At 37.7% G+C, this 110,292-nt stretch overlaps 1 protein-coding gene across 3 annotated transcripts; it reads right to left on the bottom strand.

Moving 5' to 3' along the window:
• Positions 1-8,056: 8,056 nt before the first annotated feature.
• On the bottom strand, positions 8,057-110,056 carry HERC2 (HECT and RLD domain containing E3 ubiquitin protein ligase 2). 3 transcript variants are annotated; one of them, XM_038151738.1, is made up of 93 exons: positions 109,902-110,056; positions 109,059-109,178; positions 98,599-98,713; positions 90,929-91,066; positions 82,811-83,030; positions 81,013-81,113; positions 80,108-80,264; positions 79,175-79,285; positions 78,697-78,868; positions 77,951-78,124; positions 77,128-77,316; positions 76,357-76,508; positions 75,389-75,546; positions 74,813-74,926; positions 73,332-73,583; positions 72,269-72,462; positions 71,528-71,728; positions 70,683-70,911; positions 70,484-70,608; positions 69,910-70,088; positions 68,791-68,975; positions 68,266-68,421; positions 67,820-68,005; positions 66,823-66,993; positions 66,613-66,716; positions 66,352-66,502; positions 65,532-65,746; positions 64,759-64,891; positions 64,535-64,662; positions 64,217-64,412; positions 63,481-63,617; positions 62,796-62,969; positions 62,570-62,706; positions 62,337-62,488; positions 61,723-61,914; positions 60,695-60,882; positions 59,211-59,403; positions 58,427-58,609; positions 57,663-57,847; positions 55,878-56,025; positions 55,589-55,785; positions 55,126-55,356; positions 54,317-54,452; positions 53,631-53,774; positions 52,112-52,254; positions 51,639-51,906; positions 51,337-51,479; positions 49,864-49,962; positions 49,600-49,768; positions 49,361-49,486; positions 48,671-48,779; positions 48,367-48,506; positions 46,754-46,944; positions 45,669-45,774; positions 45,417-45,508; positions 44,690-44,865; positions 44,134-44,245; positions 43,230-43,311; positions 42,995-43,138; positions 42,328-42,418; positions 40,734-40,911; positions 40,222-40,303; positions 39,968-40,139; positions 37,876-38,020; positions 36,986-37,211; positions 36,074-36,245; positions 35,354-35,540; positions 34,448-34,588; positions 34,094-34,285; positions 32,821-32,974; positions 32,023-32,130; positions 30,775-30,906; positions 30,114-30,272; positions 29,904-30,022; positions 29,397-29,522; positions 28,324-28,479; positions 28,043-28,158; positions 27,727-27,925; positions 26,379-26,593; positions 25,962-26,139; positions 24,973-25,134; positions 23,800-23,891; positions 22,789-22,928; positions 21,580-21,767; positions 20,726-20,923; positions 18,952-19,035; positions 14,618-14,759; positions 13,640-13,834; positions 13,430-13,542; positions 12,290-12,480; positions 10,444-10,549; positions 9,691-9,903; positions 8,057-9,062 (listed from the first exon to the last, which is right to left on the bottom strand). In XM_038151738.1, exons 2-93 carry the CDS (start codon positions 109,128-109,130, stop codon positions 8,790-8,792), a joined length of 14,520 nt encoding a protein of 4,839 aa, XP_038007666.1. In that variant the 5' UTR covers positions 109,131-109,178; positions 109,902-110,056; the 3' UTR covers positions 8,057-8,789. The 3 variants fall into 3 exon arrangements, with proteins under 3 accessions (XP_038007666.1, XP_038007824.1, XP_038007744.1); XM_038151896.1 differs by having other exon boundaries at positions 80,123-80,264; XM_038151816.1 differs by having other exon boundaries at positions 109,059-109,175; positions 109,902-109,981.
• Positions 110,057-110,292: the final 236 nt, after the last annotated feature.

Here is a 110,292-nt window from a genome sequence, read left to right as displayed (position 1 = left end):
AGAATAAACACTGAGTTCATAGATGGTGACCCTCAGCTTAAATACCTGGCTTATTCCCCTGTGGGTTGTGATGGTGGGAGTGTTGCCGCTTTGGACTGTACCACCCAAGTCCTGCCACCTTAAACCTGCTTCACCAAGCTGCCCAGCCTGCTGCCAGGGATTCCTTTGCCTTTTCTAAACAGGTGGATACCACCACTCCTAACGGGCTATAGTATTTCTGAGTAGACAGTTGTTGTTCTTGAAAAAAAAAATGTTTCAAGTGGTCAAAAAACGGGATTTGCTCTTAATGGGCTTTTAGGTGCACATTCCTAGTCTGAGAAGGAAAAGGAATCAACCTTCCGAAACTAAATTTAAAGGCTGCTAAACAACCTTTGAATAAAGACTGATGGTCATTGATTCCCATCAGTGAGTTTAGGGGATGTGACCCATTTATAATCATGGTATATGTTCCTTAACATGTTAGTGAAAGAAGTCTTCAGGCCAGTATATACTTGCCTCCCCTGCAAGCATCTTAATCAGCATCTGTGGAAAAGTAAATCGCACAGTACTCTTCTAGAAAAAAGCAGAAGCAGTGGATTCCAAAGATCTCATTGATAAAACATTTTCCCTTTTTTAAATCAATGAAAATGTATAGATGTAGAGTTTCTTGCAGATGTTGCCTTTCAAGGCTTATTTCCAAGCAAACTTTTTAATTAAAAATCGTGGTGTTAACTAAAGCATGCCAACACAGTTCTTTTACTCAACTGGAGTTGAAAGGTGTGGAATTGGTGGAAAAAAATATTCTGTCATGGTGTCTTGTCCTTGTCTTAAGTGAAAACTGCAGCAAAGCAACACAGCTGTGAATGTGACACAGAAACTATTTGTGAATTGATGCTCCTGATACTTGGAAAAGATTCTGCTGATTTGAGTATCCATCTCAAATGTGAATACTAATGGTATATCTGCAAGGCACCATTCTTCTTTGCATTTAGTCATCTGATGGTCAGCAACTACAACTGTGCAAAGATTTCTCAAAAAGACAGAGTAGAATTGTCTCTGTTGTTTCCTGACTGTGCTCATCTTTGATCAGCTGTCTCCATTGAGTTCACATGTGGTGCACTAGCATTGTACATGAAAAAGTTTTCTGCAGAAGCATTTTGAGAAATTTGTTTGGAGAACATGGATATAATGTAAAATACTCTAGGACTCTCTTCTGTAAATGGTCAGTGTTAAGTGAAAAGAAACTTAAGTTTTAATGGGCACTTGCATGTACTTATTATTGCCAATAAGCCATAATGAGGATGTGGTACACCACTTCTAGAAAATAAAGTATAAGCTAGGAATATAAACCTTCTTGTTTCCCTGTGAAAACTTCATCAGCGTGTGGGGACAAGAAGTGCCAATGTTGTTTGGTGGTCAGCTGAGCTTGTTATGCTGTTTGGCAGCAACACATAGGAGAAAAAAAAGCAAGAAAGTGTAATATCAAAATTTTACAGGTAAAGCTACAGGCAAAATGTGAAGGCTTCTCCTAAACTGGAAAGACTTTCTGAGCAAGACCCCTGCATCTGTCCTCCCTGGTTCTGCTGCTTCTCATGTTTTTCATCAGTTTCATCACATGGACCTAGCAACATCCTGGAGAACAGGGTTGATGTCCAAAATTCAGTTGATAGGAGAAGGGCTGACCAGAGCAATGCAGTAGTCAGTGGGTTTTGGAGTGCTGTGCATAGCAGGAGGAAGAAATGAAATGCATTAAATACCTGTGTGGGTATATGTAGTGAGATTAGGGCTGCCTTGGGTGAGTTGCTCTTCCTCCATGGTCTTGCAGAGGACAGGGGGGCCTGGGCAAAAACTGGCTGGACAGAACCAGGAAAGGAATGAACTTTGGAGTTCAAATCACACACCTTCTTTCCTGTGATCCTGGGACTGCTGCCTCCTGGCAGAGACATCGCCCAGGGTTCAGTCTGGTACTTATGACCAGAGTTACCCTTGTAGGGCGCTGCCTTCGGAATTTTTCTGTTTGGAACAAAGGAGTTAAAGACCCTCAACTGTTCCAGCAGCTGATGCCAAGGCTCCACTTGTGCCAGCAGCTAGCACCACCTTTCCCACACAGGTCTCACTGGTGGCTGACATTCAGTCCTTGTGACTGAATGTACACATGGGATAGAGAGTGCAGTCATGGCAGAGGGAGAGTTACTAAAAGATTGAATAAGAAGATGTAAGAAGACAGGACAAACTGCAGTGAAATTACTTTTGGCTTCAGTCCTGGTTTTGCCTCAGTCGGGATTCCACAAAAAAATACTGCCTTGCATGCTGCAGGATGTCAGTACTGGGTTGGTAGCTGTTTCCAAGATGGTCTTGCTTGGTCTCAGGCAGTTTGCACTGTGGATAAAATACCCGTGTATAGGGGAGGACAAGCCTGTGGGAGATTTTCAAGCTTCCTGTGTGGTTAAGGCACAGGACCAGGAGTCAGGAGATCAAAAGTTCCTGTCTTGTATACAGAAAAGCTGTTTCATCACATAGGCTGTGTTGATGAAAATTATCTCTACATACAATTCTTTGACTCAGCCAAGGCTTCATTCTTGCCAGGCAGTATCACCTTCTCATCCCTTATAGAGTGGTAACAGTTGCTGCTAAGGCCTCACAGATGGTAAAACAACTGTTCTGTGGCACTTCTGGGAGATTCAGTTATTTTATGGTCTCAAAACAACTCTGAGACAGTAGCACTGGCAGAATAGTTAGTGCCCTCTCTACCCATCAGAGCCTGGATTCACTTCTGCTGCTTTTGGGAAAGAGGTGAATTGAAACTACTGAGCACTCATTTACTGACATGGCTGGTCTTGTGGTCATTTCAAGAGTTTTCAGTAACTTGTCTGTTGCCAGATGAAGACAGCAGTTCCTAATAACATCACAACCATGGCACTGCTGGGTTGGGAGGGGTTGCAAAGTATCTGCTCTGGGTTATCCACTAGCCTGAAAAGCCAACTCAGGAATGACAGTCTGCTCTGAGAAAGGGCTGTACTGTGTAGGGGTGCAAGATTGGCATGACAGAGGTCTTTCATCTGGTGAGCTATCCATGTCATGAAGTGACATGATGCTTCCCTGCCTCTGAGATGGACTTTGCATTGCCAGCGTTGAGCAGTCCTTAGCACCCTGTGTGATGAGGTCCACCCTTCAGAGATAAACATGTGTGTGCAGCTCAGAAGCACAAAGTTGGCCAAAGTCCCTGGAGGTCAATCCCTGTGATGTTGCAGAGCTGTTTCCCTTTCAGTATGGCTTTTTGGTTTGATGGAGTTACATCAGTGGAAAGTGAAGGTCAGAAACAAAAAACTGTCAAGTTTTTTTGAAAGTGAAAGTGAGTGTCTTGTGAAATATACCTCCTCTGTCCAAGTCCAACATGGAGACAAGGATTTTTGAGGAGGTGTTCTTACCAGTGGGAATCACCTTACCTTATGTTCTTACCTTATGGGAATCACCTCTTCTTTAAAGAATCTGGAAAAAAAATTATTCTCACCAGTTTGGCAAATGCTGAGGTAGAGATGTTTCTGCTCAACAAAACTGACACAATGGATTTTATAAAACAGACTGGGACATATTAAGTAATATTTAAAAATGTTATGACTTTTGTAGCAGGATCATATCTAAAGTAGGTGTGAATAATTAATTATAATAATGCTTCACTATTAATTATACACATATTTTGAAAAAATGGTAGAGGAATGTGTAACTTTGAACGGAGGGAAAAGTCTTTTAAACCTTACTGGAAAATCTTGGCAGTCAAGTAACTCCTTTAATGCAAAATTCAGAAAACTTCCCAGTTTAAGCAAATTAGTTTCATCTCTGCTAGAAATATTATTCTCTGCTCTGCCTCACACACAGAAATAATGGCTCCATAACCCCATTCAAGACTAAGATTTGTCTCTGCATGGACACCAGTGTAACAGTCCTGGAGTAATTATTTATCTTGCCCTATTCCAGGCCAGTGCAGAGTGGGAAAGTGGAGAGGGGGTGTATATGGTTACTCTGGAATAGATGTGGAGACCAGCATAGATGCAGTGAGATGCAGAATTTGAAGCCATTCAGGATTTGTTTCTCTGTGTAAATAAGAGATCCACACAAATAAAGGTTTATCTTTGTAATTGCCTCAGCTGATTTATGATTAATCCTTAGGACAAGGGATGACTTCTGGACATGAAGCTCCCCTTGTGAAATAAGTACTGTCTCATGCTTCTTTTGACGTATGTGCTCATGCACAAAAGAGCATTTGCTCTTGTATCTTCTTATACACAGAGTAATGTAGTGGTCCTTCCGCTACATTACTACAGGGAGGTAGACCTTCTTATATCACCTGGGCACTGCTGTCCTGCCCTTGTGCCCCTGAAGCAAGGTATAAATGTCCAGCAGCTCCCTGGCCGGTGAAGATGGGCAGCATTTGGCTTGTGCAGCAGCTGCATAGCCAGGGGCTACGGCCAGGAGCAGGAGGAGTGTCAGGCAGACACTGAATGCCACCTTTCAGAGCTGAAAGGGTACTGTTGTTATCTGCATTCCTTCCTGACCACATCCCATGACCTGTTGCGTGGAGGGAGCCTTTCAGAGTACATCCAGGCACAGTCAACAGGACTGGGATGTGCATCTGTGTCCTTGCCAGCGGCACACTGTGAGCAAAGATCAAAAGTTCGTGGATGCTTTGCTTTCCCTGTGGCCATCCCACAGGGCTGGCAAGGCACACTTGGTGCTGGCCTGGGCAGCACAATTTCAATCTTAGAATGATATGAAACACTCAGAGACCTCCAATAGCAGCAGAGTGCAGGATAGGTTTGTTTAATATCACTATGGACAGAATGAACCACTAGCTCGGTCTTAGCCTTACCCTGAAAACAAAAAAAAAAGCCCTGAAAAGTTATGGGGTTGGCTGATTGGGAGTTTTCTTCTCCTTTTCCTTGCTACACCCCTGCCTGGAGGGGTTGCTTTTTCCCATGTTCTCTGGAAAGGTGAATCTTTCATTGAAGTTTGCTGGCTCATAGAATGGTTTGGGTTGGAAGGGATGTTAAAGATCATCTAGCTGCAGACTTGAGCAGACACAAATGTTCCTCAGGTCTAACCACCTCAAGTATTTGTATATCAGTGCACACAGCCTGGGGAACAAAGGCAAGGAATTGGGGCTCTGCACCCACTCAGAAATTTATGGTGTCACAGGAATAACAGAAACATGGTACGACAACTCACATGGCTGTAGGATCACGCTGGATGGGTATAGGCTACAGGAAAAGGGGATGAATACCCAATGAGAACTACAAGGGCATTGCCAGGGTTTGCAGAGATGCAGTTAGAAAAACAAAAGCTCAGCTTGAATTGAAATTGGCCAGAGATGCAAAAAAAAAAAAAAAAAAAGAAAAACACAAAAAAGGTTTCTTCAGGTATGTAAACAACCAGTAAAAACAGAAGGAAAACATGGACTTGCTGTACAACGGGAAAGGTGAATTAGTCACCAGCAATGCTTAAAAGGCAGAAGTTCTCAACACTTTCTTCACCTTGGTCTTTTCCAGCACTGTTGGGCCTCTGGCCTTTGGAACAAAAATTCAGGTTGATGCAAACACAGGCTCACCATCAGTGAAGAAGGAGTTGGTGTGTGAACTATTGCAGGAGCTCAACCCCTACAAATTGATGAGCCCTGACATTAACCACCTGAGAGTGTTTAAGAGAGCTGGCTGACATAATTTTGGATGCACTTTCCGCAACCTTGGAGAACTGTGGAGATAAGAGGATATCCCAGAAGGCGGCAAGAAGGCTAATGTGACCCCCATCTAAAAGGTGGTCTTAAAAGTATGATCCAGGAAGATACAGCCTCATCAGTCTTGCTTAAATCCTGGGGAAAATTATGGAACAAATCCTCCTGGGGGGGCTATCACAAGTCAGATGAAGCCCATGACTGGGAAAAGTGAGGAGGGATTCATGAAGGACAAATCATGCCTGACAAACCTGCTCACCTTTTACAGCACGTTCACTGGCCTGGTTGATGCACTGTCAAGCGGTGGACATTGCCTACTCAATACGAATGAACAGTGTGCTGCTGCAGCCAAGAAACCCAGTGAGATACTGGGTTACATCAAGATGGAATCACCAGCACTGATAAAAGTAGTTTATATCCCACTTGGCACTTGTGAGGTCACACCTGGAATACTGTGCTGTTTTGGTTCCTACTGCGCAAAAAGACGTGGACAAGCTGCAGAGAATCCAGAGAAGGACCACCAAGAGGACCCAAGGATTGGAAGGCCTGGCATGTGAGGAAAGGCTGTAAGAAGTGGGTTTGTTCAGCCTTGAGACCTTATCAACATGTTTCAGTATGTAAAGGGTGCTTACAAAGATAAAGACTCCTTTTTCACAAGGAGTGAAATGGGGTTATGGAACAATTTATTCTTGAGATTATTATTAGACAGAAGAGAAAAAAATTTTCACAGAATAATCTCACCAGGGAGGTGGCAGATTTCCCCAACGTGGACACTTTTAAGATTCAGCTGGACAGAATGCTGAACTGTCTTGTCTAAATTGTGCTTTTGCCAAGAAAGGTTGGAAGAGATAACCCTTGAGGCCCCTTCCAACCTGATGATCTATGAAATGCTGTAAGTCAGGCCACAGGTCACAAGCATCACACTGGAAAAGGTGCCTGCCACTCTTCTGTTTGGATGGGAAAGCAAAGGAGGCCTAAGAAACTTCTTTTACAGTTCAATGCAACTGTATGCAACAATGCATACAGATTCCTTAAGCATACTTCCTTTTTGCTTTCTTGGATAGAAAACCCTGACATTGCTTTTCTTTCCTATAAGCAAGTTAAAAACTCCATGTTACAGTAGTCCATACGCTTCTGAAATGGGGCTTGAACTTCAAGAATGGCAATTGAACTTGGTCAAAGACCTTGCACTGAGATTTGGGCATGACTCGTTCATCCCCTCTCCTGAAAAGCTGACTACAGAATCGCTTTGATTGGGTTGGATGCCTACAGGGCTCCGGTGTTGGCATGACGAGGGGCAGCAGACAACCACATGAGCACTTCCGTACTACTTCTTCACTCCTTACCCTCAGGAGAAATTAAATTCAGCAGCAAAGATAAAAGAGATTTCTTTAAGATTTGAGTTTTGCGTCTTAAAGGCTCAAAAAGACAGAGCATTTTTCACCAGCAGAGAAAATTTGGAGGACCAAGCACAGGCCTGACTTCTGGAACCTCTGATGAGACAGAAGATCAGGAAAGGGGCATTTATTCCAAGAGATCTTTAGAAATAAACAGAGGACTCTAAAGGTAACGTATTTCAAACCACTGACATCTGACTACCCGTAGTTTCACCACTATACTGAAATACCAAGTCTGTCTCATGAAAACTTAGCTCATGATCACAGTTAATATTTAATCTGATTGCAACAGAAGTCAAATGCACACACTAAAAAATAATGAATCCACTCATAATTGTAAAATGTTAAATTGTAAAATGTTGAATACTAACATGTAACTATCCTAATAATTACAGAAGCAATGGTATGACATCACCTTCTAATAGATTTTAAAGTAAAATATTAGTGCTTTGGCACAATTAATCTTATTCTCCTATTTTGAAAAACTAGTGCATAAAGTGTGTGGTCAGGAATGGGTCATGATCCATGTGTCCTGTGCCAATGTCTCATGACCAGGCCTTGTGACTAAATTTTCTCAGTGATATGATGTTACACAAGTTATCATCAGATTCTTGTCCTGGTGTTCAGGTACTTCATGACAGCTTTCCCATACACTTCCTCAATTTTTTTCCCCAAGTGTCCAGGAATAAATTCACCATTAGTGACAACAGTGGCCTTGGGAACAACAAGCATAAACAAGCTGTACCTAATCACTCAATTATCATGTTATCTGGACTTGCTCAAGTTTACTGTAGCTCACAAAATCTCTGTACATGTACCTACAAAATAGTAAGTACATGGCAATGTACCTACTATTGGTGGAACAGTTTGGTCAAAAGCTGTACATTGCAGAAACATTTCTTAGCAGAGCTGTTTCAATGTTCATCCCATGTCTGAGCCACGAAAACACACATACTGGTTCTTAACGTGGCAGAACTTTTATTTAGAGGGAAATTATAACTTTTGCATTTACATGGCACCAATTATATACAGTACACTTTCCATTATAAGAATTATGATGCTGTTCACAGAAAGGTATCAAATTTGAGATAAATAATGCGTAAGCTCAAATATACAAACCAGGGGTGGAGGTGAAACTATTGGCCATTTTTAATTATCTATAGAAGAATTTCAAGGAATAATGTTTATTCAATGTTCAAAAACTTTTAACAAACTTCTAGTAAAGTTAATTGAAATATTTATAATACTATTCCGTTGTTGCACAGTATTTCCAATATACAATCAAGAAGATGCACAGAACACAACACTTAATATGAAAAAACCTATTGCACCCACAATTTAAAGGTTTCACTGCCTCTTGGATGCTGCACTACCATATTTATATAAACATTTACAACACTTCAGTAAACACAAAGGTTCTAAATGTAGTGCAGCATTATGGGGGACCATTTTCAGCTCTTAAAATAAATGTTAAATGCCCATATACTGTGCCATTTATTTTAAGCTGATGGATTAAGCTGTAATCCTTAAGTCCTACTGTGAGTAGCAAACACACTTTCCCCATGTTCAGAAGATTACCACCCCTCAGACTATATAGTCTCTATTCTGAAACCTAAACTGTCCTTGGCTTCATTGTCATTTTGGCATTTTGCCTCAGTGCTTTTAACAACTATTCCTTATTTTACTTTTCAATGGCCTGTTAAGTAGTCCTGTGTAGAATCTGAAGCAAAAGAATCTGCATCTTCATTATCAGAGTCGTCACTGCTGTCATCAGCCGCCGGCTCTCCCGTCAGCGCTATGCGGGCATAGTCATCCGTGTCTATGGATTTGCAGAAGTGAATGGCATACTTCAGCTTTTCCTCTAGGACCTGCTTACAGGAATACCTGGGCAGCTTCAGGAGAAAGAAGCACGTGTATGATTCAGGAAGGAAGTGGTCTGGAGGATTGTATTTATCCAGTACCTGTTATCAGAAAAAAGAAAAAAAGCACTGTCTTTTTGATTTTTGTTCACTGTCCAAAACACAAATAAGTATCGAAATAATAACTGTGATTTTTTTTTTCTAGCACCTTGTATTTTTGACTCTGATGCTGAAGTTTCTTAAAAGAACAATGAAAAGGCCAAATCCATTTTCCTTCCACTAAATCAATAAATAAAACCATTTATGAGCTGCTTTGATTATGAATATGTGGTTGGGACCAGCCTAAAAAAGACGCTATTACTTCAGACTATCATAAAATGATTAGAAGATTGTGTGGTTATAATTTAGCTGAAATTATTAACTGAACTGAATGAAATGCTAAATAAATGCCAGCAAAAATAGCTGCCTGACAGTGGAAAACTATCAAAATTCACAGAAACAAATGGCTGGGAAATTAAAGGAATATCCACTTGTCCAAGTCAAGAGAGAAGAATAGTTTTATACATTATATAACTGTCACAGACATTATTCAGCTGTTGCCCTGTTGAATCTACAACGTAAAGCTGCAGAACAGTTTAATGAAATCAGGCCTTTGTTATGTCACGCTGCTACTTCTCCACTAGCAGCTTTTTAACCTCCCCATCCCACACAACAACAATACCTGAATTACCTGAATAACAAAGTCCCTCCCCCTGAAGTCTGCAATAGTCCGGGGCAGCCTTGTTCTGCCCCACACAAAACGGAGGAAGAGAGATCGCTCTGTGTTGGAGAAGGACTCCATCACTTCCCAGAACCACTGTATCAAGGAAGCAGTTGGTTCAATGCCCTTGTAAGTTGCTACAGATTTCAGGAGATGAAGTGGGATATCTGGGCTTCCACATACCTGAAAAATGAAATACAGTGATAGGCTACACAAGTCCGATCAAATCAATTACAGGTGATTTGTTCCCTCCCTTCCTTTAAAATATTTAATCAGCTTTTACACAGACAAACTGAGCATTCAGATGTTTGAGATGCCATGCATAGTCTCCTAGTACAAAAATACTAAATACACATCTTCCCATCAGGCGACAGTAATGAACTTTTTTCATACTCCTGAATTTAGGACAAGTATCTCCAATTTACTTTCTAGATCACTGGAATGAGATCACTGGCATGTGGGTTTTTTTTGGTTTTCCTTGTTTGTTTCTTCCTGAAATAATTATAATGAATTATTATATTACTGCCCAGCTATGTCAAAATAATTTTACTAGCACCAAGAGGGCAATTAAACATTTTCTGGTCTTCCCTTGAACTGATGTTTTCAACCACACAGCAATCATTGAAAACAGCATTTAATGTGGGTTTTCTATTAGTAAAGCAAATGAATGAATAATCTCACTCCAAGTTAATCTGACAGAAGTAACAAAGCAGAAATTGATACCATAGTTTCCAGTTCATATCCTGTAAAGAGGGAAAGTAGAGGAACTGGAACAACACGGGCCATCCCCTCACGAACTGCTGCAACTTGCTCATCAAATTCATGAAGCCTGTAAAGAAACATTTTCAGAGTTTCTCTGAATATAATTTCTAGCAATTATTTATAGCAAGCAATTAGTTATCAAAGCAACTTAAACCATTCTCCTCAAATGTCCAGCTATGTACCAAGGAACATTAACAAACATTTTTTACAAGACATTTGATTTACTACACCAATTCCTATTGCACAGCAAGCTCAATATGGAGGAGGTATCTCTCTATGTTTTAGATATTTTATTTCCAGTATTATTCATGTGCTATGCTTGGCAAAAATAAAACAATATCCCATTTGGAACAAACAATATGCTCTTGGAAAGAGTGGCTTTATCTTGAAATTCTAACTTCAAACATTCTCAGCACTAGACAGACATTATGGTATTAAAAAAAAAAGGGGTCTGAACTAAAATAGGATGTCTGAGGGGACAGTAGGTTTTTTTATTTCAAGACAGGCACAGATAAGTAACATTTTGCTACTTCTGATGCCACACATGATTTGTGTTTGGCTTATTTTCCCTGTCAAATAATTTTTGAGAAGTTTTACAGAGCGCTTCAGAGCAGAGACATCTCTTACAAGTGCTGTCCTCAGGCAAGTCATCATCAAAATAAACAAAGATGTCGGGACAAGTTTGGTCTTTTGCATCCACTTTTCAACACGGATTCTATTCAGGTGCTAGTTTTCCCTCTCAAGGGCTTCATATAGTTAAAAAACTTGATATTTAACCTTTAAATGTTTCTCCACAGGGCCTTTTAACTGTAAAATGCTTTAGAAATGCTCGGGTCCTCTGAGGACAGCCAGAACTGGCAAGAGAGCAAAGACATTTCTTCAAAGGAATATCAGCTCCAAATGAAACCTCTCTCTTTTCTGTCAGAAACGGGTCTAAGTATTGGTTCATAACCACTTACAGTGGGGGAAAAAAGAAAAACTAATGCTGTAATTCATAATTGCTGGCAGACATTGTAACTATGAATTAATAAGCAAGTATCTAAGACTGTGATGATACAGTCTTGCACTCTCTAAAGAAGAGGAATATGGTGGATTGAAAAAAACAAGCCTGAACCAATTTTTTATCCAAATTACCTAAATTTACATATTTCAGTAGGCATTAGGCCCACTGCTTCAGAGACAAGATGCTTATGATTGTTTCTGAGATGCACTTGTCTAGATTAGCTACCTGGCCACATAGGCAACCAAAGGCCAGTCTTCTCAAACACCAAGCAGTTATTTCCCACTGATCTCTGTGGGGTGCTCAGCTTGTGGCACCCAGGAGTGTGCATCCATGTCCTACCCAAGGAATGAACATTTTGGTTTGTACATTTCAGCTTGGAGTAAGAATTCAGCTGATACTGCTGAATACCCTTGACTGCAGTTGGTGATGTGCAAAGGTATGAATGCAGCAGTACTAGATCTAAGCTCTCTTCACAAAGAGCTTACTGATCAAGCGTATTACTTCAGCCCACAGGAAGAATTAGATGCCTGGGACATGACTCCATCATTAAAACTGGCTGCCAAAACTGCTTAGTCAGGACAAATCTAGAGGCACACCTGCTAATTTATTTTGCTGACAAAAAATTAAGATTTTTCTCCTTGGATACACTAAGTGAAATCAGAAAATCAACACTGTAATCACATTAAAATATGAATATACTTCTATATAACAGGCTAAAGTAGCATTTCGTTTAAAAGCTGATGTATGTTTTTTAAAATAAAATGCATATTCCTATCAGTAATTTTAATGATTTATTCAACAAACCTGTAGTTTATTGCCAGCCTCACATATTCCGCTCTGTTATCCAGTGTAATATGGGTGTACTTGGAACTCAACTGAATATCTTGACCACTTGCATTAGGCACAGTGAATGGGAGGCTCATAGCTTCAAATTCTTCTGAAGTAGCTTCATTGTCTCGAATGTACATAAGCCCAGGAATAAAATCTTTATCAACCTTTGAAAGTAAGAAACGCAAGTTAAAGCCAGTTTACTAGCACTACATAACAGCATCTCTTGCATTCCAAAAGCAGTGCATCAAAATTCACAGAAACAAATGGCCGGGAAATTAAAGGAATATCCACTTCACCACTTTGATAGGTGTCACCTACCAAAAGCTTTGACCAATGTCTGACCACAATTCATCTAACTTGAATTCAAAGCCATAAAATGGCCTAGTACTTTACATAAAGCTTCATTATGTTGGATGTGGGAGAGTGCACATATTCTAGATGTCAATCTTTTTGGAGGGCATTTGCCAAGAAACTGTATCATATAAGAAAATGGATTTAAAGCTTAAAAGCATAATCATCCCTACCAGCACTGGATTTGGTACAAAAGGAATCCCCTCAATAACAAATAAATGACTCAATGCTTTTATAGGAAGTACAATTCTCCATGACAGTATTTGAGAATGAACTTTTCTTCATAATGAAAACCTAAGTCTTATTCCACATTTACTGAGCTCAGTAAACAGAAACTGAAAGCTTGTGAAATTCAGTATGTGAGCACAAACTAGTAAAAGATTGAACTTACTTTCTTTTACTTCAAAACAGCGCAGGCATGTGCCCTTAAATCAGTTATCACATCTGGGTACAACAGACAGTAACAGCTACAGAAAGGTCCACTGGGAAGTAGGAATTGAACCACAAAGATTGTCTAGTCAAACCCATGGGAAGATTTGAGAATGCACTAGAATTCAAATAGATTATTTAACTCCTCTTGAACAACTTAAATTTACAGTTTTAGTAGTCAGTACAAATCATCCCTGTATAGCGGCTCAAAATATAAAAGGCCAGTCAAAATACAAGGACATAAAAAGCAGGGAAACCAATCACTTGAGAGATTCATGCCAGAGTCTGCTTGTCTTCTCAAAGTTATATCCTACCCAGGAACTTCCTTCTCACCTCACTGAGATCAGCAATTGTTAGGTTCATTCCTGCAAGCTGTTTCCACACTGGCTCAGCCAGGTTGAGGCTCAGAGGGCTGCCAGTCCGGATAGCAATGCCCAAAAGTACACCTGTGAATTTAAACATAGTCCATTGCTTTTGTTAGATTCCCAATATTCTGACTACACATAAAGCACACAGAATGCCACAAAGTTGCTAAGAAATTACCAAGAAAGCGAAACATGTTCATGTGCAGGAGTGACTTGGCAGCAGGATTTAATAGGAAACAATCTCTGTTTGCTCCAGATTCATCTCTTCCATTTGGCGTCACAATTAACAGAGGGGTCAGCCCATTCTGAAGTTCTTCACACATTTCTGCTATTGATTCACTATAGCCTCCACCACAATCATCCACAGATTCACCTTGGAGAAGAAAAAAGACTCAAAATTAAATATTCTTTCAAAAATAACTTAAGTATTGAAATAAACTGCATTTCCTCTCTGGGTATAATTGAGTGAACAAAGGTTTACTAAAAGCTACACTGTTTTATCCTTTCATATGAAAACCCAGAAGTCTGGCTCTGTATCTGGATGTTTCCAGCTCACTGCCAAACATATCATTTAGATTATATGACAAATCACAATGTCAAAAATACTGTTTTAACAGAGTGTAAAAACTATTTTGTACTGTATGCTAATCACAGTAAAATGCAACAGAAATAGAAAAAGAATAGTGTTGATTTTTCATGAGTGGCATTTTAAAGTAGGTATGTTTTATTTTGCCCTTACACAACAGATAGAATGGCTCTGGAATCTAAAATATTTTTATTAAAAAGCTCGGAGTGATAGGTGAATTATAAAAACTACCCTACCAGTAAAACTAGCTAGCCAGGATTATTTGGCAATTCAGACAGCTGAAAAATTAGGTTTATGTTTTGCAGAACATTTGTTGTAAGCAGAAGAGCTGCCCAAGAATCTGAAGAGAATTAGAGACACGCTTCCACTAATATTGAGGGGTTTTATAAAATCATTTTGAAAGGTTTTTTACTTCCCAGCATTTTCAACACCTTCCTCCGCCCACACACATACACTGTTTTTCTGGATCTCTTTCTTCCTTCCATCAGGTTCTCCAAAAGAGTAAATCCCAAGAAAACTGTAAAGTTAAGTGCAAAGTACAAAGGAGTGGATTGTTAAGAATTTTCTTACCAACAAACTTGACTTTCCAAACACGATGAGGAAGCAGAAGGCTATCAGGGCTAAAGGAGCTCATTTTAGCACACATCTGTCCAAACACTGACTTTGTACCATCAGGTCCAGCCAGTCCTCCTTTACTCCTGGAACGTTTTACCTATTGAGTAAGCACATTATAAAAGTCACTGTAAGACATATTTCAACTGGCATCACTGTGCAGATAAATAAGGAATTTTCTGTTTCCCCAGCCATCAACACCTTATCTTTAATTTCCAAGCGTTCTTTGTTCATCATTAATCAGCACTATATCTGTTCCGCTTAAAGGAAAATGGAAAGACAGAGGGATAGCAGAGATGAAGTCTGATAATAAAGACATCTCTTGTTTCTAAAGAAACAGCTCATGACTTGGCTAATTAAGTTTTCCTGATTTCAGTCCATTTAGTTAATTCATCCTATCTCTACTCATAGATTCAACTGACAAATGTGGGTAAGTTTTTCACACATGAGACAGATCAGAGGCTGCGCTGTTGGCCAGAAAACTGAATGTGTTATTCTTATATTCATTAATAGTAACAACTAAATATGCATCTATGATACTTACTAGGAGCCTCTAAAACAGAGTAAATACTACCAAAATACATCTGTATATAGATACACAAATAATGTTTTCTTAGGCACCTACAGAAAAAGTGTATTTTAATATTTGATGGAGATCCCTAAGATTGGCATGAAAGTAAATTCCCATGGATTTTGCTGCAAGAGATGAACACAAAGAGGGTAAAAATACAAAAAGTATTTTACCAATATAGAGAGAAAAGAAATGGAAAGTGAACATTGGTGTTCTGCAATTTATCTCCTCAATCTGTCCTGACTGCAAATGGACTCCTACATGCACACAGAGTATCAGTATCTGTGAGACCATTAATTTAGAAATAGCTGAAACTTATCCCACTATATTTACTCACACTACAAGCAACAGTGCCTCTCAAAATCCAATTGTTTTCATGCTGTGTATTTCTGATGGCTCTGGATGAAACAACCACCAAATTTCTTTCAGGTTTTAGTGAAAGGCTGATACACCCAGATCCTGCTCATGTGTAAGATGCTCTCTAACAACACAAGCTGGTTTTAATTCAATAGATTCTGTGAAATCTGTATGCACAAGAAGATTTAAATTGAGAAACTTTTTATTAATCTTAAGCAGCTTGAAAAATACTAGCCACCCTCTCTTCAACCCAGAAAAACTCTCTCCCAGAAGCTGGGAGAAATCTAGTACACAAAGCCATGCACCCAGACACTAACAAAAAAGGTTTACAAAAAGATGACAGCTTCTGAGTTGGAATCAGCTAAGAAAGAGGAATATATGTTAAGACAGATCTATGAAGGAAGCACAATTCAAAGATGTCACAAAATCACCAGAAGAGGTAGAGAAGTATCACTGTAATAATTCTAAAAGCACATAGTTCTGACTTGTACCCTGAGTTTCAGTTTTCTATGCTCAAACTTAAATGCTACAGAATAAATAAGAGTATAAAAACATGACATTTTTTATTCTACACAAGCAGACAAAAAAACCTTAGTCTGATCAGTGTAGGAAAATGAAGGCTGTCATGAAATGAATGTTCTTTAAAAGTACATTTGATAAGGGAGGACACAATAACCAGGAAGGAGGGATGTTATTTAATTTGAAATGACACTCAAAAAGAATAAATCATTAATTCATTCAGATGCTGTGCCTATTTAAGATCAGACCAGTTTTTGTTATGATGTTGGTGAGATTCCTATAACCCACACTGCATAAGGAGTCCTTGTAAGGAGGAAGAAACTAGTCTTAAAGTGGTACTTCATACATCCATACATACCACATTCCTCTCTTCAGAGTAAAGAACATTAAACCAGGAGATTCTTTGCTATATTACATTCATGAAAGTAGACATTCTCCTTAATAACTGAAATCTGCATCCTTTTGAGAAGGAATAAATTCCTTTCAACTGCTGTGCAAAGATGTGTTTTAACACAGCATTATGAAAGTATCTGCTTAGAGGTCAAAACACAGTGTCCATTTGATACTGCATGAACTACACCACAACTCAAACACTACGAAAATCTGATCTGAGGTAAGAGGGTCAGTAAGTAAACCTGAGCACTGGAGCCCTGTCTAGTCATTTAACTGTTAGCTCACTCCTGGCTTAGTTTTTGGCCATTTATATTACATCTTTCCAGAACAGGGCCCAGGTGCTGTTTTGAAACATTTTACTTAATGACTATTCCCAAAATGTAGTATGGATAAACCTGCATGAAATTTGGTTTCTTCTGCCCTATGCAGTCCTCCAACAGCATCCCATACTGCTTCTGTGCATCCAAGCTTGCCTTCATGCTACAGCTCAAAGCATAAAATAACTACACTCCATTTTATGCTATAGAAACACCAGGGTAACATATAGTTGAGTTACAGTAAAGTCATCACATTGTTTCTCACATACCCTGAGCAGAAAAAGTACAGAATATCACCATGTACCACCATTACGAGGCTCCCAACAGAAAAGACCCAGGGTCAAGAAGCATGTAAGGTGAATGTGATCTACCCTAAAGGAACCTGGTCCCTGTAACACTGGACCCCAGGATAAAGGGAGGGTTAAAGGGAGTGTTGCTTTGCTTGGGTTTGCACTGCTGTTATGTTCAGTTCTGGTACTTCCAAAGAAGCCACTAAATAGCAATGGACTCTGGGGAACTATTTTAAAAGACAAGTCAATACCTAGAAAACAAGTTTAAATTAAAAACTCAGCTGGTTTTTTTTTACACCAAGGAAGATGAAGTGAACTGACTGCACCGCATAATCGATAAACCGCAAGAAGAGTCTTCTGAAAGGCAACGGGTCTTAAAGCCCAGCTGCACTTTAACTTACAACTGCAAGTAAGATTTAACACTGACATTTAGCTTTTTTGAGACTACATAAAGCAGCCTTGAACCTTCAATTAAAGGATCAAACAGTTTCAGAATCCACATTTTCATTCTGAGCAGAAGCTAACTCAAGAAATGGTAAGCCATAATTGGTACTGTGTAATCAGGGCACATTATGAACATGACCTTTTTTAGTCTTCACTTGGCTAAACTGACAGAGTTAGTTGCAGCAATATTTTATTTCCCCAGAAACTATGAAGGAGGCCAATGCTTTTCTAGGGTTCAAGACAGATTTAAATAATAAACTGAAATACAAGGGAAAGCCTATCTCAATTAATGAAGGAGGACACTAGGAAACTATACCAAAACCTACTCATCACTAGTTTCCTGCTTAAAATACCATCAATACTTATTGGACTTTCTGAATTCGTACACTCATAAAGTAATTAAAAAATCTCTGGTACTCTCTTCAGCTTCCCAAATAATACAGTTGGACTCAATAAGTAAAAACCTAGCGATCCTACAATTTTAATAAACTAGAACAACACAGTCACAGGACATTAGCACAAGAAACTTAACACGTCCATAGAAAATTGTAAAGAAGTAGAAACAGGGTCCAGCCAAAACAGGATGTATTTCTGTTCACTAACAGAAAATAACAAGTTTAAATTTTCACATTTTCTCCACTCTAAACTCACAGATGGTAATGGTTTTGCATGTTAAGGAGGAAAAAAAAGGAAAAAAAGAGCCCACCACAAGAGGAAAGAAATGCATGCAGACTCTAAGATCAGGCTGCAGTCCATTTAAATGAAAACAGTGTTTTACTATTCTGTGTTACAGAAGTATCTATGGAAAAAAGGCATATCTGGCCTAAGGCACAACATTACATTTTCTAACATCAATGATAAAGAAAAAAGCCTTTTTGTATCAAAGACTTATGCAATCAATATGACTACATGTGATGACCACCAAAGGACAAGAGTTTATCATCCTGAATTTTAATTATATTCAAGAGCTTTCTTTCCTTGCCTTTTTTTTCCCTTACCCTTCATTTTTCTTTTTTTTTAGCCTTCATTCAGATGAGCATTTGGAAAGGTAAGAAGAGTATAAGAATCGCTACTCTTTAAAACTACGTAATGTAGTGAGCTCTGAAAAGGCAGTCCTTTATCAAGCAGGACATACTTTGCTCCTTAAGAGTCTAAATCATTCACTTAACATTTCAACAAGTGTCACCCTCTCCCCAAACAACTGTAGTGTGGATAAAAATACTGAAAAGAGTATAAGCAGCCCTAAAACTGCAGTCACTTCTTTATTGCTTGATTCTCTGATAAAAATTCAACTCTTTAGCATTCAGATACCAAACAGCTGAAACAAAGAAAGGGCTTTGATCAACAAAGCACTGTGGGCTAAACATACAGAGAGTGAATCAGAACTTCAGCTGAAGATACCTGTATCCTGTTGAGCTCCACGACTGGCCCATGCTGACGGTCTCTTACCATAGTAGCTTGCACAACTTTTCTGAAAGCTGCCTCCTAAAAAAAAACCCAAACAGAAAATGGCAAAACTGAAATCAAGTAAGAACCCTGCACATATTTTGCAGAATAACACATAGTTCAACCCAGGAAATACAAAAGCACCAGAATATGAAGGTGCAAGATGAAAGTCAATGATCTTGTTATTTGTGCTAATCTGTTCCATGTCTAAAACAGTAGAGATACTAAAAAAGTAAAGAAATCCCATCTGTATCACTTAAAACCATGGCTTGAAAGGTTGCACTGCACCCAGCTACCATTATTAAGCAACCAATGTATTGCTGAGTAGAAGAATAAATTATTTTATACTAGAAAAATATAAGTATATAGAGGATAATTAACAGAGAGAATGACAATCAAAAAAGCAAAAGATGAGATCATCTTGCTATGGAAAGCAATAAATAAACAATAAATATTTTTAAAAAGCAAATTCAAGTATTTGAGGTTCCCACACTAAATATTTGGATATAATTTTGCAGTCAATTTCAAGCAAGATCAAGAAGATCTTGAAGTCTTTAGAATCTCTGAAGGTAAGCTTGATTTAAATGCCTATATATGAATATTGCATCACAACCTCTGATACCTCGTGAATGCTTCTGATGTATTTATGCCTGATATCCCATTTTACCTTATGTCTGAAACCTTTCTGTAACTATTCTGCAGATTCAAGGAAATCAGACTGAATGTGCCTCCTGCACACACATTCTTCTATATAACATTATGTATGTAAGGACACAGAATTAAAAGCATTAACAAATAAAAGTGTCATGAATGGAACAGCAAGGATTTCCTTTCTAGTTTAGGTTTTGATGACTTTCCTTGGTCTGTGAAGTATGTACACAGCTTGGTTGTTCTACTACACAATTTTACTGGAGTCTAGAGAAAGACCCTGAGACAACAGATACTAAGTCATCTAGTTACAGGACATGTGTCTTATTTAAGGACACAGAACAGCACTGCAGGGGGAAACTTAATCAATTCTCTTTTCAAAGATACCTCCCAGCAGATTTTGTCTGTTTGTATAATGTTTTCTTTTTCAGTTAGTACTGTGACAGTGAGAAAATTCAGACCCAAACCTGATGATTATACTGAAGACAAACCATGTTTTTATGGCTTATCATATCTGAAGTTTTGAATAAGTGTTGCAGCTTTGAAGCATTACAATTATATTCATTTTCTCATGACTGACTTAACTACTAAAACCCCCTTTCACTACCACTTGAGACTGAACTCCTAGGTATTCTATTTTCCCTTTTAGCTCAGTCTAAAACAAGTTTGTATCTGCACAGACTTTTGGATTAACTAGTATATCACCTGAACTTGATAAATGAAATAGAAACATGTATGAATTGATCATTGTCTACTATCTTACATTTTTTCCAGGATATCACCCACTTAATACTCTGGAAGAATTCAGCTATACTACAAACTAAAGATTTACAGCATAAAGTTATTTTCAAGATCAACGCACAAAAGCACTATGATGAAGAACTGAGAAAAACACTGTAGAAAGAACACAAAGAGAGAAGTTTGCATCACCAGATTGCAAATATCTGATACACAGTTTACAGAACAAACTGAGATACACAGCTCTTTTTTCTTTAGAAACAGCTTAAACATCACTTCTCTGTTATGTTATGTTATGTTACTTCTTACAAATCTCTCCATTAGAAAGAGTTTGATGCAATACCTTTCCCTGTGATATCAGTATTCCCCGTAATGTGTCAAACCCAACTGAGGGTCCCTGACCAGTTTCATCAAGTCGTCCTTCAAGATCAAACATTGGAATGCAAGGACAGAAGAGCTCTGAAATGTGATGCAGGAGCAGAAGCCTGTTTCTTAATGAAATGATGGGAATTTCCTGCAGATGATTGTACTCCATAGGAACCTATGATAAGGCAATGATATCCAAAAGTAAATTATAATTATTATACACTTCATTGTATAAAACAGAACAACAATCTTTAGATTTGTAGGTAAACTTGTATTAGAAATTCAGATATTTGCTTATTCACACTGTCAAAACTTCACACATGGAGTTCAGTTGTTTATAAAAGATACTAATAGTATCCATCTAAACTGAACCAAGTATTATATGATGGTGAGAACACAAGTGCTGTTCCATATCTTACAATTTATTCATAAACAAATACATTTCACATCCTGTCATCAGTACTTCCAGGCATGGAATACAGAATATTCAAAGAACAAGTCTCCTCAATATAAAGCAAGCAACGAAAAACTCCCTTGGAAGGCATAACATTTTCATAGCTGCAAGGCAGAACTAAATTCCTGCCAATTTTCAAATTGAGTTACTGTTCCACATTTGGATTAAAAACTGAATGAAGAGGCTTTTTCAGCTCAGAAAAATTGAATCCTTTGGAAATACAGAAGTAAAACAAAGTAACTGGCTCAAATGTGAAGTCAAACCAAAGCCCACTGAGCTTATGCAGGGATTTGGAAAAGAAACACATCTACTGAAAGGTCAGCAATAAGCACACTAAGTATGTTTAAAATCTGAATTCAATAAGCCAAAAACATTACCTGTGTAGGCAGCTTGCCAGCATTAGCAGGTTTACTGGTTGACCAAGCCAAAGTATGTGCTGAGCCACAGGCTACTCTGTTGATCTTTTTACCCTGAAGTGCTGCAACCAGGCGTGGTCTTTGGATGGCATTAGTTGTTCCATCTCCAAGCTGCCCTTCATCATTATCTCCCCATGTATAAACTTCCCCTAAACCAATAAAAATAATTTATTATCCCGAGGCTAATATACCACCTTTTATCAATTATTTAACCAGATAAGGCCTTGGGCTGTAAAGAAGATTTCTGTGACTGATGGCCATCCTGAAATCCACTATCTAGTGCAGATAAATCTTGATTGACATGGTCAGGTCCAGAGTCTCTACAGAGCAGCTGCACAAGATGCATTTCTTTCCTCATAGTTTGTATAACTGAAAGGTTCTGCTCCAGAATAGGAGATGGTAGAGCACCATACTCTGGAACAGAACATTAGGAACAGCCTATATTTAACTGTTTCATAGGAAAAGCAAAGCCAATATTAAAAAAAAATTATAAGGCTTAATATTTTGTGTAAGACAAAAATTCTTTAATAAGCTCTATTACTAGACAAGATACTAAAATAGGTGCTTGCTGTTGTGAGATAATTGGGAAACACTTTTAAAAGTAACAACCTCATTCCTGAGCATTTATTTTCTGCAGCTATATTCATTACTCACATTCATTTTCAGCTTGTATATTTCACTAGCACCTATAAAACACTCAGTTATTGTGCAGACTTGTTAATTGTGGGAGTGAATCTCCTACAAAGAACATTCACTATCTCAAGCTGCAATATTGCAAGAAGCAATATTGTTTGTGCAGTGCTTCATTTGGTAAGTTAAACACTTCAACAAACTCACAAGACCCTGAAAAAAAAAGAAATAAAAGGCCAAGTCCATTCAGTGCTACTGCTTGATCATTCTGTAATCACCTTCAGAGCTCTATATTTTTCTTTGACCAGTGCTTATGCAACTTGAATTCTTTAATTTTCATGAATTTAGTTTTATGTGATCACTTTAATGTCATGCTTGCTGCTCAAGAAATACACAACATCTGCAAATACAAAATATGTCCATGCACACAGAGAACCAGCATTTTTAGCAAGGACAACCTACCAACAGTTGACTGAAAGATAAAGTCTCAATTTTTTCAAATTCAGTGCTAAGAACTACGTAAATTATTTGATTTTATACCATCTTCAGTGCAGCAAACACAGTGCAAAGATCCAGTGGCAATTGCAATGACTTTCTTTCCTTGCAGTCCCTGCACTTGTCGTGGTCTTCTAACATGGTCATCAGATCCATGGCCTAAGCGATGATAATCTCCCTTGCCCCTGCACAGAGAAGTAAACATTTAAAAACTGAGTTTTAGCTGTGGAAAAAAAGTCAGACAGGCTATGTCTGACATTTGACCTGTAGATGTACTTATTAAGTCCAATACCAAAATATTCTCCAAACATTCAACATGAATCATCGCTACTTTGTATGGATGTGATTCTGCTGACTCAGTACAGATTCTTACAGCTCCAATACAATGTTCCTACTTAATCTGGGTAGTTCCTTTTTCCAGAGGGTGGTCTTTATTTTTAACTCTTAAATGAGTCAAGTATTAGAAGCATTTATCTACAAAAACAGTATTTACTGTATTTACTGATCTCAGAGACTGGAACTTCATACAGTTTAAGGATACCTAAATGTCATACAAACAAGGTAGCTGAGGGAAGTTGGGAAGGTGTTTTACTAAGTCTTTTTAAACATTTCAGTCTAGCAGTTAAAACTACAAAATTTAGAATAGTGTAAGGAAGATTAAAACAATGATTTCTAAAATCAAATTCCCAGACTACAGCCACAAGCTAGACATAGATTTGCTAATACATGAGAATGTTATTTATGCTATCACTTTCTATCCTGCATGACACTTCATGCTTGTCCTGCTGACCTCCTTGGAAATTCTGCATCTTGCAGTGGTCAGTACTGGAATGACAACCCTGTGCTTAGGTTTCCAAGAAAAAAACACCTGGATTTTTCATTCATGGCACTAGAAAATGTTCCCCAGGGTGGGAGATTTTATTACTAATCAAGACTCAGGAACTCAAAAAATTTTTGAAAGAGAAGATCAAAACAGTGAAGGAAGTGTAACACTGATATCTATTACAGACAAGGTGACATGTAACACTGCTGAAATAACAAATACAGAACACTCACCAGGTATACACAGCTCCAGATTTGGTAAGGGCCACAGAAAATTGTGATCCACATTCTACTTTAACCACTCCAAGACCTGTAAGGGAGTCAATCTAGAAAAATAATATCAAATGAAAATTAAATGAGTTAATTGACTGTAGACTCAACTGTCTTAAGTAAAATATAACAAGCTACTGTATGTCTATATGTACGTTTACAAATTAAAATATTTATGTAGATGATTTAGAAGAATTCCACTCCTGGAATCATTTACTGCCTAAGTACTAAAAAGGAGATCAAATTTCACAAACTATTGAAGATCACCTCTAGAATGTTTTGCCCACAGTTACTCTGCAATTGCCCACAGTAGGAACAATAAGGCTTTGTCTACTAACACTCAATCATCCTTAGTTTGTAAGACATGGATGTGATTCTGCTGACATAATAAAAATACTTCTATCTCCAGCAGACCCTTCCTATTTATTCTGTGTAGGACCTTATGCTGCTTTACCATCGGTCCTATGGGACTGACTGATGAAACATAGCCAAGCTATTTGTACTTTATGTTACACCACGCTGGAAACATTTGGAAACAGAATGGGGATCCCTGTATCCAAGTAATTAAGTATGATTCTGGATTTAGGATCTAAAATCCACTGTGCATACATATACACAGTGACAGACTCATTTCTCAAACACAAGCAACATTCACCTTCATAACAAATGCTGGAACTCAAATGTAATGGCTACGTGGATTTCATCCATAACACGTGAAGAAATTCCAAATCAACCATGCATTCACAGAAAGGGTTTAATATAAAGTAAGATTACTTCCAAATGAATTGATATCCCTTTCTGGACTGACCTTATGACTATTGCAAATTTATTAACAGAAGGAAACATGAAGATTTCTTGGCAAAAACTATTGTTTTGACTGGAACAAAAATTAAAATTAGCAGTATTATTTACACCAGCAGTGTTTTCCAAAGAAACACCTTCAAGTGCAACTTTAACAGTCACCACAAAGTTTTAAAGTCCTGTAACTATAGCCTACGAAGTTCACTCTCAACAACCACCAGAAGAATCCTGATGGTCCAGGATGGATGAAAGTTTGCACATATCAACAAATCTGTCTTCAGCGTTCTCCACCAACATCATAGTTTCTAAAGCAATGAAAAAATTACACAGAAATACCTTCATTGGTACTTTACAGCCATCACTGCCTCCTCTCCCAAGTTTTCCATAATCTCCATCACCCCAGGACCAGACTGTATCATCATCAGTGAGGCACAGTGTCTGTGCATCTCCACTGCCACAGGCTATATCAATCACACGGTAACCCTGGAGAGCTTCCACCTGGAATGAAATCACCCATTTTTGTTTACCTTAAAATACTCAGTTATTTAGTTTCACAAAAGATTACAAACTCAGCAAAGAGAGGTGATGACGAACTACAAGTCTGAAACAGCACAGGAACAAGGAAATAAAGGCAACTGTAAGAGCTTTGCTCTTTTCAAACAGCAAAATAAAAACTAACTATGTATTTTAAATACAGGATTTATTGTCTTTTAATTGGTGAAGTAGCTGGATTTTTTTACCTCCATGTCAGGGAGAACAATACAAAACACTTAAGGTTATCAAAGACTATATTCTGTTGAAATAATTTCAGGCACTCTGGGCATGTACTGAACACAGTACGGGAAAAAAATTCTTATTTTCAAGCAGTTTTGCTAGTTTACAATTTTTGAGCACTTGTACTATAATCTGAATTTAGTCAACATCTTTCGAAATGATGCCACCTAGTGATGAAGTATGGGATCATCTGGAATCACAAAGTTGGTGACCCACATACATCACTCCTACCATACATCCTTCCTATCCTTGCCACTACTTGAAATAGATTCCAGATGGCACAATCCATCGTTCAAAGCAGCATGAAACTTCTCATATTTCTTTAAATTTTCTTTAAATCTCTAAAATAAATTCCTTGTAAGCCGTTTGGTGACCACCAGCAAAGTTTTGCAGCTCCTCTTTCGTTTTAACCTTTCAATCACAGCAGCTTGTTCATTTCTTACAAATACGTGCCACTGTTCTGCCCTTTCATTCTTTGTACGCAGAAATGCAAAAGGTTATAAATCAGATTAACTGGACTAAGTCTGCTGAGTGCTCCAAAGGTTTCTTACCAGTTTAGGTTTTAGCTGGTCCTCGCTATCTCCATGGCCAAGGCGTCCATATCGTCCCTTTCCCCATGTGAAAAGGTCTCCTGCAGCTGTGATACAAGCACTGTGTGCTCCCCCAGCAGCAATGTCAACCACTTCTATGCCTCTCAAAGACTCAATCACACGAGGGCGATCACAAGGGCTGAAAAAAAAAACATCTGTCTGGACAAAACTTCTGGGACAGACCACTCACATTCACCAGTGCACGGAGAGTCCTCTCTCAAAATGAGAATGAGGACACCTAAAATCACTGAGTATTTGCTTTGCTCCAGTTTAATATCCTAAGGATTTATTTTTGAGTAGAAAAATTCACTATTATACAGCAACTATGATAAGTATCCATTAATCATTTTTTAAAGTAAATTTTCAAGTGTTACTTGCCTCCGGTTTCCATGACCAAGTTTGCCATCTTCTGCTTCACCCCAAGAATAAACTTCTCCTTCAAAAGACAATGCCAAACAGTGCTTTCCTCCTGAGTTCACTGCAACTTTCTTTATGAACACGTGTTGAATGGATTCCAGTAAAGTTGGAGTAGAAACTGATTCTGTTCCTCCAATTCCAAGCCTACCACCGGCTCCATATCCAGTGGCATACAGCTTTAAAGTAAAGAACAAAATTTAGTTTTGTTTGCCTCATGCAGAACATTCCCTAGGAATGAATTCTAGAGAAGAATTCTTAATGTATATGTGTCAGAACCCAGTTCACGGAAAGTTTTTAAAAAAACAGTTACTTACAGGCTTCTTATTTTCTCTCTTGTGGAAAATAAGGAAACATTTTTAAATATTTCAGAAAAACCTTTGGGAAAACGTGGCTACATGTGGATTTAGTGTGAAATATTAAAGCTTATTTTGTAAAACTATCAAGAGACCATAGCTTTGCTTGATAGCATTGATAGCTTGATTAGCATCTCCTTCCACGCAGCACTAGTCCAGTTTTATTTCTTCTGGAGAATATACACACCTAAACACAGCTGCTTCTTTCCCTTCCATCCCATAAAAGCAGTTTTAATCACTGTTTTTCACTCTTTTTGTCTCTCTGAAAATAACTTCTTTCAACAGAATGATGTCAAGAAATGCCACTAATCTGCTCTTTCCCCTTCTGTGAATTATTAACAAGGATGATACTCTCACCAAGGAATCATTACAGTACCTCACTACATGAATGTAACTGTTACATAAAGCTATGGCTAAAATTCTCTAACACGCCCTTAAAAGCTGCCATCTGTATAAAAATAAAAACTTTTCAAATTCATTAACTGATTTTTTTCTCCCACATCTTACACTAAACCTCTGCACTGAGATTCCTTTTCACCCAGGATTTCAGCATCAGGAAATTAGATCCTGCAATATCTAACTTACATTTAGCCAGCTGTGAACAATCTCACATTACACCTCTCCCGTTAGAGAGAAATAATCACCCCTGTTTTAGGGAACTCCGACAGCATACTGCTTGTACCCAACTTTGTTTCACAAAATCTGATCACATTTTTGAATTGAGAACTCAAATACGTTTGTTGTTTCAACCATTTAATGCAATAGTAACTGCAGTCCTAGAAAATACTGGTGGAGTTGGTACAGTTCAGTTTCTTTAAAAAAAAACAAACAAAGTTACTACTATCAATAAAAATTAACCCTTTACTATGCACACTTTTTTTCATTTAGCCAAACCCATTCTGAGGGTAAAATATTTCAAGAGAGCATTGATAAGCAATCATTTGTTGTATCCTTACTTTGCCATCAGCAGTCACTGCAAACAGAGTCTGTTCACCACCAATTAATTGCACTGGTCTAAGGGTGGCAAGAGCTTCACATGGAGTTGGGACTTTGACCTTTGCTCCTTCAATTCCACCAAGCTGTCCTCTGTGATTATGACCCCAACCATAAATGGTTCCACTGCCACCAGCTGAAAGTGTCCAATCATCAGGTCGTCTGCAGAAAATGCAAAACAAAATCTTAAACCAGCTTTTTAAAAGTCACAAAAACGGCAGTGTATCATTGTACAACAAAGTATCACAATACCAAACCAGTAATGTTGAAAGAAATTACCTATTCATCCACTGGACAAGCTGCTCATCCTGCTCTCTCTTGAAGACATCATGGCACTCATGAAGAACATCCATATTTTCATTATCTGCCATTAATTCTCGGATTTTCTTTGCCACCTGTGAAATATTTTGCATTAAACAATATTATGCATGTTATCAATTACTCCTATCACATAGGAGTAAAATGGCATAAATGGCATAAAATAACTCAAACCCATTGCATCTTTTTACATAAGACACTTTCACATGTTCCATTAACCATTTGAAGCATTCCTGCAGTACCTCATCAAGAAAAAGGCGAGGTAAGGGTGTCCTTTTATCAAGGGCCACAGCAACCCTGGATGCCATGCAGTATCTCCTGAACCAGGCCCATTTGTGTGTCTCTGCACAGCAAGGGAGTGTGTCCAACTCCAGATCACAAGCAAGAGCCACAAGCACCTTCAGATAATAAAAAAAAAACATTTTAGAGAGGTATCAAAAATATGCAATAAAAATCAGTAAGCGTTGGATATAGATGAACAGCTCATAGTAGGGCCTGAACAGTCTCAAAGACTTTAATAGTCTTAAAGTCATGAAGAGCCATCTTCATTACCCTCATGGATGGGGTAACATCAAGTGTAGCCCCACTATCTCACATGGTTAGGTATCTAATCTCCTCTTCCAATCCAAAAATTTTCATAACCTCCCTGTGAAAAACATTCCCAGATTAATCACCTTTTCCACATCAAATCCTATGTGCTTGACATTTTACCTTCCATTTCTAAACTAAGTCTCCTTTCTACAATTCAATGAATTTTCAATTGATTTTCAGTTTTACTCAATTTAAAATCAAAGTTTCAGATTAATATTGTGAGCAACATATTACTTCTTCCTCAACTTTTAAGATTTTCTTTCTGTTAAGATAGGTACACCCTCTCAGTTCCATTTTTATACTACAAAGAAGGCTTTTTCACCTTTTATTCTTCTGGCTCTTTTCTAGAATTCCTCAACTTGTTAATTTTTAAGACGTTTTCATTTTTTTCCAACTGGATGTAAAAAAAACCTTCAGAGTACTAAACTAAATAGGAATATACAACACTCTTATGAGGAAAACTCAAAAATCACTTAACAAAAGTGTGCTTACACAATGTTTTCCTGAGTTTCTCTGCCTAGCTAAGTAGTCTTTATTTTTCATTTGCATATTTGATTCTCCTTTTAGAACCAGGATTATGTTTTTGTGTATTTGATTCTCCTTTTAGAGCAGGATTCTGATTTTGTCAGTAAACCTTACTGATATAGGACTAAGTGAGCTCAGCATATCTCAAAAAAATCCCACAACTATTTTAATGTGTTCTTTACTGATTGTCCTCCATTACCTTAAAGAAAGGGCTGTGGAGCAATTGTTTGCCACCTCTCACAATGGGGTCTTCATAGTCAAACTGTCGCTGCAAAGCTTCTGGGAGACCTTTAACCAAAGCTGCTAAAGCACTCCCTGTGAAACTCTAGAGACACCACACAGCTAGAAAGTTAGTCATAGTGCATGCATTACAGGAAGTACATTATTTAGATGACTGTGACAAAACAGAAATAACTTCCCAACCTACAACTACCTGTGTGAAATACCATTTCCATCCACTTGTTCAAAAAAAATTATTTCTACCCCTTTCTGGCAGTTCAGAAAGTGCACCTGTTAAGTCTTGGAATTAGCCATTTTTTCTTTTCTAAACTGGAATACTTTGTACAGACTTGCTGACTTGTGCAAGAAGACTATTAATTTGCCCGTTTCCTATTTTGCCATGAACACAAAAAATGTTGTACATCAGGGCTAGCACTTTAATCTTAAAGTGAAAAATGTGAAGAGCAGAGCACCACTGCCTTCTTACCAAAGCTCTTGTTTCTCCCTCATTGTCCCCTAGGATCCGGTTGATGTTAATGGACTGGCCGAACTCCGTGGTGAGCAGCTTCCGCAGTCTCTGCAAGGCCCACATCCTGTGGCCAGCAGCTAAGAAGAAATAAGCACACAAAGAACATAATTACTTAAAACAATCACCATAACTTCAAAAAAACAGACCTCATTTTAAGACTATACTCACCTAAGGCACTCAGCTGAGCACAAGCTGCAAGAGAGGCTGCCAAGCGAGGAACTATGCTCCTGTTGGAAGCAAAATTTAGGCGGAAATCCAACAAACACGTAACCAAATCCATTGAGGGACATGAAAGAATGCAACGATCTGAGAGAAGGTCTTTAGGGCCTGCAAGAAACAAAAAGGAACAACAGGAAAAAAAAGCTGGGGAAGGTTTGTCCTCGGACTGAAATAAGAACAGAACATAGGCAGGACGTATTTGACCAAAACCAGCACTCTTGAGGGCTTGTCTGCATGAGTTATCTATTCTACTTCCCTTTGAAGAGACAGGAAGAAAGATACACTTTCATGACCTAATTTACATAATTCTAAAACAGATGGATTTTCAAAAATTTCAGATGACTTGTGTCCCAGAAGTATCCCCTCTTCACTGATGAAGAGGCAAACGAGAGTGACTATGAAATATTATTCTTTTTTCTCTATGTACAAGTGCCCCTCTCAGGACTCAGTTGAAAATGCTTCTTAAGTATGAATGAAAATGTTTTGTAAGTATAAATGTAAATGAACTATTGAACTTTGGCATGCAAATGCCATGCAGTAAATGCAGTGTAAAAAGCAAACTATAACATCTACTCTTAGCCTCCTGTAAATGCTGTATGTGATACCTTACCTGCAGCTGGCATGATAGGATAAACTGTGAATCGCCATCCCCATCCATTCACAGACCCATCACTGATGAACTTCCACTTCAACTCATCCCCTGGAATTCGCAGTTCACTAGACCAATCTGACCACTCACGACCTGTTAGAGCAGGCCAGACAAACATGCTCAGCTACACTGCCTGAGCCAATACAGAGCCACTCATCAACAGCAGCTGGTTAAAAAGTACAAACATCACACAAAGGCATTCAAGGAAAAAAGCTACATAAAGTACACGAACATAAATGTAAAGATGATACATTAAGTCTTAAAAAGTTCAAAACCAAGTCTTAAAAAGTTCAGTTAGCACTGCTAGCAGATAGCCTAGTACCACAAGCAGGAGGCAACTGTAAGAGCTTACTAAAATCCCTTGCCCTATTCTCAAATTATCTTTCATATTACAAAAACATATAATAACCTGTACATTAAATAAAGCTTTACAGCTTCCAACCAGGAAGCAACCAGAAATATCTCAGTAATGAAACACCTTTGAGAAAAAATGGGTCAACATGAAAAGCCTACATTATGACTGCACAGGCAGTAGCTACTGAGACCCTTGCACATATTCTAGTGTATGGGCAGGTTCAACACAAAATTTGATGAGATTAAAAATATTCCTCCAAAACCTACTAGAAATTAATAGTGACTAAAAATTAAATCAGAAATATCAAGATTAAAGATGTGAAGAATTCATGTAGTGTCACACACAAAGGCCAGAGCAGGAAACAGAAAGGAAGAGCACCAAGCTATTATTTTGGACATTTGACAGCAGAAGAGTATTTGTCTTGACTGTATGAATCCAATGACTGTATGAATCTAATGACTGTATGACTCTAATACTACCTGAAAAAGGAAAAAGCTAGCAAAATAAGCATCCTCTTCCAATTTGTTAAAATACACTTTGATTATATAGAAATTCACACACATTGGCAGTGGTGCTAAACACTGAATTCTGTACTCCACCCGCTCTTTGGAAGAACTGGACTACCTAACACATACTTCCCAGAGATTCTCCATATGCAAAGACACAAGATCAGTCTTTGTATCAACATCCTGCAGAACTTTTTCATTTAAACGACAGTTATCAATTACACAGGTTTTCCTCTCTTTGACTGGCCTATCCCTAACAAGAAGTCAGTCAGAAGCAGGGGCACATTTCATTCAGCATTTAGGAGTGAATCCCACAGGACACTCTTGGAAAGCCCTCTCTCCCCGCACCTGATCGGACGGACACAATCCTGTTGACGCCGTCCATTATGGTGAGTGGATCGTGACGCCGCTCAGTGGAACACTGCCGGTCAAACTCCACCCTCAGCCCCTCAGCACCTGAACAGCAACAAAGAGTTCACACATTTCAACACAGCAATCAGTATCACAGACAAATGCAGCATTTCAGAAACGCACGTGAAATCAAACAGCTGTTTGGAAGCCATAGTGCCCATTAATAAGAAAACTTGTTTTGATTTAATGACATTATTTGCTTGTAATTTCTCTGTATTGCAAGGCTTAAATCATGTGCAAATGGGGCTAGCACACAAAGGGCCATACCAGAACATTCAAAACTAAAGTTGCAAAAGACAAAAAAGGCCTATTTACTAGTTAAGGCAGATAGCTCTCTGTTGTCTGTAACTTTTGGTAAGTAATAGGTACCTTACTGATGGTAGCGCTAAATGAAAAGACATCATTAAAACAAAGAAGTACTTCCCTTGCTCAAGACTAGGAGATGAGTTTTCAATTACTGAACCTGAAAAAGACTCAGTCCTCCTCAGCTTCATAACTGAATGAAGAACAGCAATGATATGCAACTGGAATCACACCCAGTGAACTCGGAAATGTACATTGTATATAGAACCAAGATTTTCATCAGCATGTAAGAAATCAGTTTCAAGAGATAATTTTTTATAGCAACATGGCTTTAAAAGTTCAATCCATATTTTTGTAAGCTAAGGAAGAACTTAATGCAGGCAGGCTTAAAAATAATTGAATCTTAGCAACATAACTCTAAGAATTCTGTACCTGGAATTTTAACTGTGCCACTAGAAGATGTATCATCAGTATATGGATGGCTGCTCTCTACCACAACTGGTTGTGAAGAGAGGCGACCACTTTGTGAATCAGTTGCTACATCTTCTAGTTCTGTGACACAAAGCTCCAACAACATATCAGCAACCTAAGAAAAGAAAAATACACATTTTACGAACTGTATGTTTGATTAACCCAAGAAATCTAAGCAAATTACCATTATTCCCAAATTTAAAATAAATAACTTGGTTTTGGAAATCTGATTCAAAACCATCATATTAACTCAAAAATACTCTTTTTGGTACTGTTAGAGCTAGAGAAACTCCTAAACTAATGGCCAAAAAACTTCAGTTTTCAGTAAGTAAATGACAACACAAATAACTGTTTTCCCTTACAGAAAAAGCAAACTATTATATCTAAGCTATAGAGCATACACCAGCATGGAAAGGTATAAATATTTAACTAGTATGAAATATTGTAAAACCCTGTTTAGGGAGCAAATGCCAAAGGTACTAATCTTAAGAGTTTCTAATAAAAATTCTAGCTCCAAAACACAAAAACCCCACACAAATCCAAAGCTCTTCAGTTACTCACTATTAATGATAAAGAAAGCCAGAATTAATGTATAAGTGCACATACAGTGTGTACATAATTTGACTGGGAAAACTCAAATCCAACATAAATATACATAGCTAATCATCTCAAATTGGGCAGGGGGAGTAACAGTTTTAGAAATCTTAAAAAAATGTATTGTTACTCATTAGGAAAATTATGAGTTAAAAGGTTACATCTTAACAGTTCAGAAGATTTATTGTATTGTTAATAATACAATATTGTAAAAGCATTTTTTGCTAGTAATAATGACTGCATCAATTTGAAAAATAAACTCAGATGCAAAAAAAAAAAACATCATGGAAGTTTTTACACTAATATTCTACAAATGGAGTAAACAGAGCTTGGTTAATTCAGCTTCATTCCGATACCCACTGACACTTGGTCAATACACAAATACATTTTATCTTAATGTCTAATTGCAGCATGAAAAATGGAGAAATTAGTCTGTTACTGACATCTGCAGCGCATGCACATATTCACATAATATTTCCATTAAAACAGTTAACTCTCACATGCATTTAAGCATGTGTAACAAGTTTCATGTGTAATAAGTTTCTCAGGATGTCAATCTGCACTTCCATGTCATAAAACTATTTCAGCAACCCAGTAATAAAAAAGGCACGGTTAACATGCAACAGAAACACGAGCTGACCTGTGGGTAAGCTGTGCCCATGCCAGACAGCACAGCTGAGAGAACATCTCTTCCCTTTTCGCCCGCTCGGTTGGACACCGCAAGCTTCAGCAGGTCAACCATGACTCGCGTGTCGTCTGGTACCAGGAGACTCGTAAACTCATCCAAGTACTGCGGCTCCGGGCCAGACACCTTACTCTGGCTTTCCACATCCTACAAAACAAACAGCCAACATCCCTCTGCCTTTGCACAGACTTTTAAAAATGCAGTCATTTACAGAGTTACTTTTAAAGTGCAAAAACCAGAAAAAACTAAGAACTTAAGAAAAGCACGGTAAGGACTTAAGTTTTGAGAAGAGTAGAATGACAACATTACTTCTTTGGTTTTTGTCATGGTTTCTGCAATAATACTGGCAGCTCCAGGATCATCTGTGACTGGAATGAAAGGACGGGAAGAGGCAGCAGCAGCCGAGGGAGTTACAGCAGATGGTGTCACAGCATCTTCTGAAGGAACAACCTAGCCAGAACAAATAACTCATGAAATCTTCAACAAGACACTGTAAAACCTTTAAGAATAACTACTTACTGGAAGGGCTAGTGCTCAAAGACAGCAGCAATTTAATAACAGCCATAAGTTCAAAACCAACAGATTCACTGCCTGTATTTTTAGCTTCTATTTTTTTTCCTAGTGTGCATAAAACAGCAAACACTCCCCTCAATGCCAGCTGCTACAAAAACATACAAAAAAAACATCAGTGCCTGCAGAAAAGTCTACAAAGCAGAAGGCAAGTCCTGTAAATACATATCAAGTTCAAGTACATATCAAGTACATATCAAGTTCATAAATGCAAAAGACCTCTTCAGTAGCAAGCCTTTTCTTTTTTCTGCTTCTGTTAGCAGTTAGAAATCAACATAGTAGAATTTCATTGAGGCCTTCATGTTTACATCAGTTATTTAAGTTTACAACTAAATTTCATTAAATAATGGTCAAATATTCTGCTATTCTTGACTTTTTTTTTTACTCCTGTAAAATGAACTCAATATCTCTAAAATATTGCTAGAAATCATCACGATAACATTTAAATGACACAATGCTTTCTGAAAGTTCAAAACTGATCTTACATTAAAATTTTAGTATTTTTGAAGTCTGACATGTGCAGAGAACCTAGTCCTGAAATTAGAGCATGAAGGAATATTTTAATCTCTGCTACAATCGGACTAATTGAGATATTTGTCAGCTTTACAGTTAAAAACTAATGAAAAAAATAATGTGACACTTTACCTCCCCTCTCCTGTCCTGCCACGGGTTTGGGCTCAGCCTCTCCTCGATATCTCCCACAAGAACACACTCATCCCCATTTGCAGGGCTTCCTGCAGAAGTGGCATCTGATGGGGGGGCTGGTGATGAAGAGGGACATTCTACGGGTGCAATCATACTCGCAGGCATCAATGCTCCAACAACTGCATCCCTGAAATCATTTAGGATGGATTAACATAAACCTGTTTGCTGAAAAATTTTATTAGCTTGTTTTAACAAAATAAGGTAAGTTTTCCAAGCTGTAGAATCTAGAGGGTAGTTTATTGTTATTCTCCCTTGGGCCTGATTCTTTGACGTTTAACATGAGTTTCTCTTTATAAATTTTAGCACAAATACTCTGTTCTCTACTAACAATGATAGCACTGCAAATTTTTATTATTGCTATTTCCACTCTGCCCTCTACTGCTTCCTCCATATCATCCATCATGATTTTCTTACACGACTTCTACATTATTTACTTGAGCATTTCTGAATGAATGATTTTTTTCCCAAACAAGAGAAACTTTTTTAAACATAACAACATAAAGCTAACATCAGCATCAAAAGAAAATTTAGATGAAGCTTAGGCCCATCCTGAGGAATTCACACTTGTCAGAAGAATTTATACCTGACTCAAGAGTCCCTAATAGATGGTAAGCTATGTCATCTTTTGCTCTGCAACAGAAAGAATGTTTCCATGCCTACCTGGCATACATGATCTGTAATGCTATCAGTATGTGAGACAATGCCTGCTGTTTGGCAACATTCCCATCAAGCGACAGCAGAATCTTAGCAAGGGAAGGGCGATTAGGCTTGGAACTGTTCGCCCCACTGATTTTGTTACTGGCAGCAGAAGAATCTGCATCTGAAGGAACACCTAAAAAGAGGCAGGGGGAAAGAGAAGGTAAGCAGTTTTTAATGGTATAACACATAAAAGGACATGGTTTATCTAATTTCTTGTTAAATCAGAAGATATGACTGAAACTAAGTCTACAGGAGAATCTTAAACTGCAGTGCCTTCAGTTACAACATTGAAGCTAATACTGTGGCTTTCCAACAAGGGCTTTCATAAAATACTATTTAATCTTGTTTCTCACTTTTGAGAATTAAGGCAATAACAGACAGAAATATTTTAGTGATCAACACCTAAAACAAGTTTTACTTACACAAACATTCTAAAATAACAAGAATATTTATTAGGTACAAATTGCTTTGGTCATGAAAAAGCCTAATTTGCAAGATGTTTGATGCTTTCATATGCAACACAAAACACTGCTGTTTTGATTCCCTAATTCTTAATTCACTTACCTTAGAAACAAGAGGTAATGTGTAAGATTAATACTAGTGTAGCATTCATCTATTATTACCTCCAGAAAGAGAAACTCCTTAGGGTGTTTGAGGAAGCATGTTGCATTTCAATTTAAAAGTTCCACTTTAATGAAGAGTTTTGGTTGGGCTTTTATTTTTTATTTTTTTACCAGAAGTGCATTTTGTTGTTCTGTGATTTTTTTCTAAACCATTTTTATTTTCTACTCTTCTATCACCTACTAAACCACACACAAAACAAACACACCAATGGCAGTAAAAGAAAAACAATGTAAGGCAACAAATACCAACCAAGATAAGAAGCACCTAAAGGGTCCCTCGCTGTCTGGAAAAGGACAGGTTCATGAACAGATGGTGTAGCTACATCCACAGTTGTCCATGCTACACTGTGGGAAGACCCACAGGCAACCCGAGTGATTTTCTGGCCTTCCAAGCCCTGGACAAGAGTGGGTTTTCTATTGACTGTGGTAGTTCCATTGCCTTGCTGCCCATGGTCATTGTCACCCCAAGCATAAACCTGCCAGGAAAAAATTCCACATATTACTTGGCTTCACTGCTTATCTCAACTAAGTGCTTTCTTAAAAATCCCAAGAAAGAATGTTTGTGACTTGTGCTAGTAATCTAGGACACTTTGGACAATCTATTTTGGTGACATTTCCCCCCTCCATTAAATAATGCAGGCATTATCATACATTAAAAGGAAAAAAAAAAACAATCAAAGCAGCCCTTTATCAGATAATTTATAAATTATTGCCAAATTATAATTGATCAGTTGATTCATAAATGACTCAATGTTCACAGAAAGTTAGAAGAATTAACTGCCTAGTAATTACATTGGAGATCTGAAACAGTATTATGATAAAGCTGAAAAATCTGTCCAGAATACTGACTGCTGCTGCTGCATGTCCAGAGTAAGAGGCAGAAAACTGATCATGAGATAATTCAAGGAAAACACTACAAAAGCTACTATGACAAAAATACTTCAACTCCAATGCTAATATTTTAAATACCAATACTTTGTAAATGACAATTGTGCTTATACTTATGCCAGACTTTTAAAAGCAAAGAAATAAAATTAGTAATTTTTATTTCATTTAATCAGCACCAATACTGCTTTACCTCCCTTCCTAAGCAGTTTACTCCTTTCTGCATGGGGGAAAGGAGGGTGACACACAACATACCTGTCCAGTGTCAGTCACTGCCAGACAGTGGAGTGCTCCCACAGCCACGTGGACAATCTTTTTACCCCTCAGTCCTTCCACAACCTGTGGCTTTCGCACGTGCACGTCTGTGCCATGGCCCAGCCTGAAGTAGTCACCCTTACCCCTGCAACAGACAGTAAAGGCAGCACTCAGAACAACTGGACTGTTTACACACTCTAATGCAAGTTCCCAACTGAATACACTTCATATATCACTGCCTGAAACACACACATACACACACCAGCTAGCAAATGCTTCAAAACTGAGTCCCAAAGGCGTAAGAATGAGGATAACTGCAGTTCTATTACACTGTAGTTTCTCACCTCAATACAGAAGAGCATTATTATGACTATTTTTTGTATGCAAAGCAACTGGTATTACATTTAATTTCCTCTGCTTCAGAAACACTGCAATAATAAAACACTTTCAAAATTCATGTGGTTTGATAAGACTTGGGAATATTTAACAACTGAGGATAAACCTTACAACAACAAAACATTTAACCTAAGTCTGCTCCGACAGAAAAATTACACAGGGAACTAAAATGTTTTCAGAATTGAGGAGGTTTTTTTCCAATTGTTGGAAACCTCAATATAGATTCTGAGGTCTCCATAATTTAAATTCATCCGAAATTGTTATACACAAATGGCATACACACTAAAAAAAAAAATAGCATACACAAAATTAAACACCTTAAAATGCTTCCACCAAGAATGTCAGTAAAGAAGAAAAAAACCTTGATACCCTGATTTTCTTCCACTATGTTTTTAGTAACCACTGACTCTGGTTCTTTTGCTCACCACCAATTTTTCTGAAGAAAGGTTATATAAGGCTGGAGAGAAACATGATAGAGGGTACTGTTATCTACCTAAAATTATAACCCAGAAGTCATGATTTTTTTCCTCAAATCATTAAAAAATTCAAGAAGAATAGAAGTTTAAAAGCAATTCAGCCATCCCCAGCTGAAACAGCCCCAAAAATCTCCTTGTAGAGAGAAAATCTCCTTGTAATGTCATGAAATAGCTGAAGATTTTTGACTAGACGTAGCAGCGTTGAGAAAAACTAGGACAAGGAAGGAACAAACAAGAATTTTGGCATGAGTTCTTTAAAAAAACACTGTCAAATTACCTTTACTCTTGCTCCTTTTGTCACTACAAAAAAAATGGACGGAGAGAAAAGAAAAAAGTTGTCTCCAATGGCCACTCTGAAAACAACATCTCTGTTAAAAACTTCTCTTCCCTTTAACAACAGTAGTAACTTAAAAAAATGAAAGTTTTGAGGATTTCTCTTTGTGTTATTTAGCAACTGCTGACAACACAACAGAAATGATTTGTTTAAGTCTACTTATTTTTGATATACATCAAATAGGTCACAGTCTTATTACACAAGGATGGGGTAAGACCTTGATCTGATTAGTGCTCTGAAGTTGACCTGCCATGCAGTAAGCTCTCAGATTTTACAAAAAGGTTTATAAATTCAAAAAGGCAGATCTGTGTTCAAAACAAAGCAGAAGCAAGCAGGCAAACAGGAGAAAAAAAAAACATATCTGAGAAGCTCTCAGTGATCATCTCATACCAATTCTGGCTCCAAGGCATCGTTACTGACAACTCAGTGGCCTTCTGAGCAGCCACAAGCTGTTGTTGTGCTCCTGTGTTCCCAAGGAAGTTCTTCCCATCTGCTCTGAATTTCAGCTTACTTCCTTACTCTCCTGCATCCTTACTCTCTCAAGTCTCTGCTTTAGCTGTAGGCTTCATAGTCCAAGCTATGGCTCTCATGTTTTCTTTTTTTCCTCTCCACTCTTAACATTCCTTTACATGTCTCACAGTGGCCAAGAGAAGAAATTATCTTCCCTTTCTGCCTCTAATTCAATAGGAGCCAGGCATTCCAACAGAGTACAGCAAACAGGAAAGCATGCTACAGTGTTAGAGTGATTGAATGGATGCAGCTCGCCTGGAAGTGCTGCCAGTTTAAAAGAAAAAGCACACAGGTAAGGCACAAATGGAGTCAAAAAAGCATTAAATACAGCACAGAGCAACTGCTTGGTAAATACTCCCTGCCAAATGTAACATACCATGTCCATACCACTCCTGACTTGGTCAGTGCCAATGAGAACTGTGCACCACACTCAATCTGACAAACGCCTTGGCCGTTCAGTCTCTCGATGTTCTGAGGAATGTTGCATCCTTCACTTCCTCCTCGGCCCAGTTTTCCAAAATCACCATCACCCCAAGAAAACACCAAACCTAACAAACATCAAATTGCAGGTCAAACAATGATCACAGTATTCCCACATGCTAGAAAGCTTCTGGAACAAGATACTCCTACCTTCATCTGTCAAAGCAAGAGTCTGAGCATCTCTGCTTCCACATGCAACCTGAATGACTCGGTGGCCAAGGAGCACTTTAACCTACAAAACAGAAGGAGTAAGAAAGAATTTTTCAAAGAAATTGTGCTTTAAAACCTTACAAGTATGTCCAAGGTCTTATGACTCATCTCAGTCATTGTGTCCAGCCTGAGCAAAGAACTACCCAGCCGTGCTCAGAATCCAGTATTGCTACATGGCAGCTTCCAGCTACGTATCAAAGCAGATGCAGGACATGAATGCTGAAACCAGCACTTGTCACCTTACATCACTTCCTAAGAAAGAGACTGGATCTTTTTGGCTTTTCTGAAATAGCTTTACTTTCACTAAATGTATGGGTACCAAAACCTAATTTAGATCACTCCAAAAAAATGTCTTCATACAGCCTTCATGTTTTCTGCTACTTCAGCTTCATGCTGCTATCATTTGTTAAACACATTTGCATTTCATTAGAAACAAGAAACATTGATTTTACCATCTTAGGCTTCAGCTGTGTGGTATTATCCCCATGTCCTAATCTTCCATACTCTCCAAGACCCCAGGTATACAGCTCCCCACTGGAGGTAATAGCAGCACTGTGGGAACTGCCACAGGCAATATCACGGATGCGTTTGGTTTTCAACGCTTCGATCAGCCTGGGTTTATCACAGTTCCTGGAGAAAATGAACAACAAACCCATTGTGTTAATCAAAAAATAGCCACACTATATACTTCAACTGTTGCAATACACATTGTGTAACTAATCACTAACAGTAATCTCAAGATAAAGCAGTATGCAACACGCTGATTTCAAGACATATTTTTTAGCAGGAGGATAAATCTAAAGTTTACACTATTTTAAGGTACTTCAAATTTTATTTAAAGAATATTTTATGTATGCTGCCAAACTTAGGTGAGAAATTCAAAATGTCAACACCATCAATCAATTAAACAGCACATAACAGAAGGTGAAAACCAATTTCCTGTCACTGCCCAAAGCTAAATGAGTTATTAGCAGAGGACACACAGTAAGATTTGGAGATGACATTCCCATCCCAACTTTGCTCCTCACAGCAGAGAAATCAGAACTAGAATTTACTGTTAAGACTTCTATGTGAGTACTGCTAACATTTATCCTTCATGTGGTTGCAGTGTTCTCTTAATTCAAAAAAAAAAAAATTCAACTCAAGATTTCCTAATATTGGTGTACCAGAACCACTAATAAGATACTATAAAATTATGCATGGCATCTGGAAGTACTGCTACTATGAAATACCCAAGAGTTCCAAATCTCACTTTCAGTAAAATTACATAAAACATGAGTCAGCTGAGCAAGAAACAGTAATACTGCTCTCATCTGGACTTCCCTTCTCGTTAGTCTGACCCAGCCTTATAAAAAATTATTTCCTGTAACATATTAACCATCTGATTTAATTTTGTATGTTGTATGGGCAGGTCCTCAAAATATATCAGAATGATAAAAGTATTTACCAATGGGCTTTGTTTATCAGGTTTTCTTTTTCTTTCAAAATACTGTTCTGTGGGTACATATAAAGTAAACTCTTAAAAAATTCAATTTTTTTAAAGCTGTCCTGTGGAAGATTAAACAACTATTACTAAAAAGTGGAAGAAGTTTATTTCTGGCTAACAAGTCTGTGAACTGAAGCCTAAAGAAAAGGCTATAAAATGACAGCTTAAGTTATGAACTGTTACAGCTCAGAAATACAAAATTGCCAAGGTTTCACTTCTCAAGGCACTTCTGAAAACCATACCTTATAAAAGCAAACAAATACTGCATGTCCAAAAGTATGGAATTTCATCAGTGAAATTTGAAAATACTAGTCAAGACTGTATCCCTCTTTCTAATTATTATATTAATTGAATGCCTCCTTTCTAAATGGCTGAAGCCTTCTACAAATGCTGCACCATAAATTGCAATATACTGTGGAAAAAAAAAAGTCCTTGTATAAAACAATTTTCTATTCCTACTGTATCAAAAATACTGTCGTTGTCAATAGTGATGGTCAGCTGTGCTGTAACATTTAACACAAATCTTCTACTGAAATACAGAAAAAATTTGGTATCCTTACATTCGACTGAAGTGACCAAGTTTTCCATCATCTCCTTCACCCCACGAAAACACCTTTCCATCAACAGTCAATGCCATAGCATGCCGGCCACCTGAAATTGTAAACATAAATTTACATTTCTGAGCTTTCAAGCAGGCAGCAGGTCTTAGCAACAATTTAACATTGCTGTTCTACAATGAAACTGTATGAGCCTTTCAGCTCTATAGATATTACTTATTTTCTTTGGAGTTTTTATGTGATTTAATTTAAAATAAACTTCTGTGACAGTATATCTCCTGGCACATTAAAAAAAAAAAAAAAAACAAAAACACCAATAATCACTCAATTTACTATTTTCAGAGGTGCAAGAAAAAATAATGAGAAAAACAAACCCACAATCTGGAAGTATTACAAATGAAAACACCCTCTTTTAGACCAAATGGAAACACCAAAGTGACCTTCCAGCAAATAAGAAAACTTCTATGGTCTAAATTCACAGATTTTAATAATAAAACCATTAGATTTAATCTGACATTGTATACAACAACCGGATTCAATAACATGTATTTATACGGAAAAAAAAAATCTGATATGCTAGGGCATCACAGCACCCAAGAAAACTGCAAAGGAACTATTTTCAGGCTCAATATGTTAGGTTTATGTATTTAAGGACAGCAACAGTCAGTACCTGAGTGAACAGCCACCTTCTTTACCACATAGTTGCTGAGAGCTGTAATCTGGCGGGGAATAGGCACAGTTCCACTAGATATTCCTAAACCCAGCCTTCCATTTGTGGCTTCTCCACAGGCATACACTTTACCCTCTACAGTCACTAAAATGAAGAAAACAGTTTGAAACACCATTAGTGTTTCGCAATTCCGAATCTGTTTCTAATAATTACATTTATTTTAAACTTATGTTACCTGCAAAAAGGCTTTTGGATCCTCCAGCTACTTGCACAACATTCAAGGCAGACAGGGTTTCAGAAAAGGAAGGGACTTTGATCTGGAGCAGGCAGGAAATAGAAACCATTACAATTCACTTCAATGTTTTACACTCTAAAAAGAAGAGCTCTTAAGTGATAAACCAGTTAATCTAACAGGTACTTTCAGATGCTTCACCCATGCCAATTAATATCACACCAGGCAAAGGACAAAAACCAATTAAGAAAATTTAATATTGAAACTATGATAAATATAAAACCTGAGAAAAATGAAAGGCCATATAAATTACTTTCTTTTATTGACATTTTCTTGATAAAACTGAAGAATACAGGAAAGGTTAACTTCCTGTTTCTTCAAGGTACTCTATGGATACAATACTGTACACCTTCACAACATCAACTGAAGAAATGCTTTCAACATAATTATCAGATGAATGAATGACATTTTAAATTGATAAGCATTTGGGATCTATCTCACCTTGTATTATATTAAAATTACATGTAAATGGCTGCACACTGGGCTGAAATTCCTACTGTACAATTGCCAAGTAATTGTACAAATAATACATAAAGTTCACCAAAAGTTTTATTTTAGGCATGCAAACTCAACAGGAACAGAATATGTTGAGTGTTACACATTTTTTAAACAATTACTTCATTATCATCTAAAACAAATGACTGAGTGGCTGCTAAAAATCAAGCCAGAGTTCAGAGTACCAACCAAAATGCAAATTTTCTCCAATTTTCCACCCAGCAGACATCTACATGTCTTAACACTAAAAAGCCACCAAAACCTAATCTTTGTAGCTAATTTTCAGTTGTGTAACTCGTACATTTTATTTTTCACTTTTTCTCTCTTGTACTTTAATGTGAAGACAACCTACCTTGGAACCTTTTAGCCCTCCCAATTGGTCTTTGTCATTCAGTCCCCAAACAAAAACTTTGGTTCTTATGGTAGCTGCTGATTCAAGCCCAGCTGCCTTCTTTCTAACAAGACTAAACATACAGAGAAAAGAAAAACAGTCAGTTTAGCAAACAGCATGCTGCAGCATAGGCACCTTTTTACTGTATTTACTGATTTTTACAGTTGGGAACAGTTTCAGGACTCAAACTGCACTATTACAGTTGGAGAAAAAAAATAGCAAGTATCAAATATAAGCACATGAAGTTTTTAGCTCAGTTTCCAACCCCAAGTATACAGCAAAAGGGAATGAGTCATACAAATTGTTACACCTCACCAGTGTGATCATCTCAGAGAACGTACTTATTGAGAAAGTTTATTGGAGTTGTATAGTTGTATGTAGATCCTAAGATTTGATTCTCTTTACTACCATTCAACCTAATTAATGTGTTCTTCCTCCAATCATCTCCAGACTTATAGGAATATATAGACACTAAGGTTGTTTACCACCCCCTGCCTTCACCACTGCAGTTACCTACCTCCCAGTGTTAGCTTTATCATCATCCTCTTCCTCATTATCAGAAGCCAGGAAAGGGACTGCAGCCAAATCTTCATCTTCAGCACGTATGCGTCCCAGTATGCTGAGGCCATGTATTTTGCAATCAATGCCAGAGCTTCTGCACTGCTTGATTGCAATCTCAATATATCTGTGGTACTAAGAATAAAAATACTCTGTTGACATCTTTTGGGTTCTATGTAACTTCATAAAACATAGGAAAGAATTAGAACTTTTGCTTGACTTTGTCACTTTAGGAAAATGAATCTGTCACTTTAAATGCTTGTCATTTCAGCTCTAAATAATTCATGCTTTATCATTAGCATATGGCCTCAATCATATAAGAAATTTCACTCCCAATCTCATAGAATTCATTATGCGTTTCTCCTTGTTGTTGCTAGAAAAGATCAGAACTGCTATCTAAAATTATCCCCAAAATTTAAGTTCATTGGAATGTCTTACTGGTTCACAGGTATATTGATTTACATAAAACCCCTTAAAATATCTAAGTCTATTATAGCATTACTTTGTGATTATGGTAAAACTTTTTAGAATAATCAACTTGACTAACTTGCCAGAAATACTGCTAAGTTAAGAAGAAAAATAAAATACCAGGCTTTAATGATCACAACAATACTTTTCATCTATCTCTTGCAGCACAATATTTTTCTGTTGCACACAAGAGTAATTCTCACACGAACTTCACTTACTTCAGTACAATCACTGAGTAGAGGCACTGTGGTGTCTGTAGGATTTATATTGATTGTCTTTAGCTCTATAAGGTTATTTAAGGAATTACCCCCTAGAAAACAAAACACAGAATGAAAAACATTTTAGGATATGGTGTTTGGTGTCACAAATAGGCTGTGCTAAACAGATGACTATGTTAACAAAAAACATATAAACACCTGCTGTTGGGTGCAAAAAAAATATTTCTGATTTCTCAGAGAACATACACATACCTGAAACTACAACTAAGGAGGGCATGTAGCTGCTGTCTGCAGGGTCCACTATCATCTTTAGTCTATGAACAAGAACATCTGGAAAAATCTCCAAGCGAATCCAGTGCTAGTGGAAACACAGAATTTCATTTTTAGATAGTAATGTTATGACCACCATATGATTAACAAGAATATATATATGAAGTTTTTGAAGAAAAAATGGAAAACATCTCTAAATGGTACACAACATCTGCAATAAATGGCAACTGGCCAAAGGGAACCTTGTGAACTTCTTACTTGTCCTATGTCCAATTATAAGAGAAACAGTTGTAGCAAACTATTTATTTCAGCCAAGACCAACACCCCTGAGAACACAGAAAGCACAGTACCTCTGGAGGCTAAGTAATGGGACATACAAATGGTCACAAAGCACTGCTGCAGGCCAGTAAAACTGATTAACCATAAACTAAGGAACACCACATTTTATAAATTATCTGGCTGCAGGAGTCAAATTTACAGTAAGTAACTTTGCCAACAACACTAAACCAGGAGATGCTCTTGGCTCCCTCCAAGGCAGAGAGGCCTTGATAGGCCAGAGGGCTGAGTAATCATCAATTGTATGAAATTTATGAAAGTGTGGCATTCTCCATCTGGGATGGGGTAATCCTGCTTATACTAACACTTTGGGGGATGAGACTGGAGAGTGGCCCCACTGAAAGACAGCCAAGGGTTCTAGTGGATGAACAGCTGCACACAGGTCACCAGTGTGCACTCACACAAAGCCAACTGAATCCTGGGCTGCATCCAAAGAGCAGCAACCAGCAGGTCAAGGGAGGAGATTCTCCCTCTCTGCCCTGCTCCTGTGAGACCCCACCTGGAGTGCTGCAACCAGCTCTGGGGTTTTCAGCACAAAAAACCCTCATGGACCTGACAGAGTGGATCAGAAGATGGTCACAAAAGCAATCACCGAGATGGACCACCTCCCCTCCCATCTCACCTCCAGGCTGAGAGAGTTGGGGTTGCACAACCTGGAGAAGGGAAGGCTCTGGGGAGATCCTTCTAAGCATGAAGTATACCAGAATAAAGCATTTAGGGCTTAAAGTTACCTTTCCTTGTGAACCAGAAGACTGCCAGCACTGCTCACTACCATCAATAAGACGGGACGCCTGATTCACAGAGGATGAGACATTCAAATTCTTGACTATCCTTGACCAATCATCCAGTAACATTCCTCGCTGGCTACTGTGCCGTCTCTTCAGCTGCTTTCCAGAACGCCCACTGAACACAGGAGACTGACCTGCAGGGTTAAGTGACACATTCAGCATGCACCTCTCAAAGAAAATTGCTCCTTTGAAACCCATAAGCAGGGTGAAAGACAATGTAACAAATCCAACATTTTGGGCATGTAGGCCACATTTAGGACACGGGCATGTCACAGCGGCATGGTGACTCTATGTACACAACACTCATACTTAAAGGGCATAGCTCCTTTTTTTAAAGGACTTTTAACTTTCCAAGTTCTTGACTAGACAGCTACTTGAAATGGTCCTTCCCTTTAAAATACAGATCCAAATTTACGATGATATGTAATTCAAAATACAAGTCCACAGCATACCAATTTTTTATACCACTACAGCATATGAAAAACAGACAACTAAACCTAAACAAAATTCCCCGACCAAAGAACAGAAATAGGAAAACTGGAATACTGCAAAACTCAAAGTTCCAGAAGAAGGTGGTTTAGTGAAAAGTAGATTTCCTCCCTGCAAAAACCTTACTTCCACTACCCTTCACTGATTTTGCAGCATCTGGAAATCTTGATGAAAAGAGTATTGTAACTCCTCTGCCCTACAACACAGGGCAAGGGGAAGGATTACAGATTCACACCATTCTAGTTGCACAGCTGTATCAACTGACTTATTAAATGAATGTCTTTCTTGTCCACACAACCCATGTTCACAATCTCTAGGGAGGAATCAGCTTTGTTCATTTTCCAAAACAATTACACTGGTAATGTGTAAATACAAAGAAATTCAGTCCACAAGTCAGCATCATCCTGCAAATACCAGGGATAAGATTAATTGTTAGACAAGTGGATGGAAAAGAAGTAAAATGAAACATTAGGTAAGTTTTGCATAACAATGCACAACCCAAAAATTTTGGAGCTAAAATGGCTGTACCTGTTCTTGCCCTAGGGAAAAAAAAGTCTGATAATGACTTTTTTAAAAGGCTTCCCTTTCCCACTACACTCCTCTGGAGCCTCCACATCACAGAGGAAATGAGAAACAGCCATCACACACCGACAAGCAAAACAGCTGAAGAGCAACTGAGGCATAAGAAGGCATCTTAGGTATTTCCAGCTGCCCCTGGCACCATGAGGATTCCATTCATCTACATCTAGGCTGATAGCAAAAGGCAGGGGGATTAGAAAATTACACATTTTATTCTTGGTGTAAGTAAAAATGCCATTCTGACATGTAGAGGTACTGTCACATAGACCTTTTTTAAACTTTTTAACACCACAGGAAAGTTTTAGGGGTTAATGTTTTGTTGTAGTCCATCACTTGCAATTGTAGCAGTGCTATAAATGTTTTATTGTCCAGAGGGTCAATCTGAACACTAAGTTCATCATATTAAGGAGCTGAAATGTAAAACTGTTTTTTCCAAAACAGCTTAAGCGCATTTTAAATTAATCTAAGTGACACACTGCAAAACTTACCTGGTTCATTTATTCTGCCAAAAGTATGTCGGGTGTTATGCTTCCTGGTTTTAAAACACGTTTCACAAAAGTCAAAATCATCACAGTTTCTGCATTTGAATCTAGGCCCATTGATAGGAAACATCTGACAGCCATCACACCTGATTTAATAAGAGAAGAACAAGTCTATATAGATATATGGTACAAGTTACTTGTTAACGAAAATAACAGGTATCTGTTACTCAGATGTCTGAGATAACAGAATCAAGACAATAAGATACAGGATAAGCCCTATACACTAAGATAAAAGTAAATCATCACTTACGTGACTCCAGGATGAATGCTGGGGACCAATTCCATTTCTGACAACAAGCCCGTCCAGTGCGACTGTTGAGGAAAGTCTACAATAACATCTTTTCCATTGGCACTAAATGCTGTGACAAAAACGTGGAGAAAACACAAGGTGTTGAAATGAAGCCAAAAGTCCTTAGAGTAGTATTCCATTTCAATTCTTCTACTCTCATTTTTTCTTTATTTTTTTAGAAGCAGTTCCCAAGCAAGCAGGTACTTCTAAGCACACAGTATGACCAAAATCTGTACCTCTACAAAGAACCTGTGTTCCACAGATTACTTCAGTTACATCCCTTACAGCCTGACACCAGTGCATCCCACTTTCTCCTCACTTCCTTATGAAGCCTCCAAGTTACAATTACTTCTTAAAGGAAAACCATTTGTGGTTCATCCAAAGTGTAAAAGAGAACTACAACAGGAAGCTGCACAGATGCTTAAAGACTTTTACTGTGCGCAAATGAAGTGGCTCAAAAGCAGATGGACAGGCTAACAAAATGGGCTGCCACAGAGCACATGTCTATGAATTCACCACAGACTTCAAATACATTTTATATTCTCTAACATCATACAATACTCCACAAAACAGTGTGATTTTTAAGTGTGTCTAGAAGAAGCTCCACATGGTTCTTGAGCTTCTTACCTCCCCATGCTGAATACACATTACCTTTGACGATGCCCACACTTCGGTGAGTGACTGATCCCCATTTGTATTTGGGTGTGGTGACAGAGCTTTTCACACGCACTTTGTCACCTATCTTGATATGGGAGGCAGAACTCTGTGGCGGGAATCCTAGCAGATGCAAGAATAAATGGATAGTGAGTGGGGTTTCCCCCTCCAAAACTACATCTCCCTTAGTGTACCATTCACTTTTTCAGTTAAAAAGCAGTCAGAAGTGAACTCACCTAAAAGCTCAACATGGATATATCTGACCCAGTAAGTACCACCCTTTTGTTGCCAATCACACTGCACGTTCAGGTCGTGCAATCCATCTCGATCCAATTTAATAACTTTGCCTACATCTCCTTCACAAACTTCCTCATAGGTTCTGCAGCACCTAACCATCATCCCCACCTAGGGAAAAAGGACAATAGAATGCAATAGATCTGTAAAGGCTTTAGTACCAAGAAAAAAGCAGTTTCTCTGCTGCTTTTGATCATTATACTTACCTGAATATTCTCCCTTACATAGACAGCATAGTCATCATTGCTTAAGAAATCAGCTCGTTTCTTATAGGTCTGGCTCTCTGTTACAACAGCACCACTTGACTGGAAAAAAGTCCAAAATAAATATGAAACAATTGTAAAATTTGTTTTCAATTCAGATAAATAAAATTGTTGGCAAAGATTGAAGATAACCCAATAAAAATAAGCCCATAAAATATCCCAGCTGCATGACAAAATGGGAAAAAACTTCAACAGTTCAACTCACTATAAGGATAACATTAATGATCTACTTGACTTTAAATTAAAATTTACTTTCCAAATTTACGTATCAAGGAACATGGATGCAAATTTTCCATATGTTTGAAGCAAGCTGCAAGTTGCTTTTATGAAACCTGACTGCCAAGGAAAATCAGAACAGAGAGGATTTGTCACTACTCTAATCAGCCTTGAAGATAAACGTTCACATTCCACTTCCTAGGACATTTGCTGAGTGAGGGAAAAAAGAAAAGTGGTAAATGGTAATCTCTAACCTAAAGTTTACTGACTTTTCTTTAGATAGTACAATGAGATTTAAAGTATTCCTTTAGAAAAACAAGCTAAAAAAAATTAAATTTTATTTATTAAAAAACATTACTTTCCAAATTTGATTAGCTTAATTTTTTTTTAAGAGAACTACTGCATTGCACCTGTAAGGACAATTTTCAGAAAACTTTTTTCTGTTCTGAGTATTAAATGTTTTTTTCTTCATTAAAGACAGTATATAGCAGTTTTTCACTGATAAAGATACCAAAAGCTGTCAATTTCCTTCAAAATACAATGCATTAATTTCAATAACAAAACCCCACATGTGCAAGAAAACTCACCCTAAGTCCTTCAAGGATAAACAGAAATATGAAACCCATTTAATTTTATTGACAAGTTCTTCTTTGAAATAGTAGAAAGTCAACAGAAGACCAATATAAATTCACATTAAAGCTATTACACTCAATAGGTACTGTAACAGTAATTTTATCCTCAGTAAGTGGAAAAAGTTTTTATGAGGAAAAGGCTAAGTTATTTAATAGACTTTTTTGCCATTTATTCATTAGTTCTGAAGTCTTTCCTTGCAGGTAACATATGTTTGTTTTTCAGACCAAGGGAAATGAGAAGGGAGAACTCCTTTACCAATATTACACTATAACATCAACTATTTTTGTAGAAACTAAGAGGATCTATCAGGGATTCTTGGAACTACCACCAGTGAAACATCTACCTGCATTCTGCTCTGCCCTGCTCTAACTCACAAAGCATTTATGGATTATTCTCAGTTGTTTTCTGTCATGTCTTAGAAACACAGGGCAAACATGATCCTTGTTACTGTTTTGAAAGCTTGGGACAGCAGGTTGTCCTTGTACTCTCACCATTTTCCCAAAAAGGGAAGAATTACAAAATTTCTAGCTAGCTAGCCTAACTTAGGTTTACTAAGTTAATACTCACAACAGGACAAGCAGCTTCAGCTTCTTCCACTTCTTCTGCTATTTCCTCATCTGAATATTCATCGGAGATAGTATCGGCATCAGAAAGATCCGTGATTTGAACATCAGGGTGATCCAACAACCAGCCAACTAAGGCCTCCACTCCTAACACAGAAAACAAACTCAGCTTGTCTCCACGGGGTTCTCTGACATTGTTAAGATTGTATCCAAAAAGAGGGTAACAACTTCTCCCTCATAAGTACTGTTTTAATCAGCTTAATCCTCTTCTTCTTCTAATATTATTAATTTAACTAAACAAAATACCTGGCAATCCAGAAGCACTTCCAGAGGTTCCCGACAGAGATTTTAGTGCAAATTCTATGTTTTTCCTAGGAAATCCCATTTCCATAAGTTGAACTACAATGGGGAGGGGTGGAATTGGAGACTGCTTGCGTTTCTTCACTTTCGTGGGTCGGATATGTTGCACTGTGATGGGTGTTGTAGCTTCACTAGAGCTGCAGTCTTCAAAGAGCGGAGTTGAAGGATGTGTAGACTCTACAGCCAGATACTGGCACACTGCCAAAGCAGCAGCCTGGAGGAGAACAAATCAATCAGTCCAAGCAAAACAAGAATATTTAGAAAGTTTATGTGCGTGAACATGCATGCCTTAAACGTTATTGGCCCGAAAGGGTTCAGTGTCACTTGTTTTTTAAACATATAGTTTAATAAGCTTCAATTGGAATACAGATTACACAGAGTTATTTCTCAGGTTACTTAGCAGAAAACATACACTTTACCTCAAGCTCCTGTTTGTCAAATATGGCTTTCACAGGTGATGGCTGTGTAGCAGCTGACAAAAGCTGCTGCAAAAGGATCATGGGAGGCTGAGGTCCTTCAGGAGACATATCTCCTATGTCAGGAGAGGCAGCTGCTCCATCCTCTTAAAGAAAAACAGGATTTTAACCAAAACCATGTAATATGATCAATCAGAAGACTTATTCTAGGGCTTTTTGTTATTTCTTACATATTTTTTCTCCAAAGATACAATGCATTTAAGATTAAGCCATAGTAGCACAATCTCTGTACAAAAACAGCAAGTACAAAATGTACAGATAAACAATATATTTATTAAAACACACCTAAGACATGTCTAACAAACTACTCAGTGGACAGTGAATTTGGACCTTGTGTCTTTTCAGTCCCTTTTTGCAATAAGGCTATTAGCAGGAAGCACTGCCAGGATAAATCACTTGATACAGAAAACCAAGAACTTTAGTGATCCCAAAACCATGCTTTCTGGATTTCCTTCAAAATATAATGCATTAATCATAGGAGTTATTTTCCCTATAATGTATCTCTTGGGAAGAAATCCCTTTAGGTGTTTATTGTCCCTTCAAAGCAGGATACTTTTACTGAACCAACTTGCCCACAATTCTGCACCTTTGATATTTAATTTTGTATTCCTGTTGCCATAAACATTCATGTTTCCTAAATCTTTACTGTGACTACCACATGAAAATCTTCTCTCTTCATTAAGCAATAATAAAACAATTAATAGTCCTCAATATGTGTTCTTCTGGTTAAAAACAAGTGTTACTTTTTTTTCCCCTTTAAAAATGATAGTAAGAGTGAAACCCTGTTCCATTCCTAAAAAAAAAACCCCTGTAGATTCATCTACCCTTGTGGATGACAAGAAAATCCCACAAAAATATCCATATAAGACAAATATATTATTATATTTAAAGATATTGCATGCTTCACAAATACCCAAGTAATTAATACATACTCCAAAGGCATTGATAGCTATCCCAAAAGCTGAGACAGTTATTGTACTTATTTTTATATGTAGAATGCAGGCAGAAGAAATAATTCAAATTATTAGAACTACAACTCCTTCAACTCCTTTAACATTATGATTAAGAAATTATATTTTTATACTTGTTTCACTGGAAGCTGCAAGACATTTGAAGTAAAATCAATAGCCAATTTTAACTTTTGAAGCAGAAAAATAAAACCACTGCAAAAAGTATTAAGTACTTTAAAATTACTTAAAAAGCTTACTAACTACAGAAGACCTAGAAATTTAGCCAACTCCAGTATTTAGAGCTTCAAACACTTGATGTTCTTACTTTTCAAAACTGGAGTTAAAAAGTCAGAATCTTTTTAACATAGAAGCTTAAAACATGCAAGAATTTTTAATCTTTACAGAGCAAACTGAATTTCTACCGTCCAACTGCCACTAGCAAGGGTTATGGTCACATCCTCTATCTACCATCTAATCAAAGACCAGCACAGTCAGGTAGCACTCCAGAATACCTGCAGGATTTGATGCACACTCCTGAACAGCTGGCTGAGATAAGATCTGCCTGAGTGTATCCTGGTGAGAAAGCAGAGCTCGTCCAGCTTTTAGTATGTACAGCTTTAACTGCTGGCACCGCAGCAGATCCAGATCAACTTGACCTATCAGAAATATTAACCAGCCATTAGTGCTAGAAATCTCTTGTACTAGGGAAGAAAGATTACCATTCATACAACCTCAGCCCAAACATCAGTTTACATCTTAACTCACTGTGTACTGCTCACATGAGTCAGTTTAAACAGCACGTGGATCAAAAGTCTGCACACATTGTATGACTCCTGGTACTCAAAATACTGCCTTCCTACTTTTCACAACCTGGACAATCCTACAGCTGATTTGTAACACAGTAAGTGCAGCTAGAGATGTTACTTGGATCCAGTATTTTAAACAACTCAGTAGAGTAAGATCAGGCCCAAACCTTATTCACATTTTTCCATCAAAGATATTTCACTTACAGTGCAGAACAATTCACTGTCTAGCTAAATTTGTCTCTTAAGTACCTATTATCCAGTGCTGAATAAGAAAACAGGTCAGGTTCCAGAACACCCTTTTCCTTATCTATGTTTGCTGATACTAGTATTTTTCTCAGAGCATGTTCATCTACTTCCAAAGAAAACCAGCAGCAAAAAGCCCCCAACTGTACCTGAAAGACCTTGATTGGGAGACTTCATTCTTTGTTTTTCTATTTTACTTCCAGCCAAATTTACTAGCTGAGCCCAAATAGATAGCATAGGTTCAGTGAAAGGCAAGTTGTTCACATTAAAAGCCACAACTGGAAGCTAGACAGTGGGAGAAGAATCAGACAAAAAAATAAGAAAAAAAATAGGTAAGCATTTTCCTAAAATCTCACAGAGTCACTAAACAGTTTCAATGGTTCTCAACTGCGGAAGAGGAAAAGTAGCATTTGTCTTACTACTCTTGACCAGGAACAACTAGAGGGGATTTCTGTTCCCTGCACAGCTCCTAAGCCTGTATTTGTACCACACAATTGCAGTTCTTCTTGGTGAGAAAGCAGAACTGAGTCAGAACAAGAAAGAACTCCAGACTCTGAAGCAGACCAACCACTTGGCCTGTGCTTTCACTGGAGTCGTATCAACCAAATTAAGATTCAATTGCAAATACCCAAGACTTTTTAAGATTAATTAGCAAATCAAGTTAAATAGAAAGCTCCTCTCATCTAAGAGCTATAAAACACAGTACAGTAACTTGGGACTTTACCTCAAATCAAACAACTCCAGCTTAAACCCCTCTTCCTTTCACCTCCCCAGCATGTGAGGATGGGATTTAAAGGTCCTACAGAGGTTTGCATGAGGACCATCTTGGACGTGCATTCAGAGCATTGTTATGTGTTGAATGTCAGCATATTTAGCCAATGAAGAACTAATATTTTCTTTGGTCCATATCAGAGTTTTACACCTTCCCAGAGCTAAAGCCTTAATAAAACAAACGTACTGGTTTCAGTTGATTCAGAGGGCACACTCGGCACGTTCGCATGTCGTAGAACTGCACAGTGATCTTCCCTTTCGGGGTGATGCGTGTCACCGTGCCTTCTCCAAATTCATCATGAACTACTTGTCCACCCAGTCTCAAGCGACTGTCTATGCCACCAATCACAGCCAAGACTGCCATCAGAGCTCCCACCTCTGGATTCTCAGTGTCAGGGAAGTAGTCATCCAACACAGCCTAACAAAGAACAATAAAATTTCACTGTAGGGAGAAAACACACCCTTCTATCTGCTTTAAAATACAAAGTTAATCACACATATTTCAACTTAAAAATTACAACACAAATATATATAAAAGTAGAAAAATGGTTTCAATATTAAGCTTAATATTATTTACAAAGATTTAGTACTTATAATTTCAAAATAAATATTTCTATAAAAATGAGCTTATTTTAAAACGTGGAAACTACCCCTTCTGACTGTTTTCCTGCAAAGATGTGGGTGATGGAGGTTAGCTGAGAGTTGATGTACTTGTTTATGAGTCCATTCCACTGGCTGAGCGAATGCAGCGTCCTCAGCAGTGCCACTATCTCTTCTGCTAAAGTACTACTATGAGTGGCAGTTAAAGATGCTTGGGGCCTGGCCTTTCTCCTCCTCAGAGTAGATTCTGGAAAGATAAAGCAGCAGCAGAACAGTTATGAGTTTAATGCACATATTTCCCATACAGAAAAACAAGCCACTGAGGGAAAATTCCTCTACCTCTGAGTAGTGGGATATCTGAAGAACAAGTACTAAGCAGGCTCCCTAAAAATCCAAACAGTTTTTCCACGAGAAATTTCATGTCTCTTGACCTTTCATTTTTATCCCAGGATGGAAGTACTGCTTTCAATAAATGTACAGCAAGGATCTAAAAAGAGAACAAAATGAGCGTTATTCTAGTCTACGTCACCAAATACTAAAGAAACTCTCAAACGTATTAAGTACAGAAGAATTATATTTTTAAAGTTTGCTTTCCTTTGTAGTTGTTTTTACAATGCTGATTTCTTTTGTGTTGTGGAAATTACGGAGCTACTGATATTGAGTTTGCTAAGGGATATTTTAAAATAAGTGGATACAGTTCAGAGCCAGTAACAATTTTACTGGCACATTATATTAGTGAACCAATCTCTTAGGACATGAGACACATACACTGAAAGACAAAAACAAATAGGAAAAATAGGAATACAGAATGGGAAAGTTTGTTCAGACTGCAGACTCAGAAATTAGTACTAACATGTATTTCAGAATGAAAGTTTGCAAGTGTTCTGCAAAGAAGCTGTAATAGTTAAAATTCACGAGATATAAAGCTGAAAGGTGGAAGGCTGGCAACAGCAGCCACAGTGACACTCAGAAGTAGCCACTGTGAAACCAGGGTCTTGAGCATAGTACAGAAGGAAGAGGCTGGCATCTCTGAACCCAGACACTCAGTGCAGGATTGACAAGGAACAGGGGAAGGTGCAGCACTGCAGTATCAAAAAGCAGAGGGGGTTGCGTATTTTGAGTAGGATCACTTCAGGTTTTAAGCTTCCTCATCTTCTACCCAGAAGACCAACACAAGTGACTAAAAGCAAAGATAACTCTCCTCTTGCAAACTTATGTCAATAACATTTCTTTATAGAACTTCAAGGTCTCATCTTTTCATCGTTCTTCAGTTGGTACATGAAGTACATGAGGAATGGTCATTTCTCTTGAGTATTCCCTGAACAGCACAGATGACTCTACTGCACTAAGTCCTGATGATAACAGAAGCCTCACCATACTAAAAATACTGGCAAGAATTTGCTGGAAGATCACACAAAAATGAACAGGCCTTTATGATACAAGGTTTTAGTTAAAAAAAGCTGATGGCTTATCAAGGAAAAGAATAAGATGATCTTTTGATCCCCAAGCCTTAAGATTTGGCAGAGTTATTCCATAATAAATTTCTTTCCAGTCTCATGTAGAAGGCACTAACAAAATGCTAAGGAACAGCAAAAGAGGAAAAAAAAGAGAAAAAAATAAAAGAAAATAAGAAATGAGAAAAGGGGAAAGATGACAAGGGAAATACAATACCAAAATAACATGCAAAGATGTAGCTTCTGAAGAGAGACTGTATTTAAATAATATTAGCAGTTTCTGATGGAAATAGGGACAGAAGAAAATACATAATTTGGTAACTTTAAATGAAATGTAGCTTTTTCCTAACCATGTACTTGTTATTCTTTCATTTATTCAACTTGTAGGAAATATTATATGGAAGTTTCTGAAGCACAATTCTGGAACACTATTTTGACCTTTTTTCAATAGAACAAGGAGTCCATAGTATCCTGAAGGTGCAAAATTCAAGAGATGTAAATTTAAAACAGTAATTCCTAAAGATGATGAAAATGTTATCTTTTTCCCAACTAATTAAAATCTGATTTATGGACCTCTCCCAGCTGTTTTGTAAAATATACCTTTCTTTTTAGGACAACTAAAGTCTACTAATTTTATTGCCCATTGAAGTAATTTGGAAAAACACATTACCTGTCTCTGTAGTGAAGCAGCAGTGAAAGATTCATGCCCCTCAACAATTTTCATTAGCAAAGTTATCCACTGAGAGGTACTAAGAGTGCTGCACATCTGAGGCATGAGTGCTATGCTTCGAATGAATCCCAGCGTGCACCAACTCCTATGCTGTTCTTTATAAACTAATTTATTTGGCAAGGAAGCTAAAAACAAAAAGATATATACATGTAACAGTGGACTTTTTCACCAGCTATGTAGTTGTCTATATGCTACATGGGGCTTTCTTGGACCAATCAGAACACCAAGCCGTTTCACTGTCTTTATACAAACTATTAATTTCAATTCTAGAGCCTGTAATTCATTTCATAAAATATACCTTTAAACCAATTCTCATCATTATACTGTTTCCTTATTTCAAAGTAGTTAATAGCATTACTTCTGAAATTACAAGAAAGCTACAAAAAGGAGTACGACACACCCAGTCATACACACAACTTTTCTGTGTTGTTGTCAAACACAAAAAGATTGCTAATAAATTAATTGTCTAAGTCAACAATTCATATCTCATGCATTTCTTCTGCTTTTACCGATTATATTCTAAGAATACAAAGGATCACTTACATTACCTTTAAAAGTTAAGATTTTAAAAGCTCTGAAAATGCATTTTCCAGCCTCTGGCCTTAAAAGGATTAAAAACTAGTAAGAAAAGATTTACAAACTTACAAGACAACAAAGCAGAAAACAAGCACACAGCTCAGTCAAAGTGCTGCTATGTAACATACCTGATTTATCTATTGTTCCACTCTCCACAAGCATACGGAGTAGCCCACACAAAGTCCGAGTAGCATCACTTTGCATGACTTCAGCATGGACACCAGCAGAGAGACACAGTGTCTGCAACAGGTTCACAGTACTTGTCAGCATCATGGAAGTAGGGTGGAGATTCCTCTCAACTTGTTCTGCTTCTGAAGGGGGACACAAAAGGCAAAGGAATACATTAATACTGAGTTACTTTATTTCACAAGGGTACTCAAACATCTTGTGAATGATTTGTCATAAACAGTTTCTCTGAGATGATCTGACATGAAGAAGATTCCTTATTGTCAACTCCTAAGTAGTGCAAAATATAAACCAGATATTTTGCACATATATTTTCAAGTTTTTTCCTAGCAGTACCCAGCTGAAAGGAATTCCAAAGTATTGCCAAGAATAGGGAAGCACTCTGACTAAATATATAATTAGACCATATATAAAACCCACTTCAGAATGTTATTAACATATGTCAAAATGTATACTCCAGGTATCTGTAACTGAAACTATTTCAATTGAATAATATTATTTTCTCTGACCCACAAATATGCAACAATTGGACACCATCTTGTGTATCTTCCTTTCTCACAGTAAAGTTACATTAAGAAGATTCTGGTCAGAACTGTACACCTATTAAACAAATCTTCTTTGATTAAGCACTTGCTCCTGTGAAAAAACTATTTTATATTACAAGATACCAGTTTTAAAATTCAACTAAAACTGTGCCTCTGCTCTTATAATTTTATTTTTTTTTACCAGAATCATCCTCAGTGTCTGAATCCTCTGTTGTGGGCTGTGTTGCAGGTGGTGGCTCAGCTAGTTTGAGATCATATTTTCCCTCCTTTCCCATTCTGTAAGAATTTGTACTTCCAGTATCCCACTGCACTCTAATCCAGCCATCTTCTCCCAATTCTCCAATCACACGACCCAAACCTGGTGTGGGTCCATCCTGACAGAAGAGAGAGGTTCAAGTTACTCAATCAACAACGCTAATTCATATCAAAAGCTCATAAAATAATAATGCAATTGCTCCTTTTTGCTGCTAACCGAATGATTAGGCAGTACACATTCAATAGGGTTTCAAAAATCAAGCATGAAGTTAGAAAGCATTTCACAATTTTCAAAAGAATCACCACAGTAAGCTGCATATTTGGACACCCATGATTAGATCTCTTTTACTATGTCTTATATAAGTAGAACTTATGTCCTACATATTTGGAAATGGATACTATTATAGCATAGTTTTAAATCCAGTTCCTTCAGGAGATAAGGATGCACACAGACCCCCTGATGAAGGTCAGAGAGCCCTTACTGCTGCCTCAGTACATGGAGGAGGACCAAAGTGTTTGTTCTATCTCTTTTGGCAGCTATAAATTCTGACAGAAGCTAACCGAGACCCTCGTTGAGACCTATTATTAACTTAGGCACCCTGCAGGATGCAGATGAAGGGAAACATGGGATGTGGAATAATGCACATACGGCCCAAGTCACCAAACCCCTTCTATAACATGATATGATTGTTCCATCCCATTGGGACAAGCCAAAATTTACAGTATAAAAAAAGAGTGGCTTCAGGGGCAAGAAAGGGCTGGAGGGGGAAAACTCGGTCTGCTCAAGATCTGTTACAGACTATGTCTCTTTTCTTTCCCCAAAGAGAAGCCTTTATGTGAGCTTTGCATCTCCAACAGCACTGGAGCACACCTTGGAATATTAATTTACATACTCACAGATATATATATGTGTATATGTATGTGTGTGTGTGTGTAGTGCTATTAGATCTCTTACTATACTTTGTGTCACAACACATACTAACACTCTGTAGTTAATGCATTTATCACTAGCAATCCTGAGCCTGTTTTCCTGGTGCTTCAATAATTAACCATACTACTTGTGAGTTGGGATCATGCAAGTCCTTACTGAAGCCATCAGACCTACAGAACTGCACTGGTCAACTGCACTATTTGTGCCTCTGTGCTCATGCAAGTTCTCCTCCAAACTCAGACTTACAATGCTAAACTGGGCTACAATCAGAATTCAAGCCCAGCGGCAACCAGCCCCTCTGATCTCTGAGGACCAGCTGGAATGCAAGGTTTATTTTCTGTTAAATTCCCATATCCTTCATTCAACATTTTTGGAATGTAAAATGCCCTTAAGTTTGATGGACCTGAAACTTCAGACAATCCACTGAACAGAGACGTTAGATAATAACACACTGAAAACCTGTATGAAAGAAGTTGTACCTGATCACCCCACTTCCAGTCTACCCCTCTGACCACTCTAGTACCAATTTTCATCATAGCTGCCAGCTCTGGTCCAGAAACAGGGAGCTGAACAGGTGTAGTTTCCTTTCTTGACTCTTCTAGGACTGTGGCAGAAGCCCCATGAGAAGAGGCAATCATATCCTCTTCAATATTATCAGAACTGGGTCCTAACAAGGAAAAAACACAAAAGAGGTTTTATCCAGCTACACGTGTATATATGTACCTTTGTCACATGTAAACTTACAGGCACATAAACTTTGTAATATAAAAGCAGTAACAAACAGGAAAGCTGACTAGCAGGTGATAAGTCAAATGATCTTTTAGAAAACCGGGGTGTAATGGTTTTGAATGCACAGAAATTGAAATACTTAATTTTGAATGAAAAAACAAGTGACAAGAAAAAGACATTAATAATGATGACTCAATTGGCTCAATGGCTCTACAAACAGAATTTTTTTGAAAAACTTTCGGTGCACACGCCAGTTAAACACAAGTTACAGGAACAAATGTGCTATTATATAAGAAAACAAAAAGAGAAAAACCATAGCAATTTGAATCATAGTGAAACCCACCAGTGAACTTCTATAACAGAACAAAGAAAGCTTCAAGCTTAAATACGCAGACTGGGAACATTTTTCATATGTAGAACAAATGAAACAGAGAGCAGGCAGTTTTTACTACTTTAATTTTAGATTTTTCCATTTTTAATTTATTTGCAACAGTTCCACCAAAACTACACATTAACTGAAATTTTAAAAAAGGATGGCCAAAGCAAACACTTAATTAAAAAAAAAAAACACTTAATAAAAAAAAAATATTTAATCAAGACTGCAATTAAATTAAAACTTCTCAATCACGCTTGCAAATGTGGTTTTTGTATGAGGGTAAAGGTAAATAGCATTAAGCACTATCTTCAAGCAGCAATAATTTGGGTACATCAACAGGTAAAAAATACAGGAGATTTGTAAAGCAGCTGCTTTCCTCCAAGTAAGAAAGAAGAACTGTACCTATCAGCCGCAGTGTGGTTTGTGTCAAGGCCAGCATGCCAGAATTGAGGAGCAGGCTCAGGGTATTCGCACCATGCTGCAGGGTCAACATGTTCAGCATGACCAGCAGAAAACGTGCTTGGGGAATAGTTCCAAGACTTGGTCCTGCTGGATTCTCATTAGTAATTGTTTGCAGAGGAACAGGCTGCAGACCTAGTTCAAATGCAATATAAGTAACAAAGTCAGCTGACATTTGGGAGCTACAATAAAATAGGTTATAGATTTGTTTGATTGATGGTTTAAATTATTTTTTATTCCCTGCTTGGCTTTGAGAACTTAAAAGCAGAAGTTCCAAGAAACTGACTGATTTCTATTATAATGCTAAAATGTTACTAATGAGTAATCAATCACCTGTTGCTGGGAATCAGCAACATACTCAAACATTGAAAAGTGAGTTAACACAGGGTCAAGGCGGGAAGGTTGGAACAACACACAGGAACAAAGTCAAAGTAATTCTCAACAGAAATCAAGGGAAATTATTTCAACATCTCAATTATTGGGAACTTAAAAAAAATGCAATAATATTAATGTATAACAGTTTTCTCCACAGAAAACAGCAACGAGATGAGATTCACCTAGTTCTTTAAACTTTGCATTAGCATCTAGCAAGATGTTCCGGACATTCTGAATAGCCCACGCATACAGCTTCCCAAAAGTTACTTCCAGCAGCATTCTGTTAAACGGGGGGATCAGATCAACATCCTTCAAGCAGTCGGTGAGAGGCTCCCTTCAAAGAAAAACAACAACAAAAATAAGTATTGTTTTCTTATTAAAGAATTGTGGAAGCAAAAGCAACAAGAAGTTTTACCCTATATTGGCTCCTTCTGGGATAAGCCTCTGCCATCCACAGAACATGGCATACTGCACAGATGGGAGCAAAAAATTTTTAGCTGACAATTTCAGAATAGTGTCTATTCCCTCCAGACGAACTTCTGCTCTTTCCAACTGTCAAAGGGAAAAACAAATTGTCATACTTATGTAAATTGCTAATACCTGTCATAATTATGTAAGTGGCACATTTTCGTTTATGTCACCTGTTTTAATAAACATTTTCTCATTTTTTCTACATCCACTGGCTCTTCTTTAAGTGCAAATTCAACAATGGTGTTAAGGAGGGCAGACTGCGGATACAAGCCTTGAACATTTTGCTTCAGCCATTTGTATTTGTGGACACCTGTAACTGTACTCAAAATTGGCTGCCACTTATCCTGCAAAACAAGAAGGTAGTATGTTAAAATTTTTTAAACAACTTTAAATTACTGAAAATATAAGTTATTTCATGCAAAACAATTTACAAATTTAAAATACTAGGGGGACCTGGGAAGAAAACGAAAGCTTCTTAAAAGTCAGGAAAGAACTTAGTATTATTTTAACTCATTATCTTTTTTACTATGGCTACATAAAATTTCAAATGTTCAAATGTTCAAAAGAAGAGAAAATAACCCATAACAACATTTTATTTTGAAATGAAGCTTTATATAAGATTATAAATAATTTTAAAATTAGAGAAGGTATCTTTACATATGCTAAATACATAGTACAACCTTATTTTTAAAAATCATTCCAGCCTTCACTGAAACAACACATCACACTTCATTATATGTCCCAAACAACATTATCAGAACATTAAATGTCAAGTTACAGCCATCATGCTTTAGCTCATTCTTTTTTCTCTTGTTTTTTTAATTGACAAGGCTGATTCAAAATCTAATATCCTACCTTGGGTGATTTGATTGGGATGGGCTTTTTCTCTATAGGTACAGGACTGTGAGGTACCACACAAGATTCTTCTAAATCACTCTCTTCGTTTCCTATTTTGGATTCTTCTACATCAGCAGATTCAGATTTTTTTGGCACTATAAAAAAAAAAGTATTATTTTTTCACACAGTATGGTTAGAGTTTACAGCGTCATATTATTAGGTTTGTATGATAACCTAAGCACACATAATGCTTAAGATCTGTCTGTAATAAAATGGAGATGTATTCTTGGTGAAGTCTATGTCCAACTACTACCAAGTTAACTCTGGTATTACCTGCAGTATGCTTTTATCTTCAAAGACAAACTTAAAATGCCTTTTGGTGTCTGTTCACCACATTAATGTATTTCCAGCTGTATCACTGTTTGACTACACTTTAATAAAACATGATTTCTAAAAAGATGTCACTTCCAGTGGAATGTTACTAAAACCAGTTCAGAGGGTCTGATATTGAAGGATCATCTTTAATACACTGGAACATGAAGAAACACGCCTCAACTAAACTTGACATTTTAGTTTGCCAGTCCTTGCTGTAGGATCTGACATGCAACCACTGGTTTAGAAAACTTCATGAAAAAGCAGCAGAAAGCAAATGGCTTTGATGCGTTATCTAAGGATAGTCTCATATAGCAGCAAACCTTAAAATAAGATGGATTTCCATTGTTTCAAAGGGAATACAAGATTAATTCTGCCTTACCTTTTTTTTTCCTTTTTTCTCTAATGATTTTCTGAGCTACCCTTCTCCATCGGGGCAAGGAACTAAGAAGTTTAAATTTGGACATTATAGAGAGATCATTGCAAACTGCAGGACGCAGCTCATTGAAGAGGAATCTCAAACGCTCAATGACAGGAGCACAAACTTCCTTGTAAGAACGCCCTTGTTCCTGATGTGTCTACAAAAGACATCGAAAGATAAAATTATTGTATAATACACATTAAAATGAACAATATATAACTTTTTAATGAAACACTTGAAATGAAAGTTAATCTTAACATCAGCAGCTAAGAGGCTTACCTTAATCAGTGAGCATTTTGCTTGGTAGACAACACGACACACATCCACTACAGATTTTGGTAAGGTTTTGTGCTTTACCTGGTCAACTCCAAGGGTACCAGGATGAACAAGGGACAGTGCTACATGACCTTAATGGAAAAAGACAGTGTTGGAATACGCATTTCCAAACCCATTCACAGCAGAATTTAAACTGGTCAAAACAATCACACCACAAGCCTACCTACCCAAATCTTCATGCTTCAGAAGACAGCACAGTAATAGACGTCCTACTTCTTCCACAGGATGCTCAGGAGGGAATGTGATTGGTGTTGTTAAGTGACACTGTTTACAGTATCTCTCTATTTGACACAAGAAGTCCTAAGAAAACACACAACAGGCTCTGTTTAACTTTGGTTTTAAAACACAATGAAAGGACTCAAAATACCACAGGCAGCATTTAAATAACACTGAATACTCTCCACAAAGACTTATTTTGGGTTTTTTTCATAAAGGAGCTGAACTCAGAGGGTTAGAAAATCTGAATGTATTACAAAAGGTAGTGATCAATGTAAATCAGAGGTTTTTTCATAATAGTCACAATTCCAACTTTGTAAAATCTGAACCTAAAGGCCCAAAGGGATTTTAAGACAAAGGCATACATCAATCTGAAACATAAAATACACTTGCATCTTGACAAAAAAACTCCATCTTAGTTCAACTGAAGGTGAGCAGGATCTCTCAATGCTGCTGAAACTTACTGACATGAGAAGTAATGCATTACCATTTTTTGGTAAGAATATTCAAATTTTTTAGTTCTCCCACTCAAAAATTCTGAAGAAATAACATACTGTTATACTATTAAGTGACTATAAACATTTTATCCGTTAGTAGTACTCAACCATTCCTTTCACAAACAATAATTCTGAAATAACTTTTTCAATTGTTTTGCTATAACTTCTAGAGAATTTTCATCATCACTACCACCCTTCTTTTGTGCACAGAACTACCGAGGGCTTACCTTCACAGTGTGATCCTGAATATTATTATCAGCAATAGCTTGGAGAAAGGGTTGTGAATGGTCACTCAAAGTTAATCGATGTGTATATAGTTTTGATTTGTTTGGGGTAGTGTTACCAGGTGAACTGCAATGGTCTTCATCTTTTTCCTCATTGTAACTGTAATGAATCTGACTAGTTTGCAAGCCTCCAGAAAAGATTGATGACTTCAACCATTCTAAAATAAAGAAAACACAAGTGAATCTTCTGATCAAAGACGAAGCTATCAAAGACTCAATTTCCTCTAATAAAATGCATTCACAGGCTTCAACAACATTTAGCAACTTTCTCATTTGCTGGAACTTTTTCACAGGGAAAAAAAGGGTTCTGTAACCAAGAAACAATTAACTAACAGGGCAGCCATCGTATGTTTAGAGCTATAGGGCCTTAGCAATTTTTCTGCTAATAATACTGAATTAAACCTTCTATTCACCAAACCAAGACACCCAACAAGAAAACATCCAATACCACATGATCGACTCTTAACTGACAACAAATTGGTGAGACAGAAGACTGTGCAGCATCATTTGCTATTTTGTGTTACAACCTATGAAATTCCAAATTCAACTGCTCAAAATTATCTGACCCCTATCTACATCTTGTTAAATTATTGGGATCTTGATGAGTATGGTAGCTAATGCTAAGAATAAAGATCTCCTATGGAAGATATCAAGACTAGAGAAGTGCTAAATTTTTGGTTAATTTATTTGTCCTTCGTCTTTTTCTTGCATGCTTTGACAAGTATCTATCACTTAGTAAAGCTCAAAATGACATCCTGCTTACTGGCACACTCAATTTCCAGAGGAGAAAGTGGTGTGCTCATTGCCAGGTAGGAAGCATGCAGGCCGAGGAGAAGACCCAAATTCCGTTCTGTGTCTATCAGAGGCGATGACAACGTGCTGAGATCTGGTGTTGTAATCACTTCCTGGTCAGGCTGCACAAAAGAAATAGCAATTGTAAGTTAGAACTGAGCTCCAACAAGAAATCTGACAGCAAAGCAATGCCTGGCTTTAGTAAGCATTTACCCATTAGTAATATTTTTACCTCTATATATTGGCCAACGCAGAAGGCGTGCATTGATTCCCGTGTGTCCTCAAACTGCAATGCAGCTTCCAAAGCAACAACTGGGTCCTCACCAGCAAACTGAGCTAATGAAACAATGAGGTAGTCAATACAGTATCTAAAAATCTGTTAATTCCACCTGGTTTTGAAACAAAAGGTATTTGTGGCTTTAAGTCAAATGAAAGTTCTCACCAAGTATGCTACTGCCAGTTAAAGACTGGGTTTGGAAGTCCTTTATATCATACACTTTCCCATCGATCACTGTCCAAAATCCTCCATCTTTGTTGTGGTTCTCTAGATCAGCCTTACGTATAAGTGTCACCTCCTCATTATTTCTGCAACTCTGGCCAGTAAAGAATGAACCTATAAAACAGAAAAGAGAATTTATCAACAGAAAATGAGAAAGTAAGGGGGTTTTCCTGAACATTCTTTCAATAGCTGCCTAACCAAGTTCTTCACATCAGTTCAAAAGCTGCGTATTTTTTTAAATGCTCAATAGTAAAAGTGGCTATTAGTACGTCCCTGTCTACATATTGTGCAATTAAACTGTCTGAATACTGTGTTCTAATGCACTAATCTTTAATGCCACCTAGCACTGCTCAGCTATATGGCTGTTTTGTGTGGAGGTGGAGCAGACAATCAGTTTGCTGGTAAATCACTGCTCAAATTGCTTCTTCCTCTAATTTACTTTGGTTTTACCACTCACTTGCCAGCAAGGAATTTGCTGTATATTTAATTTCAGCTTAAATTCAGATTTTTTTTAATATAAAAGAAGCCTCTCTTTTGACCACAGACACAACTCATATTACAAAGTGCCCTGAGAAAATAAGAATTCTTTATTTCAAAGCTTTCACACTACTCATGCTTTGTATTACAGACAGAATTTAGTACTAAAATGCCTAGATGTACTACTCAGGTTTTCTCTGCAACTTTTCATATTCAAAATGCGAAACTTTGTGAACTACTTCCTGAAAAAGCAGCACCTGTACTCTGCTTAATGCTACCTCTATATGTAACTTCCTTAAATTGTACTGACAGAAATAAATACTGCCTTATGATTGCCATATAATTTGGTTAATAAAACTTTGTACTGTGAAGTAGGATTCCCTTCCTGAGAGTAGCTCATGAACAGCCACCATTTTTATACAGCTACTTTATGAAAGCAGTCAAGATGCTGCTAAGTTCATACCCATTATTCCTGGCCATGCTAAATCCTCGTTGTCATCCCTTTCCTTTCCAGGGGCTAAGTGGTTAAATCTGTCTAGATGTTCCAGCAAGCCACCCAATAGAGGGATAGCGCCAGCTTCCTGCATTAATCCAGCGTTTTTGCTGAGGAGTAGCACTATAGAAACCACCAGTTCTGGAAGAAGAATGCCTAAAACAAAAAACAAACACAGGAGATTCTCACACTTAGTTCAAGTTCTACATTCACTGCATTGCAGAAGTAAATCACCATTAATATACTCTGCCTTTTACTAGTGTTGAGTACAATGCTCTTGCCTTCCTCACTGAGTTTTCCCTCCTTCTTCTCCCATTAACCAAAAAATTAAACTGACTCCTTCTTAGTCATTCAGAACTTTCAAGATGGTCTTAAAATTCTGTGGAAGGGGAAGAAAAGAGGAAGTAAAAACCTACCTGTTAAATCTCCATCCACAACACAAGATACTTCTGCAAAATGCCTATGACTAGTACATGCAATGCTGGTTGCCACAGGAAGAATATCACTAATGTGTGTGCACAGAAGAGCAGTGTATTTCTTCAGTAAAGAACCAACACCCAAGAGGTCAGGACCTGTATAAAAATAAAGGAAGAGCACAGAAAACCATCACATAGTCATATTTAAGAAACAGACTTCAAAAGCTGACAAACTCTCCTGAAATTATGCCACTGGATATTAGCACTAATTTAGGAAATCACATCTTTCTAAAAAATTAATTTAAAAGTTTATTAGCTAGATCCCATTACCTAATAAAAAAAATTCACTTACAGAAAACAATGTAAATAAACGACCTTCAAACACTGTTCAGAGAGCAACTAGGCTGATAAATGAGACAAGAAGATAAACTGAAATAAGAAACTACCATCCTGTAAAAGCTATTACAGAAATACTTGGGGAGAGGTCAGAGGTTCTTTGCTTTTATCTTTAAAACCACAACTTACTGTATGTATTAGGGACCTGGCCAACACAATCTGCTGGGTAAAGTTTGCTAACAAGCAGACGCTGAAAACGGAGCAACAGGTCCAGAGAAGCAGATCTCTCCTTGCTATAAAGTTCTTGGTCCATGCAGGAAGAAATGCGACGAGCAACATCTTTTAGTTTGGCTATCGTCTGGGAAGCGATGTTCCTAAGCAGTATAAAAGTATCACTTACGGGGAGCTCAGAGTGAAGACAGTCCACAGTCCATGGCTTAAGCTTTTGCTACAATTTTGTATAAATATGTAAGAAATCTCTGCAAAGCTTCTATGCAGAACATTCACTCCTTTGCATTGTAGTGCTCAAGAAGTCAATGGTTTTGTGACTACATTTTGGTTAACAGGATTTGTAAAATACCTCAAGTTTGTGCTTTTTGTCATCACTCACTACAAAACACAATTTGATAATCTTCACTGAGAGGCTGCAGTGAAAGCCATGACACTATGTAGCTCAAAAGAGTCTCAGTGTTGATTAAATTACATGGTTGCCACCACAATTAAGTGAAAAAGTACAATAAATTTCTTAGTAAACTCATAATTATTTCCTGCTATACATCCTCTATGTCAAGTACTCCTTTAGCTCCTCTGGCTGATATAAAGCAGCTTTGTTTTCAGCACCCTAACTGGTTATGCACTCCCAACTCTCAGCCAAGAATTTAAAATGGAGGTTTCTTCCCCGCTGACAGTCTCCTTGAGGCAGTTCTACATAAACAGGACAAAACACTCAGTTCTAAACAAATTTGTGGATTCTCAGACTAAAATAAGGACATTCTTTTAAACATTTGTCCTGTATCTGGTACAAAAACTTTCAGATACTTATTTCAGAGAAGAAGTATCAAAGTCCATAAAACCAAGGCAATCTTTCTAAAATTGGGTAATTTAGTACAGAACATTGCTCCTTAGCAAATAGAGCAGAACTACAGATAAGCTACAAGAATGTTCCATATTTTGAATTCTGAGGAGCTAAAAATGCTAGCAAGAGACTTTATTTACTAACCAAAATTAACCATTGTTTAGCTGACTAGTTTATAGGACGTCTAAATACATATTCTGTATGAAAGTAAATGACAAATTGAAAACAATTACCTTAGTAATTGCTGAATTAACTGAACTAATGGTAAACTTTGTTTTCCTGCAGATTCATAGATTCCAGTGTTAATAAGGTCTTTGTCCAAAGGAGTTCTGCTCCTGTGAAGTGTTGATGCATTTGCTTCTTGTTCATCAATTTCTTTTTCTTTCTGTGCTTCTTTTTTTGCTTCAATATCCTAAAAAAGTAAATCAATTTAAAGAAAACACACGAACTTCCACTATGATTATGAAATTTTTTGCTAACAAGCATTCACGGCAATAAGATCATGTTACTTTAACCTACAGCAAAAATGAAACAATTCCTACCAAACAAAATGAGTATTGTATATTCTGCAACAACCATATGGGCACACTTTTTAAAAAACAATTATAATGTAAAAAGAAAGGTGAAGGAAGGGAAGAGGGTGGTGAAGATAAAAAAGAGTAAGGGAACTCCACAACACCATGGTGGACACATGCCAGCAGCTGCAGCACAGTTTACAACTGAAGGCACATTTACTCTTTTGTTAATAAAAGTAACAAATCCAGTCCCCTGCAGAAGAACCTGAACTGCAAAGCTGATGAACCATACCTGAATTTCTGCAGTAATAGCAGCATTCAGTGCAGACTCTAAGCCTCCATCAGCCATCAAGCTGCCCACCAAGAGGTCAATCATAAATCTACGTCCAGGGCTGACATTCATTTCATTTCCTGAAACTAAGAATGGAAGAAGCTATTAATGGCGTCGAAACACAAGGCCCAAACAAAGAGGCTTCAATTTGAGGACCGACCTGCGCTGGGCAGGAGCGCTGAGAGCGCCCTGGCGCGCTCCTCCGCCGTGGGCAGCAGCACAGACCAGCCGCTCTGCAGCACCGCCTGCGCCGCCGACTGCACCGTGTTAAGAACCCCAGCGTTGCTGGCCAATGTCACCACTGTCTGCTTCAGGCTGTTGAGCAGGATACTGCCCAAACCTAAGCCAAGGCATTCTGGATCCACCTGATGACTAATGGCAGCGTGAAGCTGAAAAAAAGGGGATGGGGAAAAAAAAGGCAAATTTTAATTAGTAAGCGATGTGAACTTGGTGGGGTTGACAAGATGTCACTCCTGGAGAAGTTCAGCGACCAAGATACAAACTTTCACATGCAAACTTGTAAAATTAAAGGGGAATGCTGTCTTGCCTACATCCTGAATTAAAGATTACAAATGGTAGCTATAAGCCCTGAAGATCTGAAGTAAACCTAAAGAATAACTTGAACTGTTTCTGCATTATGTCACTACATTATGCTAGAAAAACCAGCACATTTTCAGTGACTGTCAGACACCAATTAAAGAGGTCATTCACTTTTAAATACACTATTTAAAATTCATATTTGCTCAGAATCTCTGACTATACAAGGTTTAATCCATTTAGATATTGTTTTTATAGTTTATTCTTAATGAAACTCAGAAGCTATCAAGAAGAACAAAACACAACCACTAGATGCCAAATTTCAAAGAGTATAAAATTATAGTTATTTCACTTTTTAAAATCAATAGAAGTGTTTTAAAGCACATTAAAGGTCATAGTTTCCATCCAAGCAACTTAGTGAAAACATTCAGCTCAATGACTGCTCAAAGTGTAAGAAACTGAAGGTACCTGAAGTCTTAGAAGATTTAATGTTGCCACAGCCATACATTCCTTTTCCTGAGGAGGGGGCCAGTCAGAGGATCCATCCATTCCCTCAGTCACTTGTCTCAGTAACAGATCCAGCTGCTCAAATGTCATGGGGCAAACATCCACCACAAAAGGAACCCGCAAGCCTATTGACCATTCTGAACACGATGACCAAGCAAAACTCTATAAATGGAAAAAATACACAAAGTGCCACAGTTTGTTATTTTCTAAATATGACACTGACTACAGATAGGAGTGTAAAGCTAAATCTGCCTTTCTGCCTTCATACAGTAATAGATGATGTGGAAATAATACCAGCACTACTGTCAAAGAGAATGCTCCACTTGCATCCTTGCAAATATACATAAATCCATACAGATCCAGAATTCTCTTATCACATTTTCCAATGTGCTGTCATACCCAGTCCAGATATCTCACTACTTCTGCCACAGGAAACCTTCTGCTGACAACTCCTCAACTGCTGTATCGCACAAAACAAAACAGGTAAATAGCTGCTTCTCAGAACACCCAACAGAGGGAAAGCTAATCACCCCTTTTTGGCAGAACAAACGTGCAAGATTTGTTTTTTCCAAAGCCTTCATTTACTCAGAACAAGGAAGAACACAAAAAGTCATGCAAGCACAGAAAGAAGGACCAGGATTATAATACGGAACACTAACCTCAGTGGGAAGTAAAACGGAAGAATTCAAAATTAAAACCTACCTGAGCAGGTCCACAAGCAATTCCAACTATGTGCTTTGTGTCTAAACCTGGGAGAGCTGCGGGCTCTGGTTTAGTGATACGCAAAGTATCAAAATGCTGACACTGATCATTGCTTCCCCAGCTGTGCACTTCACTGTCTTCAGTCAGCGCTAAACAATGGGTAGATCCAGCTGCCACATCTATCACTTTCTTTCCTGGTAAGTTAGATATGGAAAATATAACTTAGATACAACAAGCATTGACAGAAAAATAGCAAATGTAAGGAAAGCTATGCTAATTACAACCATGGTTAACAAGGAGCATATTATGGATGTCATGAGTCTCATTTCTGCCTCAGTAGTGGATTGGAAGAGCACAGCAAAGCATAAACCAAGAGACAGGTAAGTACAGAAGTTTACATGTATAAAAAATTTTTCTACTTTGTGTCCCTTCCACTGAGAAACTTTTTTGGGAAAGAGTTATTTAAAAATCCCCCCATCTACAATGAGAGACTGTAAAATTTTTCTCATTTAGATCATTTAACATATATGAGCAACAATTTAAAGGACAGATAGAGCAATAAAAAGTTTCTTCCTCATCTTCCCCTACAGAATCTCAGGTCTTCTCCTAAATGAAGGAAGTCATTTTCTCTCCATTACAAACTAGTCAAAAGTCAAACACAACTTTAGTGACATTATTTGTTGTCTGTTGTTTTCATTTATTCTATTCACCTGCCTTAATCTAAGCATATATTATTTTTATTTGTTTGCATGACAATGCAAACATACTTGCTTTAAATAAGCATTTCTGTGAACCTAATAAAAGAAAAGCAGTAAAAATATAGAGAACACAAGACATGCAGCATTTAAAGTAGCCATAATATAGTGTCTTTAAGTCTACTAAAATCTCATAGTGTAAATGCAGAAGTGATGGGAAATGCACATTATTACCTTTTTCAATGCTACCAAGCATAAAATATGACAGAGTACATGGTACCATCACTCAAAGCAGAGTTCATTTGTGTCTGGTAAAAAGCTCCAACAACAGAAAAGAGCTCTGGAATATTTCCAACTCTGGTAATTACCTTTCAAGCCTTCCAGCAGTTTGGGATATCGAACATGCTCTTCTGTCCCATGCCCAAGTCTCTGATTGTCACCTTTCCCCCAGGTGTACACCTGGCCATCTTTGGTTAAAGCAATAGAGAACTGACTCCCACAGCGTACTTTCACAATGTCCAGATCTTGGAGCTTTTCTATCAACTTGGGAGTTTTGCAACCATCACTGCCTCCTCTTCCCAGTTTTCCATAGTCTCCATCACCCCAAGACCACACCTGGCCTTTAAATCAAAAGAAAGAAAACAAAAAATAATTGAACTCGTTTTTTCATGTAATTAAGTAATCAGTTTTAACAAATAAATTCTTCATAATATGAAATTCTATAACAAGCAGAAATTTTAACCTGTATTTTAAGAAAAGCAGTTTCAAATTAATTTCTAATTGTGACAATAAAAAAGAACAATATTTGAAAAATATTCATTCTGACAAAACTAAACATAGAAAGTGCAATATACAACATTCATTGAAAATCTATCAGTGTATGAAAAGTCCTTCTTAAAAATAAATGAAGTATAGCATTTACTGTAAATTAAGCAAGTTAAAAAATGCTTTCTTTAATTATTTATAAGAACTTAAAAAATGTTTTCTCATCCAATGGCCAAATTTTCTGTTAAACTTATTTTAATTTTCAGTATCATTCAAGCATTTCTCAAAATGAAATTAAATCGTCATGTTTATCACATTCTTTTGAAATACACTACTAAATCTAAGTCCTGATGTAGGAACTTAGAAACAGTCAAGTCATTCTGCATCTGCAGTAAATAAAATTATGGTAAACCCATGCATGCCCAAACAGAAAGTCTTGTTTTTATGTTCTGATGCACTTTTGTTCCCTACTCGCATCAACAGAGTCCCTAAGGTACTCTGATAAGGAATGGAAGCATGCAAGGCAGAGATCAGAGAGAGGAAAAAAATTGATAAAATCTGGGTTTCCATTTCCTGGATGAGCAAACATTTCAGTTTTTAAATAATGCACATCATATTAACCAGCTGTATTTCAAAGGAACAGCTAGCCTCCAAGAACTGCTGGCTTTCTATGAGATGACTTTGGGGCTTAACCTCACAGTGACATGCAGGTTTTGAATCTGTCTCACCCTAGGCACCTTTGGTCAGGGATGTTGGAAAAATGAACTACCATGCAGCTTCTCTTTTACACTTCCAAAGGGTAAAGAGAGACAGCTCTCCTACTCTGAATTCTGGCTCTTGTGACAACACGAGATATTTGCACTTATATAGTAGGAAATAAAATTTAGACACGTGCACATACATGTATTATTATACATTTACATTAAATACACATACACTCAATATAGTTACATATTCATAAGGAACATACTGCATATCTATGCATGGAAATACCACATAAGCATATCTCCAGTACAAGTATCTTCAGAGTAAAAGGAAGGACAGGTAACCTTACTTAAAATTTAAGTTTTGTTTTGCTACTAACCATTTTCAGTAACTGCAAGAGTCTGAGCATCTCCACTGCCACACGACACATCAATAACTTTGAGTCCTTTCAGCCCCGTGACCAGCATTGGGATGGTCTGGTCTTCACTGGAACCTTCAAAACAAAGTGGTTCTGTGAGAAGCAAAACCCAGATGGCCTGACAGGTTCTTTTGTTTGGTTTCTTTTTTTTTTTTTTTTTTTTTTTGCTTCTTTGCTTTTGGATGTTTTATTGTGTGGGTGCAGGGTAGCTTTGTTTAGTTTTGTTTTCAGATTTGAGTATCATGACTAAGCTCCTGTGTGGTTTCTGAGAGACATCCAACAAGGATTTAACCCACGAAGTAGTCTTAGCTTCATGAGGAAAGGAACAGAGAACATTGCATATTTTTCTTCTCCATCCAGTTGCTTATTTCCAGATAACTCAGCAATTTAATGGGTTTGAGACAATCCCTCCTATAATTATTTCAATTCACATAAAGCCACACAATGTTCACAAATCAGCTTTAGGTGGGATGAAAGATCATTGGCAACAGGCACTAAATTCTTCACCAACTTATTTGAGGCTATCAACTAACTCACCATGACCAAGCCTGCCATAGTTTCCTCGTCCCCACGTGTACAGCTCTCCCTCAGCAGTAATGGCTGCACTGTAGGTGCTTCCACATGCAATATGAACAACATGTTTTCCAGCTTGCTTCCCAGATAAAGCAGATATCATCTTAGGCTCCTCCAGAGGGCTATTTAAAGAGAAGGTGACATATTTCACAAAAGGTGATTTGATGAGTAGGTGATAAAAGGTGTGAGATACTTGTTAGAATTGCTGCAATTTTACCTGCAAGCCTTATTATTAGTCTGAAGTAACAAAATACAAATAGAACTACAAGCCAAAATTAAGTTCAAATTGTTCAACAACATATAAACCACTGAAGGAATCTCTAACAATTGCAACTTCTGTTTTCAACTCAGTTCATATGTTTTTTAAAAATATTTGTCTATTGTTAAAAATACTACCTTTAATTACTGTATCTGACCAATGAATTTTATGACACTGATAACCTTTGTGTAGTCTCTCTTGCCTCAGAGGGAATTCTGCACTGGGGGAAGACACATAAAAGCTCTAAAATGAATTGATGCACACCCCCTGTACAACACCACTGCAGAAGACTGCTTCTACACAAAAGCAGGCCAGTAATGTCCCAGAAAAAAGGAATAATGTACAACATGACTGCATAAAAATAATGATCCTACTCCAACATGTGAGTCAACATTCCAGAGAGAATGTGCTCTGGATTCATAAAACCACTAATAAAAGGCCTGATAACAGTGCTCACTACTACACCTTCCACCTACAAGAACTTCAGAAAGTAGCATCAATAGACAACTAGGACTATTCCAGACAGAGAAAACAAGCAGGGAGAATGTAACTTTTGTTCAGTAACAGAGCCAAATGTCAAATGCTGAGTATTGCTTATATACACAACAAAATAATTTTTATTAAGACTTCAGAACACTTGCAAATAAATGTTATGATTATTTTTAATACATACACTGTATCCCCATGACCTAGTCTTCCACCATCTCCACAACCCCAAGAGAAAACTTCACCATTTGCTGACAAAGCCAAATAGTGATGGCCATCTGAATGCGCTGCTATCTTCACAATATTTCTGGAAGCTAGACTCTGCACCAGCTGTGGTCCCTGTAAACCAAGCAAAAGCATTATGCTTACAAAATCTGCTGACATTTTCCATCACATAACTAGGTACAGTTTTCCTATTTCCAGTTTTATCAAAACTTTGCTCCCAAATTAATGAGGTGACAGCATGAAGAAAAAAATGGTCAAACATGACAAAAGCAATACTTTGAAGTTATTTGTTCCCATTCTTATAGGTCTTCAGTACATATGAAAATGGTGTTTATCTTAACATTACAGGCTATCTTAGTGACAAAAGCTTCTATTTACAGAGTATTTTTGTTTGAGAAACTACACAGCTTGGACACAGTTATATCACTAAAGTAAAATCCATTTCGTATCTTCCAATTTCTGAAGTTACCAAGGCCAGCATACCAATAAAAGCAATTATCATAGTATCCATAACCTCTAGCATGATCGAAATTATAGAATCCATATGCTTCTCATCAAACCAACCCAAGAAACAAACCCCACTATTTCTCAAAGTTCAAATACAACAGTACAGAAAGCTCACAAAAAAATCAGCATGTCTCCATCTACTCTCCTAAGAAACTGTAAATATTTAGAAGAGGAAACTTATGAAGTAATACAGAACAAATTTTTAAAAACACATAAAAACTCTCACCAGAGTATCGCTGTTATATGCTTGTGTATAAACTCTTCCATTTCTAGATAATATCAGAAAACGTTTCTCTGCACAAGCAACCTGTACAACACCAAGGTTGGCCAGTCCTTCACACTGAATTGGACCACTCACGTTAGCATAGTATTTCCAACCTATTAATCCCCAAGCAATGACCTCTTGCAGTGATCCCTAGGAAATAAGAAATTCTGTAAGTACTACATTTTAAAATACACAGCTTAATAAAATCCACAGAGCAAATTATTTTTTAAAACTTTGTATGCCAAATGTGTTCAAATTTGAGACTCTCATTCCTTCCAATAGTCAATAAAACCTACCTAATTAGAAGATACCAAAATAAAGATACCAAAAATAAAGACTTGCATGCATCATGTTCAGTTCAGTCTGGTACTAAATAAGCACTAAGTGTCTATGGTAAGATTCAGAGATTTCGCAGGTTGCAAAGCTTGGCATTCACTTTTTTCTTTCTTTTATTTTTTTAGTATGTGAGACCCCCAACATTTTTAAAGTCTGGTCTTGAGAATTGACACTCAGAAATACAAGAACAGCTCAAAATATGGCAGAATTAGCCACAGTGTGGTAAGAAAGAATGGTTCATAAACCATAAATTGTTCTCCAAGGGTCACTGAAAAAGGGTTGATGTAATAAAAATCACCCAAGTAAGACAAATTTTAGAACTCCAAGTTATGTTGTGAAAATCAGAAATGAACTTGAAGAATCTTAAGTGCTGTTTTCCTCACATTCTGAAATTCAGTTATGCTTTTAGGGAAAACATCCTACTGTATTTGATATTGCAAACGATTACCTTATGAGATGTAGGAGAGCTACACTGTGGAGGCATACACGGGGTGGCGAGGCGGTCCAAATGAGCCATGATCACCACAGCTGTCTGTCTCAGATCAATCGCCAGCTCATTGTCCTGTGGCAAAGTCAGATACCTCAGAAAACTTTCATTTGGACTTAGAGGGTAAGTCAGGAGCTGGAAAAGAGAAAAGAGCAGTCAGAAAAACATTCAAGGTATAACTATGAGACTACACAATAAAGTTTAGGTAAGATGACTATCTGTACAAGTGTAAGAGAACAGGAATTAACTCTGCACATCCTTTTTTCACACTAGAGAAAAATGTGAAACATGAATGTTGACAAAATAGTCAGATTGTGCATATAAGAGAAAGTTACAAGGATAATAAAATTATGTCTCATCAACTTCAGTAATATTCACAAAGAGTCATAGTTCAATTAATTTTAAACACAAAATAAAAACAATCCAAATATGCAGAAAAGTTACTTAGCCACAATCTAAGTTCATTATCATATCAGCATTAACTACAAAACAAAATGCTTACCTCTAATCATGCTGTGGCATTCTTCCCCCTATCTCAAGAAACTCAAATGTTCACAGGAAAACCAAACTACCATGGTGTGTATATACACCCTACATGGAAAACACCACTAACAACTTTATTTGGATAACTTTATGATTATTTTAGCTAGGCAAATGAAATTTGATTCAACCATAATGCCCCTTTTAAATAAACCAAGAATAAGTACCTGAATCTCTTCCTCAGTATTGGGCATGTCTTTATTACATATTATACTCTGAAATCTTTGCAGCAAAGGTAGAAGGGGTGCACTTGTTCCCTGTGCAGATCGCTCATTATCCGTTTCCCTTGTTCCATTATCCCAAAGTTGAAGCAGCAACATAACTGCAGACAACATTTGGCTGGAAGAAAGAATCAACATTTTCTATCAATAAGCATTCTTAAAACCATTGGGTTAGGCTATCCATACAATTCAATTCATTTTGAAGTTTAGCAAAATTAGATGCCAGGGCTTTCTGTTTTAAACGGATTATCAAAATATAAAAAATGGATTTTGCAGTCTAGATAGTATTAGATCTCAATCACCGCTGCAAAATGAACTATGTATGAACTACAATTATTACATTAAACCCAAATCCATGAAAACTGAAGACTGTCAGCCCATTCCAACAGCAATGGTTAAAAATCAGAGTGCTCATGCTTCTCACCTTAGTGTACCCCTCTGCACTGCCAGTTCAAGCAATATGGCAAGTGCCAAGTGCTGGTCTTGCAAGGGAATGTTTCCTGGCCCCTTGGTACTGGGAGCTCCATGCACATCTCTATTTAAAAGTCAAACAATATACATTAACTAAGAGGGAAATAATACACAATTGCTTACCAAAAGCATCTACACCAAAGCACCTCAAGAACCACTAAACTTACAGAAAAATATCAAAGGGCTGATGAAAGCAGCTGAGAACAAAAGCCCACACATTCCAAACCAGATCAAATTTTAAAGGGATAGCTAGGCTTTAAAAACAACCCAAGCTTCACTATCTATCAACAGTTCTATCAAACATGCTAAGAACATGAAAAACATTTTTCACAGATGAAATTCAAATAAACATATTTGAATTATGACATTCACCTTAAGGGACATAGTTCCAGTATTGAAAAGACATTTCTAGTAACTACTAGTAATTTCTAGTAACTACTGTAAAAAGGTAATAACTTGAAGCCTACTTAAAATAACAGGGGAAAGAAGAAGACTGTTCCAAGTCCAACATGAGTGTATTTTCCCTCATGCACTAAAATCTGTATTATTTTACTATACTTGAAGGGCACAATTAAGAGTGCACATACATAGCATTACCAAAGCATTCTTCTGCAGACACATTTACGTTAGTAAAACACAATTGTTTTGCTAAGATTTCATGCAGTGATTCAGAATATTCCAATTCAGATGTTTCTTAAACAGCTAAAATCATTAAATCATATTTAAAGAGCATCATTTCAATAGTTAATTTATTTTTTGCTTGCTTGTATAACTACATTATAAAAGGAAGAAAATATTTCCAATTTTCTATAAATCACTATGTTTATACCCCCAGCTTCTGTGAGACGCAAGCTTGTCATTTAACAGCTCAAAAAAAGAAACTTACCCAGTCACAACAGACCTTAGGAATTTAGTAGCTCTTTCTACCACTTCCAGCCACACAGAAGACACAGTCCCTTCATCAAAAAGGGATGCCTCTGGAAGAGCTCGCAGTGCATCGAGTGACTCCTGTAACAATTCACTGCACAAGTCTGCATCTTCACCTAAGGAACACAGCAAGAGCAGTTACATTCCCACCTCTACAGAGGGAAATGGATGTACACAATATTTCATGGAGCTTTTCTTCAACACAAGCTACAAGTTACTTCCTACGGACAAAGTTCTCAATTTTCACATGAACACTTGACTACAAGATTCTGAAGAAATCTTCACCAAAAAAAAAAAATTCAGAAAGGTGAAAACCCAAACCAACTGATTTCACTATGCAGCCACCGAGAAAAGAGAAGAACTAGGGCTGGCTAGAGTAAGCCCACACCTGCCACGTGACCAAATGGCACAGACTGATATAGGCAGGTTTAGTGGCACAGGTGACAATTCTGCCAACCTCTGCAATTTTACAGTAGCTGACAAGTACACCAACTAAACACAAGCTTCATATTCAAAGCTTTTCCTAAGCTGCTGCTATCATGTAATAATATAGTGGCTTGAATTTTCTGAAGAATAAATCTACCTTTTCTGAAATCCAGCATTAAAAATACATGCTTTTCATGAAATCCCAACTTACCTTCCTCAGCATACAACATCCCAGAAAAACCCAACATTGATACTGGCATGGGTGGCTTTGATCAGCAACAACATTGTAGGGCATGGAATCACATAAGTGCAATTATGCAAATCCATCATTCATAAGTTTATAGTTCTACACCAATATTTAACACACATACACACACTTTAATGAGTCACACGGCTCCAAATGAAATATATATGCAATATGCTCAAGAGTAGACCTACCTGATCTCCAGGCTCGACGAAGGAAAGCAAATGCAAATGAAAGTGCTGCTCGGGATCCAACGCGTGCAAGTCCTTCCACACCTTTGCCCACAGGTCTTGAGCTAAATAAAATGATGTATGAATAGCTTCAATAAATTTGTTTTACAATAATATATATTTATGTCATGATTATTTTGTATAACATACATTCAATGATTTTATACTTTAGCCATATGCATGCATATACAATTACACAATTTTTACTTGTAAAGAATCATAGCTGTGCCTCGAGAAACAAGGTGAACAACATCAAAACGCCAGCAACCAAAATTCAACTTCAACCGCTCCAAAGAAACAATTCAACGTCCAATATCAAAAAGCTTCATAGAGAAAAATATAAACCAGACCAGCATAATGGACTGCCACCAAAAAAATGCCTATTGTTACTTAAAGTGAAATTATGATTCTTCACTCAAAATACACAAACATAAGGCACTTTATGTACTAATTATTTACTAAGGAAGTCTATATTTTTGGTTAGTTTGGACTGCATAAACTAAGCTTGCAATTTTTTAAAAATTAATCTTTAATTATTTGTAATAAGTTCCACCCATTTTGTCATTACTTATCTCTCTATTCAAGTCTCAATGCTAAAAAATCTCTGCAGTTTCTGTACTTGTGTGTGTAAGGAAGAGAAATAGCTTCAACTTTTGGTAATATCCACTGGACTCACATTCATTTCTGTTAACTTCTCTTCTCATACAGACAATCAAATTAATTTAAGTAAGCTCCCCTTTGTAGTCAGCAACAAGAGATTCCTTACCACTTCCAACACTGAAACACCAAGTCTAGTTTGTTTTGAGATTACAACAAAAGCAAAAAGCTTAGGACTTTTTCAAGAAATTATACCTGCATTTTTAGCAATATGATAACTTAAACAAACATATTAGTGAAAAAAAATTCAAAGGAACAGTGTACTAAAAGATATCCCTGTCAGAACTCAAATTCCATAATAACTAGTTGTGATAGCTACTTACATTCTCCTTTCATATCTGAATCTAGAGACAATCTAACAAAAATTTCCCTAGACAAATTGCTTGTTCTGTCAGACAGCTACTGAACGCTTTATTTAATGCCTTATCTGATAGATTTTTCTATTTTTAGGTCTAGACAGCTATCCAGACATGAAAAGTAATCAGATGATTCCTTACTCAGTTACTTCTCTTGAAACAGTTGCATACAAAATGCATAATTACATAATTTCCCACTTAAACTAAGGAAAACAATGTTCAGCTTTTTTTGTATTCGTATTAAATAGTTGCATGTAAAATGCACAATTTCTCACCCAAGCTAAGGTTCTATGTTCTGCTTTTATGTATTTGTATTTTTTTAATTTATGTGAGCTGACCAACTATCTAACTGAGCAACTATTGACAAAAATATATTGTTATTCAAACAATGTGATTTCCATTAGCACCATTTCTGAAACAGGCTTCTCCATACTTTCTAGCTGAGCAGAACAAAAGAAATACTTCAACAAATGTATACTTACAGCTCAAAGTTTAATATCTACAGCAATGTATTACAATAAAAACCTACTAGTGCAAACAGAGACACTATAAGAAAGCACCAGACAAGAAGGAGGACTGATGGCAGGAAACACCACTTAATATGGTAAAGCCATCTTAAGAAATAAGAGGTTTCTTTACCATTAATGTTTCACAAGGAGGAATAAATCACAATTAAGCCCTCACAGACAGGCTGATAACCTTTCTATGCCTTTTCTAATGGATTAACTTGTTCATGCATGTGTTATTACCTTTTCTTATCCACAGCAGGCAGAGGAACACTACTGCTTTTCCACTTTACTTTGATGTTCTCCTGAAGAACTGCTCTGTTCAGAGCAATGAAGTATCGTTCCAGGATGACCAGCCTCTGCTTTAGCCTCATAGCTGAGAGAGCTGTCGTTGCAGATTGTGTGGCCAGAGTTTGCTGTTCCTTTACTAGTACCTGGAGGCATTCCTTCAGTTCATTCACATCTGAGAATCAGAGAGAAATATCATTTTATGAACCTTCACCTTCGTTATATACAGTATCAAGAAAAATAAAGACAAATTGAAAATTGTAAATGGACCAGAAGTCTGAACCCAGTGGAACTCCCCATTTCTGTATTTAATACACATGGTATGATGTAAACAAAACAGGTGTTTAAATACAGGTTATTGTCAAAACTGGTTTTGTCTAAACATATCTAAACCTTCATATTTCATGTCTGAAATTAAAACATCAGGAAATGTTTTATGCTTTTCAAAAAAACAAGTTAGACAACAACTTCTTATCTTCATCCAACCTCAGAGTCAGACTTCTCTTAAGTGCAAGTCCCTTGCAAGTCCCCACAAGAACATGCTTTCATTTTACATATTATCTAAAGTTTCTCAGAAGTTATAAAACTACTCTCAGAAGCTCTAGGATCATTGCCAAGACCTGCAATGTCATAAATTTAAGATGCTTTCAATTACTATTAGCAAATAAAAGATCCCACTTATGTACCAATGCTAGAATATTAATTCTTCCTTCTCTTTATCCCAGCAAGTATGCAATAGCCCAAAGTCCTATTAATCTAATAAGTGATGGTAACAAGTACAGTGTCAAAAACAACAACAACAAAAAACCACTCTAAAATAAAAATTTGGAAACTGTATTTTTATATACTCTGTAGCTTTAAGTCCTAAGACAAACATCAACAATGTACATTCCTAATGGGGTTCTTTTCTGTCCCTTCATTAACAGTCTGATCACTGAGCCACCCCACTCTGCTTTGCACTGCATTATTACACTTGTCCTTAAGCCAACCACATTTGTTGCCTGGCAGCTACACAAAAGTATTTTTGTTTTAAATGACACCTGACTGAGGGTATGAAAAAAACCAAACATATGTCTGCATATATGCAACAACAGCTTGTGAAAGATGGACACATTTCAAAATAATTATAAAAACCAACCCCAAAATCATACAAAATCAACATATTTTTTGGAACAAGTGCCTCCAAACTATAGAAATTTAGACACTTTAGACTAAATCTAACCATAGTCTCTATGGTTAAAGGTTTTAATCTAAGGAGGTATAAAACTTCTTTTGCAACTGCAGCTGTAAAAAATATTTCAAAGTTTTGTCCCCCATCTTTACGTACCCAGGAAAGAATTCAAGCACCCTCTCTGCCACTGGATCACATTGCACAGTCACTTATGGTTTGCTGTCAGCCAGCATCCTAGCCTGTTTTCAATGTTGCTACTCACCTTTCACCATTTCATAATGTGTTAGATTCCTTCCCCTAGGCAATTCACATCTTTCCACCTGACTAGGAGTGATGTATTTTTTTCAACAGGAAAGAACAGATTAAAAAAATATTCCTTGCAGTCTAGACTTCTCAGATAAAAGTGACAGCAACAATTATACATCCTGACTCAAACAACAAGAAATATGACAAAACCAAAAAGAAATTTGACAAAAAGCCACACAACCCTTAATTTTAGCTGTACAAAATTTCCCAAACCACTGTGCAGCACAGAGCAAAAACACACCAAAAAAACCCCATCTCACAGTGTACCACAACAGCACATAATCAATACTGACATCCCACTTCCATGATGCAGCTAGGAAAACCATTCAAATACATAAAAGTCAGGACTTTTTTCCTCCCTTCCTGAACACTAAAGTCCTACCACCCTCTAAAATACCATCAGGCTATAACAACAAAGTACAAAATGACCATGCTGTCTTCTTCACAAAGAGACTTTGCTTAACACTGTTTGTTTTGACAAAAAATTTTATCCTGCAGATTCAATTCCCAAATTATGGGCTCGTATCTATAAGAAAAGTAAAGAAATCATCAAGAAGAAAGAAGACACTTTACCAGTTGTGTTTTGGGAAAAGACTCTATGTTTGGTGCTACAGAAAACCAGCACTGGGTGATTAGATTCAGCAGTCTGTCAAGTAATACAGAGCTACATGAATGCTGTAGCATTCATCCTTCATTCCTGCCTGGCAAGTTACCTAATTGAGGAAACTCTCTAAAATTGCTTCTGAGAGTTGAAGACATAAGTGAAAAAGCCCTTTGTCTCAAAACAACAACTAATGCAAAATCCATCATGGGGACTACTAGAAAGGAACACTTAGGGCAAGCAGAGATCACCTACTCACCAATCCTCCTGCAATTACTTCACAAGGAACTTTCAGGTAAAGTCTGCAACTGCATACCTTTCTAACCACTTTCAATCAGCCACAATGACATCCAGGTGTTACATAAATTAAGACAGATACATTTCTTGCCAGCAGAATTGCCTTGTTATGGTTTAGAGTCTGACATGTTTCAATGATCTCAGACCTAGGGGGAGGTTAAGAAAGCTGGGGGAGAAGGATGGGCCTTCACAGTTAAAAATAGCTGCAATTTTAGGAAGGCTTTCTACCAAAATTAAACATTCTGCTCATAAATATTTTATATAAACTTCCTTTACTGTTCCAAGAATGCAAAACAAAGTTCATATACAAAGTGTAGTAAAGGCTGGAACAGGTAATAGTATCCTTATAACTCAGACAGCTAAAAACTGAACCAAGGACTGTCTTGTTTTATTAAAAGCAACACTATTTTTAAGTGAGACATATCTATACACTTCCTCACTTTAAATCTTCTCTTATTCCACAATAAGTAAATTTATCTTTAAAAAAACTGAGTTAAGCTTGCAAAATATTTAAATATATCTGGAATCAAAGCAGTGAAACTCATTTCAATAAACCTTCAAATCCGAGCAACATTTGTTACTGAGGAACTGGACAGTCTAATGAGAGAATAGCTTATTAATAGTAACGATTCGAATTTCATCTGAGAAGGTTACAGGGAACTCTTTAAACAAAACTGTTCCTATGTCCCTACACCAGCCCTTGATGCCAGCCATCCTTTGCAATGCTATGCTATTCTATTGCCAGTTATTCTGTGAAAGGTAGAGCCACATTATCTACCTATTCTGCACCTGCACTGCAGGAGCTGGAGTCATACCACACCAGTTTAATTTCTCAAACCTCTATTAGGAGAATACTTGTTAACTGGCAGCTACAGTCAGGTATGTTGCTGGCTGCAGTACAGCTAGGCAAGGGCTTTACCCTCTTCTGTTAAAAATTATCCCATTTCTCCCTCCTCTCAGCCAACACTACACATCTTGACTTCCTAATTCCTCCTGCCCAAAGGTCCCTGCATTAGAAGGAAAAACACTGGAATTGTTCAACCCAGCCTGACAGAACAGAGTTAAGAAGTGGTGCTATTCAGATATTTGAGCTAAACGGGACAAAACAAACAGCTGAAGAGAGCATCTTCTTAAACCATCTCTGACACTAGCCCTAAGACAGGTAGCATGTCCAAAGGCAGTATGCTCCTGTTTTAGCAGCACAAAGAAATAACATGATTTGTGGTTTTTTAACACTCATTTCATTAGCTCTTTTAAACACTACATGCTTCTGACAGATAAATTAAGAACCTTAAAAATGCCAATATCAAGCTGAAATATTTCCAGGTTGACTCACAAACTTAAGTAACAGCAAATATAGATGTTACAGTGTGGAGAGACTTCAGACTTGGAAACACACTTCCAGCAGAATTTGGCATGAATCTACTGTTATAATGAGTACACATTCCTGTCACCAGCAGAACTAATGTGCTCTAATTTCCTAGAGAATTTCATTTTTTGTCTTCTCTTTCCCCTTCCACTACACACTATTTCCACAGGACAAAGCAGAGATAAAGGATGCAGTTGGCTTGGCTTAACAGGCTTCTAATGACCCTTCAAAACTCTAGAATGAGCAAATTCAAAAGTTAGAGGGAAGGACAAAAATGCCATCACATACACATAATTTCCTTCAGAAACAAAACCAAAATAGACTTTCAATGTTATTTTATACCAACAAAGACTAAAATGCCTAAAGGGCATTTAGCTTTTATATTTCTGCTTCCCTGTTCAAAACATGAACAACAGCTAACTTCACCTTCTAAGTATTCAATAGGAGAAATACTGATCAGCTGCATGTGCATTCAGAATGCATCTCATTTTGTGGCTGGGTGCAGGACAGTGAAGTGTCTGGAGGAGAAGCTTTATGAGAAGCAGATGAGAACACTTGGTCTGTTCAGCTTGGAGGAGACTGAGGGGAGACCTCACTGTGACCTTCAACATCTTTGGGAGGGGAAGTGGAGAGGCAAGTACTTGTCCCTCACTCTTGGGACCAGTGACAGGACTCAAGGATATAGCACAAAGCTAAGTCAGGGGAGGTTTGGGTTGGATATCTGGAAAATGGTTTTCACTCAGAGGGTGGTTAGGCACTGCAGTTCCTCAGGGAAGTGGTCACAGCACCAGCCTGTTGGAGTGCAAGTGTTTGGACAGTGCTCCCAGGCACATGGCGTGACTTACTGGGGTGTCCTGGGCACGGCCAAGAGCTGGACTCAATGATCCTCATGGGTCCCTTCCAACTCAGCATATTCTACAATTCTATAATTGTCAAAGTTTTACAGCAAAACTTGTTTAAATTGATATTCCAATACCCATGCACAGAACAAAATAGCAAGAATTTAAATTCCTGTATGTGTGTAAAAAACACACTAACACATTTGTAAAGAATTTGTAAAGCATTTGTAAATCTAAACTTGGAAGTATGAAACAGGAAATTTGATAAAAGCCAAAAGTATCTCAATAAAGAAAGCCAAAAGAAGGGGTTTTTCAATGCCATGACTGCTTTGTAATTACTTCTGTACACAGTGTAAATTTAGCTTTCATCATGTAACTAAAAGCCCATTACAGAATGGAAGTTTTGCCTATCTGCTTCTCTCACAACACAAATGCAGGAATACAAGTGCACTTGATAATGACAAGTATCTCAACAAGCTCACTGAAGTCACATGGTTAATTTTAACCTTGCCTCTTCAGTAGTGCCCATAAAGCATTTCCTGGTGCAATCTTGGTGATATTGTTAACACAATATCAGAAAAAAAAGGTGCAGCACTGTAAGTATGATTCAATAGAGCCAGCCTTAAGCACACTATGACTAAGAAAAAGAAGCCCAAGAAGATGAAATACTGCTCTATTTTCTGTAGGCTTTGAACAACCACTTCAAAGGGTTTTCTCTTTTTTTCCCCCCCATACCTAGGGCTGAACACCTGGACCTCAGATCATGTAAGATGTTAAAACCTGAAATAGCATCAGAAAAGAAAATTGAAAAAAAAAAGAAGGTAGTAAACAAGGATTTTTAGGAAGAATCAGAGGAACTTCTTTATGAATGTACTCAACCTGGTATGAATACAACAGACAGAAGATATTTTAAGGGAGCATTCATTTAAAAAATGAATAGTTTACCAGTGGTGTCACGAAAGAGCTGCATATGAAATAGAAGAAAAACACACTTTTAAGGTGTTTTTTTTTCTTTCTCTCAAAAGAGAAAGAAAAAAAAACACCTTAAAAGTCAAACAATGACTTATGGATGTATTTATTATTATCTTATGGATTCTTACAGTTCTTAGAATAGTAAGACCATTACAAAAAAATAAAAAAAAAAAACCACTACTATATCTTTGCCCTTCTCTGACAGCACAGTGATCTCAGCATAAATGAGACCCAGAGAAAGCATTTTGCTTCTCTGAACCTGTGCCAGGATGACCAAACAAGCATGGAGTTGAGGGGCACATGAAGTACTGTTTCTCAACACATTTAATGAGCAGGTTTTTCTCAGTGCTCCCACAATCTCTCAGCCCTCATGGGGGAGGGGTGTCACAAGGCCCACTGACCTAGATTAGCCTGAAGTTCAACACCAAGATCCTCCACACTTGGCAAAATAGGATTGTATTACAGCACAACTAAAACATACAGCGCCTAATACCTAGTTACTATTTTCATAATGTAAGGCTGTAAATCATTCAACTCAGTAGAAATACTTCAGTGTATTAACCTGAAACACTGACTTTAAATGCCCCTTCAGTTCTTTTTGTAACATAACTTCAAATTTCCATCTCTGAATTATACCTAACTTGTAAAGGAATATAAACTAAAATTGAAGACCTAGTAATTTTTTAATTCTTGATCAGCAATGATATATTTAAGAAATACCTCTCCTTTTTAAAAGTTCCCTCATGGTTTTGACGAGGAAATGTTTAAAAGTTTATTGTTCAAAGGATAATAGAAGAAATGCTTAAAACAGTTCACATTTTATGAAACATTAACAGAAACTATCAAGATGGAACTGATGCTGTAGTTTTTTCAGAAGTAATTACCAAGCCACCACTAGGATGGCTCAAAAGGCAGCTGTTTGCTATATTTCTGACAAATGCAAAACAAAAATTAACAAGGTAACCTACAACCATAAACAAAAGCCACACTTGTGGTAAATGCATTTATTGTATAACTAAATCGCAAGTGTGTTCATAACACTGTTTAAGGATTTTTGTCACAGCTAGGTGATACAAACTTTAAGCACAAATGGTAACAGAGACCAAGGAATAAAAATTTCTGACGAATCCATACACGTGGCAATAAACCATACTATATATAAGCATTAAAAGTAACTACCAGACAGAAAGCTATTTCTTTCTGAAAACTCCAAACGCACATACATCCTTTTATTTTGAAAAACTGCTTCTTCCATTTTTTAAAAAATAATTGGAGGGTGAGCTTAAAGACCAAGTGTTGTCTCAAACACTTTGGTCAGCTGGAAGAAATTTGTTAAGATCTTTGACATTTAGATTACCATTCTGTAAAATAGTTTTATACTTTTCAGCAACACACATTAAATAAGAATATAAGACATAAATAATGTGACCTTCAGCTCACATCTCTACAACACATTCAATTCTCGCTCCCTATTCCACTGTAGCAGCAATTCTTGTCATTCCTGATACACTGCAAGATTCTGTCCTACTACAGAGTGACAGCAAATCCATCTGTCCTCCTGTCCTCAAGGAAAGGGAGCAAGCAGGCTGGCACAGAGCAGAGAACAGCAGACTGGCAGCTGACCTGTGGCTCAACAGAAACAAGTATCTCCCCTAGCAAACACAGCTACACAGATGCAGATTCTGGCACTGAAAAGATAATACTTTTCCCAGGGATCTTCAAGTGCTTCTGGGTGAAGGGAAAGGACAAGTGACACAACAGATGTCTCTGAAGTTTGCACATGCCAACATCTGAATCAGGCAATATCACGTACCAGGAGCTGTAAAATAAACTACTGAACTGAGGCTTCTTCTGATCTGCTATTTTTAAACATGGACAATTTTAGACAATGAACTACTGCTCTACAGTAGCAAACAGATACAAACTTCAACTGGCTTCAGTATCAAAAGCAGTATTTTATAGACCACCACATGAAGATGTGAACACACAAACTGCTTTTCCACTGCCACCACAGGTGCAATTACTGTCAGTAAAGGTCAGGACAAACAGTTAACTGAACTAACCATTTCAACCTTCCTCCCATGATTTACACAAACCTATCTACCAGACCATGAAACCAAAGAGAAAAATCACCCCTTAAACCATTACTGCCTGCAGAAAATTCAGGCTTCAGAAACGAAGCAATTTCTTTATAGTGTCTGCAACTGAAAAGAAACATTCACTCATGGAACTTTTCACTGGGTAACTTCATTTATTTCAAGTCAGTCTATCATTCCTTCAAGTAGTCTGAAAGGGGCAAATTGACTCTTCAAGTCAAGAGTCTAATTAAACCTGAAATTAATTACAGCAAATATCTAATTTCAGTCACAGTTAAACCACATATCCAACTTATTTCACTAACCTAACAGATGCATAGGTCAGCAAGTACATTTGATACAAATACTTCGTGATGCTACAAAAGTAGTGATCAATATAGAATACATAATGACAGTGAAAATGACCAAAACAGCTGTGATACCTGGTTGTTTACCCCACACCCAACTCTCAACAATCGATTTGGCCCTGTAAGTGGGCAGTGGAGTCTCTTCTTCATCTTTCTTTTCTTTGTCGTTCTGCTCTTCTTTCTTTGATGCAGTTTGGCATTCAGTGCTATCATCTAAAGAAAACAAAAGGGAGAGGGAAAAAAGAAGACCAGTTAAGCTACCTTCAAGTCAGGTCTAGATTAGAAATATACAGGTGAAATCCCCAGCCCAGAAGCTTACAGAAATACTGTCTATCATTAAGAGAACATGGTGGGGGAAAGTAGTATTTTACCATGTTAACTGTCACAGATGCTGGGTCGTGTTACATTTCGTAAGACAGTGACCTTACAATCCAGAAATCACCTCTGTAACCTCCTCAGGATGATGACCATCATACCATCATATAAGAATTGCAAAGGATTTGCAATATACAGTACTGCAAAGGCATTTGAAGAATGAAGGCATTTGAAATCAGATTGTGCTCCCAACTATCTGTATTGCTGTAGCATTTACTAGGTTTTATATTCCGTTTCCAAGAATAAAAAAGACAGCAATAGCCTGTATTTCAAAATCAAGGAGAGCTATACATTGGCATTTACACTACTTTTATGCAGCAGTATGTCAACAATTGTAAAATATCTAGCATCTTAGTAATTACTGGCAAGTACTGAAAATAATACCACCAATTTCTGCCCAAGCAACAAAACAGCATGTGCAATCCTTTTGAGACTATTTTCACAAAGTCAGAACACAGACATTAGTCACTTATCTCTGTAATCAAAGGCTGCCTGAAAGTCTCAATTTTCTAAATGGAGTAGAACTAGACAGCTGGAAGTTTCTCTTTATTTATATTAGGATTATGGATTTCCATAGCCATACCTCCAGTCAGTTCAATGCCTTGCAATTGAGGGACTCATGGCCAGCTACTTTCCTCACCCTGACCTTCTTTTCAAACCATACCACTCAAAATTTCTCAAGTCCTGTATTTGAAACTTGCCTATGAAGAGTTTAGTTCCAGCCTTTTTTACCTGGCTCCTAGAACTGATCAATCCTTCATTCATATCTGCCGGTCTAGTCCAAAGACTCCTTCCCTGAATGTCCCAGCCACAACATGACAGATAATCACTACTATTTTGTCTTTTTTCCTTTCTCACCCCACATACCCCACCAAAATAATACATTTGTACCAGCATATATCAGAAGAAAATAATAAGCAAGAGGTTTACATCAGACATGCAACATCTGACTGCAGCCTGCCTCACACTCATGGAATGAGATCAAAGGCTCTCATTACCTCAGAATGTACAAAATACACCTATCACAATGTACAAGAACATTCAACTGTTCTTTCCATCTGGGCAAACAGAAAATTAAAGCTTAATCTGGCTGGAACTGGACCTGTGATTGCCTCTTTGTTAGGTTTTTTTTTTTAACTGGAGACAATAAGACCTCCCAAAATAAAGTTCTTTTGGGTCACCTTAATTACACAAATTTTAAATTAAAGGACTGTTTCCTGACCTGTAACTAACAGGTGCTCAGGAGGTGGAAGATGGAAGACTGAAGCGCAGGGAAAAAGGAAAGGAGGCATAATTGCAGTATCCATGATGGAGCTGAGATTGTGGGCCAAGGAAGAGATAGCAAAGTCACTTGAGAACAGGAAAATGTAATTTGGATATACTTCTTGTAAGTGGCAAACAGAGAATCTAACTGTGTCCCTCAAACACTGAGGAACAGCCTGTGAGTCACCAGTTTGATAACAATGTCCAAAATGTGACTCAATCCAGCTGTTTCTTTTAGAGGTACTGGAGAATAACATGAAAAGTACAGAACCCATTATAGACCACAGACCCTGCTCAGCCCCAGTGGCTCAGAATATTTCCACAGTAACACCATAATCTCACTGTTTCTCCACTCACCCACACGTCTAGAGACACACTTTGCAGGGTCTGGAATTTTAGTTAGTGGGTAGAAGGATGCTGTGCCAAGACACAATTTACAGGCAGCTGTAGGAGAACTTGTTACGCTTTTCAACAGATCCTTGGCAAAGGATGACAACCAAGGGCTACAAACTTAGTCATTCTATCAAACTCCTCACTGCAAACAGAGAAGATCCCAATCCAGGTGGGAACTCAAGCTTTGGATGGAATAAAAACAACCCCAGCATGTAAATACACAGGAGGATTTTTTTTTCAATTGCCTGTATGAACCAGGAAGAGGAGCAATGAGAGAAAAAGTGGGAAGGAAATGAGCTTAAAAAACACATTAAAAGACCATGTCAAATCATTCCACAAAGACAGTTTAGTAAACTTGCAAAAAAACTACTTGCCACACAACAGACAAAGCTGGTATCAGTCTAGATTGAAAGCAGCAACACAGACATCATAATGATGGAAGTTCTGTATTGCTTCATGAAAGATTTTTAAACAGGAAGACCCAAAGATTTTTCAAAAAGAGGGGCAGGGAGAAGAAATATCTTGAGCGAAGCCAGAACAGACCAAAATAACAAGATCATTTTCAAAACAATGCATGCAAAAATACAGTGCAGTGTGTCAGCATGATTTAACTTAATTTTAAGAATATTGTGATGGGGGAAGCAACATAACATCTCCCTGAAAGACCTTCCCTTTATTATGTTTTAGTATACTGCAGGCACAGCCAGCAGTCAGAACAGAGCAGCTGAAGTAACCCTTCTCAGCTAGAAATTAGCTCCCAAATCAAAGCAGAGCAACTCACCATGGGTGCACTATCTTAAACAGCCATGGCCTAACCTGGTATAAACAGAGCATAAAAAGGAAGCACTAAAAATGGAACTTACTTTTCATAATCAATGAGGGAAAAAACCTGACACTGCATAGTGGCCTCCACCACCTGTTCTAGTATAGTCTTGTGCTGCTTTTAAATGCCAATGAACTCATGTAGTTGGGAATCCCCCCATGGCAAGAGAAAACCTGCAACAGTTTCCCTACAGATGTTGACAGGGCAAAAAGTCACACAGTGTGCTTTAGAAAAAGGCTGTATTTTATAACCACCCTAAACTAGTATTTGGTAGTCCCAGATCCAGGAAATATTTCAGCTGCAATATATTTTCTGTCAAAAATCCTTGATTTTTTACACACACATGCATATATATATATATATATATATATACACACCTACATACACAAAATTGATATATGTTATTTGTGAGGGAAAGATATGCTTTACCATTTGCAAACCATGTTTATACAGCCTTCTAGGTTAGATTATAAGATTCCTATTTCCTAACCCTAATCAGAAATAAAGTTTCTTTTCTTCCCTGTATACTATTTTTTTAATGCAATAAATTATTTTTTGAATTTACAATAGAGCATTCTACACTTCTGAAGTCAAACTGTCCAACAGAATGAGTACAGACTTTCCCTACCCTGCAGAGAGAGCATGATAATCCACAGCTGAGCACTGAACTCTTGAGGCACTGTGTACAACCCACAGCTGGGTCAGGGGAAGCAGAAGAGAAAAGTGCCACTTCTCACTTTTAACAAGTTCTCCCTTACACAAAAAAAAGAGGCTCAAAGCAGGAGCCAGCCCACATCCCTACACACTACTACAGCTTGATTTATAATGTGGTCTGAACACCAGCCACCATAACCAATTCCCACATGCTGTTACTCTTGTCATAAATATTTTGTTTCTGCCAGCCTCTCTGGAATTGCTTGCGGCATTTGGACTTCATTTAACCTGCTTGCAGGTGCAACACTGCATGAGGTTTGTGTATTTAGAGGCAACAGGCACAGAAAGGTCCAACTTTCAGGAAAGGGGCAACAGAAGAGGAAGCCCACAGTGTTTGCCAAAGGTAGGACATATGTATGAAGCTGACAATTTTATATTTTTGTCCTGGAACTTATAACAGCTAATTGAAACAGAATTTTCCACCTATGAAGTTAGAGGAATCAAAAATAAATTAAAAATAGCAGCCCTCCAAAGGGACCTGTGTGTCTTAAAGAGACTGGTAATGTCTTAAAATTTTACAGTAACAGTTCTCTAACTTGAAAACTTAGTAAAAACAATATTATTTAATACTTTTTACTATTTTCAGAACACAGATTCCAGTATACATGGTATTAATCTAATCCAAATTTCCTGAGGGCAGCCTGATTGTCTTTGAAATACATGCAATGCCACAAGTGCACCTGTATTTGGACATCACTACTGTCGCAGCTGTGTCCTCAGATGGTACTTGGAAACATCCAAACACATTCTGTTGAACACATTTATCAAACATGTTTTTCTTAAAGTGCCATGAATTCAAAACAAAGACCTTATTCCTAACCAAACATTCTTGCTAACAGGAGAAAAAAAATGCACTACTTCTATATTCTTCCTAGAGAGAAAAGGAATGGTTTTTGCCACCTATAGCATGTTCTTCCAGTCTACAGCCACTGCTAATATCCACTGACAGAATGAAGTGCCTCTTCTGAACAGTCCAGTCAGCACCAACAGAGAGCTACAGCACTAGTGAAGAAACAGACTTACAGTGGATGAGCTTAAATCAAAACTTCCTAAAACAGGCTGAATAAAAGGGACTACATACAACAACCTCTCCTGGTCATATCCAGATTAGTCAATTTAGCAGCAAATTCTGAATACTGACATTAATCTATACTGCTTTTCATATGAAACCACTGGGTTTTATATAAATCTCATTACTTGTGTGTACTTTTCCCTCTCCTCTTGAATTATATTTGCAGATCATTTATGCAGAAAAATAAGTACCAACTAAACAGATGTAAATACTTTAGATTTTTATTTCATTAAACTCAACTTGAGCTGCAAGTTCAGAGGTGCAAACTGACCATCAATTTTTCTGGTTCCATGATCAAACACACAACCTCACTGACAGTGACCAAATATAGCCTTGATTAGCCTTTTTTACTCAAGCCTGGTAAGCAAGATAGCTGTATTTTAGAATCCTGTCGGCCAACACAATAGCATTTATGATGACTAACTTCACTGAAACACAGTTCATACATTAATCCTGAGTTAAGAGCCTGAAAAAGCTGTTATTTAAATTTCTAAACTACTGCAGAGTTTCAAGAAATAGGTAGAAGAACATATACCCTCTGGCTGTGGAAAGGAACAGTTGTGATCTGTGCTATGTAATACCTACACTTAACTCCTCCAGAAGCAAGGACAAGTGGAAGGTGGTATTTTAGTTTTTACCTTTGTTACTCGCCATAAAAGTCTATCTTAATTGGCACTAAAATAAACTAAATTAATTTTCCCCAAGTCTATTTTCCCCACAACAGTAAGAGGTAAGTGATCTCCCTGGCTTTATCTCAACTCCCAAGCTTTTATATTTTATTTCCACCTCCTATGGAGGAGGGGCAGCAGGCAAGGAGCTGGAAGGGTGGGCACCTGGCTAAGGTCAACCCACCACAGTACAGTACTGGAAACAACAAGTGGCAGCCTGCCTTTACCACCACCACACTATGTACATGAAAAAGCTTTCGAAAGCCTCGTCACAGCTTGGACATTTTAGAGTAACATAAAAGCCTTATTTATACAGTGAAGTGTCAGAAACTCTGGATTTTTAAATAGCACTGTTTTACAATCTTCAACACTTTTTGAACCTTCTGAGATGTGTACACACTTACATCCAGCATTAAAAAAAATAAATTCTCATCATTGTTCAGAGCAAGTGTCCTAAGTGTGGACAAACATGAAGTCACAGGTGATTGACTTAGCACTTCTGGATTTTTATTTTATACTGCTGTCTATTTTGCATCAGAAGTGACAGACTGCATTTTCCTAGCTGATATTTCAAGGATTACCCTGAAAATTAAAAAAGCAATTATACTACAATATCTCTCTATAAGCTTTCTCAGAATTACTAGAAGCACTAAAGCACCATAACTAACTAAAAATCTCAATTCTCTGCAGCTGCTTAGCTATAAAGATATTGGAAGAACAATTTTCTGTCAAAGACTAGCACAGGTACAACTCTAAAAGCAATGTATAAGTATCCAGCACAAAAAGATAATTTTGCAAAGCAAGAAAAAAATTATTACATATAATAAAAATATATATATATTTATATTTTTAAAATATATACATATATAAATAATACCCTTCAGTACTACAGATGTTTGTTATCCTTTTTCTACATGAAAGCACAGCATGTTGAATCGTTTTACCACAACACCTCTATCATGAGCTGTCAGGGAACAGGAAAGCATTTCCTACAATTCCTTTAGGAGGCAATACTTCCTTTTATTGCAAAAAGTTTACAATGCTTCTTATTACTACACATGGAAGTAGACAACCAAAGAACAAACTATTACTCTACCTCCACTCATTTCATGAGCAGCTTCATAGTGGCCTTCCTGATAAGATCAGCTGTATTTTCACCCCGTGTCAACAATAATATTCCAAAGGGCCAGCAGCATAGGGAAGACAAAAGTTTTCTAACTCTGATACAGTTAGGAGCATAACCTGATTTTTACTACAGCATGCAGCCACTAATAACCTACAAAGCTCATACTCTTGGTAAGTAAATGTATAATTCATTCTTCTCCCATAAATTATTTACTCTACCTTACTTGCTGTAAAAATTACCTACTCTAGTCAAAAACATATCCATTCCTCCTATTTTTAAAGGAGGCATACTGTAAGTATGAAAAAATTGTCTACATGAGTAATTGAGCATTATTGGTTAGAAATATCATGTCTATCCCACAGTACAATTCAGGAAGTAACAGATGACAAAAAAATAGTTCATTTTCACCAAAGGCAATATTTCTACCCATCTGCTCATTTATCCGGGAAATTTACAAATTACTGACAGAACTTATCTGACCATTTGGTGAGCCCATTTCAGCCAGATCAGGAAACAAAATTTTAGTTTTTGACCAGTTTAATTTTCTGTTCAGTACGGAGTCAAAAGAGCACCACTTTAGTGGTGAAAATGAAAAAAAGACAAGAGCAGAATCACCCCATTCCTTCATTGCCCATCATAAAACAAAATCCACCCCACCAAAGTAATCTCTCTAAATAAATGTATTACTCAGCCATTTGCAGTATTTGCAGTGCTAGAACTGCTCTCAAGTACATAGGAAAATTTAAAAAAAAAAAAAAAAAAAAACCAAACCAAAACAAAAAAACCCCCAAAAAAACCAAAAAAAAAAAAAACCAAACCAAAACAAAACCAAAACAAAATCACCAAAAAAACAAAACCAAGCACTACATTCTCAGGCAGATTGTGGACAGTTTTTAAGCTGACCTTTCAGTTACTTGCTGAAGACTGTAAACAAAATTAGAAATAGCAGTATCAGCTTTATCCCATTCCTCAGTCCACTTCCTTTAAACAAAGGCCACAGCTGTAAACACACCAAGCATACCAAACAAAAAGACACTGCTAAACCTCTCTCATAGTAACATGCCTAGTTATGAAGTTAAATTTCACAAGGCTGGAACAGATTTAAGCCTTCATTCGGAGGCTTGGACATTACCTTTTCATACACTTTTTAGAAATCACTTTGAATTGTATTTAATTCAAAACATTAACACCCGTAAATTGTAGAGACAGGTGATGATAAAACTTTTGTGACAGTATGAAAGCTGAAGTCCATTTTCAACACCACAATGAAAGAAAAAAATGAACAAGTTAAAAGAAATTTAAAATTCATACCTTTTCTTGGAGGTAGTTCACCACTCTGTATTAATTCTGTTCCAGGATATATAATCTCTCCATCTTTTACCATTTCATTCCACAAGCCACACAATCCATCTCGTGTAAAAGCAAGCTGTTAAAAACAATATATTAGATACAGTTACACACACTTTTCTCTCAAGGACACTCAAGATAACACTTAAAACACATCTGATTTTATACATCATCCCAGAAGAAAGATGCACATGTATCATCTCATTGGAAATGAGATTTTGTGTGTGTGTGTGTATGACAAGGATTTAAAAAATCTTCAGAATCTCTGATTGTCTAGCTATGCTATTTTCAGGTTAAAAGCACAAAATGGTAAATTTTAGTTAGGTCCAAGCCCAGCAAAATGAATTTCTTTTGGTGACAAATTCTCATCAAAAGCACGGACTTGGTCACCTCAGAACTAACCACCCATTCAAGATGACACTAGCTGGGGGGCAGGGAGAGGGTGTGGGGAGTCCATTTTCTTTTCAGGAAAAGCTATTCTAACAAAGTCAAGCTGCATGAAATCCCAAGACACAGAAGCCCACAGTCCCCTCGCCAACCAGCAACTCAGGAGCTGGGCATCTTAACCAGAATGATGACATCAAGGCACAGATTTGTAAATGAATTCAGCCAGTTCAATCTGGTCCTGCTGGGCAAAGTATCTCTCACCACACTCCCCCTTCTTTCCAACTGCTACAATGCCTCCTCTCCTACCACGAGCCAGATTACGGAATGGATCAAGCCCTAAAACCAGCAACACCCAAAGGAAGAGCAAAGGGCTGCCTCAGCCCAGGTCAGCTCCCAATACACTCTGTGTTCAAGAGCACAAATACTGGCAACAGAACATAGACTCTGCTAGCTGGAACCACTCACAAAAGCACTGGCTGTAACACAAGTCTCCTAATGATTTAGGAATGTGGATCTCCCTCGGAGAATCCTAATGACCAGGATAACTTCTCTTCTATGGGTGTTGTTTTTTGGTTTATAAAACGCTGCAGAACAGGTATCTACATCCCAAGTGAATTCCATAATAACCAGGCTGTAATTCACAACTATACAGCATAAAGGAGGAGGGCAGGACACAAAATTGAAAACCAGAATACTTTCTGCATACTGCAGTGGTGCAGTGGACCACATTAAAAAAAATTAAAATAAACAACAGCACCAAGAAAAATTTTAAAAGATGACAAAAAGAAAATACACCACCTGCTGAAGGCTCATTCAGAAGCATCTTTCTGTTAAGTAACTAGCATTCAAATCCAAAGTGTTTTGACTGAGAGTAACACAAAGATGTGGCTTACAACAACTGCCATAAAATATTTACCACTACACAGAAGTCCACTTGTCTCGAGAAAATAGCTCAAAATAAAATCATTACACTGTAATGATTAAGGATTACAGGTTTTAAGAGACACATCCACCAGCAGGGCAGAGATTTGCTGATCCAGCTCATCCCAGTTAATAGGAATTAAAAGACAAGTCGTATGCTTTCACACCACTGTAACACACTAAATGACCATAGTAATTCCTTGACTTCATATTGCATACTTCAGAAATCCACACCAACACGTATTAATGATTTCCATAATTCTTCTTTCAGCATAAAATAGGAGTTGACACATTGTACTTGTCTGTCACTTACTATTGCCTGATCAGGGGCAGAATCATGCAGTGTGAGCTAGATGTTACTCATCTTATCTGTGACTTATCAACTGTACAGCACCAGAATCAAACTCTGACCATGCTTTACTGAAAGGTACAGTCCCTGTTCTTCAGTGTTACACAGCACAAGGACCTTTTGCAAAGGTCTGCTTTGTGTTTTGCTAAGAGCTTTACATTTGGATTTATTTTTTTAAAATTTGAATAATCTGAAGCTGCATTTCAACAACGAAAAAAAATCATTCACCATCAACTGATTTTCTTGATTGTTCCCAGTCTATGAATATTTCAACAATAAATGGTTTTCACTTTTTCCTTCTTTAGATGTGGTCATATACTTTAATAGGACACCTAGGGAATTTACTTTTCATAGTTTTTTCCTGTGTAAAAAAAGTAGAACAGTTGTTTCACTGATTTTGGTTCATATAGTGGTGGTACATTATTTTTTTTTATCTTTCACCTGTTAAATGCTAACCTATGGTAAAATACAAGCTTGAAAAATAGTAAGTGAGGCAATCCTCCAGATGGGTTGCATAATAAATTATAGTTGTCACAAATTAAAAATCTTTCTCTAATAAACTATCTTTTTCACACATTTTACTTTACATTCTCAGATCACTTTGGTATGGAAAATCATTCTCATAGGCCATAGAATCTAAATGTCTCCAGGCTTGAATGCCAGATTTTTCATAATGTAGCACTGTTGTATTTTAGAAAACTTACTTATTACTTTTGAAAGCATTCATATAAAGCAGAATCAGGAACTGTTTTCTTCACCTCGACCTCTAATTCTTTTACACAGCACAAAGTTCACTCAACTCTTTCATGCAACTAAAAACCGAAAAAGTAAACAAAATTTATTTGGCCTTGGGTTTGGTTCAAAGCCTTATCAAAGTAATTTTTTCTTGGTATGTTGCAAAAAGATAGAGGAACCACCAAGACTACGGGTCACAGAGTTCCACCTCCCTCTCCAAATACCACAAGCAGCCTTCAGATAAACAATTTTGCCTACTACTCAGGTTGTAGTTAACATTTTGTCAGCAGTATCCGTGTTGGGGGAAGGGAAAAAGAAGACAAGTTTGAAAGTAAAGAAACTGGACTGACTTTACAGCAATAATCAAAGCAACCAACTGAACAGCTAATTAAGAAATAGTATTTACAACCAATTCATCTGTCATAACAGGGCAACAATTTCAGCTGTAACAAAATGACTATTAATCTACTGAACATTCAGCAGATACCTAGTATTTGCTATATATATTAGCCGAAAGTGAAAGAAAATCTGAGTTCTTAAGTGATAAATTCTTTAAGCAAGTTTATTTTCATGATCTCAAAATTACATAATCATAATAGGAAATTTACAGCTCCCTTAAGACAAATATTTCTTTCAGCCAACAGAAATGAGGCAGAGTGGTTGATACAAAAAGAAGGTCATGCTGACTGACATCCAGAGAGCCTTTGACAAGCTGGAGAAATGGGTTGATCTCATGAACCTAAACCTCATGAACCTAAACCTCATGAAGAAGTGCAAAGTCCTACAGCTGGGGAGGAACAGCCTCAGGCATCAGTACAGTTTCGGTGTAGGCTCAGTGTGAGAGACGTGGACAAAAAGGAGAGAGCCTAGCAAAGAGCCATGAAAACTATTAAGGGACTGGAACACCCTTTTTATGAGGAAAGGCAGAGAGAAAGAGCTTGGGAGGAAAGCTCATCTCTACATATGTGTGTAAAATCTGAAGGGAAGGCTTTACCCTGTGGTACCCAGGGACAGGACCAGAGGGAATGGGTGTAAACTGAAATGCAGGAGCTTCCCTCTGACCGCCAGGAATTACATTTTCCCTGTGAGAGAGCGCCCAAGCACGGGCACGAGGCACCCAGGGAGGTTGAAAATTCCCAAGTTTGGAAGATATTCAGAAGACATTCACACACAGACTGGGCACTGGACTCTAGGTGGCCCTTCTTGAACATGGGAGTTGGACCACATGACTTCCAGAGGCCCCTTCCAATCTCAAACATTTGTGACCCTGTGAAACTCGCAGCTGGAGATGATGCTCTTCTGTGTAGTGGAAAAATGTCTGCTTTAACTTCCCAACCCTGCTTTTTTTTTCTTCCTACAGTATTTTATGACTTTCTTCTTTTGCTCCCACCAATACCTCTCACATTTAGTCATTAATAAAGAGTCTATCAACACATCTAAGCGTTCAAACTACAGAATTAAAACTTTTTTTTTCTTTTTTTTTTGTTCTGAACAAAGGAAAAAGGTACTACCCTCCACTAAATTATCTGAAGAATCTTCACAAGGCAATTGGCGGTACAGAGCAAGACAAGAAAAACACACTTGGTGTCTTCATCGCTCCTGACATACTGGAGTTGCAAACACAAGAGCAGCCACTTGTGTTTAATAAAGCCTCTCACTAGATTGCTTGATTCATATGAATATCTTTCCCTCTAATAATTTTGCAATTTTATTTGTAAATGTTTAAAGGGATGAATTTAAACTCAGTAAGTTCACAAATTAAGAATGACGTTTTCACTGAACTTCTGCAACTGACAGCAGCACCAGAGATGTGCCCTCTGTAAATCTACCCCCAAGGCCCTGCTTGCCCCACCACTTACACACTTCCTTTCAAGGAGCAGAACAGCAGCTCTATACTCCATTACTACTATCCACTGCCTTGCAACTTTGGTCCATGTTCTTAATCCTCCTACTCATTCCCCACGCTAAAAATCTCCCTTGTCCTTTCCCATGACATCCACTGACCTCTTCTCAATCCCCATCTCCTACGCATGTCACCTTCAGAAAACCCAAGCCTCTTCCATCATTTGTCACACTTTCTCATCCCCAGACCATGTCTTGGTCACTTGAAAGCCATATATCTCAACAAATCCACACTTCCCTCACAGACCTAAGGCTCAGCCCTGCTCACTTATCCCAAACTAAAAACACAAGGGCCTAAGGAGGCTTTAAAGTGAACTTCTACTGTAAACTGGGCTGCCTCCACTCTAATCTTTAGTTAATCTTATCTCTGCAGTAGAACTGTAATTTATTCTGTCTGGTACAACATCTGATTAAGTCCAAGGGGTATCTAGCTTGGTTGCTAACATATGCTGCTGCCAACCTCCAACAGGGCTGGCAGTGAAATTCCCGTCCATCCCCATCAACCCTAGACAATAAGAGCCTGGCATTAACACTTCCTCCCATTTCAAGAAAATTAAATCTTGCAACCATAACTGGGTAAGCTCCTGAGAATTCTCAAAGCACTGCTACAATTTTGCTTTCAGAAAGTTATTTTAAGAATAATCAGCAGCTCTGATTTTGTTTTGAAGTCAACTATTTCAATTAGACAAACTCCACGTAGTACATTAGATTATGCTCTCAAGGTGGTTTCATAAACTCACCTGAAAAAAGCATAGAAGCCTTAATAAAAGTTAACTTGAACTCAAGAAAAATGAAGCCAGGAATATAAAATGACACAAAAGGACAAGGTAAGACTTAGGTGGGATTCCTGGTTATATAATTGCACTGCAAATTTAAGAAACTGACTTCATAACCACAGAACATCAATATGGATTTAAAATATAAGCTACTTAAATAATCTTCACCTCAGAATTGGCAAGGGTAGTGGAGAATCTGTTCTTCTATTCACTTATTTTTGCATTAGCCACTGGCTGTATTTTAAAGACTACATGAAAAACTTCTTGCTAGAAAAATACTTAAATAAAAAAAACTTTCAGCCCAATAATAGTGAAGAAAATCATGGCAGAATAAGTCCTTTCCTAAGTCTCTCTTTTGTTTTCGCTTTTTTGAATCCATTCAATTTGTGTTTCCTTTTTCATTGTTGTCTTAGTATTTTGTCCTAGCTTCCTTCCTTCCCTGCTGAACGAGGCATGCCCTGAGACCACAGCTGCTTATCACACCTATGCAGAGCACAGTGCAACACCACCAGACCCAAACACAGTGCTCAAGAGCTCAGGGAGCAAAATCAAAAAGTTCAGCAGCACCACATTACTTCAACAGATTTGGGGTTAAACTAGAAACATCCCCATAATAGCAGGGTGCTGGTCTTCCACTTAATGGAAAAGTTAACAGTTAATAGTCACACAAAGAAAAATTAAGCAATTCCCTCAAACTTAAAAACTATCTTCATGTATCTGAAGAATAGCTCTGTCTGAGCCCAAATATTTGAACCTATATGTTAAATCTAATTTCCCTAACCTATCACACCACATATTGTGTTTTTCCCCCATCTGGAAATCACTTATTTAGGAGAGACAGCACTATTTCATTTTTAAAATAACTTTCAAAAATTGGTATCGGGAAGTTCACTTCCTTTAAATACAAAGGAGTCCTCATTTGCAGTTTACTGTAAGAGCTTCCAAATAAGCCCTTCACTTTTTTGACCAGAAAACCAAAACAAAGTAGATTAACATGAAAGCAAGAAAATACAGAAGGCAACTTTCACGAACTTCTTGCTTTTAATAGCCAAGACATCATTTCTTTACATAATCTTCTCAAATGTAAAGACACTGATCTGAATGTTGGAAGGTAGGATTTTCAAGAAAATCAAAATAATGAATGTAACTTTGAAGGAAGGGTAAAAAGGTTTCAAATCAATGCAACTCTTAAAGGTGGCTATTTAATTTCAAAAAACTGTTTTTTATCTCTGTGGCAAAAGACAATGACAGAAACAGTCTGCCAACCATGAACTCAATGAAAACTGATGGAAATGCTTCATGTTCCTCTTGCAGACAGCTCCTATACCTTGACTGCTGCCTAAAGTTTTTCTCCGCACTACAGGAAAATGAAAGTTTTTCCCTCTAACTCCTGCTATTAAGCACAACAGTTCTCCACAGGAACCAGAATAAGCAGCCTAATTAAACTCCATTTGAACACACACATGCATCCCATTAGCTCACAGCAATCCTAGTTTTTAGTTATTCATCCATCACTAATTAAAGGTCTCTGCATAAGATTCTAATTTAGTTGTACAGTACATCTATTTAATCAGAATTATTTTAAGCACAGTTTGATTCCACAAACTGGGTACCTAGGTTTAAGTAAACAATTTTAATCTTCCCTTTTTATAATAAAGGATGTCCTCCTTAGGAACAGTCATTGAAACTACCAAACTCCCATAACACACAACGTTTGCTATAAATGTGATGGTTTCTATCAATCGTAGTCATCAACAGGTAAGCCTTTTCAGTGTATTAATTCAAATCTAAATAAATAACTTATAAATTGAAATAATACACTTACTTTTCAAGAGACTGTATTAGTAATGATACATGAACAAGTGGCCTGCACTAAAATCCACCTATCTTATAACTTCATAGGATTATTTTATTAATGGTGATGTTATAAACATCCTGTTGATATGTCATAGGAGAACATACCTTTTGTGTACTGCTGTTCTCATATTCAGCTGAACAACCCTGATATTTCAGCTGCTGTAACAGTCTGTTTTTACAGATAAAATAGAATATCTTATTTTGCTCCACCAGGAAATTTAGATTTTTTTTTAAGTAAAAAAAAATTTTCCGAGCACTTCAAAATTACACTAGTAGCTGTAATCATACACATAAATGAAAAGTTTTTAAAAAGACATGGAGCAGTTACAGGTTGCATTTGGATCTTTGTGGAGCACTTTGGCTTCCTAAAATAGTATTGTTCAGTTTCAGAAAAATAATATAAGCAAAAAACATTGTGAAGATACAGTTCCATTAACATTTCACACCACGTCAGGTAATTGTGCAGGCCAGAAGGTCACTGCTACTACAAAAGGACTTGTGCCTTTGATATTCACTTAAGAGCAGCAATAACATGCTACACATCACACTGCCTTTGTCTCACAGCAGTACCATCCCAAAAGTGAGTAAGAACATTAAAATGTGTCCTGGACACCAGCCACAAGTGATGCACACAGGTGATTAAACACAAGCCAAGCTACAATCCACATGTCACTCTTTTCTCATTGTATTAATACCACAATACAATACTTATTAATGCAAATAGTACTAGAATATTGCACTATCCATGCAACATCTTCTTGAGCTAAAACAAAAAAGAGTATCCTAATTTTCAGAGATATTTCATTGGATTAATTTACAATAACTGCCAGTCATCAAGTCTAAAAAACAAACTCTCTGGCAACAGTGACAAAGGGAAAAAGTAAAAAAAAAAAAAAAAAAAGTACTTTGGAGACTTCTAGGCCCCCAAATGAAACCATTTCACTTCCAATCCCAGCTATACACCCCAAACTTTGCAGCAGCAGAATTTATTTTAACAATTAATCAGTCTCTGTACGCCTTCTAAGGTAATTCCCCAGAATAATTCTGTTTCCACAAGGACTGTCACCTACTCATTCTTGGTATGCCATACACAGAGAAGTTAAAAATGTAGCTACAAAGTGAAGAGTTCCGGGGTACAATTCCAAACAATTTGTAGTCATTTTAATCCTTTCACATAAATTTAGTGTGCCTTCTTCAAACCTCTCATAGTACTGTGTTCACCTTTTCAGTTCCTGCTGACAGTCTCTTGAGCACCAACAGGGCTCTGCTACAGCTGAGCCAGTAAAAACATGCACATTAAGAAATCTACATATTCAGCACACATAGAACTTAAAGAATTAAGACAAAGTTACCACACGCAGCTAGGTCATGCTAGCCAACCAGTAGCTAAAATAATCATTCATGTAGTAGAAAAATTCTCCAGAGCCCAAAAACCCCTCCCTTTACAGAAGGCATCTGCCATTTAATACATTAAAAGATACTACTCAAGATTCGCATGCTCAGTTTTTCAAAACACTGAGCACACGCATCCAATTAAGATTTCTGTGATGAGGACCTGTGCAATACCAAAAACAGGTAACCTAATAAGAAAATTATATTATACCCAGGAGGCCTGGCTTGTCTTCAGATTCCAGAGAAGTGATGTTTGCATCCAGTAGATGACAAATCATTACTGTTCTCTTATTTCATTATTCTCATTATTTTGACTACGGCTTGATTGGAAGAAAAAAAAAAAGAGTACTCTGGCAATTAAGAGTCTAACTTGTTACTACATATAAAGAACTCATGTAAGTAAGAGCATTTATTCATAAAAATATGCTGCAAATGAAGATGCTTATTATTAAAAGGAAGTCTTGTAACACATCAACTAAACTACAGTCTCATAAATCACAAATATTTCATTGCATTTATACACATAACTGAAAATAACCCATAAAATTTTGGATGACAACCGAAACCCTCCTATCAAAAATTTAAATAAATAGGAAAAAAAAGGGATGTAGAAAAAAAGGCACTACAAAAAGGGAAAAATCTGATCAGTCACATGAACAGTCACATTTTTCACCCCATATAATAGAGCAGAAAAAAAGGCAATGCATAGTCAGCAGGTATTACAAACAAAGGTTGCCACTTTTTCAGATAAATTTCCCTGTACACAATGATCATTATATATAACATACTTGTGATCTAAAAGCCACCCCTCTGGAAACAAAAAAATGTTTCCATATTTCTCAATATGCTTATCTCCAAAATGTTGCGTAGCGTCTTTACCTACTACATCAGAGAAAACATCTGACTTTAGAATGAAACTTTTACTTTGGTAGGAACAAAAGACGAAAATAGAATGAAACTAACCAAATCAAGAGCAAGCCCTGTCATTTCACAGCATTTACATTCAAGACCTACTAAATAACAGAACCTCTTAGGCTATATCTGTCACTTCTGATTGCAATTTATCTTGTTTGATGTAAAATATTGGAGAAAGGCTGCTTTCAAAGCACAACTGCATGGGGAAAAATCCTTGTCTAACCATAAGAACAACTCAACTCAAGTGTGTAGACTATCAGCAGGTAATCTGGGATAAAGTCACAAAGATGGAATTTTTAAGAGTTTTTCAGGAGCACTATCATTAACAGTAACCAAAGAATAACACTGGCCAGCCCATCCCAAAAAGAATTTCACAGTTTTGAGTTGAAACTTGGAAAGGCTATTCCAAGTAAGAGATCTATATGCATGCAACATCTGGGTAAAGGAAGGTGAAGAGACAAGGACTTAATCTACTTACTCATTTCATCTACAACAAACATAACTGACCCAAACTACTCTATTCCTCTATATTTTCCACTTATTGGCAAAACCTGAATTGAGAAAACATGTTAATATCCTCCTCCTCCTCCCCATATCACACAACTCTGCTAAATAAAGAAAACTTCTAAGACAAAAGAAAACTTTCACCAAATACTGGTATATTTCAATGAAGACCACTTGCATTTCAACCTTGTACCTTTGACAAAAAACTCAAAAAGGACAAAATTTAAAGGAACCCTCTATTCATAATGCAAACAACTACAGCAAAATCTAATTGGAACTCTTCAAAACATAAATTACATTTCCATCGTCTTTCGCTTCAGTTCTCCCATGCATTAAAACTGCCAGCTCATATGCAGGCAAGACATTTAGCAACAGCCTAAATAAGAATTGATAGTTCTAGCAGAAATGCCACATACTCTGCTAGGAGCTTTGACACTCAGCAAAGATACACGCATATGTAGCCCAGCTTGTTTCAAAGCAGAAGGGGCTGGACTGAAAATGCAGATCTATTTGCAGATCAAAATAACTCGGTGTTTCCTCAAAACCACTTCTAAATCAGCATACCTGGAAAAACCTATACACTATCTCAAGAGCTGCAATCTTCTACTTGTCAGCTTTCTGGACTGAAAGCATCCTTGAACTGCATCTGAAAGGTCACAATGCAGTATGACCATCAAAGTCCTTACCTGCAAGTCTGTCTTCAACCATTTGGAGTCAAACCTTGCTTGAGCAGACAGACAAAAAGAATCAGAAGACATGTTTCCTTCTTCAGCTTTCTCTCCAGGCTGGCTGAGCAGCCCAACCTGCTACAGAATAAGCAGAGAGAAAGAAAAAAATAAAAAAAAGGGCAATCTAGCACATGAAGTAAACCACACAAGGTTATTTTCGTTCAGACTAGGACGGCTTCCACTTGATCTTTCAAAATGTATCATGAAGAAGGACCTCCCTCGTTCACATCCCCTGAATTTGCACGGGCAGAGGAACACGCATTAGGAATACTACCTGAACCTAGAAAAAAGCCTCCACATCCCTTCCCTATCACACCCGTGGGAAGGAAGCCTCCCTTCTGCTGCACTGAGCCACACCAAAGGCCTTAACGCTGCCCCTCAGCTCCGTAAGTGGTGCATGAAATAAATAATTGATCGCAGATTACGCAAGCCTCAGGCCAACATAAAGCGATTATCAGGGTCACCCGCACCCCCTCCTCCCGGCGGCCGGGGGCTCCCCCTCTCCCGGGAGCATCCCACCCCCGCGCTCACGTCCCGCTGTCACCGCCCCTGACGGCTCCCACCCGCCCGGGCCAGCGCGGGGACGGGCCGGGGGGCGCGGAGGCAGAGCCCCGCCCGGGCAGGGGTCGCCGCGCACGGCGCGGGGGCCGCCCCTGCGCTGCCCGCCCCTCCCGCGGCGCTCCCGGGATGCGGAGCGGAGGCCGCGCTCCCCCCGCCGCCCACCGCCGCTCCGCCGCGCTCCCGCCCCCGCCTCCCCGCTGCCCCCGAGCCCGCCGGGGCTGCCGGGGCTCTCGCACTCACCGAGCGGCCGCGGCAGCGACGGCGGCGGCTCCTGCTCTCGCTCCACCGCCGCCCGCTCGGCCCCGGGTAATCCTCGCCCCTCCTTCCCTCGCCCGCCCACCCCCCACCCCTCCGCCGGCGGAGCCGCCGGCCGATCCCTCCCTCGCTCCTCCGCTACTGGAGACGGGGAGAGCTCGGCCCCCCGTACGCCAGCGGAGCTCTCTGCCAATCGGGAGAGCGGCGGGAGGCGGGACATCCTGTCCCGCAGCGGGGCGGGGAGCGCCGCGGGGCCGCGGGCAGGCGGGCGGAGCCGCGCCGGTAATAACGGAGATCAGAGCATCCTTACAGCCGGCGTGCAGAGATTAAAAAAAAAAACCAAAAAGGGTTGTTTAAGTCATTGAAGGGCCATCTC

The sequence above is a fragment of the Motacilla alba genome, chromosome 1 (assembly GCF_015832195.1).
Source record: "Motacilla alba alba isolate MOTALB_02 chromosome 1, Motacilla_alba_V1.0_pri, whole genome shotgun sequence".
Classification (NCBI taxonomy): domain Eukaryota; kingdom Metazoa; phylum Chordata; class Aves; order Passeriformes; family Motacillidae; genus Motacilla; species Motacilla alba.
This window is presented reverse-complemented; position numbering and strand designations above follow the sequence as displayed.

What these genes read in the sequence shown, in the direction of transcription:
- HERC2 (XM_038151738.1), bottom strand. Translation starts at nt 109,130, where the DNA reads ATGTCTTCTGATTCTTTTTGTCTGTCTGCTCAAGCAAGGTTTGACTCC. An exon ending in GAGGGCTAAAAGGTTCCAAG is followed by an intron (nt 43,312 to 44,133) that starts GTAGGTTGTCTT and finishes TGCCTGCTCCAG; the next exon opens with ATCAAAGTCCCTTCCTTTTC. An exon ending in TCAGGAGTGGTATGGACATG is followed by an intron (nt 38,021 to 39,967) that starts GTATGTTACATT and finishes TGTCTGTTGCAG; the next exon opens with GGGTAAGGGTGACTACTTCA.